Genomic DNA, 122,654 nt, shown 5'->3' on the forward strand with positions numbered 1-122,654 from the left:
ACTAAAATGTGGCCAAGATTTGTTTTTTTTTAATAAATTTTTAGTAAAAAAAAATTACTGTATAAAGATTTACAACTTTAACGTTTATTGCTTTAAACGTTATCGATTTTATTTTGTAATAGTTATTTCCACCCTGTGTTTTTTGGGTCAGTACTGCAGTTTTCAACATGACCAAGACATGATTATGGAGGGTTTTTTGCTGGGGGGTGGGGTGGCTGGAATAATAACTTCTACGGTGCAGTTTTTCCAGAGTTGTAAATTCTATTTTCTGTTGACTCATCTGCCACTAAAATTATGAATCGGGTATTACGGTTTTTTCCCCCTGGGGACCAAATGTGTCAGTGGAGCAACAACACAAAAGCATAAGATAATTCTTATTTCCCTCCTTTCCCTGCCTGTAAAACGAGATTCTCCAACACGCCGTGGAGCGCAGAATCCTAATTCTTAAGACTTCATCAGTTACACTCTGCTAAAACCCGGAGCCCTGACCAAACCGAGCCCGCCCAAGGCTGCTTTTCTCTTCCTCTCCACCAGAGGCGATAGCCTCTCGCAAACCAGAATTGGGCTGGAACAGGCCGGTCTGAGGGAGTGGCCCAGGCAAAGATCAAAGGTTAAAAATCGCCTCAAATAAAGAGCAAAGGTCAAAACTCCTAAGGAAGCCAGAAGTTCCCATCCTCCACGAAGAATGAAGGTGACTCCTCCCTAACATACTCTCGGAGCCCGCGGCCGCGCGCCCTTTCAGAAACCAGGCGGGTCCGACATGACTAACAGGTAGCTCGATCGGACCAGCTAACAACCGGAAATGGAAGGGAGCCCCGGGCGGGGGTGAGGAGGGGCCACCGCACGCCTGCGCAATCAGCAGGGTTGCAGTACGCATGCGTGGTTGGGCGATGACGGGGTGACGCTCGGAGCGTGGGCCGCGACTCTCACGGATCCGGTTCCGCCCTCCCTCTCGTTGCCGACCCTCCGGGGCTAGCGCCCGAGATCCCTTTCCCAGAGTGCTCTGCGCCGTGAAGAAGCGGCTCCCGGGGACTGGGGGCATTTTGTGTTGGCTGGAGCCGGAGTAACAAGATGGCGGCGTCGGCGGAGTGACAGGGGTCCCTCCGGGCGGGAGCCGGCGGCAGTGGTGGCAGCGGTATCGCCGCCCTAAACCACCGCGCCCCTTTTCCAGCCCGCGACGTCGCCGTGTGAAAGCGAGCCAGCGGCGGCCGCCCAAAAACAAGTGGCCCAGCCTCGTAACCGAGAGAACCCACTCACAAACTGCGGCCTGGCGAAAAGAAGCCTGATTGAGCGGCGGTGATCAGGTTCCTCTCGGCCGATTCTGGGCCCTGTAACGCCTTGAAAGAGCCGACGTTTTTCGTTTCCTGCCGCTCTCCGCAGCCTTGTTCCGCGGACGAGCCCCTGAGGCCTCCGTCCTCCCCTCAGAGGTGTCGGGGCTTGGCCCCAGCCTCCATCTTCATCTCTCAGGATGGCGAGCAGCAGCGGCTCCAAGGCCGAATTCATTGTCGGAGGAAAATATAAACTGGTACGGAAGATCGGGTCTGGCTCCTTCGGGGACATTTATTTGGCGATCAACATTACCAACGGCGAGGTAATCACCCGGGGTGGGGTTCACGACCACGCTGCGCCAGTCCTCACCCCCCCCTCCCCAATCCCCAAAGTGCTCGGGCTTTTCCCTATCACAGGCACGTACTGGGGAGGGGAGTCCAGAGAGGGAGCCAGTTTTCCTGGCTTTAGGAGCCTCCCCCGCTCTCCTTCCCTAAAAGGCAAAGAACCCGATAGAAGGGTTGGGAGAACCTATGAAGTTTCCCAGCTTGTTAAAAATGTACCTTAATCGAACTTTTTAAACTGTCGTTTAAGGCGAGATCGGCAAAATCGTATTTCTCTAATCCCCATGTTTTCCCCACTATATGGATTTATTCTACTGGGGTTCTTGCTTTCGATCGTCAGTTTCCTTCAAAACCTTTCATTACGTTTTCTGGATGAATCATTTTTCTGCACCTTCGAGGACGTGCCGATTTCGTCATTACCCCCTGAAGAGGCCTTTGAGGCTGGTTGCCTCGTTTTATAATTACAAAGAGAACTTTCTCTTCTGAGCCTCTCACTTCACCTTCTAGTCTCGAGTTGGAGCTTTGCTAATGTCTCCCTTCCTCTCCCAAGTGACATTGAATCCTTAGGGATGTTGATGCCATCATCCCCTCTCTCCCCTGCAGGAAGTGGCAGTGAAGCTAGAATCTCAGAAGGCCAGGCATCCCCAGTTGCTGTACGAGAGCAAACTCTATAAGATTCTTCAAGGTGGGGTGGGCATCCCCCACATACGGTAAGACCCCGTGAGCAAACAGGCGGTACGCCGAGGGAATCCCAGTACGGCCTGAGGGAAATGGGTAGAGGAAGGCAATAATAGCAGCTGATTCCGGGCCTTGGTATCTGAGTTACCTGGGTTTACGATAGCCGGTGGTTTCCTGAGAACCGTAAGACACCACAGTCACTGAGTAAATTTTTAGTTTGCCAACTTCGTTTAGAATTTGTTTGTTACACTGTTCCATTTAGCTTCTCTCATTCTTCTCTCGAGGCTTTCATTTGCAGTTAAGTTAGGCGAGTCATCTTTGATCCCTACGCGGCTTGTCTGCTGCTTTCTTTACGCGGACACCTCTGATGTTCTTAGGTTTATCCAGTGAAGTGGCTTTGAAGGTGCCAAGTGACCGGGTTCGGCCAGTTCGGGTTGCTATTGGAGTTGGCTTGGGAAATGGCTGCTCTTTTGTTGTGTTTTTGTTCCAACATGTCTTCCTCCTCCGCTTAGAAAATGGCGGAACGACGTGACTCAACCGCATATTCCTGCCCTTTCTTAGGCTTGGGTTCACAAGTTACTCTTCCTTGCTTCCCCCTTTAGCAGCTCTGAGTGGATTAAACCTTTGAAAAGCCAAGAATAAAGGTGCGGGTGGCGGTGGGGTTCAAGGAAGGAGATGGCATAATGACAGTCTGTTTGTGATCCCTGCAGCAGATGCGACATGAAATGAAATTATACTATGCAAAATCCCTCACAGTCCCTTTATAAGTGTTATTCTTTCATGAAGGGTAATGTTGGCTACATTTCAGCTTGTGTACTAAATTTTGTAATGGCAAAGGCAGTTTGACTACTGCTGTGTTGAAATTGACTCAAATGAGTTGTATTAAAAAGAAAGATTAATCTGGTAACCACAGTGTGATGAGTAACTTTAACCTGTTGAGTTACTTGATCAGTAACTCCTCACATCAGGGAAATTGTGGCCTTTTGGGGGGATGGGATATTGGTGAAGGCAAACAGCAATAGTAATCAGGATAAAAGATGACCACATAAAGACATTGGATATTTTAAATGGTTAACTTTAAAGGTTGTGTTTGACTTTGAGATTAAAAACCATCTTCCTGGAGTAGAGGCTAAAATGTAGTGTAAAGCCAAGCCATTTTTCAACACTCATACATAACATTTGTAAAAAAGAACCAGAGACAGTTAAGAATTAAGTGGAGTGATAGTTACCGTAATTTCTTTTTCTATTCCAGTTTATATTCCTTAAATCTTGAATTAAGTACTGAATTGCATAAGTTAATTCAGTTGTGGAAGCAACCCAAGTAATACTATCCTTAAAAAAATCTCCAGTGCTGATAGACATTTTTAATGGAGAAGTTGAATGGTAAAATATTTTCTTGGTTGTGAGTGATAAATTACTTAGAAGAAACTTACAGGTTTATTTTATAAGGTAGATTAATGTGAAGTCCAAGATGATGGGAGATTTTAAATGATTCCTATCCACCCCCCCCCCCGAAAAAAACCTGCTGAGAAAATGAATGTTACTCTGGAAGAATGAAAAAAAATTTTTTTTAAAGAATGAAAGTCTTTATTAAAATGTCTAGCTTTTTATTCCCTCAAAATAAAAAGGCCATTGCATTAGCCAAAAAATTTAAAACGGCTTTCCTTTTGCCTTTAAACATATCTCTCCACCCCTGCCCCCCGATTTGCTTTCCATACTGTAGTTTTTCCTAGAATTACACATAAATGTAATCATACAGTATGAGGTCATTTGTGTCTGACTTCCCTCACTTACCGTAATGCTTTTGAGATTCATCCATGTTGGGAGGTTTTAGAAATTTCACAAATCATGTTGAATTTAATGTATTAGAAATAACTTTCAAAAAGCATTAAGCATCTGGCATTTTCATTGCTAAACCCTTTTATCTGGTAGCTTTTATTTAAAGGCAGTACTGATACAGACCAACAAGAGCCATAGGTAATATACTGAATAAGCACATGAATAGATGAAATTAACTCGTGAGCGGAGTAACAGGCATCTATTATAAGATGTTGAGTGCAGATAGTTGTAGTTATAAACTGTGGGTGGAGCTAAAGAGAGATTAACCTGGCTTTCAAATTAACGCTTCCTGGGAGAAGAGATGGGATTTCAGGATCCGGATGTAAGGAAGAAAGCTTGGTTGAACTGGTTGGGGAGGGCATCAAGAATACAGTGTGGCTTCTGGGAGTAGTCTCTAATCAGAAGGTAGTAATTGGATGAGGGTGGAGAAAGAGTAAATTTGTTTTACGAGTAGTGGAGTCCGGTACATAGAAACAATGGTGGTTCATTGGTTGTAAAGTGTGAGAGAACTGTTTTTCTACTCAAGTGAAAAGGGTAAGAAAGACTTTGCATAAGCATTCTTTATTGGTGGCAGCGTCTTCCCATCCCCTCAGTTTGTTCCCCACTATTTCCACATCACCTATATATAGCATACGGGTAAATATTTGGTAAATATTGAACTATTTTGACTTTATTGAGATTAAATGAAGCAGTTTATGTGTTATCCATTGTTTTAGATGGATGTAAATATATTTAGATTTGGGATGCTTGGCTGGCTCAAGTTGGTAGAGCACGCAGCTCTTGATCTTGGGGTCATGAGTTCAAGCCCCATGTTGGGTGAAGAGATTACTTTTTAAAATCAATTTGGATTTTGCTGTAATTACACTTAACTCCATCTTCTCCCCTGCACCCCAAACCCCTTGAATTACTTTCGGATATCCTAAAACGAGGGCCGAAAATGATCTAGCCCACATAGCCGACCTGACTGATTTTTACTTGGTAAGGGATCTATTGTTATGCAGAAGCATGGCATTCAAGGTACAGAGCGGAATGAGGGTGGTGTTTAGTCTCCATGTTTTTAAGAAACTAGGGTCATTCTTTAGTTAAGAAACTGAAATCGTTAATTGACTTCTGGAAGCTCATTAAAAATTACTATTTCTGTTACCATCTTCTCTGTCTTTGTGGTACTCAATTTGAATCGAAATAACGTGATCTCTAAAGAAGCATTTATGATACCAAGCTCTAGGTCTATCAGGTGGTGTTGACAATGATCTTGGGTCAGTCAGTCCTTTAACCTCTTTGGGCCTATCAGTTAGTTTGCTCATCTGTGAAATGCAAAGAGGATTTTACCATGTTAATAATTTTCTAATTCTTTTGGAATAGGAAAGAAGAATACTGGACCGAAAGGTTTAGGGTTTCCTAACTGTTAAAGTTTTTTGTACTGAGCTTTCAGGTAGGGTTTTATTTGAACAGAGTTCTCTACTTAAATAAGTCACCTGCCTCATTGATATCAGAACTTCTAGCTCTGAAAATTTGAGACTTCTTTTTGGATGATAGTAGCCAGAAAGCATTTCATCACAGTTTGATGTTAGGTCTAGATCTTATCTTTGACTCTTATTTTAGTACAGAGACCCCTCTCAAGACTTTAAAAATGCCATCTGCATCAGATAAACTATCAGTTACCATTTAAAAGGAAGTAAATTAATGGAATATATTTTTATAGGGAAATGAATAAAGAAGATGGGAGAGGCATGGGAGAATTGTTGCCTTGTTTTCAACCACTTTTTTGCCCTCTCTGAATGGCAAGTATTATAGAAGATATAAAGTACTAGTTAATCCTTACTCTTCAGTGTTAAAAGCAGCTTAAATTTTAATCTTAGCTTTTTGGCACTGAGCATATGTCTTGCAAATAAGTTCTAATGCTGTTATCAGAGAACAAAGATGACATCTGCACTGGCTACGTCTTTATTACAGATCACTGGGTGCATGAGAAATGTGATAATCAAATCATAGAAACTGAATCCCTACATATACACACTAACATATATATATATACATATTATATGTATACACAGCATACTAAAGATGCTTTATATTGGGTTATAATGGATTTCTAGTTGCGGAATAATGTAATGATGCTTAAGTAGCATTTGTGAGCTAAATGAAACCTGAATACAGCCTAATATCTCACAAATTAGACGGCTGAGTCTCTGAAGGGTTACTGGAGTCTCCTAACTCCTAATTTTTCTGAGCCATTTTCACCTCTGTCAAGGTCAGCATTGCCTGCTCACAAACCCCACACCTTTTCATTTGATGCTACAGAGCCATACTATGCCTCCTTCACTTTATGGCATTTCGCCTCATTCAGGGAAAGTGAAAAACTCTACTATAAATGTAAGTAACTTATTGTTTTTTTTTTTTTTTAAAGATTTTATTTATTTATTTGAGAGAGAGAGAATGAGAGACAGAGAGCACGAGAGGGAAGAGAGTCAGAGGGAGAAGCAGACTCCCCGCTGAGCAGGGAGCCCGATGTGGGACTCGATCCCAGGACTCCAGGATCATGACCTGAGCCGAAGGCAGTCGCTTAACCAACTGAGCCACCCAGGCGCCCCTTATTGTTTTTTTTTTAAAGATTTTATTTATTTATTTGACAGGGAGAGACAGCGAGAGAGGGAACACAAGCAGGGGCGGTAGGAGGAGAAGCAGGCTTCCCATTGAGCCAGGGAGCCTGATGCGGGGTTCGATCCCAGGACCCTGGGATCATGACCTGAGCCGAAGGCAGACACATAACGATTGAGCCACCCAGGCACCCCTAAAAAGATCCATTTACTTTAGAGAGAGCAGGGAGGGGCAGAGGGAGAGGGAGAGAATGAGAATCCCAATTAGACTCCCTGTTGAGTGGGAAGCCTAATGTGAGGCTCAATCTCAAAACCCCAAAGCCATGACCCGAGCTGAAACTAAGAGTCAGACACCTAACTGAGCCACCCAGGTGCCACCCCATAATAGTTTTCAAATATAAGTGAATACCTAGTTAAAATGAGGGTTTTTTTTTTTTAAGATTTTATTTATTTATTTGACAGAGAGCAAGAGCAGAAATAAGCAGGGGGAACGGGAGAGGGAGAAGCAGGCTTCCCACCGAGCAGGGAGCCCGATGCGGGGCTAGATCCCAGGACCCTGGGACCATGGCCCAAGCCAAAGGCAGACGCTCAACCGACTGAGCCACCCAGGTGCCCCAGAACGATGGGTTTTGTTACTGTTTTTGTTTCTAAAACTATCTCAGGTGGCTTTTGAAATTTAAATGACCAGTAGTCACGTAACATGGATGTGTTTTAATGTTTTTTTTTAATGACATGTGATTTTTATACAGTAAAATGCATTTAGCTTTCAATGTGCCATTAAATGAATTTTGACAAATGTATACACTGGTATAGCCCACGCTCCCTATTGAGATAAAGAATATTTGATTTTTTTGAATACAGCTAATCCATGGTAAGCTACATTTTGTGGCAAGATAGGTTTTATTTATTTATTTTTAAATTGGTCTTTTGGATCATATTTACATATTTATTTTTCTGGATATGATGTTGATTTGCCCGTATGCAAGACTATAGGTGAATAATGTTTTTATCACCATGAAGTACACTATACAACTTGCCTAATAAAATATCAGGTGGGGTGGTGAACAATGAGTAGCACTTGAGATCTTTGCCTCATTCTCCTTTGAAGAACAGGAATACTCCCTTTTTCTTGCCTGAAAGTCCTCAGTGGGGTATGTTTTAATGGGGACTTTGGAAGTGTACAAAAAGATTTAGCTGGAGAGTACATTCTGATCCTCAGTATAAAAGGAAATGGAAAGAGCATTATATGAGAGTCAAGAGTTAGGGATCCTTCTGCGATGTCATGTAGATTTCAACCTAGAATGAATTCTGTAATATGTAATGTCAGCTTTCATTTATAGAAGGGATTTTATAAGATTAATTAGGTCTTAAGAGTTTTTTTAAATAAGATTTTATTTATTTATTTGACAGAGATTGCACAAGCTGGGGAGGAGGGGGAGCGGGAGAGGGCGAAGCACGTTCCCCCCCGAGCAGGGAGCCCTGGGATCATGACCTGAGCCGAAGGGAGACCCTTAACCAACTGAGCCACCCAAGTGCCCCTTAAGAGTTTTATTTTTTTATTTTTTTAATGTATAATGTAAGTTGGTGAGACCAGAGGCACCTGGGTGGCTCAGTTGGTTAAGCATCTGCCTTCAGCTCAGGTCATGATCTTGGGGTCCTGGGATTGAGCCCTGCATCAGGCTCTCTGCTCAGCTGGGAGTCTGCCTCTCCCTCTGTGCTCCCTCCCACTCTCAAATGAACAAAATCTTTTTTTTTTTTCTTAAGATTTTATTTATTAGAGAGAGAGTGCGAGCACAAGCAGGGGGAGCAACAGGCGGAGGAGGAGAAGCAGGCTCCCAAGCCAATGTGGGGCTCAATCCCAGGACCCTGGGATCATGACCTGAGCCGAAGGCAGACGCTTAACCAACTGAGCCACCTAGGTGCCCCTCAAATAAATAAAATCTTTAAAAAAAATTGATGAGATCAGTAGGATAAACTGTGGCTCTTTCATTCTCTGATACGGTAATAATTTGTTCTAACTTTAATGTATAATTGCCTTTTATTTATAATGTTAGTACATACTACTGAAATAAGTGAGTAGTTGGTTGAATACAGTGTGGCTAAACATTCATTTTTCCATGTATGTGCAAGAAAGAAAAGTAGAATTGACCATTATTCAGACAATGCACGTGGTCTTATTTAATCATTACAACAATCCTGTAAGTTGGGGTTTAATATAAAGTGAGAGTCAGAGTAGTTAATTTGCCTAACCTCAACACATCCAGTGTGTTGTTTAAATAGATCTTACTGCATCTTCAGAGTGTGCCAGTGGTTCCCAAACTTTGCCCATTGGAATAACATGGAGAAGTTTTTAAAAAAAATTGACACTTGGCTCTTAATCTTACATATTTTGATTTAATGGGTTTGGGTATGCCTTAGGCATCAAGAGTTAAAAAAAAAACAACTCCCCAGGTGATTCTCATACACGGTAGAGTTTAGGAACCGTTTTAACTGTGCCCTATTTCAAGGTTATAATGGTTCTTTCCTGTCCACACCCATCAACTCCCATCTTTTCTAGAATTACAATTTAGTAAGGCTGCTTTCTTAACTTACCTCCTCCTGTGAATTAGGAGGTTAATTGAGGAAATCCTATACCAAGAAACATGGCACTGGAAAGTACACTGTAATCCCATATAATCAAATGCTTTGATTTCTGGAAAGTATCTAACACCAATATTTGAAACCATTTTTGTACTCCCATGTTCCAGATGCATTCCTATAAGAAAGCATTCTAGAAATTCCTTGAGGGAACGAACCATGTCTTGCTGATAGAGGTATCTTTTGTTTCTTAGCCTAGTGTTGGCTAAGAAGGCACTAATGACTCATAATAAGGAAATTCTTTTATTTTATATTCATTCATTCATTCATTTTTTTAGAGAGCAAGCAGGGGAGGGGCAGAGGGGGAGAGAATTTTAGGCAGACTCTGTATTCAGTGTGGAGCCCAGAGTGGGGCTCCATCCCACAACATGAGCCGAGACTAAGAGTTGGGCACTTAACTGACTATGCCACCTAGGCGCCCCTATCAGTGTACATTTACTTTTTAATGGAACCCTATACAGAGTTTGGCTTCTACTACACATTTATAGAACTTCAGGAGTACCTGATGTATGCATAGTTCCTAATGGGAATATTTATCATCTCTGTAGTACTTAGTATTTCTTGAGTATTCAGCTAAACTCACTAGCTGGCAGCAAATTCACAAATGGAAATGTGGCTGTACTCGTTTCTTTAGCTCTGAAAGCTGGTATAAAAATACTACCATATCATTAAATGCTAATGTCCATTAATTTTACAGTGAAGGCTTGCTATTGTGGACATTTATCAGCTTAAGTATCTGTTAGCATCCCTTAGTATCTCTTAGTAGTGTTGGCCTTTGGAATTTCTCTTGGTTCTTGTTCAGCAACATCAGGAAGTGGCAACTTTTGTACTGGAGATTTTTTTCTTAAGGGAGACAAGATGGTGACAGTGGGTTTGTCATCCATATGTTTCATTTGTGCCATCATTAAGTGTATAGTGGAGAGGTGTTCAGATTAACCTGAACTTCAGGTTATACTGTATTTCAGCTCATCTGGAAGCTGCTCTAAGTACTTATTTTTTAAATTGGCCTACACTACCAGACTGTTCTGTCCTTAAGGTGACTTTTACGGAAAGGGGAGTGTGAGATTTGATTATAAATTGCTTTGTTAGAAGGTAATAGCATGAAATATTTGTAAGTTTTAAGTTTCACATTTTCCAAGTCTTAGTTACATTAGAAATGTTTAATACGTTGTTCTTGGTAACAACTAAAATAATGAAATTCTAAGGAAACTGGGATTTATGCCTTTACATAAATACCATTTTTTTCCATTCCTTTACTATGCTGTTCATTAAGTATTTAGGTTAGATTGTTTTCTTTTTGGCTGTTCTTCCTTGATTAAAATTCTTTTTTTTTTTTTAAGAGTAATTTATTTATTTGAAGGGGGGATGCATCGGGGAGGGGCAGAGGCAAAGAGTATCAAGCAGACTGCTGAGTGCAGAGCCTGACACGGGGCTCAGTCCTATGACCCCGAGATCACGACCTAAGTTGAAACCAAGAGTTGGCCACCCCATGCCACTCAGGTGCTCCTTGATTAAAATTACTCTTACCACCGGGCTCCACTTACTGAAATCCTGGTGTTCCCATTTTTGAACCTCCATAAGATTAATACCTTGTATCCCTCTGAGAGAACAGAGTAATGTTAGCTTCTCTTCAAATGAAAGCTCAGATGTTCAAAAGTGTCTTAGAAACTTAATATACTTTACAGTACCTCCTACAATACTTTCTAGAGGATAAGCATCTTTTATTCAGTCAAGAAACCTGTATGAGTGCCTGTTATGTGCCAGGCATAGTTAAGATACTGGGCATATTTCAGTGAACAGAAAAAATTTTACGAGACTTTCATTCTTTTTGAGCATATGCAATGCATCTGGCATATAGTTGTGAATTCATCTCTTTTTTTTGCTGAAAATTAGGAGGAAGGATGTGTAAATCTCAGACAGTGTGAGGACATGGTTCCTTAACATCAGAGGGATAGTATGCTGAGTATAAGCCCTAAATAGTACCCTGAACCATCTAGAGACTGCTTTGATTGGTCAGGTCAGTGGGACCCCATTCTGGTTCCCTGTGAATCATACTTACTATTTCTCAAACATTAACCATGCATAATAATTATCTACAGAGCTTGTTAAGGGTGCCTATAGCACTTACCTGCAGCTTCAGGCACATAGGTACAATAAATATTAAAACAGATTGGAGAAACATTTTTTTTATTTCTTATTTTTTTAAGATTTTGTTTTTGGGACGCCTGGGTGGCTCAGTTAAGCAGCTGCTTTCAGCTCAGATGATGATCCCAGGGTCCTAGGAACAAGTCTTGCGTGGGGCTCCTTGTTCAGCAGGGAGCCTGCTTCTCCCTCTGCCTGCCACTACCCCCTGCTTCTGCATGCACTCGCTCGCTCTCTGGCAAATCTTAAAAAAAGATTTTTTAAATCTCTGTACCCACTGTGGGGCTCGAACTCACAACCCTGGGAACAGAAGTCTCATACACTACTGACTGAGCCAGCCAGCTATCCCTGGAAAAAGATTTTTTTTTTTAACAGCTTTCAGGAGAAAATTGACATACATAAATCATCACCTATTTAAAACGTACAATTCATTGGTTTTCAGTGTGTGTACAGAGTTGTGCAACCATCACCATAATCTGATTTTAGAATATTTGTTAACTGGTAAACAAGGAAGTAAAGTGATCTTGTTTCACTGTGTCCCAACCATGCTGGCTTCTTTTAAGTTTGTTGTGAATACCAAACTTCAGGCCCACTAACTCCCATCCACCCCTTTACCTGGCCATCTTCCATTTTATACTTCCAAGAATTAACCATGCTTCTTCATCAGAAAAGCTTTCCTTAATGACTCTCTCTAAAAGATAGATTGGGTTGCCGTAATTTGGACCCTCTCAGCACTGGTCTCTCCTTCCTCACTTGTTTCTTTTTAAGTAAGCGCCATGCCCAGTGTGGAACCCAGTGTGGGGCTTGAATTCAGGACCCTGAGATTGAGACCTGAGCTGATACCAAGAGTTGGCCACTTAACCAACTGAGCCACCTAGGTGCCGATCACGTGTTTTTTATTTGCATGCACACACTGTGCTGTAAGCTTGAGAGCAGGAATTAATTTAGTTTTGTTAGATACCATAAATATTGAATGGATCAATAAATAGTACCTTTAGTACTGGATAGTGATGTGGTCATATATAAGGCACATTTTTTGGTTTTGTGTTTTTATAATTTTTTGGATTAAGGAACAGTTATGCATCTTTGAAGGCAAAGGGCAAGGAACAAGGAGACTAAGGAACTTGAAAATGTTACAGCATTAATTCAAGGCTGTATTGTGATCAAAGATTAGTAGTAGCAGTTTTGGAGGATTCGGATGAAGAAGGAAAACAAATTATCTTAGTTGATGGTAGTATTGCTGAATAAAACATGTATTTGTTACCCAACTCTCAGATCTTACTCTGTGGTCTCTTCACCTTAAAAATTAGTTTTGAGGATGGGGATTAAAGAGTGCACTTACCATGATGAGCAATGTATAGAATTGTTGAATCATATATTGTACACCTGAACCTAATATAACACTGTATGTTAACTAACTGGAATTAAAATTAAACACTTAATTAAAAAAACAAAAAAATTGGTTTCGATGGGCGCCTGGGTAGCTCAGTTGTTAAGTATCTGCCTTCGGCTCAGGTCATGATCCCGGGGTCCTGGGATCGAGCCCCGCATCAGGCTCCCTGCTCGGTGGGAAGCGCGCTTCTCCCTCTCCAACTCCCCCTGCTTGTGTTTCTGTTCTCGCTGTGTCTCTGTCAAATAAATAAATAAAATCTTAAAAAAAAAAACTGGTTTCTAAGCAGAGATTCTTAACCTGGTAGGGGTATAACCTCGCAAGGGGGGATAGGAAAAAAATTACATCTTATCTTTTTGTTAAGATTTTCTTTATTTGGGGCACCTGGGTGGCTCAGTCATTAAGCGTGTGCCTTCGGCTCAGGTCATGATCTGGGATGGAGCCCCGCATCGGGCTCCCTGCTTGGTGGGAAGCCTGCTTCTCCCTCTCCCCCTGCTTGTGCTCCTGCTCTTGCTCTCTCTCTGTCAAATAAATAAATAAAATCTTAAAAAAAATTTTTTTATTTATTTGACAGAGCACAAGCAGGGGGAGGGGCAGGCAGAGGGAGAAGCGGGCTCCCTGCTGAGCCAGGAGCCCAATGCGGGGCTTAATTGGGATCACCTGGGTTGAAGACAGGTGCTGAACTGACTGAGCCACCCAGGCGCCCCTACATCTTTATTTTCATGAACTTCTAACTGAATCTAGTAAGATGGTCCCAGACTTAGGATGGTTCAGTTTATGGTTGTTAGACTTTGTGATGCTGTGAAAGTGGTATGCATTCAATAGAAACCATACTTTGAATTTTGATCTTTTCCCAGGCTGGCAGTATGTGGTATGACACTCTCCTGAAGTTGCTGGGCAGCAGCAGTGAGGCAGCTCCCAGTCAGTCAGGTGATCACAAGGGTAAACAACTGGTGTATTTACAACCATTCTACACCAATACAGCCATTCTGTTTTTCCCTTTCAGTACTGTATTTAATAAGTTACATGAAATATTGAACACTTTATTATAAAATAGGCTTTGTTAGATGGTTTTGCCCAAATGTAGTCTAATTTAAGTGTTCTAAGTACAATTTAAGGTAGGCTAGGCTAAGTAATGATGTTCAGTACATTATGTGTATTAAATGCATTTTTCACTTAGAATATTTTCAGCTTAGGATGGGTTTAACAGGATATAATCCCATGGGAATTGAGGACGATGTGTATTTCTATTATAAATGGAGGCAAGAAATCTTCACTAGTTTAGCAGTACCTATGGTTTTATCACCAGTAGAAATCACAGATATTTCTTCATAACACATTATTGTTGCAGGTATCAGAATATTGTTTACACTCCTAACTGCTTCATAATTAATAGTCCTAATTAGATCTGCCCCTTTATCTCATTAATAAAGAATACTTTACTATATCAAAATTAAGTAATCTTAGTGTGGCTGAATTTCCCTGTAATTGTTTTCCTTTATAATGCTATGTATTTTATTCTCTGCATTTAAAATATTCTGAGAAGGAATCTATAGGCTTTATCAGACTACCAAAGGTGGGAGATCTGTGGCACCAAAAAGATTAAGAAATGTTGATGTAGGAGTTACTCCACCTCCACTTCCCAAATCGTTTAGACAAGGTCTGTGTCACTGTGGCTAAATACATTTGATGCAAGGTTGGTCACTCATTTGGTAGATTCCCAATATTTATTTTCTTTTCCCTTCCTAGCCTTGTTTTAACTCTAAATTACTTACATGCTTGTAAATGCCCTCCCCAGGCATGTGAGATTGTAACGGTGGGAAAATCAGTTTAAAAAGGTTGAACAGTTTGGGATGCCCGGGTGGCTCGGTCGGCTGGGTGTCTGCCTTGGGCTCAGGTCATGATGCCAGGATCCTAGGATCGAGTCCTGCATCAGGCTCCTTGCTCAGCGGGGAGCCTGCTTCTCCCTCTGCCTGCCACTCCCCCTGCTTGTGCTCTCTGTCTCTCTCGCTCACTCTCTCTGACGAATAAATAAAATCTTAAAAAAAAAGATTGAACAGTTTGAAGAAAGATTTAAAAGTGAATTAAAAGTTTGAATTAATATATCTAAAATTTCTTGGTATTCCATTTATCAGCATTATTACTTTGATTGCCATCCCTACAGCTAAAACTGTGGTCTTTTCTCAGTTACTTCATGTCTAAAACAGTTGTCAGTATGGAGAAATCATTCTAATCTGTGTTTGTGTTTATAGTTCTAGGTATTCCACAGTATCTCTCTGATCCTCCACTTCTTTACAGTAGCCAGTAAGCATTGAGTGTCTTTTCTTTAGTGAAAATGCCCTGAATTTCAAACCATTTCAGAGGTATTTATGCAAGTTAGAAATCCCAGGGATTATGGATAAAAATTATGTTACCTTTTAAAATCTGAATTGTATTTTTTGCTTTTTATTTTTTAATTTTTTTAAAGTAGGCTTCATGTTGAACGTGGAGCCCATTGGAATGCTTAAACTCATGACTTTTGAGATCAAGTTGGATGCCTAACTGATTGAGCCATTCAAGTGCCCCTGAATTGTATCTTAAATGTGAAGTTGCAAGAGAAGGAAGTAGATTGATGCTCTTAAATTTTTGATGGCAGGAGAGATTAAGTTTAGGTCATTAAATTCTAGGTACCTTGTATTCAGAGTAAAATAGAGGCCACAAATCTAAGGAGCAGTTATGGGCAAGGAAACTTAAGGAGAACAAGAGTTACACAGCAGTCTTGTTTATCAATAATTAATAGAAAACTAAGAGGTAACCCATATTAAGTCATGTTTCTAGTTCTCTTTCAAAAGGGCTGAAGATTCACCCTGCATCAGAATGCAGTTGAAACTGTCTTGCGTTATTGGTTGTTTTCGTAATGAATGCCATTAAAAAGATGGAGCTTAGTAAGTACTGACAGTTTTAGGTTAGAGGTTACATAACGTGTCGAAGACTCAAGTTCTTAGATGTCTGCAGCTTCCAGAAGTAATCGAATGAATGCAGTACCAGAAGGATTTCACACTCAAATATTTAAATTGAGAGTAGAGGGGTTTTGTTGTGGTTGAGAGTACCGTTCTGTTAAAGTCTGGTAATTTAGGAGTTTGGGGGGCAGCGGGGATCAGCTAGATTGTACTAGACCAGATCTTATTTTCTACCCTCATAAAAAGGAACATAAAGATTGGATGATGATGGCTTGGCAAGAAAGTTTGAGAGACAGTGTCTTGAGAATGGAGATGCTATTATAGCACTGATGCAGTGCTCCTCCTTTTTAGTTATTCGGTGAAGACTTTGATATTAATGACCTAAAGATGGGAGGATAAGCAGCACAGGAAGAAACATGTACCGGTTAAGAATATCACTTGTAAACTTTTATAATTACTTGGCTAATTTGAATCAAAGATGAATAGATGCTTCCTGATGATTTTATTCTTGAAGTACAGAGTGGTTTTGTTTTCCTTATGTGCCAAATCAAGTACTTCCCAGCCTGAGAGTCTCTAATCTGGCTTTTCTTTCTTTAATTCAGCAAATGTTACTGAGCATTTCCCGTGGGTAAGGGATTGTGCTGGATGCCTGGAATATAGAGTTGTGAATAAGACAAATACAGTGGCTGCCCATGTTGTATTAGTCAGGATTCTCCAGAGAACAGAACCAATGGATAATATATAAACAGACATTTCTTATGAGGCATCGGCTTACCCCTGTGGAGGCAAAGAAGTACCACAGTTTGAGGTGTGCAAGCCGGAGGCCTAGGAAACCAGTGGTGTAGTTTTGGTCCCAAGTCTGGAGGCCTGAAAACCATAAGCTTGGATAATGGAGGGTAGAAGATGGATGTCCCAGCTCTAGCAGATGAATTTTCACTTCCTCTGATTTTTAGTTTTATTCCCTTTTCTATTCAAGCCCTCCACTTTGGGGAAGGTGATCTTAGTCTGTCATTCAAGTGCTAATCTTGATTCAAGTGCTAATCTCTGGAGACACCTTCACAGACACCCCAAAATAATGTTTTACCAGCTATCCCAGCATCCCTTAGCCCAGTCTGATGCATAAGATTAACCATCACACCTATAGTCTGAGGGGAGGACCTAAATTAAACAAGTCTTCCATTATTATTGTCCTAGTCATAGAGATGAAACCTATTTGAGTGCTTTAATCTGAACTACATACTTAACTATTTGTGAGAGAGCACAAGCCGGCGGGGGCGGGGGGGGGGGCGGGCAGCAGGGGAGAGGAAGAAGCTGGCTTCCCCCGGAGCTCGATCCCAGGAACCTAGGATCATGACCTGAGCCAAAGGCAAATGCTTACCCAGCTAAACCACCCAGGTGCCCTGAACTGCATATTTATGATAATTATTCTAATTTATGGTTCTTGGAAGTCCTTAGGTCTCATAGCAATACTTAAAATAGTTGTCATTTTATTTCTAAGGTTTTTTATTTTCATAAAGAGATTCTCAGAGAAAAGAAATCCCTAGCATCAAGTCTCCAACTATAATACTTTTTTTTTAAGATTTATTTATTTATTTGAGAGAGAGCATGAGAGAGCACTAGTGGGAGGGGCAAAGGGGAGAGGGAGAGAGAATCTGAAGTAGACTCTGTGCTGAGCATGGAGCCTAAAGCAAGGCTCCATCTCACAACCCTGAGATCACAACCTGAGCCAAAACCAAGGTTCGGCCACTCAACTGACTGTGCCACCCAGCACCCTTCCAACCATAACACTTCTAATTGGTCACCATGTCATTGTCTCTTCCTTCTCCCACTCCCCAATTTCTACATTGCATATTGATGCCAAGGCTAATCTTAAAATGTTGATTGAATTGTATTATGTCCCCCACCACACTGTACTGGTAGTTTGCCCAGTTATTTATAGAATTTAAAGGTCTTTAGCCTGGCTTTCAAGAGTCTGTAATATAGCCCTGAATTAGAAGCCACCTTGACTTTCCTCTTAGAGGAGCCTGGAGTTTATTCTTACCCCTGCTAGCATGCCCTTTACTACCTTCCCAATCAAAGTATTATCCCTTTGTCAGGATCTGACTGGTAATAGACCATTTTCACAAGGCTTCTTTTGGATAAATTTAATTACGGTTGATCTTTTGGTTTTCTGAATTCTTTTAGCACTTTTTGTCAGCCCCAATGATTCTTGTATTGTCTTACATTCTGCTTTTCATGTGTCTTAATTTTTTAACTAGGTTTAGTTTGGATATATATGGGTTTAGAGGAAGGGAAATGAGAGCAAAGAGGTGGACCTTGCCTTAGCATCTTCTTTAGAACTTAAGGTAGCTTTCTTATGCTTTAAGTGATGACAGTTATATCAATTTCAAACTCGTTCTTGAGCTTACGACTTCCTTGATTGGTCAGGCAACTCTTAAGTCCGAAAGCATTGATTTAAAACAAGTAAATGGAAAATGAGACCCTTGCACTTTTTTTTTAAATTTCATCCATTAAAGTACTTGCTTTTTGTGCTTGTTTTGAAACTTAGTAAGAATAAGTTTCCAAATCAAACCAGAGTTCTTTCCTTAATCTCATAGATAAATTTGAGTACCTACATTGTGTATGTACATAACTTTATTATATTGTACTTATTAGCAACATATACTGCACTCACATAAAAAAGGTCTAAAGATAATATCTGAGTTTTTGTGTTGGTTGGTTTCAGATTGTCTGCAGACTTAAATGAACTCAGAGAATCAGGTTAGTGCTTGCTCATTACCCAGGTTCTGTGAAGACGATTTCAAACAAACAGTAAGGTCTTACCCTACTAGGTGTGGAGACAAATACCACAAAGTGTCAGCACCTAGATATTGTATTGTCAAGGAGTTTGATTGTGGATACAAGCAGTAGTCAGTGGCTATGGGAATTCTATGAAATGGACCCGTGTGGAACAGGCTACTTAAGAAAGATTTCTTTGGTGTGTGGGTATTAGGACATTGGGGTTGAAAGCAGAGTTAGAAGCTCATTTAGAATAGAAGTGGAAAACATGGAGGTGAGGGTAGAAACCGAATAAGTGGGATTTGGATAAGTAGTAGACCGTTCCTGGCTCCTAATCCATGTGTACTAATGTCTGGATGAGTTAGAGAGGTGGCAAGCACAGATGGGGAGAGTCAGGTGTTAACTTTATATATTCCTTGAGACCAAAAGGAAGTGTGAAAGATAGAAACACCTGTCACTTAGGTTTAAGGAGTTTCAGTACCAATCTCTATACAGCAGGAAGACCTAATATAGAAATGCATGGTTTTTCTGTGGAGAAAAGTGCCTTTGAACATTTCTATTTTAGCTGCCTTTTGTGGACTGTTTATCTTTTTGACGTTGAGAATAGCAGATACGTCTTACACAACTTATGCAAGTAAGGTGGAAAATGCCCAATAACTTGATTCTTTTTTCTTTAGCATGTTTCTGACTTCTCAGAAAGTTCTTTTTGAAGTCCTTTGTAATTGCAGGGAGATAGGAAATACAAATTTGTGCCTTTTACATTTCATGTTTGTAGCTGGGTTAGATGGATGGTTGTAAAATTTGCTCCAACTGTTGTAGTTTTCTTAGTGAGACATCCAATGGAAATCTGTCCGTGGAGAGATGTCATGTGGTCTGAGGAGAGTTGATTTTTGCTTTCCCGTTTCACCTTTGACTTTTTGTGCCTTCTCATTGCTTTAGCTCTTTCTGGATTTGGTGGGGTTTTTTTTGTTGTTGTTTTGTTTTGTTTTTGGTGCAAAAAGATGGTTTATTAAAGCATGGGGACAGGACCTGTGGCAGAAAGAGCTGCTGCATGGATTTGGTGTTCTTGTATAGAGTATTTCTTTTTCTTTAAAACCTGGGTAAGTTAGGGGCTCCTGGGTGGCTCAGGTCATGGTCTTGCTTGGGGTCTTGGGATCAAGCCCCGTGTCAGGCTCCCTGCTCGGCGGGAGGCCTGCTTCTCCCTCTCCTACTCCTCCTGCTTGTGTTCCCTCTCTTGCTCTCTCTTTGTCAAATGAATAAATTTAAAAAATAAAATAAAAAAAAACCTAGGTAAATTAGTTGTATATTAAAAATCTGCTAATACTAGTATTGGGTATTTATAATGGCAAGGATTGATTTTGAAGTTCTGACAGCTCCCTAGCACAGATTTACCTCTCCAGTTAAGAAGAGGAAAAATGCAAGAAAAAGAAAATAAACAGGAAAAAGGAAAGAACATATACCTATTTACTTTGTTCATATTTTACCTTTTAATATTATTATTTGTTAGATTTATCCATCTCTTCCTGTGCCTACCTCCAGCCCCAAAAACCAACCACTGTGAGTCTTTCTTTCAAGTAAATGTTTGAAGGAATGTCAAGGGTGTTGAATTCCTATATGGAAAACAAAGGCTGGAAGAGGGAAAGTAACAGCTGCTTTGTATAACAGTTTAGGTACAGTAAATTCTAGACCAACTCTGCCATTGGCCATTTCTATTGCTTAGGGTAGTGGGCAAGATCTCTGAAAGGTTAAGCAGAAACTTTCCCATCAGGGTACCTTTTTCTGCAAAAGGGTGTGAAAATTGATTCCTTTTTGTGCGTTTGGTGGCAGTTATTTGTTTATCGTGTGTGTAAAATAGTTGTCAAGGACAGTTGGAACATAAGCATAGGAAGGAGGGTGACTTTTTTTTTTTTTTAAGATTTATTTATTTACTTTAGAGGGACAGAGTGAGCCTCACCGGGCAGGGCAAAGGAGAAGGGAGGGAGAATCTGAAGCGACTCCACATGCTAAGTATGGAACCCGAAGCAGGGCTCCATCTCACAACCCTGAGATAAGGACCTGAGCTGAAACCAAGATTCAGATGCTCAACCAACTCTGACCTACGTGCCCTGGGTGTGAACTTTTTATACTAGTTCCTCTTTTTTTTTTTTTAAGATTTTATTTATTTATTTGACAGAGAGAGACAGCAGAAGCCAGGGGGAGAGGCAGGCAGAGGGAGAGGAAGAAGCAGGCTTCTTGAGCCCAATGTGTGGGGCTCGATCCCAGGACCCTGGGATCCCTACCTGAACTGAAGGCAGACACTTAACGTACTGAGGCACGGTGCCTCTATACTAGTTCCTTTTTAGTCTTTTACTCTCATAACGTGATTTTAGGGAGCATATTCCTTGTATCTGAATATGGGACCACCTATGTAGTCGTTAACTTTGCATTTCTAGAAAAATATTTAAATATTAACCCCACATACTTTTTTTTTTTAAGATTTTATTTATTTGAGAGAGGGACAAGTAGACTCCCCGCTGAGTGGGGAGCCCAACACAGGGCTCTATCCTAGGACCCCGAGATCATGACCTGAGCCACCCAGGTGCCCCCCACACACTCTAATTTTAATCTTGATTTTCTTTTAAATAATTGGCTTATCAACAAAACAACATACTAAAGCAAAATTTAAAAAAAAAGAAATAGCACTAAACAGTTTCCCACTGGACTAATGATTTAATACTTTTGCCATAGATTTTTTTAAGCCTTTTTTGTTGAAGTTAACAAAGAAATTACTCCTGTCTTTTAAAATAACTTAAGAAAATTTTTTTTATTGGCCAATTTTCTTTTCAAGCAGAATCTTATTTTTATAGGCATATAGAAACTTGAAATCATTTATTATAGTGATTCCCAATCCTTGGAATCTCTAAAATTAAAAGTTAGCTATTCCTTGAGTTTGGGGGGACAAATAGTATATTTACCCACAGTAATAAAGCATTGGATAATTAAAACAGGGGTCCAGTTAAAAGCATATGTCATCTTTATGGTAATAATGGTTATTTTTGGTAATCAAACTAAGCAAAACTGTGACTTTTATTTATTTATTTATTTTTTAAAGATTTTATTTATTTGAGAGAGAGAGAGAACGAGAGGGGGGAGGGCCAGAGGAAGCGGACTCCCCGCTGAGCAGGGAGCCCGATGCGGGGCTCAGTCCCAGGACTCCAGGATCATGACCTGAGCCGAAGGCAGTCGCTTAACCAACTGAACCACCCACGTGCCCCATGTGACTCCTTTTTTTAAAAAAGAACTAGTAATTATTGATTAATACAACTTTGTAGTAAATGGGACAGGAGTTCTAACAAAAGGGATCTTTGCTTTGTAAGATTGGGATAGTCTCTTTCATTTCTTCAGTTAGGAAGTAGTATCAGGTGAGATTAAGGAATTTGGCAGAAGTCATGGGAATCAATGGCAGATGGATATAGAATTCAAATGCTCTGGTAAGAGGAGTGTTAAGGTTACTGTGCACGTTCTCTCTTAATATGACAGTGGGGCCACTTGACAGAAGAAACTCTCCTTACCCTTAATTTTGTGTTGGGCAGTATAGTCAGTCAGTGGACTCATCATCTGAATAGAGGAAGACTTTAAACCTTAAATAAAACCTAACTGGGGCTGGGGCACCTGCCTGGCTGTCAGTGGAGCATGCCACTCTTGATCTCGGGGTTGTGAGTTCCAGCCCCACATTGGGTGTAGAGATTACTTAAAATGTAGATTAAAAAAAATATGGTACCTTTATTTATTTACTTACTTTTAAGGATTTTATAAGTAGTCTATATACCCAGTGTGGGGCTCAAACTCCTAACCCCCGGATCAAGAGTGGCATGCTCCACTGACTAGTCAGCCAGGTGCCCCTATCCTATGGTAACCTTGATAAAAATAGATAAGGAAAACTATCTTATTATTAGAGCTTAAGAGTTTTAGAAATTTAGTGATATTAAGTGATAATCACCTTTTCCTAAAGCTCTCCCTTTTCCCCTTTTATTTTGTTAGGTGGTATGGTCAGGAAAAAGACTACAATGTGCTAGTCATGGATCTTCTTGGACCCAGCCTTGAAGACCTCTTCAATTTCTGTTCAAGAAGGTTCACAATGAAAACTGTACTTATGTTAGCTGACCAGGTATGTGAAATTTTGATGAAAATAAAAAAACTGAGAATACTCATAATTGTAATATAAATTTTTATAAACCAGAGTATGTATAATCCTGTGCTATGTACCTTAGGTTCAGCAAAAGTAAAAAAGATGTAATAGTAGGTTGTACTCATTCATGAGTACTACTTTAATAAGACTTAATAGAGGTTTTCCTGTGGCATAGGACAGAAATGGATTATATTGGTGCTCAGTAGTTTTCAAGTTATTCATCAGATGGAGTCTGTTCTAGTGAAGATTATAGAGGTTTCTTTATAAGATTTTTGAAGAAAGGGCTCAATATATAAAAATGCTGTGGAAGAGAGTAACATTTTTAACATTTAGATTGGATGTCAAAATAAAAAGATGATACACTGGCTTTTGAGGTAGAATTTTTAAAAGTATAAATTCAAAGGATTAGAAAATAGTGTTCATTCTCTGTAATCACCTGATCTTCTAGTAAGATTAACAAAAAAAACTCTTGAGTGGCTCAAGCAAATATTAGCAAATTACATTGTTTTATTTGTGGTATGTTAAGAACTCAAATGTTGAAGGTTAAGATCCTCCTAATATGTTTTAACTAGCATGTGAATGAATCCTAATAAAAGAGTTTATATTCTGTAGGTTCTGTAACACATAGGTATTAACAAGTGAACATTTATTTATTCAGGGCCTTCTGCTTTACTTAGAACTGGAGGATGCAAAGAAGAATAAGAACTCTAGTCCCTTTCCTCTAGGAGTGTACAGTTCAGTAGAGAAAAATGGAAAAAAATACGACGTTCAAGGTTTTGTGATAGAAGTCTATATTGGGTACACTGGTAACAGAAAAAATGTAGTTCAGGGAAGGGGGTTGCATTAAAGCAATGGTTTAAGGAGGTAGCTGCTAAGTTTTGGCTCTGTAGATGATAACACTTGAAGGTAAGTAGTTCCATTTATTATCTTTTGCCACACTTTTTCCCAGTGAATCAATAATGATCCTGGTTTAATGATGGGTATCACTTAGACTAGGACAAGTAAGTACATTAAGTGAGAGAAATGTTTTTTTCTTGTTTAATAAAGTACAAGTTGCTGCTGTAACTAAAGGTGCTATTTGGACATTGTATACATCTACTTCCTTGAAAGTATAAATGGTTTGATTATAGATTTGGCTTTAAGAGACGTTTGTCAGAGTTCAGAATCTGTATGGTAATAAAAGCTCTAGGGAAAGTGGGGACAAATAAGTAGAATCCTGACACATACTACTGAGAAGAGCAAAAACATATGTATGGGTAGAAAGATAAAGTTAGTCTTTGGATATTAAAAACATTTTCAAATACTTTTAAGTATCTTACAGAAAAGATAGACATTTTTGATAATTTGACAATTAAAACTATTCTAGAAGTGATGCCATAGTAACAAGACAGTTTTTTAAAATTTAAATTTATTTACATAACAAGTGACAGATAAAAAAAAGATTGTTATATGCACAGAAGTCTTAAAATCAATAAGAAAAGGACAAGCCAAAAGAATAATGGACAAAGTACAGATTGACAGTTCCAGAACAGTAAATGAGCAGACTTTTAACTAAGTGTTAGTGAAGAAGTGAGGTCAATCAATACCTGTCGTATTGGCAAAATTTAGAAGGAACTAAAATAAGTTTGCCAATGGGAAAAAGAATCCTCTCAAGTACTGCTGGAAAATGAATTGTTAGAGCCTATTTTTATTTAACTTCCTTTTTTTTTTTTTAAGATTTTATTTATTTATTTGACAGAGCAAGAGAGCACAAGCTGGGGGAACAGTAGAGGGTGAGGGAGAAGCAGGCTCCCCGCCAAGCAGGGAGCCCGATGTGGGGCTTGATCCCAGGACCCTGGGATCATGACTTTGAGTGAAGGCAGTCGCTTAACCATCTGAGCCACCCAGGCGCCCCGTTGTTAGAGCCTATTTTTAAAGACAATCTGGTGCCACCTATCAAAATGATAGCTACTTCGACCCAGCTTCTCTCCCTACAATTGTATGGGGTTTATAGCCCATAGAAATAAAAGCACTAGTAGGTAAGGATGTATTTAATTTAAATATGTTAATAGCATTATTGTTCACAGTGAGAAGATGTTGGGAATAGTGGGAATAATGGTTGGGGAAAACTTAATCTATACCATAGAATATTTATTTATGGCTGTTAAAAAGAATGCTAAGACCTATACCATTTGACTTGGCAGAATTTCCAAGAAATTAAGAAAAGATTGTTAGAATGACATCCTTACTATTCAGTTTTTGAATGTGATTACTTGTGTGGAGAAAAAAACAAGGGAGACTTCAAAAAGCATCTAAGAAATGAAACACAGCATGTGTATGTCCCCATGTTTTATGTTTATGTTGTATGCTACTAACTTTCAGGAATGTTTAGTTAAAAAGAAGCAAACAAGAATAAAATGAATAGGTTGCTTTTATTCCAGTTAAAACAGTAACAGCTTATATCTTTCAGTTGGTCAACATCTCCATTCCCAATTATATGTGTCTTGAGTTCATGAGTGTGTGTAAGTAAGAGCATGGAAATGGGTAATGCCAGGCTATTGTAACACAGGTTACCTTGGGGCAGAGAATTGGGTGTGGAAAGTTGATGATTAGCTCTAACTGAAACAATTCTAAATTTACTACTTTTGTAATTTAAAAATTGCAAACACCAGTTCTTCCTACCAGGTTAGATGTTCTGTTTATAATCAATACTAGAACATGCCAAAGAATGGGGCAGGTTTATGCTTCAGTATCCATGCCCTTTACATTTAATTTTGTCTAGCACTGTCTTTGTGAACTCTAAATGAAGTTGTTAAAATATATCTGTGATTGAGAAATAATGTGTTGCTTTCTTGTATCACAATTCATATTACATAATTATCTCTCATCTCCTCCTTTTTTTTTCCAGATGATCAGTAGAATTGAATATGTGCATACAAAGAATTTTATACACAGAGACATTAAGCCAGATAACTTCCTAATGGGTATTGGGCGTCACTGTAATAAGGTTAGTCAAATGTTCTTTGCATGAAAGAACAAAGAGTAAAAAACTCCAATTGCTTTCGTAGACTTTCAGTCTTTAAAAAGTAATAGGAAATTGTATTTGCTGTTGATGATTGCTTTAAAAGATTGTGCTAGAAGGGTAATCAGCTAACTCTATTAACTTAGTAACTTGAAATAAATTTTCTCCCAACTTACCCAACCAAGGTTAATTATCTATATGGAAATATAAAATTCCCAAGGGCTTTATAATGAAATGTAATTATTTGTTATTTTATTATTAAACAATTGTATCTATTTTTCATTCATTCAAGTAGTAAAAAACCCCATATACTTTTTTTCCTGAATGCTAAAATCAGATTTTAACCTTTGTCTCTGAAGTGTGGGTTTTTGTAATATATGTGTTCGTGCCAGCGTGGGAACCACTGACCCCTCTGTCACCATGGCGTTAACATTTGCTGACTGAGCATGAGCATAATGAGAATTCTTCAGTCCTTGGATTTGTGTATTCAAAAGGATAACTTTTAGGCCTGCTTCAAAAGTAGATGACAGTTTCTTACTTGGGTGCCAAGTTGGGTGGATTCTCCATCCTTCCTTCCCCTTTCAAAGGAAAATATATAGTCAAGTGAAATGAACATTCATACAACAAAATTAGTGTTCATTGGGGTCTCAGAATGGTTAACATACGGGGCGATTGGGTTTTAGCTAGTGACGCATGACTGCAGTTAGAAACTAATTGTGTTGAAACTTTATCTGCAATGATTAGTTTTATTGAGTGAATTGCTTTATTTATCAATTCAATGTTGAGCTCGGGCAGACAGGCAGCATTGGCAATGCACTAAGCATGTTATGATCTGATGATCTGATAGAAATTCTCAACTTCAGGACAACTTGGGGCTTTTTGGTTTTTGTGGTTTTTTGTTTTGTTTTTGGAAGGAAGAGTCCCATTTGTTTTATTAAATCATTAGGAAATCTTTGGTGTTTTTAGGTCTGGCTATAAATGTTTACCTTTGTTTGCCTGTATGAATGCCAACTTGTAGCCATTACCATTAGAACTGGTGTTATTTGTTAATGCGTGAGACATTAATGTTGGTCTGACCAAGTTCTAGGAAATAAATTTTTTTTGTTGAAAGCTAAATTTTAAATAATGAAAGGTGTGTATATCGACATATAACTGATCTTGCCATTCCCAAATTGCATCTTTTTTTTTTTTAATATTATATAGCTTCTCTCTCTGAAGCATCCAGGTGCTTAATTGTTATTGCAAAACCTGGTAATTGAATTGAAAAAAAAATTACTGGTCTTAATTTTTTGGGCAGTTTTGTCAATTTGACCCTGATCTTTTGGTCATTTCCCAGCCCTCCTTCCCCATTTTCTTCCTGCTAAAGACCCATTATCCTCTTGTGATCTGTGTTCTGCGTGTCGACATTGCAGTACATGATTTTTGTCTTAAAATTAAATGGTGACCTAGATAATACCTCTTTGCTCCCCTCTCCCTTTAAAAATAGCTTGTTAATTACATAGTTGTGTTAGGATGTCCAGTTTGCCCCATGATGAAAACCTTTTTGGGATCTTGTGTCCTCTCTAGAGGTAATAAAATACTGTGGAGCTGCTTGCTGTTAATACAGTTCAGAGACCCTAGGGTAGAAGTGCAGTGTTTCACTTAACTAAGATTCAAATTCTAAATGTTGTTCTTGAACATTTTAGATTAGTGTTTTGTTTATGTAGTTGGTTTTTAGTGTTTTCCTTCTGTATTGTAGTTTGAAAAAAATGCCAGTTTTATGAGACTGGATTCTTTGGTTAGCTTGTTGTAGTAGTTTTCTATTCATGGGGGAAAAAGAGTGGGGGGGGGCTTTTGAGGTTTTTTTTTTTTTGAGTCAAATTTCTTTATTTGGAAAATTGTTCTGAATTTGATATTTAGGAGTGACCACTCCAATCTTAGTGAATTTGTTCATCTCTTCCAGTAATCAGCCCTGCATGCTTATGAAAACCAATTTTGAGGTGACTAAATGCCTTCTACCTCTTCCTTACTGAAGATTTTTTTTCCCCTCTATAATCTTTTTTGGGGGAAGGGCAGATTGTGATACCAAATATTCCAGAGCCAAATTCCCCAGTTTTGATTAAAAAATTAAAGAGCCAAATGTCACCATTGCTATCCCTGATTCAGGCAGTGACACAATATAGTGGCATTAAAAACTTGAGTATTTTCCAGAATTCAAATGTTCTTGAGCATGTGATTCTTATTTGGAAAACTGAGAAGCTACAGTGCTTGGTGGAAGAAGGATGGCATTTGGCTACCCTGTTCTTTCTCTAATGCCTCGGTGTTGCCTGTCTGCGCCGGCCATTGTTGCAATGTAAGCAATACTGTTTGATGCACTGCCACCCTCTATTGTCTGTTTAGTGTTTAGAATCTCCAGTGGGGAAGAGGAAAAGAAGCATGACTGTTAGTACTTCTCAGGACCCATCTTTCTCAGGATTAAACCAGGTCTGAAACTGTCTCCTATTCCAACCTCAATCCCAAATTCATGTGCTTTTCTTTTTTATTGTTTTATTTTGATTATTTTTGTTTTGTTTTAATTCTGGAGAATGTAGATCTTGCTCAAGCATCTCTTACGTTGGCATTATTCAGACATACTTGGCAAACATATAACATTACTAAGATTTTTTTTTTGTGGCTTTTGCTTAAAATTTGTAAAGTTTAGAGAAAACCTAAATGAAAACAGGATTATGTTTAGATCTCTAACATCCACATGAGGAAATGATATGTTGGTCTAGTATTGAAATTCTTTGTCTAATGGTAAACTTGAGATAGACCATTTAGTTTTTAAAAATGTATTTGGAGTTGCAGAACTTCATGCATGAAATATATCTAAATTCAGTTGCATCAGTGCTGTATGATGAATATATTCTGCATCAACTCTCTTCCCCTTCCCTAGTGAACTCAGGTAAGTGTAGATCAGATTTGAGATCTAGTGTTTCTAGAATTGATTTTCCTCAATCTGTGAATTCTCCCAACTTCAACCAAATGGCGTGAGATGCTGAAAGAGCATTATATGCTCTGGAACTAGGAGACATTGCAGTCTAACAATATAACAATAACATCATTGAAGCACTTATCAAAATAGTTACCAATTAATAACACATAGGAATGCATAACCTGATGATTTAGCGTTTGGCAGGCTAAGTAAACACCCCAGTAATTTTCTTAAAAAATTTTTTTAATGTAGGTAGAACCCTGGAAGTTAGCGAGCTTCGTTAATTAAGCTCTTGAGCAAATAAATGAATCTTCATCATTGAATTTAGTATATACTGAGAAAGGAAGTATTGGCATGAGTAATCAAAAGAGAAAAGTTGTATTTGGTTTATGAGCATACTTTGTAGTTTCAAAGTATGTTCCATACTTTGTACTCTATTCATCATCTGGGTGATCGTTTAATTCTTTTCCATACTGCCCAGCATTATTCCAGGTACCATCTTCTGCTGTTAAATAGGTTTCCAAAATTCAAACTTATTTTCATTCACAAAGAAATAACAATTGTGACTGATTCTTAGTTGGGGGGTGGGAAGAGGGGTTGCTGGGTAATAAATTAGGCACATTATAAAGCACCTAGTGCCCCATTTTTGCTTATCCATTCATTCACACGTTTAATTTATATTTTGTAGCATAATCATTTAATAATTTCCATAAAATTGAATTGTTTATTTTCTCTACGTGCAGGTTAGTTGGGTTGTGAAGAAAAGTGAACTTGTGAATTTTTTGGAAGGGCGGGGAAAAGTGGCCCCTGGTTAAGAGAAAAATTGCTAGATATACTGAAAACTAAAATTAGCGTTAGTGTTTCTGAGGAAGGTGCACCTCTGCTGAATGGAGTTACCCCAGTATATCCAACATTAACTCATTCCTACATGCCTTTGAAGAATAGGCTGCATTCTCTAAAACAGGCACAAATTTTACTTGGAACACAAAACACAAATCCACAGAAAAGCAGCTTGGCCCACCAAAGAAATTAGACTTCTTTTTGCATATGCAGACCTATAAAAAATACATCATCTTACGACTTACTGAATATTGACTTTTCCTTGTTTGGTTCTTTATATATTTGCGGCTGTTTGGTTGTATCTTTGGCATCCTGTGGTGTCATGTAAACACTTCTATGATGTTTTTTTCATTTTTAAATTCAAAGCAGAGAGGGCTACTAATGAAGCTTGATAGGTACCACCAGAAAATGATGAACTACCAAGAGATTTAGATTTTTTTAAAATTTTGAATAATCTTTCTCTTCAGTTGTTTGCTCTTAAAATAAAATAGCTTTGTTTAGCAGTGAAATTTTTCCTGACTCATTCTCAGGTTTTGTAAGAGAAAATTTAGAGTTGATTTGCTTCGTAGTTTTTTGTTTTGGATATTAAAGTTTGAGATATTTGAGAAGATAGTGTTTGTTTTCTTAATAAACTACATTTCATCCTTTAGAGTTGTGGAAGGAACGAACTTTAGTAAACACTGAGTTTCTATAAAATCTTAAAAAGTTGTGAGAAAATGTCTGGTTATTGAGTTGCAAATGGAGCTACTGAATGTAGACTTAGACAGGACTGAAACTGTCAGGTATAATATGTCAGAGTTGTTCTATCTTCTCCTCTATTTTGAAGTATTAAAAGAAGCAATCCCAGAAAATATCCTTTAGAGGAGAATCTATGTCCTAATCACCTTTTATTTAAAACCCGCATAATTCTTAGGGGTATTTTTAAAAATACTATGAAGCTGGGTGTCCTTTTTGTGTTTGTTTTTGCCTTGTTTTCTTTTCAGTGTGACTCTGCAGAATCTTAAGTCATACTTTTTGGTTTGCTTCACAGAAATGTATTTTGCTCATTTTAATATTTATATACTGAGCCCATTTTCATATTAAGAGAAACTTCAGAGTGTGAGCTTTATTTCTCTTTGTATTTTATGACTTTCTCATAGACGTATAATAATGCAATTGCTGAGGAAGTGAATTTACTAGAGAGCTCTCATCCAGTTAAATTTTACTAAAAATGGAATCTTCATTCTTTTATAGTAGACCAGGTGAAAATAAGTATCTCATTGTTATATTGGTGACATAAGCTCAAACCTCCATGTCTTTCCCATCCCAATGTCCAGTTAAGGCTAGGGTACAGTGCCTGCCTGATATAAGTGGGTTTTTTTTCTTTTTTCTTTTCTTTTCTTCCCTTCTTTCTCTTTTTCTTTCTTTCTCTTTCTTTCTTTCTTTCTTTCTTTCTTTCTTTCTTTCTTTCTTTCTTTCTTTCTTTCTTTTTCTTTTTTCTTTCTTTCTTTCTTTCTTTCTTTCTTTCTTTCTTTCTTTCTTTCTTTTTCTTTCTTCCTTCCTTCCTTCCTTCCTTCCTTCCTTCCTTCCTTCCTTCCTTCCTTCCTTCCTTTCCTTTCCTTTCCTTTCCTTTCCTTTCCTTTCCTTTCCTTTTTCCTTTCCTTTTTCCTTTCCTTTTTCCTTTCCTTTTTCCTTTCCTTTCCTTTTCCTTTTCTGATTTATTTATTTAAGTACTCTCTATGCCCAGCATGGGTCTTGGAACTCACAACCCGGAGACTGAGTCTCATGCTCTTACAACTGAGCCAGCCAGGTACCCCTCGATAGAAGTGTTTTTCATCCTCCTAAGAGAGGCATTTGATCACATCTTTTCACCTAAATCACTCACTTTATTTATTCTTATACAGACTCTAATAGGCTAGGTGACCAATTTTCTAGGATATTACAGATTATAAACTGGGTAGAAGGGACCCAAAGTCTACTTAATGGAAAAAAGAACTATAAAATGTAGGCATAACTAGGGGGAAAAAAGTCTAGGGCTTTGGTACTGTAAGGCCACATAGACCTGCCTTGTTGGATAATCTTTGTAAACATAACTTTAATAAGTGAATTTATGATCAGGACTAAAAATTGAAGTAAAGATTATTTATTTTGCTTTAGAAGGTAGGTAAATATTAATATATTTTGGGTTTTTTTCTTTTTTGATCAAAAACAGGTTTTTTCCTTCTTTGAAAGTGTTAATCATGGAGAATAAACCTCAGTTACTTTTAAAAATTAGCTACATTATAAATGACTATCTTATTCCCTGTGTACCATATAAATAAGACAGCACTAAAATACTAGTATGGTTTTTAGTTAGCTCCTTTAAACTGCTGATTGTAAGTTATCTTGATATAAGTAAATACTAAGTACTTTTTAAAGCTTTTGATCAGCTTACTGTATTTCCCAGAAGTTTAACCTGATAACATGGATAAATGTCAGTGGGAAGTAATGCACGCTTTAAAAAAAAAAATCCTTATTATTTGTTAATAAAAATTTTGGGTTTGTTGTCAATATCAAACTTTCAGAGTTATCTTATTTTAAATAATGAACATTCTGTTGGCATACTGAATGAAGAATGGCCTTTATAAAATGGAAGAATTCCAGATAGTTTATGTTTAGTTTTTGAAACCTCATGCTTGTTTACCAACAGTAACAGGATGTCAGATTTCATCATGGCACACAGCACACTTGTCAGCTCTGCTAACAAACATGTATATATTTTTCCACTACCTTTCTAAAGACAGGCTCCTGAGTGTATAGTAAACTGGGCCTGTGAAGTTGTTTCAGCTCACAAGGATCAACCACTTAAAACTGTATTTTTTTTAACTTGATTTATTGATGAGGACTAGTAGAAGCTTATTGGAGTGTTGTTTGTTCATGTTTTCTGCCTGTGATACTTTATTTTGATATAATTGAACAAGATAGTATAAATGCCATTTAAGAATAAGAAGCAGTTCAGTTGAACAAGGTTGGAAGCCTAAAATCTCTTTATTTTCTTTTAAAGTTATTCCTTATTGATTTTGGTTTGGCCAAAAAGTACAGAGACAACAGGACAAGGCAACACATACCGTACAGAGAAGATAAAAATCTCACTGGCACTGCTCGATACGCTAGCATCAATGCACATCTTGGGATTGAACAGAGGTGAGTTTGAAAAATGAATGTGTTTATCAAATCCATAGCAAAAGTCACTAAAGGATTTTTGAAATATTTTAACCAGTTTGTAACGATACATAAAGACGTCTTTGGGCTGAGGATTTGAAGGATGCATGTTAATCCTTTTACCTGTTGGCTTTAGTTAGTGCTGAGAAGCCAATTAAATGAGAGACCTTTTGTTTTCTTTGTTGAAGGTTGTCTCTTGGGGAGAAAATATTGCATGATGGAAAGTTAGCATACATGCAGTTTTATCTTGTTTATTTATTTTTTTGCAGCTGAAGACAGTACTTATTTTCTTAATGCTGATCTTGGACTTCTTTTATTTTAGTAGTATAAGTTAAATTTTGGAGAAGAATGTATTAGTTACTTATTTTTACTAGGAAAATGTTACTATCTGAGTCCTGATGGACCAAGAAGGGGTTGGTGGGCCATCTCATGTTCTACCTTTTCACTCCTACATAAATTTATAGGATCTGGATTGAGGTAAACATTGTCATGATCTCTTTGCTTTTTCTAGATCTTCTATTTTCTTTTTTTTCCTGGTTTTTCATCTTTATCTTTTATCAGTCAGTTTTGCTCCTTAAAACAAGCATAGAAATGATAAATGATATGCTTCCAGGTTAGGGAACCTCAAGAGAAGAATTTTAAGCTTAGGAAATGTTCAGTGTATGTGTGTATATATATTCATATAGATGCTTAACTAGCTTTAAAATGATATATTTCAGCATCCCTCAAGTTCTTTTTTTATAAGCTTCTGCAAAACTTAAAAGTATCCTGCTTTGTTCTTCCATCTTTATTAACTTCATTTAGAAAGTTGTTCAGCTAAATCCTTTTTGCTCTTTAAAAATTAAATTGCAGGACTGTGTTGGATTTTATAATTTTGTATTCTGTGAGAAAATTTTGTTAGCTATAACTCTTTATGAACTTTTTAATTTTTTAGTTTATTTTTATTTTTTATTTTTTATTACTTTAAGTACGTTCTTTCACAAGCCACCAAATTGCTTTTTCTCCTCGCTTGGGAAAACCTCTTGTGTACCTGCCTTTCTTTCACACGTTTTCCATAATAATTCCAGCTCATAACTTTACATTTTCTTTTCTAGTCGCCGAGATGACATGGAATCATTAGGATATGTTTTGATGTATTTTAATAGAACCAGCCTGCCATGGCAGGGACTAAAGGTAAATGAGACTCCCATTCCCAGTTTTTTGTTTTAAGAATAAAAGTACATATTGGAGATGAACTTTTAAGATCCCTTTCTTTTCTTTCTTTTTTTTTTTTTTTAAAGATTTTATTTATTTGTTAGCACAAGCAGGAGGGGGAGCAGCAGGCAGAGGGAGAGAGAGAAGCAGGCTCCTCACCAAGCAGGGAGCCCGATGCGGGGCTCGATCCCAGGACCCTGGGATTATGACCTGGGCCGAAGGCAGATGCTAACAACTGAGCCACCCAGGTGCCCCTAAGATCCCTTTCAAACAGGCTTTCTGAGACTAAATTAACTTTATTTTTTACCTTTTATTGGGAAAATAAAATCTGATCATTTAAGAATTAAGTTAATGGAATCCTGTAGTCAGGCCTAAAGAACAATTTCCTTTGGGACAGTAAGCAGATACCCATTGGTAACCAGTAGCTTTAATCTCAGTGGAAATTGACATGGGCTAATTAAAGGTGGAGGCTTTCTCATTTTGATGTGTTGCCAGTATGTTGAAAATGTATACTTTTATGTGTAGTAAAACTGGTTCTTCTAGTAATACTAGCTATCTTAATTATCCTAACACTTGTTTCTATTAATTAGGAGTTTCACCTTGACTTTTCTGAGTCTGTTAATGATAACTCACTGTGTCCTAGAATTTAAAGGCAATTTTTTTTTTAATTAAAGATTTTATTTATTTGACAGAGAGAGACACAGCGAGAGAGGGAACACAAGCAGGGGGAGTGGGAGAGGGAGAAGCAGGCTTCCCGCTGAGCAGGGAGCCCGATGCGGGGCTCGATCCCAGGACCCTGGAATCATGACTTGAGCCGAAGGCAGATGCTTAATGACTGAGCCACCCAGGCGCCCCTAAAGGCTACTTTTGATACTTTATTGGTCCTTTAAAGGAAAATGGTCCCTGTATTTATTGAGCATCTGTGAACTAGACAGTTGCTCAGTGCTTGTATGGATAGTTCTATCCAATATGAATTATTTTTACATTGGAAAAATATTTTGATTTCACTTAATAATGTTACTACACTTAGTGTTACTAAATGATGGGCACTGTTTTTGTTACTGATCTACTTATACCTTTGCCCTTGTGTTGAATATGGGTTGTGGAAACTCATTTCAGATTTAACTTCCACCCATTAAATCATGTTCTTATTAAACTCACCCTTTCTTAACAGCTAAAAATGTTTTTAAAGTAGAAACTCATATAAAAAGCTGACAGTTTAGGGTTGGAAATTTTGGTATATTGTACTTTGATTTATTTTTTATTCCAGGTTATGATTTCTCTTGAATCTCAAGTTTACATTCGTATCTGGTGGGTTAAACTAACAAGGTTCTTATTAGTATTGAATATGTCTATGTGGTTTGATTCTTACTTTCCACAGGCTGCAACAAAAAAGCAAAAATATGAAAAGATTAGTGAAAAGAAGATGTCCACTCCTGTTGAAGTTTTATGTAAGGTAAGTGTGCATGATGGCTTTTTTTTTTTTTTAATATAAATAATCCAAGAAGTCTGGAATTTAAACATCCTGTTAGGTAGCTATTTGTTATTTTAAATGTATGTTTTGATAATTCTAAGTATCTTTAAGAGTGGCTTGAATATATGGGTCATTTTAAATAAGCATTTTATGTTTCTGGTTTGTTTGGGCCCTATAATCTGTTAAAAATTAGAGGAAGAAGAACAGGGCAGGTGACATTTTCTAGTGGAACCTCACCAATTTATGACAGAATTAGGAAATATTCTCCTTATCTCTAAACCGGTGCCAGTAAAGAAAGGATATTGATGGTTGTCAGGGACATCAAGGAGTAGAGAAACGAAGGCAGATCACAGCAATCCAAAATAGCCAATGTCCAACAATATAGATGACAGTTTGAGTCAGGCTTGTTTCCCTGAGATCTCAAACTTTGTTAGAGAAGCCTGTAAGTTGAGAATGGAGAAGTAGCTGTGTCATGTTGGATAACCATGGTCTATTCCATTGAAAGAAAACCACACGGTCATCTCAGACAATTGTGTACCTGAAATGATTAGGAAACATTATATAATTATATAGTTGGGTGTTAGAAGGGGGAAATGAACATGGTGTTGAAATAGTACTTTGTGGAGGGGGGGAGAGGTGATGTTTTATGTCTCCCTGTCCACAAATTTGCTTTTCCATTTTCTCTAGATCTACAGTAAAGGAGGGGTTGGGATGGGTAAGAGACTGTCATCTTTTCTGAGACTCTTGGGATTTGTTTTAAATTATGAAATACATTTTAGGTGAATGAATAAAATGTTCGTGTGTTATAGTGCACCCACATAACTTTGCAATCTTATACTTCTGGAAGCAAAACATACTGTCTATACACTACTATATCCATGCAACATTATGATTCATTTGGATTATTGGAAAAGTCAGCCATTTTTACAGGAAAAGAAAGGGAGGGTTAGTACATTGTCTGCTTCTGGGTTATGTCTTAATTTTGATCTAGAAATAATGAACTAGGTCTTTCTGGATTAGCCACTTAAAATTGATCTGAGGGTGCAGTGAACAAAGAATATTAGTATTACTGTAAAATAGTGAGATTGTTTTCAGTCTCATGGTCCACTGGTAACTATTTATTTCATATCTGTAATTCTTAGGATATTGGTAATTTTCTTTTGTTAATAAGGTTTTGCCTGTTTTCATAAGGTAGCAGTGCATGAAGTAAATTATTTGACTTTTAGTTGGCAGTTGTTTAGCTCTATTTGTAATACACATAAAAGCAAGTTCATTTGGTATATGCTGCTTACCATTAACACAGACCATGAAAGTATATTAAAAATTTTAAAGTCATATTAAGAGTTTAAATAAAACGTACAATATATTTATCACTTAAAAGGTTTCAGCTTTCCATCTCGAACACTGAAGTAGCATAAAAATTATATCTATATCAATGCAGGGAGTAAAAATAAATGTTGCAAGTATGTCCATTATATCCCACCTTAACTTCCTGCATGTGAGAAATTTCTCAAAATTCGAAGGTTGTGGGAAGAGACTGTCTTTTTAACTTACCTTCACATTCACATACACTCGAGGCAGGGTGTGTAGGGATTTTTGTTTAAATTTTTTGCATTTCTATATTCCTACTGGCAAAATCCTTTTTGGTGGTTAATATCTGTAGGCTTAAAGATGTGTTACGCGTTTTTGAGAATCTTTCCTAAGAAGCTGAGCGTGTAAAAAGTTTATGCCCACAGGTGTACTTATTAATACTGTTTATGAAAGAAAAATTTTCATCGCCTAAATGACCAGATACAGGGAACAAGTTAATTATGATGTATTCACTGGTCTGGATATTATGCAGCCATTCAGAAGCTTATGTTGGAAATAACACAGAAGGATAATTGCAATATAATGTTAGTGGAAAAACAATATGTTATGTATGCAGTATAATAACAATTACGGATAAAAGAAAAGGCAAACCCAATCTTTTCGTAGGACAAAGCATTGGATTGATCTGTATCACAACGGTGGTTGCACCGTATGTTTGTACTCTAGGTGATTTTACTTTTCTGTTTATAAATATAGGTATATACTGTTTCCCCAAAAAAGTAATTACAGAGTTGGGGAGAAAATGCCAGTTCACTGACCTGTTGTGGCAAAGAACCTTACTGGCGTCCATTTGGTCATTTGTTCATTGTTGCCATTGAAGTATTAGACATTGATAAAACAATAACAAGTTGGATATCTAAATTACTTAAGAATATAATACTATAGGGAAAGGATCCATGTTTCCCCTGCCAATATTAAAAGATGTACATGATGAGGTAGTCAGGATTTATGAGGATACCAAGTCATATTATATAGTTAGTTTAGTTCTCAGATCTTACGGCAAAGTAGTGAAACACTGTCCTCAAAAAGAATTTTTACTTGTATTTAAATACATTTATTTTTGTACCTAAATTTTTTTGTTTTTTTACTTTGTGTTTTAACTCTTGAACTTTAGGGGTTTCCTGCAGAATTTGCCATGTACTTAAACTATTGTCGTGGGCTGCGCTTTGAAGAAGCCCCGGATTACATGTATCTGAGGCAGCTATTCCGCATTCTTTTCAGGTCAGTTTTTAAGGTGTTTTTAAGACTGTAGACTCTAGTGAGGGAAATTAGTTAAATCCACCCAACACATCTGTCCTGACAAGTAGCAAATTAAAGCGGGTCTAAACCCTATGAATAAAATCTTAAGAAACTGAGTTTGGAAAAAATAATAAAAGAAAGAAACTGAGTTTGGCATGTTTCCATTTGTGGTGCAAATGTGCTTGAAATTATTTTAGTTTGGGATAGAGAAACAGTTGAGTCAGACTCAAAGTAGAATTTAACTTTTCCACGATAATTGCCATTCATATTAGATAGAAGTGATTCTTGGTGGCCCTTGGAACTCTTCAGCTTTGCTACAGAACCCTATTTAATAACAAGATTAACAGCAATTAAAATAGTTACAGGGTCTATGATTGTGTGGAGACAGGCCTCAGACTCTGGGGTTCCCTAGGTGCAACCCAGAATTGGTCTTGAGCAGAGGGGGAAGTAAAGTACATGTGGCCCGAAATCTTAGTTGGAAGAGGATTAAGAATTGGGGGTAATTCTCTAACCCCAGAAAAGTCTTCTTTCCAGGCCACCAGCATACATATCTCCCCCACAAGCTTACATTCTTAATACTTAACTCTGATTTGTTCTTAGAAGGTACCCCCTATTTGGATGGTTCCCTAGATAATTGACAGCTTGACTCCATGTTTTTTTCATGCTGCTGTTCATTCCCACTCTCCTGCCTCTTTCAAGAAAGTAATAAAGTTGGCTTCTTTTTTGAAAAAGGAGATGATTTATTCTTAATGAATACATCAGACTGAAGTGGTGACATCATTTTCCTTCAATTGTGACTTGTAAAAAGTGGAATTAATGAACTGAACAATTAAAAAGTCATGTATATGGAATGAAATCTTTTAGAAGTTACCATAATTAAGAGAAAATACTACCATTTCCTTAAAAAGTGCCCTCACTGTCTTGAAAGCTCAATGTAGTATTTAACTAGACTCTATTATTAAAGGATTAACATATATCATTTTGTGTTTTACAGGACCCTGAACCACCAATATGACTACACATTTGATTGGACAATGTTAAAGCAGAAAGCAGCACAGCAGGCAGCCTCTTCAAGTGGGCAGGGTCAGCAGGCCCAAACCCCCACAGGCAAGCAAACTGACAAAACCAAGAGTAACATGAAAGGTTAGTAGCCAAGAACCAAGTGACGTTACAGGGAACAAATTGAACACAAAATTGGGTAATTCATTCATTTCTAACAGTGTTAGATCGAGGAGGTGGTTTTAAAATAAGTAAAAATTTGGCTCTGTGTTTTTAAAAAAAGACGTCCTTGGAAAATTTGACTACTAACTTTAAACCCAAATGTCCTTGTTCATATATATATGTATATGTATTTGTATATACATATATGTGTGTATATATTATATCATTTCTCTTGGGATTTTGGGTCATTTTTAACAACTGCATCTTTTTTACTCATTCATTAACCTTTCCAAAATAAATATTTGGTGTTGGGAATATGGTATAATCAATCAATCCAAAATCCTAGACCTAACACTTGTTGATTTTTTAATAATGAATCTGGTTAGCTATGGTATTTGGACTTTCTTTCAGACTAACAGTGTTGAGAATTTTTTTCTGCATGTTAAAGCTTTAGCATTTAAAATGGAAAAATGTGAACATGATCTAATTTCCAGAGGTGAGTCTGGCATTGCCCCCAAAGTGTCTATCTTCTCAGTTGCAGAGCATCTCATTTGCACTCTTAAAATGCTCAAGTAACTGAAAAGCTCGACACATCCTTCCTAGTCAAAAACCAGATCTCTCTTTTAGTTGTGATTTAACTATGTGAGGTTCTTATTTGTTTTGGGCTTTATTTTATAAAATCTTGCAAATACTCAGGTTCTGGGGGATCGTTGTGGAATTGAATTCTTCAGTTAGGCTTTGCAAATTGGGGAAAAAACTGGGGCAAATGCCACTGAACTGCTAGTCTATTTCCTTTCTGTCTCTGGCACTCTTGGTGCTACTAAGGAGTAGAACTGTTAGGGCACAGCTCCAGTCTTGCCACTGTTGCCGTACAGTTCGACTCCTGTGTTTCATGCTTTTGTTTGTTTTTCTTTACCCCCTTTCTGGGGCTTACCTCCTGATACCTGCCTACTTTCTGGAAGTGGTGGGCAGGTAAGGTTTGGTCTTTGGTTTCTAATTATTTAATTTCTGAATGACTGCTCTAGTCTGAACTTAGTCGTCTTTGGTCTATATTTTTAGAATTGTATTTTAAAAATTTTGTAAGTTAAAAGTAGACTAATCTGAGAATACTTTTCGAGAAGTGTAATTCACTGATGTCATCCTCATCCCAGCAGCTCATCTATTAGGAATGAAGTTGAGATTCTTCTCTTCCATGTTTCTGTATTTGGGAAGGATTCACAGTTGAAGGCTTAATGTAATGGGGGTTCTTAGATGATGAAATTTCAGCTCAGGATAGCAAACACTAATGCTTGCCTCTGCGTCTCAGTTGGGACTTAAACTTGTCCCTTTTGAGTGTTTTAATCATTGTATGACTAATCACAGTGCCATGCTTTTAATGAGGTAGGTTGGTAGCTAGTGTCTCTGAGAAATGGTCCTACGAATGTAATGTTCTAAACTTAGGACTTACAATACCTGACATCTATAGGGTATTTGCTTCTTTTCATAAAATGAAACCAATTTTTGCCTAAAGCTAGCTGGGATAATAGGATCGTCACGAGTTGCAGTTTCTAGAACTAAAATTAGATTGAAATCTCCTCTGACCTAGAACATCTCACTTCAGGCATTCAGCAGCTTTCAGAAAGAATTCCCTTATTTTGAGTTAGTTCCATTGTTAGTTTACTGTGTGTCTCTTTCTCAATAAACAAGCAGAATTTTTGTCCTGCCTTATCTAGGTCTTAAAGATGAGAAGTTGGATCCACTGAGTTAGTATGTTTCCTTGGAAAGAAATTGTAATTAAACTTAAGTTTAATCCTTAATTTTGTATTGTAACTATTTTACATAAAAGCAACTTAAAAATCTTAAAAGATGTTTGGGGTGCCTGGCTGGCTCAGTCAGTAGAGCATGTGACTCATAATCTCAGGGTCATGAGTTCGAGCCCCACATTGGGGGTAGAATTTACTTTTAAAAAAAAGAAAGAAAAGAAAATCTTATAAAATTTTCATAGCAGTGTTAGACCCGTGGTTTATACAAATTATTACATAAACACCAACTTGTAAAATTTTGAATAATTGGACTTTTCCATAAAATGTACTTACCATTGACTACTTTCAGAGAAACATTTTGAGGTGTAGTATATTTTGATTGCAAGTGAAATACTGCTTGCTACTAAAATGTGCCATGCCATAGAATACAAACAGCGGAGTTGTATTTGATCTTTGACTTCTCAAAAAGATTTATTTTGGTTATAGAGTTTAGTTCCCCAAACAAATAGCACATGAAAGCCCCTATGTTTAAAGCTATGACAGTATAGCAGAAATGAGTATAGGGAGCCTATTTCTCTAACCCCAATCCCATTATCCATGTCACATGGTAAGAAATCTTTTATTAAGTCTGGAGTTGGAAGACAGTCGCTCTAGGTTACTTATTTCCTGATTTTCAGTCTCTAAAGGGTACACTACACTAGTTTTTTATTTAAGGAAGAGCTCATGCAGCTCAGCTATTTGCTGATTCCAAGAAATCCTTTCAATGATGCTGATAACATTATACTACATTTTTCTAATTAAAATTTTAGAAGATGCTTTTTAAATACATATCAGTTTTCATTCAGAGTTACACTCTCAGAGGTTTCCCACAGAGAATTGAGTTTCTTAAATAAATCTTCAACAGGTAGAGCTATATATTGCAGGAATATCTATTCCTGGAAAAATCCCCCAAATGGTGGTACCGACTAATATTTTATATTATTATTTCTATTTTTTGAAAAGTTTATATCAAATGTTTCTTCCATGGAAAAGTGTTAAGTTGTTTCAGCAGTTCACTGAGAATGTCCAGAAAGACTCTTTAAAGTCTGCCTTACTCAGCTAAGATGAGCTTGTTGTGTGTAACAGACTTCTTTCCTAATTACTTTTCTAAAGAAAAGATCTTTCAAAATATTCCATTCCAAAGCCCATCAAAAGACTAAGAAACAAGGCATTTCTCATATAAAGCCCACTATGATCTGTACTAATTTGCAGTGCTCGTGTGCCACGAGATTATAATTACTGTTTTTATGCATATTAAAGAGAAAAATAAAAGATTCACATCTGAGGCACTTTCAGATTCATTTCACTTCCTTTTCAGCTATATGTGATTATCAGGAAAGTACCTTTCAAGACATTTAAGAAGGAAGTACTAAAGGAAAAGGAAATATTTTTAGGACTTCAGAATCCAGTTAAGATCACCATTTCTTTAGTTGAGGTCAGAGATGGGGAGGATTTCATAAGGTAGTGAAGCCAAAGTTGGATCCTCACATTTCTTTTCTCATCATCTTACCCATCTGTTCACTACTCCAGCCATTGATACAAAGCATAATTTTATCATAATATATGTGGATGTCAAATTGTTGACAAAAGATAGAAATATTTTGCCATCACATTCTCCTACCATGTCCATGGTCCTCCTTGAATTACCTTCCAGTATTTACTGGGATTCACCTACCATTTATGTCTAGCTTAACTTTTTCTGACTTCACCAATTGCTGCTAGGAAGGTGGCTGGTCACTCAGCAACGTAACCCAAATCACAGGGGAAGACCTTGAAATATCTGGAGACTGATCTTCTGTGAATATACTCAATCTAAAGAAGTGCCAGGGAGCTGCATCTGCTTGCTGAAATTTTTGTCAGCTTTTTTCACGGTGGACAGTACAACTGGAGAGAAAAGAGCTCAGTGCCCCAACAGGAAGTGAAGAGGAGTGTGCAAGAATTGATTTGTGGTGATCTGAAGCCCACATCTCCAAGGCTTGCTGGACCTATGAAAAACTTCAACTTGTCAGATTGGATGGATACCACAACAGTCAGAAGACCTAGAAGAGTACAGTGTTGTTGTGACTCAGTGATGTATAATGCAGACCATCTACCAGTTGGGGAAGGAATCAGTTGTAACAGGTATTTTAAAGTTCAACAACCTCAGAATTCTGTAATAGGGAAGACAAAAGAAATCAGATCATTAGTCTGGTTTTCTTAAATGCAGTTTAGCGGTAATATGTATCTTGTATACTTGTTGTCATTTATTTGTAGTGATAAAAATAAAATCTATTTTCTTTCTTTCCCAACTTTTAATACATTTTTAGTTTAGTTAGGAAAGGTTATTGTAGTTGTTTTTCTTTAACTTTTAATAAAGTGCCAGTCTGATTCAGAATCGTCCAAGCTTGATTCTGATTTTTGTGTAACCAAAAAACCCACACAGGCATGTTGTGGAAAAGTTTGCCTGATAAATGACATTGCATGAAGATGGATCTTGTCTTCACATTGCTTTTAAAAAGTCAATTTTCTACTGTGAAAGGATCCAAAAATTTCAAAAGCCCATCACAAACTTCTAAGCCATACTATTATATAAATAGCTCCTTGAACTAGTTTGTGGTTCTATTTAAAAAAAAAAAAAAATCAGGGACATCTGAAGTGAATTCACAAATAAGAGCCAATATATAATCTTCAGATTTTGGAGTAAGAGGGTAGACTCTCATTAGTTAAATATAAACATTTTTTTTTTCTTTTGCAGATTTGAAAAGAAATTTAAATGTAGCTATTAACTCAGTGGTCCCAGTGATCATCCAGCTCTGTTTTAACTTTGTTTTTTCCTCTTTTTTTTAGGAACAAAGGGATCCATTCCTTATTTTAACTGTTGTTGCAGTGAAGATGGGTTTTGGGACTTTTAAAAGCCAGAAGCCAGGAGAGACCACCTAAACTACAAGATAAAAACCAAGGACTCATGCACACTGGGAAAAAGAATACTTAGCTCTTGAAGATTGAATGTTGAATACCTGCTGAATGCTCCCATTGAGATTTTTCTTAATCTTCAGTAACATCTTAGGACAATTCACTGGAGAAACATTGATCCCTGGGTGGAGTATCCTACCATTGGCCGATCTGAAGAGTCAAATCTGGATTTGACTGCTCTATTCTACCAGGAATATTTTTAGGCTAGCCTTTATCTGATCCCTAAGCAATTGTAATCATTAATTGACCCAGGAATTTCTAAAATGTCAGATTAAAAGATGAACAGATAAAACTTAATCTAGATACAGTTTTTATCCCTATTAAAGACAGAAGAGTTTCTAATATTTTGACTGACAATACAACTTAAGCTTTCTTTTTAGTTAGTGACAGTGGTTTCCATTTTAAAGCTGTTTGGATATTCAGCGTAGTAATTAAATGGCTCAATATAATGTAATTGCATAGCAAGCTATGATAAATCATTTTAGTAGTTGGGTAAACATTTTTCTTTATCATATTTAAGAATAATTGTGGGACTTCAAATACTCATCAGGGTAAGGGCCATTTCTGTTCAGCTAATTCATAGTTTTAATCTGCTTTATAATCTGTATTTTAACACTGAAATTAGGTTACAGAATATGGTCTTACTTTAAAACTTAATTCAGGTTTGGTTTGACAGCCTTTTCTTATGCTTACCTTGGTATTTCTGTTCAGTAATACACACCAAATAGATAATACTTCTTGTGGCGAAGCACATTTTTAGAAAGTTTCGTTGCTTTTCATTTTTGGCATTTGCTTTATGAATTTAGTACTTGGACAGGCAACAAAAGTCTATTTTGTACCAACTCCGTTAGTCAAGGTGGAGAAAGAAAAGTGTACGACACTTAATTGTTTGTCCTTAGGTCTTTAGCCCAATATGTTTTTAAGTGGATGAAGATGACTTTCTGCCCTCAGATGGAAAAACTCCTAGTTAACGAGTGAGACAGTATTAACCAAGAAATGACATATCAATGTGTGGTATTATCCTGGAAAAGGGCGACATACATGCATACAAAGCACATTATAGGAGCATATTATTTATCCCACAAAGCCCATTGGAGATGATCCAACAAATGTTTGAGAAGTACAAAAGGAGAAGTTTATGATTAACAAAAACATGGTTTCAATGCTAAAGAAGTGAGAGATCAGAGTGAGCTAGAAAGAGCAATAATGAGGCAGCTGTAAGAGTTTGCAAGGGGATGCACCAAGGGGCACAGACACCTCAAAGGATGGCTGTTGGTGAGAGGTGGTGGTACTGATGGGATTTTCATGTTGAGAAGTAGGCATATTTCCTTTCTGCCTTTAGCCATAGATAAAGCTTTTAGGTAATAGAGATCAGCATTTCCTTTAGTGGTCTTTAGCCACAGATGAGACATGCAGCTATTATTACCTGAAGCTGTTTTCTATTCAGACCTGCCTGGATGTGGAAGTCTTAAGAGTCTAATTGTGTGGGAGGAGGGTAGTATTTATAGGGTGGGAAGGCTTAAGAAATAAATAAAGCCAAAAAAAAAAAAAAAGGCCTCGCTTGTTTATATTTTCAAATTTGGGGCAAAACCTCACCTTTTTAATGTAATTGATGGAAGTAAAGAATTTTGAAAGACATGGTTTCTGTATAAAAATCATACTTACAAGTTTGTGTTCTATGGAATAATTCAGTTATGTGTGGAGTACATTTATTATTAAAGCTTATTGTTCCTTATTTGTATCAGAAAGAAATAATGTGCAGAAAGGTTCCTGGACAGTATGATTAAAACATACATACTTTCTAGTTTTTAAGGCAAAGCAATCTATTTTTCATTCATTTGATAAATACTTGAACACATAACATGCTCTAGGTATTAGAGATATGGAAGTAAACAAAACAGGCTCATTGGAATCACCAGTAATCTCCAGCTTGAGAATTGTATGCTGACTGGGAGTACTGATTGACTGTATACCACTCCTACCTAAAGGCATTCAGAACAGAAAAGGGTGTTTTCTTGTTTTAAAAAATTGACCTAGTCATTTTCAAATAGATGAAAATAACACGAGTCACCGTTCTAAAGTAATTATTAGTTGCACCCAATTTCCCAATTTTGGGTGTAGTTTTTTTTTTTTTTAAATACATTTTTTAACTTGGGATTTTAACATTCTTTTTTCTGTTTTGATTTTTTTTTTTTTTAAACAGGTTTCTAAGCATGAATCGAGGAACAGAAGAAGCAGAGCAGATGATCGGAGCAGCATTTGTTTCTCCCCAAATCTAGGAATTTTAGTTCATATGTACACTAGCCAGTGGTTGTGAACAACCATTTACTTGGTGTAAAGAACTTAATTTCAGTATAAACTGGCTCTGGGCAGCATTGGTGATGCCGTGTCCCGAGTTGTAGCCGCTGTAATTGTGAATATTAACTGAGATAGTGAAACATGGTGTCCAGTTTTCTATTGCATTTTTTCAAGTGGAAAAGTTAACTAAATGGTTGACACACAAATTGGTGGAGAAATTGTGCATATGCCAATTTTTTTGTTAAAATCTTTTGAACTATACTGCTTTGAGATCTCATTTCAGAAGAACGGCATGAACAGTCTTCAGCCACAGTTGTGATGGTTGTAAATGCTCACAATTGTGCATTCTTAGGGTTTATCCATCCCTGGGGTTTGCAAGTTGTTCACTTAAAACATTCTTAAAATGGTTGGCTTCTTGTTTGCAAGCCAGCTGATATGGTAGCAACCAAAGATTCCAGTGTTTGAGCATACGAAAGACTCTGCCTGCTTACCTGTACTAGAAATAACAGCATCTAAAGTGAAGACTTAAGAAAAACTTAGTGACTACTAGATTATCCTTAGGACTCTGCATTAACTCTATAATGTTCTTGGTATTAAAAAAACATATTTGTCACAGAAATTTAGTTAACATCTTACAACTGAACATGTATGTATGTTGCTTAGATAAATGTAATCACTGTAAACATCTATATGATCTGGGATTTTGTTTTTATTTTGAAATGGGAGCTTTTTTGTTTACAAGTTCATTAAAAACTAAAAACTGTTTCTGTAAGGAAATGAGATTTTTTTTAACAACAAAAATGCCTTGCTGACTCACTATGAAATCAAAATCTCCCCAATTTTTTAATAGACTACTTCAAGCCATTTGTTACATACTATTCCTTTGCAAATCATTTTAGATTTAGCGTTAAAACTTCCTCAGATTTTTTAATTTAATTTTTGTGTGTGTGGTCTGAAGGGGAAAGGCATTCTTTAATTTTTCCTTTTTTAGTGACTTGCAGGCACAGTCCCTAGTGCTGCAGCTGCCAGGGCTTGGTGGTGTAACTCCTGCAGCCTCAGACTACACAGCTGGACTGAGTTTGATTAAGAATGAAAGCGTTAAAGGGTTTAACTACCATTTTGTAGTTTTTCTTTAAATTCCTTGTTAATTGGAGTTGAGCAGGTTGATTCTTAACCTTGGAGAGCATCCCACCAGGTGAGGTTCATGTGATTGCTGACCCTCCCTAAGCCCCTGTTCTTTTCCCTCAGTTATCTGCGCTTCCTCTCAATCTTAAATGCACTCTTTTCTTGCCTCTCTCTGACCCAAGAGAAAGAAAAGCTTACTGACAGTAATTCTTTAGTGTAATTTATTCATTTATAGCATGTCAGGATAAATTAAAAGAACCTTTGTCTGAAAATGCTGCCAGAAGCCTGTTGTGTAAATGTAGGTATTTTGTAAAAATAACCTTGAAACTGTACATTGACACATGTTTGGTCAGATTGTGTCAGGTTTAAGTTTTATTTTTTTCTTTTTTAAAACTACTTTAGCAATAATTAATCCCTGATTACCACATTCTGCTATTAAAGGATCTGTTAGCACCATCACACTGCAGAAATCTTAATGAGTGCGAACTTTTGGGGTAGGCAGCTTATTTGTTTCTTTTCTATCCACCCATGTCAGTTAAGGTATTTGTTTCTTGACTAATAATAAACCCTTTGATACTTTTAGCCAGAAATCAGTCTCATAAAGCTATTTTTGAGTATAGTTTGTGTAAAATAAAAATGTTTAGCTTTGGTAATAACTTTTCCAAGCTGAACTCCCTCTAGCAAGATATTTTTCAGTGCTTTTATTTACTATGCACTTAGACTATGCACTTTTTCTGAAATATTTTTGTAACACTTAACTTTTTTGTATTTTTGCCATTTGAAAAGGTTGTGGTGTAGTTGGTCTGTAATTAAGTTGCAGATTTAAAACTGCTGTTAGCTTTGTAAATCAAAAAATAGCTGTTTTTGTCCTGGTATATCTTCATTCCATCTGCAGCTGGAGCTGGAATCCCATTGATCTTCTAGCTACCATTCATTTTCTTCACAGTTCACAAAAGAAGAATGTGAAATTCAGTGAATGCTGTTACTAATCCTGTCGGGAGATGAATCTCATTTCACCAAAATTAAATTATGTTTTTCCACTAAAATGATGATACAAGTTGAAGACACATCACTCTGAAATTGGAAGACCTCACCACTTAAGGCTCTGCAGTGGCTTACCCAGCTGAACTCTAGGTTACTACTCTACTTTGTTCACCCATTGGGGGGTGCAGTTTTTTTTTAAATGTTGGGAGATGGCCATTCTAACTACTGTTGAATGTCTCTGTTTTGGGAAGGTATAACAAGAAAATAAAAAATATATATGAAGGGAGAGACTGGTTATCTCCTCCCATATGGTTGTGCTCATGCTCCTATGGCCTACAAATGACGTTTTGGAGGTTGTGTTTACTATTATTTTCATCAACAAATAGCAAGAGATTTTCCTATTTCTACTAGTCCTTGCAACACTATTAAAATGTTTCAAGCAGAGAATACTGTAATGATTATAAACTTAATTACATTGTAATAAAAATACCAAGCAACATTTTAGAACCCAAGGCAATAAGCTAGTGTTTCCTAACATTTGCTGAAATACAGAGAATGGGTTCTTCTAGCTTAAGTAGAATGAACCGTGGGACTTCTAGGAAGGGTGCACTAGACTCCCAGCTCCTGAAAACTCAGTCTGATAGAGACTCTTCCTGAGCAAACGAATATGTAGCAGTATTTTAGGTTTTCTGTTTTTAAATGGATAACCATTTGATCAAAATGTGAGTAGGTCTGTATGAGGTGTAGCAAAGTGTCAACAATTTATCTCAGATATGCTGTCCCCCTTTAAAGTGAAACCGTGAGACTATACCTTGACAGAGTTGTTTTGTGTATTTTTTGAAATGGCCGAAGATGGCAATGAATGAAGAGTAAGTTGATCTAATCAGGCTGTGCATTACCAAACAGCACATTGTTGAAGTGAAATGACTTGTTTTCTCAAGTGACTTGTTAGACCAGTTTTGAGGACATAGGCAAAAGTAAAAATGTTGAGCAATAGGAGAGCTATTAAACTGAGCCGACCGAGGCCTGTTTCAAGTTGTGGTCAAACGGCATTGTGTCTTGCTGAGGCTTTGGATCTACAGTGCCTAGAACTTCACAATGAGAAGGAAAAGCAAGCTGGGGAGACCTGGGAATTCACACTTCATTCAGTTGTTGGGTCTCTGGTCTTTTTCAGCCTGGCAGGGTGAACTAGTTCATTCTACCTTTTGCCTTTACCAAACCAGATCACTTGAAGAGGTTTTGTTTTGTTTTGTTTTTAAGATTTTATGTATTTGAGAGAGAGAGGAAGCACAAGGAGGGGGAGAGCTACAGGCAGAGGGGGAAGCAGGCTCCCCGCCAAGGAGGGAGCCCAGGACCGTGACCTGAGCCGAAGGCAGACACTTAACCAAACCACCACTGAGCCACCCAGGTGTCCCTGGAAGAGGTTTTTTGAGGAACTGCTACTACTGGCACAGTGTACACCTATCTGGATCAAAAATTATGAAGACATGTTTGTAATGGTGATGGTTCTAAGCACTGGGAGTGGTTCATTGATGTCAGTACCACCCAAAACCTGAGCCAGAGCACCTCTTTAAATGACTTCTGAATGGGAAGAAGTGTAAGGTGGAGCTGGATGAAGTGTTAAGTGACCAGTAAGTTAGATCATGTCCTTCATAGTGAGGAGGCCAACTAGGGTATGTATGAGTTGTTAAAAGTGTAGATAAATGTGGGAGTAGATGTGCAGATCATTGGGGAGCAGCAAATGAAAAATCTGAAATACAGAACTAAGTACAGAAGGTAGAGAACTGCTGCAGGACCATAAAGGAGTGGATACAAGTCAAGTGCTCTTTGGAAGGATCAGAGAGTACTCTGAGGAACAAAGGGAGGTTGGCAACACATTGAAGCTGTAGGGAGACCAGGGCCATTCCATGAAAGCAAAAGGGTGTGGAAAACCTGTGAATGGGGAACTTAACTTACTCAGAGAGTCCAGGTAAAAAGACTTTTACAATTCATTTTAATATAGACAAAAATGGGAGGATTAGATTATCCATTGGTAGTGAAAAAAGGGTAGTGTGGAGTCTGCAGATTATGCCCTATACTGTCAAAATCATGAAAAATCCTGAAGCATCTTATTTACCAAAAGAGACATTTCAGAGGAATTTATGTTTCAGGTCCAATTCTCAGCTCTCCCAATATAGTGTCTTATTTGGAAGAACTGGGGAGAGATTCCATATTAGGATAAAACTTAGCAGCTGTATGAAACTACAGAGTACTGATGCCCCAAAGCCACTTTTGCCTATAGCAAAATTTAGGTGTGTTCATATACATTTCTTTGATGTCATTAAAGATTTATTTTAGACTGGGAGAGAGTCTTAAGCAGACTGAGCACAGAGCCTGATGGTAGTAGGCTCAATCCATGACCCTGAGATCAGGATCTGAGCTGAAACCAAGAGTCAGATGTTTACCCACTGTGCCACTAAAGGTATTAATACAGGGGCACCTGGCTGGCTCGGTAGAGCATGTGACTCTTGATCTACAGACTGTGAGTTTAAGCCCCATGTTGTGCGTAAAGCTTTAAGAAAGTTAATATAGGTTTTTAGCTTTATTCTTGAGGTTTTTTTTTTTTTTTTTTAATTTATTTGACACACAGCGAGAGAGGGAACACAAGCAGGGGGAGTGGGGGAGGGAGAAGGAAGCTTCCTGGTGAGCAGGGAGCCCAGTGCAGGGCTCCATCCCAGGACCCTGAGATCATGACCTGAGCCAAAGGCAGACGCTTAACGACCGAGCCACCCAGGCGCCTCTGTTCTTGAGTTAAGAAAATTTTTTTCCTGTTCATTGATAAAACCATGATTCCGCACAGTTATCCACTAAATATCATGGTTCAAATATTAACAAGGCCAGAGCTAGGTCATCTCAGTAAACTGAATCAATACCTGGGTTTTATGTAGGCCTTTAGTCTACATGGTGCTTCTTAACCTTTTATTTTTATTACTTTTGTATCATTTAAGGGGCACCTGGCTGGCTTGGTCTGTAGAGCATGCCACTCTGGATCTCAGTTGTGTGAGTTCAAGCCCCACGTTGGGCATAGGGTTTACTTAAATTATAAGAATAGTACAGAGAGGGACGCCTGGGTGGCTCAGTCGGAAAAAAAAGATACCCCATTGTGCTCAACATTGTTTACATTGTGCCCCTTAATTGTTCATGCATCTTCTCTTTAAACCTGCACTTTTAACATTTTTTATGTATTTATTGTAGAAAGAGCCGGGGGGGAGGGGCGCGATGCAGAGAATCCTAAGCGAGCTCGGTGCCCAGTGCAGAGCCCAATGTGGGGCTCCATTTCATAACCCTGAGATCACGACCTGACCCGAAATAAGAGATGCTTAACTGGGCCACCCAGGCACCCCTGTACCTAAATATTTTAATGTAGATTTTTTTTTTTTAAGAACAGACATGCTCCTGGGCGCCTGGGTGGCTCAGTTGGTTAAGCGACTGCCTTCGGCTCAGGTCATGAACCTGGAGTCCCAGGATCGAGTCTCACATCGGGCTCCCTGCTCAGCAGGGAGTCTGCTTTTCTCTCTGACCCTCTTCCCTCTCGTGCTTTCTATCTCTCATTCTCGCTCTCTCTCTTAAATAAATAAATAAAATCTTTAAAAAAAAAATAGACATGCTCCTACTAACCATGGTACAATCATCAAAATCAGAACATTTTAAGATTGACCCAATGTTCTAGTCCAGTCTGTTTCATCACTTATCCCAAGTGTCTTTCATAACACTTCTTCAAATTGTCCAGGATCGAACACAGGGGCCATTTATTGTACTTAGTTTTGTCTGTGTAGTGTTTTTTAATTTGGAACAGTTCCTCACCCTTCTGTCTTTCATGACTTTTCATATTTTGTGTGTGTGTGTGTGTTTTGTTTTCCAGCTGTGTTCACTGAGGGCCTGGAACCCGTGCTACTACAGTATCAGTGAGCACACTTGAGCACCCAGATCTTGATTTCTCAATGCTGAAAGGAGCCATGGCTCCTTGGAGAAATGTCCAGCTTTAGGGCTGGGGTAGAGAAAATAAGATGAACCTGGAACATTCTGATTTGCCAGGAAGAAAGGAAATCTCAAAAAATGATGCGTGCCTGTCAGAACACTGGAGCCACTCAAAAGATTCTTATTGGTCAACTGTGTATCAAGTCGATTATGAAAGTATTGATTACAACTACATTCATATAAAAATGGGGAGCAGGGAAAGCTTTTAAAAGAATATCAACTAAGAAAAGTAATGCATTTGAAAAATTTTACTAAAGGGAGAAAGTGCAAGTTTGATGAGCAGGAATATTTACATTGTCCTAAAAGTATTAACTTGCCATGTAATAATATGCATTACTTGCCAGGGGACATTCTAAAAAATCCCCAACCTGGACACTTAGTTGGAAAGGTGGTGTGATCATCCCCATTTTAAAGATTGAAATACTAAGTTTCTGTTTTTTTTTTTAAGATTTTATTTATTTGAGAGAGAATGAGAGCACGAGAGGGAAGAGGGTCAGAGGGAGAAGCAGACTCCCTGCTGAGCAGGGAGCCCGATGTGGGACTCCATCCCAGGACTCCAGGATCATGACCTGAGCCGAAGGCAGTTGCTTAACTGATTGAGCCACCCAGTCGCCCAATACTAAGTTTCATAGAATGTCTTGTAAAATTAAGGATTTTGAATCCATAAAGAACTTTACAGCTGTCAAAATTCTGTACATCATCTGACTTCATCTTTTTAACAATCATGAAACAATTACTGTCTTTCCCGTTAGAAAAGAATTGAGAAGGGATGCCTGGGTGGCTCAATCAGTTAAGCATCTGCCTCGGCTCAGGTCATGATCCCAGGATACTGGGATCAAGTCCCACATTGGGCTCCTTGCTCAACGGGGAGCCTGCTTCTCCCTCAGCCTTCTGCTACCCCTGCTTGTGTCCTCTCTCTGACAAATAAATAAAATCTTAATTGAGAAAAGGATTACTCAAGGTGTGGCATCTGTTAAGTTTTACAGAGCCAGGCCTGAAACCTGATTTCCTTTAGTTTTTATACGGTTAGACCTGGTGTCCTTCCCTTTTTAAATTTTATCACCATTTGAAAACCAGAGGTTGCTAATATTAACCATCATTTATTGAATGCTATATGCCAGGCACCTTTCCAAGTGTGTTACGTCTATTAATTTGCCTAATTGTCCTAGCTTCCCAATGAGGTAAGTCCTATCTCCGTTTTACTTTTGTGGATCCTGAAGCACAGGGCTGCAAGGGGTACTTCCGTTCTCTTGAATTCTCAACTAAGAACTTAACTTCCCCCTTTAAAATAATTGATGTCTCTATCTTTATCACATAGGATGGCAGCCTAGGAGTTAAAAAAGTCCAAAACAATGTCATAAAGGTTTTAAGTCCTCTCTCAACTTGGGGTGTTAGTAGAGTTTGCATTTAGGACTAAATACTAGATCTTGTTTTCTTCAGTGTCTTGGAAATCAGTTGATGGAAGTGAAGCCCAAAAAGATGTACAGATGTGCTGAAATTACCACAACCAAGACTAGAACTGAGGTCAAAAAGATTGTATTTTTTTCCTCTAGTGGCACTTGCCATTAAGCCAGAGAAGTTCTTTTATATATTGCGTTTATCAACCAGCTTTTACCTACTATTTATCACCAAGAACCTCATCTGCATGCTAATGATAACAGGAAGAAATTATCAGCCAGTTTTGCTCCTCACCAGTCTTACTAAAAATTGAACATTTTTTGGAAGTCATCTTAAAACAATTAAAATTCAAAATTTAGTATCAGTGTTGGATAGTGTAAGATAACCCTACCCATGTCTGGGCAAGAGTGGAATGCATTAATAAAATTGCATTCTGTTAGAGAAACTAATTTGGTCATTTTTCCTTGGGGTTGTGAATATTTCTCCTGTATATTTTTGGAGCATTTGCATGTAACCAGGTTTGTGTAGGTTATTCTAATATACTAGTACATTCACTGAAAAAAAGGGTCTTTTACCCCCAGTTCTGTAGTACTTTTATATCCTGATAATGACATTTATAGAGTATAATGTCTTAGGTAGAAAAAATGTAGCCCTTTCTCAACATTACCATATTAAGTGTGCAGTGTTACTGATCCAGAGAAGTAAATAGTTTGAATAACCATTGGAAACAATTTCTGTGGGATGTCAGGCAGCCATACATTGGTTCTCTGCCAATGGACAGTGGCACAAATCTTGGTGGTGATAAAGTGCTGCATTAGATATTTAGGATTGGAAGAAGGGGGGTGTATTTTTAGAAACTGCTCTCAACAGTTGCTAAGTAAATATTTTTTATTAATTGCAAAACTGGTTTGCACTGTGGTAACATGCAGCTCCATTAAGAGTGTAATGTTTTAGTCTAGGTTTAGAAGCACAGTAAAAAACTAATAAGTTAGCCTCTAGATGGTGTGTGCACGCACACCTGCGCTCATGTGCAAGTGTGAGTATAAAGACCTAAAAACATGAAAATATATTTTTTTAAGATTTTATTTATTTGACACAGGGAGAGAGCACAAGTAGGCAGAGCGGCAGGCAGAGGGAGAGGGAGAAGCAGGCTCTCCACTGAGCAGGGAGCCCGATGCGGGGCTTGATCCCAGGACCCTGGGATCGTGACCTGAGCCGAAGGCAGACGCTTAACAACTGAGCCACCAAGGCGCCCCAACATGAAAATATTCTTGACTGTTTTGACCAGCCTGCCTGCAAAATGGTGAAGAGAAGTGTGAATTGCTGCTGCTTTATCTTGAATTTTATGTAACAACCATGTATGGGTTTTTTTTAAGCCTGTGTACAAAAGTGCAAGTTGTGCACAAACAGTAATCAGGATTAATTTTACTCGCAAATAGATTAGCAGTTAAAGAGCATTTGCTGAGTCTCTTAAGTGCCGGGCACTGTGCTACTCCCTGGGAGACAGTTCATATGAGACTATGCAGTGTGGGATGTTACCAAAATGAGTGCAATACCAGTGAAGCAGATGGAAGTCAGAGGAGATAATCTGTGAATTGCATTTTGGAGGAGAATTTGTCAGGCGCAGGAGACTCCTCACTTTGAGACTAATCCTAGAGGAATGGTAGCAAAACATACCCACATGAATAATTTAATCTGGCTGGATACTCCTTTATCATAGAGCCGGCTGAGTGGTTCAGGTAGTGTGCATGCTAGAGGTTCACATCTCTTATAATGAGATTAACTGAGTAATATGTAAGCTGTACATAGGTTTTTTATAAAAAGTTGAAATAATTCAGATGTAAAGACAGTTTAACTGGAGTACAAGTCCTTGCATTGCAGTCAAGGAAGAAATCTGAGCACGGTAATGAGAGAAAATGACCTCATGTGGTAGGGGCAGAGGAGGATGACAAGGTGTGGGGAAATCCAAGCAGCGAGCATAAACTGAACTTTTTTTTTTTTCTTAAACTGAACTTTAAGGAAAGGTGGTGGGTGGTGCGGGGTGGGGGTGGAGAGAAGGTGGTTCTCTGAGCTGACAGCAGAGTATCCTGATCTCCTTGCACCAATCCCACGCCTGTCTACACTGTGATGCGCTTGGTGCTATCAGTTGCTTCAATAACTTTCTAAATTGGTGGTGATGGTTAGGAGTCCTTGGGTCCTGTTACATACTGAAGCAAATCTTTTGTTGGTTTTAAGACTGATAATCTGCCCCAGTGAGATAAATGTATTCAATGTCTTTTTAAGTGCCATTTGTCTATCTTCAATTTCTATCTTTACAGGAAAATATGCTATGTTTATAACTGAGCATCAGGAAGGACAGTACCATATATTAAGTGTATCGTCACCCAGGAGAGTATTAAGCCACATGCGGGATTTTGCTGCTTGCAAAATCTGGAGATACCCAATGCTCTGCTTTTTTGTCTCCAAATACTATATATGGAATGGTAACAGATGGATAAACTGAATAACAATACATGGAAAGTAAACAAGTTCATTGAAGCTTGAAGCTGTCATCTTCCTTTGGAATAATACCCTGTTCAATGTCACAGAGCTGATTAGCATCAGGTCTAGGAAAGAGTCCAGCTGGAACCCTTTTGCCACTAAACCGCTACTGCAGGCACACGCAGTGATTGTCCTAAGTATAGTTCCAGGGACCAATAGGAGTATGTGGGAACTTGATAGAAACACAAATTCTCATGCCCTGCTCCAGACCTACTGAATCGAACTCGGGTTGGAGCCCATCAATCTGTGCGTTAAGAAGACCCCTCAAGTGGTTCTCATGCTGACACAAGTTTGAGCAACACTGGCAAAGGAGAATGAGACCAAATGGGAAGCAGAGGGAACCTGGGGAAGTACCTGGGTGTAAGACCTATGATTTGTTTCAGTTTCCTCACCTATAAAAAGGAATAACCCCTAGATTGTCACCCTGCTGGTGGCTGTGAGTATGGAATGAAATCAGAAACACCATGTATGTAAAAAGATTTGCCCCAGACCAAGGGAAAGCTGAAGCATTCTCTTCATGGTTCACAAAAACTGATTGTGTGCGTCTCTTTCCAACTCCACATTTGGTGGCGTGTTGGTAACTAGAAATGAGCTGTGGTGGGAAATTGGAAAACCTTGCATCCCAGAACTTTTCCTGTTTATCTACAACAGGTTCCAGATTACAAAGCTCATCGAGTTTCTTTGTCCTAGTTTGTAACCCTCAGATTACTTCTTAAGTGATTGACATAAAATCCCTTTAATTTACAAACTTAAAAAATGTTAATTTAGGGGGAAACCTGAGTTACACATCTTAACAGGATTTCATTTTTTATCAAAACCCGTTATCCGTGAACCCCGTGAAGCCCCACATTTTGCATGACTTTAAGGCATAGGGTCAGAAGTACCCCAACCCAGAGATGTAGATTTGGAAGTTTTCACCATAGTGACCATAGCGATAGTTGAAATTCCAGGACTAGGTTTTTCCAGACCCCATTTTGATCTGCATGTGAAGAGTGTTGAACACAGAACCTGGTGGCATCCAAAGGTAAAGGATAATGAACTACGGAGGAAGAATAGGAGTCACAAAGAAGGGCATCCTGAAAGTCAGCAGTGCCATATGGAGAGGTCAAGAAGGAAGCTGCATGGTTTATTAGTCAAGAGACTTCATGGGGGCGCCTGGGTTGCTCAGTTGTTGAGCATCTGCCTTCGGCTCGGGTCATGATCCCAGGGTCCTTGGGATCAAGCCCTGCATCAGGCTCCCTGCTCGGCGGGAGGCCTGCTTCTCCCTCTCCCACAACCCCTGCTTGTGTTCCTTCTCTTGCTGTGTCTCTCTCTGTCAAATAAGTAAAATCTTTAAAAAAAAAAAAAGAGGCTTCATGCTAATTGCTGCAATGGCCAAACTTGAGAATAACGGGTTTGTGCAAGATGTATCTCTCACATTAAGGAGAAATACATCTCGGTCTTCAGGCTGATGCAGCAGGGAAAGATGCTGGAGATGCTTCAACAATGAACGGTCTCAGAGGGAGTGACATGTATCACTTTTTTTTTTTCATCAACCATTGGCCAGAACCAGTCAGGCCCACTCTATCTGCAAAGGAGGCTTAGAAATGGTGGGGGGCGGGGGGGGAGTGGCGGGGAAGATAGGTGTTTAGGTAGTTCTAATGTTCTTGGTCACAGATTGTTTGCAAGTACTGTTGTAGAGAAAGATGTGTCAGAAAAAAACGGCCCCTGGCTGTTTGTACCTTCAGGTATCCAGGCTAGATTTTCCAGGAAGGCAGAGCCGGGAGCCAGTAAACTCCCATGGCTCTCTGGCACAGATTCCTTGCCTCTCTTTCAGGGCTTGTCACAAAGGAAAACAAGCATGCAATCCCTGTTGCTAGGAAATCTATAAACACAGCAAGAAATAATCTGTCTGCTGAGGGTTTAGCGTTGCAACTCTCCCATAAATGACCAACAGTTGTTTGACCTTTGGGGGGGCTATATCTCTGGGTTGGCAGAGAAATAAGAGAGTGCATCTTCCCTGCTGGAAGAGAAGTTTCTTTTAGGGTAGAAGTCATGATTATTTTTTTCCTTTGTATTCAGAGAGTCTAGCATAAGAAGGTGACCAGGAAAACTGCTGTAGAATATTAATGCAGACCAAGATAGTATTAGCTTTCTCTTAGCAGTAGTATGCTGTTGATTCATTGGATTTGGGGTCAATTAATCCTGAATTATCTCTTTTTTAAGATCTGTTGCCAGGCCACATCTATCTTGAATCTATGCAAATAGTAACAATAAAAAATTTTTTTCTATATGCTGATTTTATATATTTTTTCTAAGTGAGCTCTATGCCCAACATGGGACTTGAACCCACAACCTTGAGATCAAGAGTCCCATGCTCCACCGACTGAGCCAGCCAGGTGCCCTGTCTACATGTTGATTTTAGATTCAAAGCTTTTAAATGGCTCTCCCATCAATCAGTACTACCCCAAAGGGATCAGCTAAAGCTCCCCAGTTTCAGCTTCTTGAAAATAGAATTGTAATTCTCGCCCTAACTGTAAAAGGGATTTTATCAATACTTGCTCCAGGGCGCGCGCGCGCATGTGTGTGTGTGTGTGTGTGTGTGTGTCTGTGGCATTGTGTTGAAACATGTTTTCAAAAGGTCAGTGTTGCAGGCCGACCTAAATCTGACAACTTTAATTCTTTTTCTTCCTCCAAATTGTGCTGATCCTTCAAGAAGACTCAAACTGAAGTACTTTCTTAGGCTTGCGTATTGCTTCAGAACCTGCCATCTCTTCTGCTTCCCCCAAATCCATGGAGGTTGACTTGAACACTTATTTGAATCTGGTTAATAGCTGGCTTTGGAGCCCACACTTGCGGTGGCTTGTTACTTCGGTTACATTGAGTGCCCTGTGATTAGCCACATACAATGTGTGATAAAGTCTCACCTCTGGTTGTTGTGCCACCAGCATTACAATGGCTAGCTAAGCATCATGACTCACCTTGTCCCTACATGAGTCTACTCTTTTGCTTCCCCAAACCTTCTCTTCCTCCTATAATTAATTCTCTCTTGAGGAATGGAAACTTTCAAGCTGAACACCTAAGAGCGATCCTTGAGTCTCTATCGAAGTCCAACACTTCACTGTCCTTACTGGTTCTGCCTTCATTGGGCCTTTATCATCTCTTATCTGAACCACATCAGTAGTCTCTGATCTAGTCTCCAATCCGTTCTCAACTTCCTTCTTCCTGAATGTGCCACGCCCCCTTCCCCCTCCTTTCAGGATTATGACCAGACTCCATGATCTGTCTCCTGCGTTCCCAGCCTATCCCAGCTAATCTCTTGACTTCCATCCTCCATGATCTGACTCCTGCGTTCCCAGCCTATCCCAGCTAATCTCTTGACTTCCATCCAGCCCCAATCTCCATCCCAACCCTCTGCCCTCCAGATACACTCTCAGTTCCCAGGACTCACTGTGTCATCATGTCTTCATATACTTCTCTGTGCTAGAAATGCTTTCCACTTTCTCCTCCAATCTGCCCACTACTTCAAATATTTCTAGAAAATTTGACCAATCCCACCAGAAGGGTTGACCACTCCCTCCCTCTGTGCCCTCACCGCAGCACTTTCCTGTGTTTGCAGTTGTATTTCTGCAATTACTCAGACATACATTCCTCCCTCACGAGACGGAGAGCTCCTCAAGAGCTGGGACTCTCTTTTCTGTCTGCAGTCTTCATGCTTGAGGAATGGCACGTGAGTAGTAGATGCTTAGTGACTAGTTCTTTCCTGATGGACTCATGGACAACACTAGCTCAGAGCTAAGATAAGACTGTCTTGGGGATAGGGGACGAGGGACTTTGAACCAGACAGAAACGCAGAAACCTATAGGACACAGGGTCTCAAAACTGGCATATGTTTCACCCAGAGATGTGTTTGTTACTCTCCGAGAGCAGAGTGGGGAGAAGAGGAGAAAACACGAGGTTTAAATATTAAAAAATAGCTAAGAGTCTAAACATGTTACTATACTTTTTTAATGAAGGAGAACATTCATGATCACAAAACTTTAGTGTAAGATTGTGCCTTTTAAGTGTACATTTAAAAATATGATCCAGGGCGCCTGGGTGGCTCAGTTGGTTAGGCGACTGTCTTTAGCTCAAGTCATGATCCTGGAGTCCCAGGATTGAGTCCCACATGGGGCTCCCTGCTCAGCGGGGAGTCTGCTTCTCCCTCTGACCCTCCCCCCTCTCATGTGCTCTCTCTCTCTCTCTCTCATTCTTTCTCTCAGATAAATAAATAAAATCTTTAAAAATAATAATAAAAATATCCAGGGGAGCCTGGATGGCTCAGTTGGTTAAATGTGTGACTCTCCGTATCAGCTCAGGTCATGGTCTCAGGGTCCTGAGACCGAGCCCTGCATCAGGCTCTGTGCTCAGCCGGGAGTCTTCTTGTCCCTCTGCTCCTCCACCCACCCTCTGTCTCTAAAATAAATAAAATTTAAAAATACATGATCCAGTATTACTTTGCAGGGGGAAACTGAGGACCAGAAAGGAGAGACCGGGGCGCCTGACTGGCTCAGTCAGTGGAGCGTGTGACTGTTGATCTCGGGGTCATGAATTCAAGCCCCCCCTTTTTTTCTATACCACAGTTCTTGTGCGAATTGGGTTTAGGTCAGAAAAGGGGGAGAGCAAATGGTTCTTCTCACTTCTCCCAAGTTAGGTAAGAGTTTCTTTTCTCTTCTCTTCTCTCCTCTCCTCTCCTCCCCTCCTCTCTTTGTAATCTCTACGTTCAACATGGGGCTTGAACTCAGAACCCTCCCCTCCCCTCCCCTCCCCTCCCCTCCCTTCCTCTCTTTGTAATCTCTACGCTCAACATGGGGCTTGAACTCAGAACCCTGAGATGAAGAGTCACATGCTCCACTGACTGAGGCAGCCAGGTGGCCCATACATAAGTTTCTTGAGAAAAGTGGAGTGTGGATGATCATCTTTTGTGTGTGTGTGTGTGTGGATGGTCATCTTGATCGCCACTGATGACTTTTGTCTTTATACTCTTTTGCTCACGTGTCTCCTAAAAGACATTTGAAAAGTGGTGTATCCCTTTGTATGCTTTTAAGCTGATATCATTTTTTAAGATTATAACCTTAAGTAGTTGCAGAGGATGTACTTGGAGGGTTTTTGCAAGGTGTTGCATATCGGCCCCTCTTTTTTGAGCTCCAGTAGAATGCAATTTTGAAATTTTTATCTTCAATTATATCCCAAAACGGTGTCAATAAAAGGCATCTACAATGTGGCCTCCTTTCGAGCACACTATGTTGGGCTGGGGCATTTGTTGAGGAACTGGAGCCACACCTTTCAGGGGTAGCCCTGCTCGCCACCATCCTTTGAAAAAAGTATATGGACAAATTCTGGTCAGAAATTTTATGTTATGCCTTTCTCTCCTTACAACTCCTATCTCCATCCCATTGTCACCACAGGATTTTATCATAGATGCTATTCATTTTCATGCCTTAGTGTCTTTTTTTTTTAATTTTTAAAAGATTTTATTTATTGGGACGCCTAGGTGGCTCAGTCATTAAGCGTCCACCTTCGGCTCAGGTCGTGATCCCAGGGTCCTGGGATCAAGCCCCTGCATCGGGCTCCCTGCTCCGCGGGAAGCCTGCTTCTCCCTCTCCCACTCCCCCTGCTTGTGTTCCTTCTCTCGCTGTGTCTCTCTCTGTCAAATAAATAAATAAAATCTTCAAAAAAATCTTAAAAAAAAAATCCTTAAAAAAATAAAATCTTTAAAAAAATTAAATCTTTAAAAAAAACTTTAAAAAAAAGATTATTTATTTATTTGACAGAGAGAGACACAGCGAGAGAGGGAACACAAGCAGGGGGAGTGGGAGAGGGAGAAGCAGACTTCCCGCGGAGCAGGGAGCCCGATGCAGGGGCTCGATCCCAGGACCCCCAGATCATGACCTGAGCCGAAGGCGGACAGTTAATGACTGAGCCACCCAGGCTCCCTGCCCTACTGCCTTTTAATGATTGCCATATTATACTTTTTTGAAATAAAAATATGCACTTAAATTCCAATGTTAATTTTTTTTAAGTAAGCTCTACGTCCAACATGGGGCTCGAACTCATGACCCTGAGATCCAGAACTGCATGCTCTACCGACTGAGCCAGCCAGGTACCCCTCCAATCTTAATTTTATTTTCTTGTGACTATAAACCTTAAAGTGTTAATTCTTCTGGCTAGAGATGCCATTGCAGTTATACCTAATTGATCAAAGCCACACAAATGCTTTACAAATATTGATAGCAATTTGAATATGGAGAGTTAAATTTTATTTAGATGGATTTTTTTAAATGCACATTCACATATACATTCATCAATGTTATTTATGCCTAGACAGAGATAGGAATCACCATCAGTACTACCCGTAGTACATTTTAATTCATGTATGAGCTTTGAAGCCTTGCTCACATAATCAGAGTTAGAAGGGGTTTGGTTATTCCAATGCCACTCAATTCTTTGAATTCTTTCCAAGATATATGTCAAAAATTACTTAGAGATCTTTTATAAAATACTCGTGAACAATTCCATTAGATCTTCCTTCAATGCTGTGCCATGGCAACCTCTTTTCTCTAAGGCTGTTTCCCTGAAGGAGCTTCCAGAACAAGGTAGAGCAGTTGACAATAGGCACACTGGCTGGAGGCCCCTGAGAGCAGAAGCTGCTTGGGCAGAGCTGCCCGCAGGCCTCACGGTCCTAAGCCTGCAAGAAGCCACCAACAGCCGTCTTCCAGCTCAGACCTACCCCTTTCCCTTCCAAGTCTGAATCTCTGGATCTGGTGCCTGAAACTCCCCAGAGCTGAAAACCAGGATTGTTTTCTGCCTCCCAGTCTAACAACTCCGCTCCCTGAGCTGACTATCTCCGCAGGACAAAGACTCACCCTGTGTAATTAGCCAGTCAATCCAGTGATCTAAAATGATGGTGCTGCTTTTAAAAACAGCATCAGCAGAGAGATGGCCTCTGCAAGCTGGCCTGCCACATTCACCTCCTGGGTTCAAAATGATGTGCTTTTTAAAAGGCACGTTTGCTGAAAGCTTTCAGTGTCAGCTTTTTGAACCGTTTACAATCAGCTCTTATACAATGTAGGCAACTAGCAGGCTCTACCCAATTCACTAAACCACTCTAGAAAATTGTGTGGCGCTGGCCCCAACTTGCCTCCGTTAGCATTTTAGTTCAGGGCATTCACTTTGCTTTTGTATCTGGGCCTACTTGGATTCCTGCCTCTTTCTGACCGCATTAATTGTCTCAGGTTTCACCAGAACCCTCTCCTTGTCTTGCTCCCATTTCTAATAAAGATGAAGTCACAACATCAGAGCTGTGTACATCTGTAACTTCTTGCATTATTAACCTTTGCTCTGAAATAGAAACAGAATCCTCTTTGCTCCTGGAAGGCAGCTTGATGCCTTGGAAATAGAGCACGGGAGCCGGTGGAGGCAGATGCCAAGGTGACTCGACTTCACTCCGTCACTGACAGTGAGCCAGCTTCGCTCTCTTCTCTACCAGTGACACTCTGTCCTGCCACCTACCCAGCTGGATGCAAATGTTTGCTCTTACTCTCCTACCCAGGATCACGGGAAATTCAAAAGCTTTGTTATGTTTAGATAGTGCTAAGCATACGGTTAGCTGTTGACAAATGTTAGCGGCCATTGTTAATATTCAAGAGGACGGACGATACTCCCCCAGAATCGGAGAATCTTTCTCATGAGGTCAGAGAACATGGTGGATCAGGTAGGGTTTGTTTTTTTTTTTTTGAAGATTTTATTTATTTATTTGACAGACAGTGAGAGCTAGAGAGCATGAGCACACACAGAGGGAGAGGGGAAGCAGGCTCCCCGCCGAGCAGGGAGCCCAATGCGGGGTGCGATCACCCTAGGATCATGACCTGAGCCAAGGCAGACACTTAACCGACTGAGCCACTCAGGCGCCCCTGGATCAGGTATATTTTGATGGAGGAAATCTCTAACTGGTAAGCAGACCTGGAAGTTTGAAGTGTTATCTCCTGAAGCCCATTGTCCCAGCGGGAAAAGCGAGGGCCACACTGCTGGGGCCTGGGCTGGCAGGGAAAGTGGGTGGACCCACCTAGCTGGTTTCCATAGGTCTTCTCAAGGCGAGTGGGGCGGTGCCCAGGCTGTGGGTGAGTCGTGGCAGCTGCATGCCTGGGCAGCAGTGAGCCCTACCTGCCTAGTGGAGGGAGCGCTGAGGCACCTGGGAGAGCCAGTCGTGCCCTGCAGTGGCTGCTGGGAAGAGCCTGCTCTCCCAGCCCTGACCCGGAAAATAGGAAGTGCTCCCCTCGGAGCAAGGGAAGGAGCATGTGCTAGACAACCAGGGCCCACTTTGGGGAGGAGGAGGAGGCCCAGGCCCTGCCCTCAGACAGCTGTGGTCCACCCAGAGCAGAGAGACCCGCATGGAGACCGGGGGTGGGGAGAAGCCCTGTGAGCGACCCAGGCCTCAGCACTGGAGTTTCACAAGATCTGGGTATGGTTTCCGGCCACCCTTACTAGCTGTGTGACTTGAGGCGAATCACTCAACTCGGCTCCAGAGGAGGGGATGATGCCTGCTCCACGGGGTTTTTATAAACATTCAATAATGTTTCATAAAACACAGGTCAATATAAAGGACTCTGCAAATGGCTAGCTGACAGACTGAGGGTATGCGAGGCAGAGCCCAATCAAGGGCCTGGGCTGGAAAGTGATGTCCTTCTGAGGTCTGAAGAGGCTGCGGAGTAGTCCCAAGGGCTGACTGCAGGCAGGAGAGGAGGTGCCTCGACTATGGGGTTCATGAAAACCAGACTATAGAGGTAAGCTTTTGCTCCTTAAGTCCGGGGAGCCTGTGGCTGTGTCTGAAGCAGGAGGGGTGACTTCAGGTCTCTGGAAGCAGAGCTACACTGTGTCTTCAAACATAAGGCTTGGTGGGGCTCGGTTGGTTAAAAAAAAACAAAACAAAAACACCAACAACAAAAACACAAAAACACAAAAACAAAAAATATAAGTAAGGCTTGTCATGTTTCCTTAGTGAGGTGACATGGGCAATGAAGACAAGGCAAAACGTCATCCCGCCTGGGACACACTTGCACTTCACCCTTGGGGAGTTAAGAAGCCACTGAGTGACCAAGGTTCAGCTCAGGGACCCCTGGCCTGAGCTTCTTGAGGCCCAGGCCCCTGTGTAGAGTCCAGGTGTGCAGAAATCGCTGGCTATTGTTGTAGAATGAAGGAAAAATCAGGAAGGGCACCTGGCTGGCTCAGTCGGTAGAGCGTGAGACTCTTGATCTCGGGGTTGTGAGTTTGAGCCTCACCTTGGGTGTAGAGATGACTTAAAAATAAAACCTTAGAGGTGTGTGGTTGGCTTAGTCCATTAAGCATCCAACTCTTGATCTCAGCTCAGGTCTTGATCTCAGGGTTGTGTGTTCAAGCCTTGCGTTGGGCTCCACGCTGGGCTTGGAGCCTACTTAAGAAAGAAAAAAATCTTAAAAAAAAATTAGGAGCCTCTGGCCCAGTCCCTTATTTTATAGGAGGGAGAACAGCCCAGAGTGGGAGCTTGATGTGTGTAAGTCACACAGCAGGCAGCGAGAGAGCCCGCCTACAAATGTTGTTCCTCCTTTCACTCCAGCCTCCTCTTTTCAGAAAGGGCCTTGTGGCAGGGAGGGAGACGTTTGACGGGCCCCAGCAGGGCCCTCTGCACCTCCCCCAGGTCCAAGTGATGACCTCCTGTGTCAGGGAGAGGAGGTGAGGTCAGCAGTTCTCGTAGAAGGGGAGAGGAGGTGCCACCCTGCCTGGGATGGTCCGGGCTCTGCCTCACCTCGCCCTCCCTGGCTCCAGACAGGAGCTTCTAAGGAACCTGGCAGCCTTTGCCTCCTTGGAAAGCCTCCAGGGGAGTTACAAGGAAACCGTCCCTGTCTGCCGTCTGCATTCTCCACAGGCCCTGGCACTCCCTGTCCAGAAGGGCTGGGGCTGCTCCTCACGCTCTCCCGGGGCACCAGGCCCCTTCCACTTCTCTCCCCTGGAGAGGTGCTTGGGTGGGAGAGCAGAGGCACGGCGCCCTGAGTGACCTGCAGAAACAGCCCCCTGCCGAGTCATCCTTTACAAATATGCTGCCAGGTTATGCAGCCCTCCATCTAAAACCCCTCCTCAGTCCAGTAAAGCTCAAGTCTGAGAAGCCCTAACTCTTGAGCCCTTGTCACCTCCCAGACTGCAGCTATGTGGCTCTCCCTCCATCACCCCTCCAGCCAGCCTGACCCCTCACTGCTTCCCTCTCACCAGACACAGCCTCAGGACGTTTGCACTTGCACTTGCAGCCAAGTCGGGATTCGGTGATGGGGCCAGTTCCTTCGTGAGACTTAACAAGGAACACGGGGAGCCCCCATGCTCACTCAGCCCTCTGGGCTCTGGCATTTTGTGGACACACAGGCTGGAGAGCGCCTCAGTTGCTCTTCTCTAGAGCTGGGGAGGCGGACCAGCCCTTGGAAGACAGATCAGCGTCCTGGGCAAGGACTAGAATCAAGCTGGGGCTCAAATTGCTCATCTGCCCCTTCTCGTCGAGGTGACTCTGGGCAAGCCGGTAAACCTTTACTTCTTTTCTTCAACTATGAAATGCAGATACAATTATACTACTGACTCTGCGGCATGGCTGTGAAGATGGAAGACAATGGCCCACGAGTCTGGTAGTCAGAGCAGGGGAGATGCTGGGTACATGCTAGCTACTTCTGTTGGGCTTAGACCACCAGACACTCGTCCATCATTGTTTTTATGGGGATCTTTGCCCAAGGGGCCAATCCATAGCTCTTCCCTGGCCGTGTCCCCTCACCCCCACGGTGCTGCCTACTCAGGCCTCAGTTTCCTCAACTTGCCTAACATTTCATAATGAGCCCAGAAAAAATACAAGGAAGCACACCTATATAGGGACCATTTACAAGCACTGTAATGAAAGCTTTGTATCCTCATTAGATAGGACTCATTAAGAGACCTCCGTTCCGGACTTTGAACTTGAGCTTCATAAAGTGCTGAGTGAAGAAGTAGTTTTAAGTGCAGAATGCAGGCACCAATTTGAGATTCAATCTGCTCTCCCAGATGGAGAAGGCTGAGCCACTCACGCCCACTCATCATGGTCTGTTGCCTCCCAGCTAGAAAGCCACCATTCCCACGACGAGGCCACACACGAGACACAGCCCCACTGAGGGGGCCTGGGCACATTATGGGAACACCGACGTCACCCTATGACTCAGCCCCTCAGGACTACCAGCTGCAGTGACACGGCCCGTGCGGTGACTGTATCAAGGGACACCTTGGGAGCACTCAGTGACCCCGGTGATGACCATCACCTCCCCTTCAAAACTTCAGCGGTAACAGTATCTGATATGGGCGGGCAATTGACAGTTTGTCGGTCACACATTAAGTGGGACTCTGAGCATGCGGGGAGCCACGGCTGCCTTGGTTGACGGGTGACGTGAGGTCTGGGGACCGGCGGGGAGCGTCAACGTCTCCACCGCAGTCTCTCCTGACATTGACCACACGCCGGGGTTGCACTGTCCGCATGGCAGTCTCCCCACAGGGCGGGCTGTGACACTCTGGCAGCCACCTTGCCAGGAGGGAGATAGCCATATGCCCACGAGGACATTTGTTGAGGGATGACTCTCTGTGGCAGGCACTTCATGCATTAGCTCATTTAATCCACCCGCAAGTCTAGGGGGTGGTGTTGGGGGTCGAATTGTGTGCCTCACCAAAAGAGGTCAAAGTCCTCACCCCAGGACCTATGAATGGGACCTTCCTTGGAAATATAGTCTCTGCAGATGATCAAGTTCAGAGAAGGTCAATAGGGTGGGCACCCATCCAGCAGGACCGTTGGTGTCCTTACACAAGGGGAAACCTGGATGCTGAGCCACACATCACGAGGGAAACTGGGATGGTGGAGTAGCTGAGGCGGGCCTAGAAGGATCCCCGAGAGGCTGCTTGCTCCCTGACAGGTGGGCAGGTGCCCTCCCATGCTGTGGGTGTCCACACGCACTCACACCCACCGCAGCCTGGTGGCTTCCCCTAGAGAAGGAGGTGCTGAGTCAGTGGCTAGGGGAAGGAGATGCCAACACAGACCCCAGGCTGCAGCGGGGAGGGTGGGGGGCTGCATGCATGATGGGGGGGTCGTGTGCTAGCTTGAAGACAAAGGAGTTACCGGAACAGTCTGTGCTGGCAGTGCCTGGAAGTGGTGCCCCCCTTCCCTCGTGGACCCTTTCCTCCTTAAGGTCTTGCAGTACCCCTGGCAGACATGGGGACCCCACCAAGGCCACAGAGTGGAGCAGCCCGGGGCCAGCCCCGAAAGGAAAGGGTGGCCATGGGCAGAGGGTGTGGAGACGGGGTGGAAAGAGGGTGAGGGTTCTGGCAGCAGGTGGTCCTGGGCTCCCGCTCTGTTTTCTTCACTCACTGTCTGGGTGCATTTGGTCTGACCTCCCTTGGCCTCAGTCTCCCCATGTGCAAATCGGAAATAATAATAATAATATGGCCTTACGTTATAAAGTAGAGGCCATTTTTAAAATCCCTCCCTTAGCACAGTCGCCAGTATATAGTAAGGACTCCACAAATGTTAGCGTTTGTTGTAATCATTGTTATGGGAGTGCCCCCGGACCATCCTGAGAATAAACACGGTGTGGAGGGAACAAGGTCTTGTGTGTCCTAGATGGAGGGGTGCAACCTGGGGCAGCCAGCCGCCAGGCCAGGGTCCCTGCCCAGGTCTGCTCAACTTCCTTGGGTGAACCTGAGTGAGCACAGGGGAGGCAGTGCGTGATTCTTGCGGTCTTCCCTGGCAGGCGGCTGGGAGAAGAACAGAACCACACGGAATGAGGCTTTAACCAAGTGGAGGGACCCATTCAGTGGCTCCCTTTTTCTTTTCTTTTAAGATTTGATTTATTCATTTGAGAGAGAGAGAGAGAGAGCATGAGCAGGGGGAGGGGCAGAGGCAGAGGGAGAAGCAGTTTCCCAGGACCACAGGATCATGACCTGAGCCGAAGGCAGATGTTTAACCGACTGAGCCACCCAGGCACCCCTTTCTTTTTTCTTTTTCTTTTTCTTTTTCCTTTTTTTTTTTTTAAACAGCAACAGAACACTCTGTCTAAAAGAAGTCTTGGGCAGAAACCCAATAGATGACACAGATGCAGGCAGCACACCAGGTGGCCGTGGCCTAGGGCTCCAGAGTCTCACCCTGTCAGGCATTCCCCGCCCCCCCCCCCCCCCCCCCGCCGCTCGACAGTGCCTCAGGACTTCTCAGGGCCCCCATGGACTGAGTGGATGATCCCCTGCCCTAATGCCCCAAGTCTTCAACCTAGAAACTCATTAGCCTCCTCTCTGGTCCCTTCCAACATGGAAGAAATTGCCCTATGCCGCGTACCACTCTGGGCACGCGGTGTGCATAGCAGGCTGCGCCTAGGGGTCAGGGCGCCCCGGCAGCCCATGTGAAGGAGAGGGGCCATCTTCCGGAAGTGACCTGGGGGTGACCTGCTGTGCAGGGGTTAACAAATTAAAGATAAGAGCTAGTCCTCTGGCTGGCTTCTTAACTGGACCACCCTTGGCTTACTTACTTCCAAGAGCTGATGGATGACGTTCCCGTAAGGACGCATCCAGGGCAGGGAGGGAGTCACCTTGCTTGGTCCACACCCATCAGACGCCATGGGGAGCAGTGTCTTTAATTCTGGGGCCACTGGAAACAAGGGGTGTTGCACGTGCCTCACACTCTCACAGGAATTGCAGGACACCGAGAGCCTCCCTTTTCCTTCATCCCCACGGTTTGCAGGGCTGAGAGCCAACCAGACAGCAGCTTTGTGCCTGCAGGTGGAATTCACCAATGGTGAGGACCGACCTGCTGGGGCTCCTAAACACTCAGCTCGCTAACAGGCAGGGCTGTCCTTGTCTGGCCTAGCGGCATGGCTCGGGTCTAGACCCTTCCAGACCTGGCCTTGATTTACAGCTCTGGGAAACCAGGGTAATGAGCAGCGAGGTCATGGATGTGAGCGAAACTGCCCCGTAAAGTGGAAGGGCTATGGAGGCCATGTGATCAGAATGCCCGGGAACACTGGCCCGTCTCCTGTCCTGCTCCTAATGAGCACCAGCGGAAGGGCAGGGCCCCGGTCGCTTCTCGAATGTACAACCCCAGTGCCAGGGCTGTGTGGGCCCCCAGGGCTGAAGAGCGAGCGCCTTGGCTGCCAGCTCTGTGTGGTGCAGAGGCTCTCCTCTGGTGCCGGAAAGTTTGGGATTTTGGCTTGTTCTCTAGATGAATTGTGGTGGGAGGGGCTGGACTTGGCAGGTGACAAGGGCCCTGGTCCTGGCTCACCGTGTGCTCACATGGGCCCCTTTGCCCCTCTGGGCCCCTGTGTCCGCGCATGTGAACTAACAGACTGTCCTTGCCATCCAGTGATAAAATTCTGGATTCTCTTTCCTACCTCGAATGACAATAAGTACTTACTGAGTGATTACTGGGTGTTGGGAGGCAAAGGCCTCCCCACACCATACAGCTCTGGGAGGTGGCTGCCTTCATCCTCCCCACTGTACAGATGAGGAAGTGGGAGCTCTGAGAGGCAGGTGGCTTCCCTGAGGTCACGTGACTGCCAAGCGGCAGGGATGGAATTCATGCATCTGTAGTTTTGTCTGAGAACTTGCTCCCTGCCCCGGCCCTCCCCTCCCCACCCATGCTCACACAAGACCTCCATGGGTGCGGGGCTGCTGGGTGCTACTCTCCTGAGCACATTCTCCACGAGTGCTTCCTCATCAAATGGTTTTTGAAGGAGGCGTGAAGAACAAGATGAAGTTGTGCCAAAGCCAGACGGAGTCATGGAACCCGGTGGTCACGGGGTGGCACCATTTTCACACGTGTGCTGCCTTCCCGTAGGCGCGGCCACCGCTCCCTCCTTCCCTTCCTCAGGCTCACCCTGCTGGGAGGACCTGGCCGCCATGCTGACCAGTGGGAAGGGATGCATCTCTGGCTGTAACTTGGGGCGCTCCCCTGACCAGGGTCAACCCAGTGCTCCACTTCCCCAGAAGCAGGCATCCCCAGGGATGAGTCCCAGTTGGGTGGGTCCCCAGCCCCTGTTGGCCACCTTCGCTGCCCGAGGCTGGGTGCATACCTGCCACAAGGCTCTCCTGACATTCTCTCATGCCATCGGGTGTGGGCTTTCTGGAAGGGCCTGCCTGGCTCAGGGGTGTGTCTGATGTCTGGCCTTGCACTGGTCAGTCTGTCTAAGGCAGGTTTCCCCCAGTGGGTTCCACGGTTGGCCCAGAGCTAGTTCCATAGTCCGTGTCTAGAGCCCCCCTTGTCCTCCTGCTCCCTTGTGCTTGGCTCATGTTTTGACTTATCAGAAATGCTATGAAGTATTTTCACTGACCAGTACTCTCTGTACTGGCCACATGTCACCCTCTTCCCGTGCCCCTGCTTGGAACCACTGACCCAAGGGGATGCATGGGCATTGTGGCTGGTCACTCAGGACTCTGAAAAGACCGAGAAGGGAAGAGACATCTTGGGGCTGGTCAGGAAATGCCTGGTTTCTGTGATGACGAAGCAGGTGGTGCTGGCAAGTGTGAGCATCTGGCTGAGCACGGCTCTGGGAAAACCTCTCCGGTACTCACCTCACCTCATAAGCAGTCCAGATGCCTGGCACAACTCGGAGGTCTGGGCAAAGGGTGTGAGAATTGCCGCCATCCAGAAGTTTGGTTTCATGGAGCTGACATCTTCGGCACTCATCGTCAAGGAAGCTCATGGAAAACGCTGGAAGGAAAAACCTGGAATTCTTCCTCCAAGGATATTAATCATGTACAAATCAAATGCCTCAAGTAAAATGAATGCCCAGTTTGAATTAGTTGTCACAGTTTAAAAGTAAAAGTATTTCAGGGCGCCTGGGTGGCTCAGTCAAGTGTCTGCCTTCGGCTCAGGTCATGATTCCAGGGTCCTGGGATCGAGCCCCTCATTGGGCTCCCTGCTCGGCGGGAAGCCTGCTTCTCTGCCTCTCCCCTGGCTCATGTGATCTCTCTCTCACTCTCTCTCTTTGCCAAATAAATAAATAAAACTTTAAAAAAAATAAGTAGAAGTATTGCACATAAAAATCTGGAATTTTGGCCTCTGTTGAAAAATTGGAAAACCTGGCAGGAATGGGGCCTGTGCTCTCACGTGGAAAAATTTGGCAGGAAATGAGGGTCCTAGGCCCAACTTAGCCCTAAGCTCCTCATCCCGGATCCTTTTCACCATGGTCTGTTGTCCTTAGGCACAGCCCCCTTTCCTCATTTCTGTCTCCTTCCACGGGTGCATAGAGGTTTTTTGTTTTGTCTTGTTTGGGAGGTCTTACATTCTTTGATGATAATAATGCAAATCTGTTTTATGTACAAGGATTGGTTCTATCAGATAAAGTTGTTTCCCCTCCCATATAGTCCATCTATCAGAATAAGTCCTATAATGTGGGAAAGCCCGCACAGTTGTCCTGCTCTCGTTGATTCGCAGACCACATGAACCACGTGAAGACCATCTGAAGGCTCTGAGAAGTCCAGTGATTTCCCAAAGCATAATGGTCCCCATGTGATATCGTGGGTGCCTTCCCGGCAGTCTCTGTGCCCCTGGGGTGGGCCCAGGGTTGATGTTTGATATCCTATCAAAACGCTGGGCAGGTCTCAGTGAACCGGCAGACGAACACCTCTGTGATGTGGGGGAAGCTGCCTGTTTGACTCACAGAAGGGGCAGAGACAGAAGAAGATGAGATGATGAACTTCAGAGCAGGCCGGTGAGTCAGCGTCTGGCCCCCAGCCTTGCCCTCAGCCTGGGTTTCCCCTCACGAGCCTGGCTGAGGCTGCCACCCTAAGGGTTAGAGTAATTAGAACCTCTACCCCAGGACCACTGACCATGGGTCCCAGCCCCTGCCAGGCTACGTGCCCTGCTTAGGCAGGAGTGCTGACTCAGATGGCCACGCCAGCGCCCCAAGCAGCTCCGGAGATCAACCCGCCCTGTCGAGTTCCTTCGTGCCAGCTGGAATTGCTTGGGGATGGCTGATTCTGAGTCTGATTCTGTGCTCAGCGAACGGAAAGGGCGGGGTGCTGCAATCAGCTGGTAATGCCTGCCTCGGACGGAGAGGAAGGAATGGTGGGTTTGCCTCCAAATGACATCCTGCCTCTAGTTGGTGGGTGCCCCTCGCTGGGGTTGAGGGGAGCCCCCGAGAGGGAACTGGGCTCTCCAGTTTGGAGGGGAAGCCGAGGCATGAACGAAATAGACGGTACGACCTCTTGGTTGTGCTCGGTCCAAACCAGCCCCTGCATGCCTGCCTCTCCCACGGCCTCCTCAGAAGTAGCCATGTTGGTGTCACACGCCCCCCGGCTCCCTGGCTCAGGACTGTGGGTGGGGACCCCATTCACCAGCCGCTGAGGTGGCCCGGTGGGAATATTAATTGAACCGAGTAGATCCTCTCGGGGAAGGTGAATAGAAGGCAAAGAGTAGAACCGCTGGCTGAGTAAAAACAGTAACAACAGAGGTCGTAAGATCAACAAACAAGTAGAGAGAAAAAGATGACAGGAGCGAGTGGGGTTAGTGATGCGACAGCCTCCAGTCCCTGCAGCCATCACACCAGCGAGGTGTGGGAGTGCAGAAGCATGCTTGCTGGTTTATCACTAATCTGTGCCCATAATCCTCTGAATCTGTTTCTGGCCAAAGGAATTTTTCCTGTGCCAAGGGCCTGGGCCTTTTAGGCCTGCTGGGGTCTTAGCCACCAGCCCAAGATGTCAGGGTGGGGTCCTGGGGGCACATTGGCCGGATCGTTCGTGGGCTTGATGAAAGCGATAGTTCTGTCTTCAACTAGAACTCATGTTGTACTCACTTCTGGGCCACTTTGGGTGGAGCATGGCATCCTCCCTGGGGACTGGGCCTTCAGAGAACATGTGTGAATCCGTCATGAGCGGCACCTTGGCTTTAGCTTTTTTTTTTTTTTTAAGATTTTATTTACTTATTTGACAGAGGGAGAGCGAGAGCATGTGCACAAGCAGGGGGAGCGGCAGAGCGAGAGCGAGAGGGAGAAGCAGACTCCCTGCTGAGCATGGAGCCTGACATGGGGCTCCATCCCAGGACCCTGAGATCATGACCTGAGCCGAAGGCAGATGCTTAACTGACTGAGCCACCCAGGTGCCCCTAGCCTTTTGTTAATTCAATAAGTATTGATGATGAGGAGATAAAATCCTGGGCACATCAGCCACACCACCAGGGTTTGAATCTTGGCTCTGCCATGTTCCAGTTGGGTGACTTTGGGCAAGTCACGTAGGCTCTGCGTGCCTCAGTTTCCTCAGATGTAGAATGGGGGCACTGATGGCCTGTCACAGGGCTGTAGTGAGGGATAAATATGAGCACTGAGAACGGGGCCTGGCCTACAGCGAGTGCTGCTAAAGGTCAGGCCTCGCGCCAGGTGCTGAAGGGACAAAGTGGACTCACCCCTGCCCCGGCAGATTCTAGAATTTAAGGGCCACCGAAGGCCTGTGCCCACCTTGGTCTTCCATGCTGTGGGAGAACCGGTCTTTTCTGGGCCTGATCTCAGCCAACCTTGGTGAGAACGGCATCTGCCCCCAACACGTCTTAACCTGCCCCAACCCTTCTGTGCAGCCTGGGGTGACGCGTGCTGGCCAGGCATGGCAGTGGCAGAGCCTGTGCCCGAGGCGCGGAGGCAGTCAGGGCTGGGAGTCAGGAAGACCACTGGGCTGGGAGGCGGGGCAGGGGGATGGAGTGAGGAGGCCCGGCCGGGAGCCGAGCCGTCGTCCTGAGTTGCCCCTACGGAGGGGCTGCCTTGTGGCGGACATTTCCTAGGGCTGCTACACCAAATCACCACAAACTGAGCGGCTCAAAACAACACAGATGTATTCTCTCATGGCTCCTGAGGCCAAAGTCCAGAATCAGGGTGTCAGCTAGACCACGCTTCTTCCAAAGCCAGTGCGGGAGAATCGTTCCTGGCTTTTTCCAGCTTCTGGTAGCTTCCAGCGTTCCCTGGCTTGGGACGGTATCACTCTGTCTTCACATGGCTTCTCTCTGTGGGTATCTCCATGTTGTCTCTGTGTCCAAATTTCCCATGAGGACCCCAGGCATATCGGATCTGGGGCCCACCATGACCCAGCAAGACCCATCTTAACTGGATTACACCCGCCAAGACCCTATTTCCAAAGAAGGTCACAGTCACAAGTTCCAGGTGGATGTGAATTTGGGGGAGGGGGGTGCACTAGTCAACCCAGTAAAATTTCTTAGCCATCACCTATCAGAATGAGTTCAGTGCTCTAGCCCCCATTTTACCCACGAGAAACTCCAGAGGGCCTCTCTGACCTACTGAGCCCTCTGAGGGCCCAGACACCGTGGCGCTGGAGGAAGGACGGGAGCCACACGCACAAGGGAGAAAGGGAGCAGCAACAGGAAATTCCTTCTCCGGGCAACGTCCAAGGCTGCTTATCGCCCGGGACGGACTTCAGCCTCCAGCCCTCCTCCTCTTTCTCCAGCCCAGTGCCCTCAGCCCCTCCCGGCAGCAGGCAGGAAGCCGCTTAGCCGCATGCTTGCAGAGGCCTGTTCTCTGCTGACCTGGCCAGAATAAGCCAGCGGCAGCTCAGGAAGAAAAGCAGTGGGGGAAACAAGCTGGAAAGAATGTTTATCTGGGGCCAACAGAGGGGAAAGGGCTGGAGCCCACAGCCAGAGGCCCACTCGCCTGAGAGGGACCCTTATCTCCTCTGAGATGGGGGGGGCTCTCTCCTGTCTGTGGTGACCAGAGGCTTGCAGGGGCGGGGCGGGGCGGGGGACAGACCCAGCCCTGTTGTCCATCCTGGGGCGCTGCTGATTCAGATCATGTGGGTATGTTCATCAGAACAGGGAGGGCCCTCAGAGATGCCCAGCCTACCGGTATCAAGTAAGTGACAGGTCTACCACCAGACGCCCTCCCTCTGAATCCTCCTTAACCCAGCACCCCAGACAGCTCTACTATTAATCAGCTGCAGCTGGCACAAGAGTTGAAAAGTTGGAGTGTTGATTTGATAGGCATATACATTTGACAAAACTTATCAAATTGTACACTAAAATCTGTACATTTCATGGTACATACATGTTGCCTTAAAAATTAATAATAAAACTATGTATTGCAGAAAATATATATATGATGAAAAAAAAGAAAAAGAAAACTGCCTTGTGCTTCTAGCTCTAGACCCAGGACTCTGTGTCTTGATGAGATCTCCCTGAGGGGTGGAAGAACTCCCTCCAGGTCCCACAGCCCCGGGAGAGGCAGATCAGGACCCGCTCTCCCAGCCCAGAACCTAGGCACTGCTCAGGAGGCACTCAAGACTTTTTACACACGGGTCACACGCAACCCGCCCTGTCTTCCCACGTGAATCAGCCCCACCTGCTGCCCGGAGCCAGGTTTCCGGCCCGGCACGGGTCCCCCAGGACAGCGGCCACCGCAGGACCCACCCTGCCCCCAGGCCGGCTGCTCTGCGTGGTGGGAAAGCTCAGACCGGGTTGGAGTTTGCCTGGTCCAGAAGGGTCAAGGAGGGAATTCTGGGCAGAAGAATCAGTGTGTGCGGAGGGCCAGACAGGGCTGAGGGGAGGAGGGCGTGGGGTGAGGGCTGAAGAGAATGGGCGGTGGCAGGGACACACAGACACACAGACACACAGACACACACGCGCGCCAAGCCTTTCTCCACAGGACCTGGGTTCTGGTCTTTGCTTAGTCCCTCTCCTGCTGTGCAGCTGGGGCCGGGCCCTGCCCTCGGGGCCTTGCTGTCCTCATCTGTGCAGTAGGGAGGTAGGGCCAAGGGCTTCCCTACAGGCCGTTCCTGCCTCGTCAGGGGGGCCCCAGTGCCCTCCTCCTCACAGTCCTTGCCAGTGGAGGAGACCAGATGCTGATCCTCAGAGAGGCCCCCACCCCGCCCAGCGGTCCCTGGGCGTCTGAGCAGCCCCATCCAGGATTGGGGAGGGAAGAGACACACTGTGTCCTTTTCACTTCTGTGCTCTGGGGCAGAGGCAGCCCCGCAAGGGGTATTAGCCAGCGCATACTGCTCTGACCCTGGGTGAGTCATGTACCCCTCCCGGGGCCCTCCCTTCTATAACACAGCAGGCCACTAGCCAGGGACCTGAGGCCCCGGCAGCTGGTGGGGTGGTGCGGGCCCGTGAATGCCTGCACAGCCTAGGAATGTGTTTACTTCCCCCGGTGCTGGGAGGAAACCGAGCAAGGCCCCTGCTGGATTCCTTCCCAGCCAGGCCAGCAGGCCTCTCCACCTCCTTCCTGGGTTGGCCACATTGCTTTAGGCAGCGCCTCCTACCGGCCACATTCGTGGGCATTCCACCTTACTTCATCCCTTCACAGATACAAACCTGACCCAGTTGAGGGTGCCCACTGGTGTCAGGCCCTCGGCCCGGAACCAGGCCCCTGCTGTCCCCCCCAGCTCTGTGTCTAGCCACTGAGGGGCCCTGACAAGTCCCTTGCCTTCTCTGGCCGCAGTTTCCCCTTTTCTAGGAAGCAGGGATGGGATGAGGCGAGCTCTGAGGGACTCTTTGGTCCCAGGAGTCAGAACCTCCGTGAGGCCTCCTGGAAGGCAGGGTAACCTGGTGGCCACTGACACCCGTTATGGTTCGTTCACCACGCTTTCAGCTCTGGAATGTGCCAGACTCTGTTCTAGGTGCGGCTGACTCAGCAGCAGCCAAGACAGATGCAATCCTTGGCCTCACAGGGCAGGGGGATGGGGGTTGAACAAACACCTAATTATAAACTGTGGTGTGTGCTGAGGAGACTTATTATGAATGAACTATCCAAGAGAGAAGGGATCAGAGGCCAGGGGAGGCCTCACCCAGAAGGTGACTTTTAAGCTGAGATATGGAAGAGAAGGTGCCAGTGTCACCAAGAAAGGGGCGGGGAAGAGTGTTCCAGGCTGCGGTGCCAGTCTGCCTAAAGGAATGAGGAGGAAAGACTGGGTGGGGAGCGTGGGGGTCAAGGAGCCGGCTCCACCATTAGCGCCCAAGAGACCTTAGAAAGGGCCCTTAACCTCCCCGAGGTTCATTGTCATCATCTGCAAATTAGCAATAATAATATTTAACTGCCACGAGACTTGTGAGAATGTAATCACATAGCACCCCCTGTTTATTTCAGGACCTTGTGAAGAATAAGCACGCAGTAAATGATGGCAAAGTATCTAGTTGTGCTCTGTGCATAGATGATTGATACCTATTGGTCTGATTCTATTTTTTGACCCATCCTCTTTCTTCATTCTTCTGCTCTTACTTTTTTTAAGATTTTGTTTTTACGTAATCTCTACACCCAACATGGGGCTTGAACTCACAATCGAGAATCACATCCTCTGCTGACTGAGTCAGCCAGGTGCCCCATCCTGCTCCTACTTTTACTTTGCATTTTCATGTTACATTTTATGTATTCCTGTAAATTTCTGTAAAGGGGATGTTATTATTACTATTTCTATTATTACTATTACTATCAAGTGCGTAAGCTGCTGGGCAAATGTGAGGAATTCTTATCACGTATTCCAACTATCTCCAGCTGCACTGATATATAATATACTGCATCACAGAATCAAAAGCTCCATGCAAACCCAAAGCCTCACCCATGTGCCAGGGCGCTGTGGACATGGGCATCTTTTCCCATGGGGCTCTGGGAAAGGGCATGAGGAATGTGCTGAAAGCAGGCAGGCCCTGTGAGGAAGGAAGAGAATCAGAGAAAAGTCCTGGGAGCCCATGAGCGCCGTCAGCAGGACTCTGGCTGTCCTGAGCGCTTGGCTGTATGCAGATGGAATGAATGAAGATGAGTAAGAATTTTCTAACACATCCCCAACAATTCTATTCCAGAGATGACATGACCTTGAGAGGTAGCAGTTGTGTGAGCTATACAAATTATCCTTTAAGCAATGGTTTGGAGAGAATTCTGTATATTTGGGCGATGGTGGTAAATGATATGGGAAAGTCAGAAGAGATAATGTCATCAACTAGGATTAGATTTGACTACAGGAAACATAAGTACAAAACAATAATGGCTTACACAACATGGATGCCTATTTATACCCCCGAAGAGGTACAAAGATGGGTGGTCTGGGGCTGCTTAGTGGTTCTCTAAATCCTTCTGGTTCACATCCACCTTCCCTATGGTGTGGCCCTATTCCTCGTGGTACAAAATGGCGGCCATCATAGCCACAGTCCAGGAAGACGGAAGATAGGAAAGAGTCAGAAAGACGAAAGGAAGGGGCACCTGGCTGGCTCAGTTGGTGGAGCGTGAGACTCTTGGTCTCGGGGTTGTGAGTTTGAGCCCCACACTGGGTGTAGAAATACTTAAAAAAATTTTTAAAAAAAAGAAAAGTAAAGAAAGATGAAGGGACAAAGATGGAAAGGGCAAAAGAAGAGCCTCAGAAGCTCCCAGGTGATGTTTATGCTTGTATCCCATTGGCCAGAACTAGGTCACATGGCCATGCCTAGTGGCAAAGGAGGATGGGAAATATAGTCTTTATGCTGGGTAGCTTGAATGGTAATTCAAGCTAAAAAGTCCATCTTTGTGGAAGGGGAGAATGGAACAGTTAGCATGATATTTCTGATCTCTTTCAGCTCTAAAAGTTCAGTAGTTTGTGAGTCTTGACCCTCTATCACTGTAGCCAAAGTCTGAACCCTTGCTCTTGACCCAAAGCGGGTATTTGAGTGGCACAGGACACACTGAGACTGCTGAGGGAAGGCAGGGAAGGCTCGCAGAGATGCCTGATATGAGAGACGGGACAGCCTCTCTGTTCTTCAGGCTGACTGAACACCACCCTGACATTTGGAAGCTTCTCACTGGGAACCTGTGAGCTCAGCGACCTACAAAATTGCCTTTCCTTGGGGCAATGAAATGTTCTGTCATTGACTCTCACAGGTTGGGAATTTATGAAATGCATACTTGAAGGATATTTCCATTATCTCTGCAAAAATGGAGGTGAAGCTGCTGTCCGCTATGTTGGGAAATGCCCTGGATTTAACTCCTACAAAGACATCCAGTCGGGAATTCAGAATCAGGAAAACGCTTATCTCCAGCTGAGCTCATATGATTTTCTTTCTCTGTTAACCAAGTGCGTAATGCAGTGGCGCTCTGTTGTGTTTGCCCTCCTCCTCCTATGGTAACATCACCTGCTTTTCTTTTGCTTTCAGTCCATGTGGTTCTTCTGCTGGGGCTAATTTCACCCCTTCTTCTCCTTTAGGGGGAGGGCACACTACCCAGGCCTGCTAAATGGAGTCTCGATGACTGTTTCCTAGATTGGATCATGGTGAAGTCTGGGTCATTAAATGACACCCCTGGTTCTTTTGCTGAAATTATTGAGGGGTGGGGGATATCATTTTTTCTGTGGGAGGTACAAAACTGATATGATGCACATCTGAAGTTGATGGTGACCATTTTTATTTAATTAAATTAATTAATTAATTAATTTTTAACTAATCTCTAACCCATTGTGGTGCTTAAACTCACAACCCTGAGATCAAGAGTTGTATGTTCCACTGACTGAACATGCCAGGCATCACCTCTTTTAAAAAAAAATCTTATTATTATTATTTTTTTTAATTTGCTGGTGACCTCATCTTTGCACCGTGTAGAATGAGCTTGCTTGAGAATAAGGGAAAAAGGCCAACACAGAGGACAGCAGAGGCAAGGATGGAAAGTGTGACACATGCCTGATGACATGATCGGAGCTTCTGGATCCAGCCATGTCCATCCCTGAATTTCCCAGCATATGAATCAATACGTTATCTTTTTGGCTCAAGACAGTTGGAGCTGGGTTCCCATCACTTGCAGATGGAATAGTCCCCCATCATACACTAATCAAAATGTAATTCTCCCTGGAAGTGGAGATAGGAATTTTGTGACGAGGAATGTGAAATCATGCCAGGGGCCAGATATACCTGCTGCTCAGTTTCTTCCCTAGGAAACGTGTTGGGAGCTTAATGTGCACGCCCACGATGGTGGAGTGCCTGCAGAAGCCGTTGCCAATGACTCTTTTCATCTGTGTGTGTGTGTGACAGTCCCCCACTGGGGTGAAGTCCACTTTCCCTCCCCTTAAATCATGAAGCTTGGCTTGCTGTATGACTTGCTTTGACCAACAGAGGCTTCAGTGGCACTGTGCTTGTTCCAAGCTTAGGTCTTAAGAGGGTTGTGGCTTCTGCTTTTGCTCTCTTAGACCTTGAGCTGCCATGTAGAGAAGTCTGGCCACCCTACTGGAGGGACCACATGAGAGAGGAGCCCTGGGCAGCCTCTAGATATTCCATTCACCGTACTGACAGCACCAACCATGTGAGGGAAGCCATGTTGGACTTCCTAGTCCCAGCCAAACAGAGCACTGAACACAAAGTGTGATGCCGTCCTGATGACATTACCTGGGCCTTTGGATCCAGCCATGCCTGAAGTCAGTCCAGCTGGAAGCCGCTGAATGCACCTGCCTGAGCGCCAACACCAGGTGGAGCAGAAAAACTACCCTGCTGAGCCCAGCCCACCCACAGAATCATGAAAAATAAGAAATTGCTGTTTTTATTTGTTTAAGATTTATGTATTTATTTGAGAGAGTGTGTGCACGTACTTGCACTAGTGGGGGGAGGGCAGAGGGAGAGAATCTTTAAGCAGACTCCCTGCTGAGCATGGAGCTGGTCTCGGGGGTCGATCCCAAGACCCATGAGACCATGACCTGAGCTGAAACCAAGAGTCAGACGCCTAACCGACTGAGCCATGCATGCACCCCTTAAACCACTGAGTTTTGAGTTGGTTTCTTATACAGCACGAGCTGACTGAAATACCCACGTGAGCAACTTTGGAGTATCAGGATGTGTCACTGGGTAGCTTATTTGAATTCCAGGAACTTATCCCCTCATTGAGAAATGGTGGCAGGATGTGTAGGGACCAAGGGTCAGAAGAGCAGAGCATGAGGACGGAGAATCTAGAACAATGAGGCGAGGCACTCTGCTTCAGCACTGGGGGTTCCTGGGTGGCAGGGAACTCACCTTGAGGAAGAGAGAGCTCAAAGGCCGGATTTCAGCCCAGGAGCCTATGCGATGGTGAATGACAAACACCCTTTGGGAGGAAGTTGTTCAAATGTCCTCCAGCCCAGCAGTCTTCAGGGAGGGGGGAGCAGGAGCAGAGCCTGGTGGCCCCGGGGCAGCCCGGTGGCGCTGGCCATGCCGGCACGGAGCAGGGACAAATGGGGGGGGGGGAGAGTGCAGTGGGATGGTCAGGCAGGGCTGGGCCTGGGACAACGACACACCACCGGGTCCCTACAAGGTTAGAAGGCCCTGGGCCTAGAGAAGCAAGGGTAATGATTTTGAGGCTCCTACCCTCCTGTTTGGGGGCAGGATTTAACCTTCTAAACCATCTCAAATCCCTTTAGGAAGTGGGCGGGAGGAAGCAGTGGGTCACAGATGCCTGAGAGCGGGGACCAGCTCTGGAACCCCAGCACACCCCAGAGCTCACAGACACCAGCCCCCACTCCCGCCGCTCTACCGGCTCGTCTCCGGGCGGGGCCGAATGTGTGTGAACGTGTGTGTGACCGAATACATGTGAGTTGTGTACGTGAGCACTGTGGGAATTGTGTGAACATGGGTGTGTATTTGCATGTGTTTGAGAGTGTGAATGTGTGAGCTGAGTGTATACACCCGAGTGAGTATGAGCACGCTGGTGAGAGTGCGAGCTGGGTGTGCATTCGCGTGTGGGTGTTTGTGTGAAAGTGTTAAGTGTGATCAGGAAATGCGTGTTCGTGTGTACCCGGATGTGTCCGTGTGCGCGCGTCCGAGTGTGTGAGACTGTGTCTGAGTGTGCGGTCGGGGGCATGAGAACACGAGGGTGTGTCTGTGTGCCTGTTGAGTCTGTCCTCCACAGCACCCCAGGATCTTTAGAAAACGAGGCAAAGACCTGCAGGGTGCCCGGTGCTCCCAGGACGAGCCCAGGCCCGGGGGGCACGGTCACCCCGCCCACGGGTGACCTGGCGGGGCTGCCCTCCCCGGCCTTTCCACTGCCCACTCCCGGGTGTGGTCCCAGCTGGGCATTCCCGCCTCATCCCTGGACTCCCCCCTCCCTGCCCCCCCGCAAGGCTGCCCTGGGAGGGGTTCCTCCGGGGACTGCAGAGTGTGGGGGTGGCGGCTGCCCGCGGCCCGGAACCGAGAAAACGCTGCTGTGCCGGAGGCACTCGTGAAACTTTTTCCTGACAGCAGTGAGGCTGAAAATCCCCAGGCCTCCGCCTTCGCCGACTGCCAAGGTCACGGGCTCCCTGCGGCTCGGAGCCCGCTCTCCGCCGCCCTCTTCTGGGCACCTGTGGCTGCGGATGCGGCGGGAAGAACGGCCCCCATCCTCACGCAAAGCGCAGCGCTCCCCCAACCCCTCGTGTCCCCAGCACCCCGGGCCCGCAGAGGGGGTAAGCAAGCCGGACACTCCCCAAGTCCTGGGATCTGGGTTCACTGTCTCCTGAATGCCACCAGCAGGTCTGACACTCGGGAGATGCCCCACGGGGGGGGCGGGGGGGGGCGGGGGGGGGCGGTGTCTGAATGCATGGATTGGTTCAGGAGTCAAAGGGTCAAAGGGTCTGAGGCCCAGAAAGGGGAACTCAGTCAGCTGGTGGCATATGCGGGACTCATACCGAACCCACCAAGTGACGGGGCAGAGCTTCTGCCAGGGCTTCTTGGTGGAGTGAGTCTTGGCCTTTTCCTGATAAACATGAGCCAGACTTTCCCATTTGACTGGGCTGCCCCAGGAGAAATAGGCTGTCCCCAGACTGGGGCAACTGGGCCAATGGAGGCTGAGGGGGCAGGCAGCCAGGGGCTGGAACCCGGCCTGCCTCGCTGGGCACCCTGCCAGGCACTCTGCGGGATTGTGCTGAGCTGGCCCATGTCTGGGAGGAAGAGGACCTGGACACAGACATGCCTGGAGCCAGAGGGTCGGGGGCGGGGGAGCCCAGACCCCTCCACTCCACCCCCTGCCTCCACCACGGTGTCACTGTCCCCCGGGGACCCTGAGGGCACTGAGCTTCAGAGGGTCCAGGCTGTCCAGGCTCTTTCCCTGGCCCCTGGGGCTCACCCCCTGAGGCTGGCCTGTTCTCTCCAGCTGCCCCAGAGCAGCTCCCCTGCCCTTGGGTGACACGGGCCACCTGATTCCTGCCCTGGGGCTCCCAGACAGGGATGGCTTGCCCCCTCTCTTCTAGTTACTCAGTGTAGAAAAGGGGGAACACACAAAAGCAGAAAGGAAATGAGATCACCTGAGATACGACTCTAGTGATCAGCCCCCTCCCCAAGTAGACCCAGTAGCTTCGCCTTTGCTTGCGTCGGAATGGATTCATCGCCTGCTGCTTTCTCCAGTGCTGAACCCCTCCCTGACCCTCCGTGTGGCCTCACCCAGGCCGCCTGCACCCTTCCCAGCAGCCAAGACTGTGCCCGCCCCAGGGTAGGCCTCCGTGTCCCACCCTCTTTCCTCACTGTTCCTGCCTCGACAGCTCAGAAGCCCTGCGGGCTGCAGGCACCAAGACTCCATTTCCAGGTGAGGTGACTGGGTCGGCCACTCCCCTGCTCTAGGACCTGCTGTGGCTCCCAGGCAGACACGAGAAGGCCCAGATGGTTTAGCCTGGCATTCGAGGCCCCACAGCATCTGTCTAACTCCATCCCTGTCATTATTCCTCCACACTGTAGGCCCACGGGAATGGTGGGCTTCCTTCTGGGCTAGCCTCCCCTGAGGGCTTGTAAGGTAAGTGAGAACAGGAGCTGTGTCCATCTTATCTCTGTATCGCCAGGGTCTGGCTCAGAGCAGGCTCTTAGTGTATGTTCATCAAAAGGAACTGAACGGGTTTGAGCAAACCAGTTCACTCACCAACAACAAGAAGCATTTTTTAGCTTGTATTTATGTCCGGACATCGTGCTGAATGCATCACAAGGATTCCTCACTTCGTCCTCAGAACTATGCTCTAAGGTGGTGCTACTATAATGCCCATTTTCTTTTCTTTTTTTTCAATTTTTATTGTTATGTTAATCACATACATTACATCATTAGTTTTTGATGTAGTGTTCCATGATTCATTGTTCGTGCATAACACCCAGTGCTCCATGCAGAACGTGCCCTCTTTAATACCTACATCACCGGGCTAACCCATCCCCCACCCCCCTCCCCTCTAGAACCCTCACTTTGTTTTTCAGAGTCCATCGTCTCTCCTGGTTTATAATGCCCATTTTCCAGATGGGAGAACGGAGGCCCAGAGGTACTACATGATTTGCTCAGAGTCCTGTGCAGGATCCTGCCCCAGCCCATGCCCTACCCACTCTCCTAGACGGTAGGGCTTGCCTGCTCCTGTCTTGTAAGCACACGGGCTGTCCGCCCCCTTTCCTATCGCCTTTTCCCACCCTTCTCCATCTGGGCCCAACGGCCTTCCATTCTGCTCTCACTTCAGGCTCAGCCCCAGGCCTGGGCAGTGCCAGGCAAGGCTCCGGCCAGTCTCAGGTGCCTGGCCGTGGGTTCTTGAGCACACACCTGCCCTTTCATGTGTCTAAGCGAGATTCAACAGGTCTGTTTTACGTCCTGAGACTCAAGTTCCCGACATGAGCTTGAACCCGATGCAGCATTGGTGAAGCTGGCCTGGGAATTGGGGCCCAGGTACAATCACAGACTCGCTCTGTGGCTTTGGGCAAGGAGCTGAGTTTTGCTGAGCCTCAGTTTCTGCATCTGGGCAATGGGCATGAGAATATCCACTTCACAGCGTCACTGGGAGGATTAAATGTGAGCTGGTATGGGAAGGGATTCCCTAGACGGCAGAGCTGCTAAAGGAGGGTGAGGGCCCTGTGGGCCGGGATCGGCAGCTCCTGGTTTAGAGGTTGTGAGGGAGAAAGGCAGGAACAGTTGGTGCCCAGGCCAGGCACAGGCCCTCCAGTAAGGATGTATGCAGTGGGGATGGAGGAGGACAGGAGGAAAATGGGCTTGTGAAGTTAGGCGGGGCCCCTCCTGAAGCTGCTGGGGATCCCAGAAGAGCTGCTGACTCACCTCTTCCTCTTTACACTTCTTTTTCTGTTAGGTCTTAATTGGTCTTTCTGCTTACAAAAGCAGTCTCTGCTCACTGCATAAAGTTCAAATACCACCAAACTGTAGAGTGTAGAAGGTAGACAGTTTCCCAGATTCATGTGCCCCAGATGTAACCGCTGTTGACATTTCCGTGTATGTTCTTCCAGATTTTTGATGACCACGTGCATATTTTGTAATTAAAGAAGCATGTTCCTTGAAGAGGATTCAAAGCAATGCAGACTACATAATATGTACTCCGTCCCACACCCTTCTCAGAACCAACCACTATTAACAGCTTTGGAGGTATCTCCTTGCACTTTCAATATGCCCTGCTGTCCACAAGTGGGCATAAATAAGGAGGGGAGCAATGATTATAGACACCAATGAAACGAAGCCGTGCCCAGCATCCCATGTCAGTGAGGGTTTGCAATCATTATATATACACATAAGGAGAGTTGTTTCTCTCTCCCACAGAAATGCGATCATACTATGCATACTGCCCTGTCTGGTTTGGGAGGTGGGATTATGTGGAAAGATTAGTCATAGGGATCCCGAAATTTACACTGAAGATGGAAGTCTTGCATTTAGATGAAAAGAACTGGTTGCTTAAGTGTAGGACGGGAGAAACCTACATTCCCAGGCTGAGTCACAGCCGCCTCTGGGTTGTGGTTGCAGCCCAGGCTTGCATGAGTCGATGCTGAGCTTTCAAAACGAGGGAGGTGATGGGGTTTCTGTCGCCTGGGCCTGTCCTCTGTCTGCCTGAGGCTTCCCTTCCCTTAAAGGTATTCGGAGCCCTCACCGCGTGTGCATCCAGTGACCTATACGGTACCTTCTCCCGTGAAAAGTCTGAAACTTCTCCCTCCTATGTCTCATCTCCCACCTCCCAGGAGCTCCCATGTCCTCCAATCTTCTCAGCTTCAGTGAAGGCACCAAAGCCTGCTTCTTTGTTCAAGCCAGCCCCGGGGCTGGGGTGGGGTGGGGTGGGGGCGGTTGGCACGCTGCTCTCTGACCTTCCCTCCCCTCCCACCTCAGATCCCTCTGGAGTCCTATGGGCCTTTGCTCCCACATATACCCACCTCTCCCCACCTCCCTCCTCTCCTGCTGTCTCCACCCTGACACCCTACAGTCTACTGGCCACCCCAGAGCCAGAACAAAGTTTTAAAGTTGACTCTGATCTTTTAGGAATAGGTATTGTGATGAGTGGAATGGTGGTACCCCCAAAGGTATGTTAAGATCTGTTGGTAGAATCCATGAACATGACCTTATTCGGAAAAAGGGTTTTTGCAGATGTGATTAAGTTAAAGATCTTTTTTTTTTAAGATTTAAAAATTTTATTTATTTGATAGAGACAGAGAGAGAGAGAGAGAGCACAAGCAGGGGGAGCAGCAGGCAGAGGGAGAAGCAGGCTTCCGCTGAGCAGGGAGCCCGACGTGGGACTGGATCCCAGGATCCTGAGATCATGACCTGAGCCGAAGGCAGACAGTCAACCGACTGAGCCACCCAGGCGCCCCTAAGTTAAGGATCTTGAGATGAAGAGCTCACCCTGGGTTTTCTGGGTGGGCCCTGATTCAGTGATAAGTACCTTACAAGAGACATGCCGGGGAGATTTGAACCAGACAGAAGAGGAGGAGGCAGTTCTGGGCAGAGATTGGAGTGGGGTGGCCTCTGGCCAAGGAAACCACTGGAAGATAGAAGAAGCAAGGAAACGGAGCTTCCCTAGCGCCTTCAGAGGGATCGGGACCCTGCCATTGCCTTGATTTCAGATTTCTGGCCTCTGGAACTAGGGGACACTACATTTCCATTGTGGCAGGCCACCCGGTTTGTGATCATCTGTTACGGCAGGCCTCAGGAATGCAGGGAATATACACCTGGGGTTACAGTAATATAAAATGTAAATGCTGGGAAGTCTTGCTTTTCTAGGTAACCCCTGTTACTAGTTTTTTTCTATTTTCCTAGGATTTCTTCATAGAGACAGGACTATGTGAAAGGGAAGGGGCGCCGGGCTGGCTCCATCTGTAGAGCACGTGATTCGATCTAGAGCTTAAAAAAAAAAAAGAAAAAGAAAACGGAAAAGAGGAATGCATTTTGATCCCCCAGCCCCATTTAAGAGTGACCTTTCAAAATGTATCTGGCAGTGTCACTCACTGCACTGAGATGCAGTGGCCCCCTTGGGGCCACTCCCACCTGGCCCATGTGCCCCTCAAACCCCATCTTATGCCCCCTCCCCTCCAGGCTGCAGCCTCCCTGGTCTCCTTGTGTGAAGATCCCATGCCCCTTCTGCCTCAGGGTCTTGACACTCATCCTTGCTCCTGCCTGACCCCCAGGCCCTTCTCTCCCCACTGCCACCTGACCTCTATTCAAATGTCACCCCCCAAGCCCTCTCTGGCCCCCCAGCTTAAAGTAACACTCTTCATCCTGCCACTCCTTGTTATACTACGCCATTTCATTTTCTTCCTTGAATTTGTCACGATATAAAATTGACTTATGTATTGGCTTCCTTGTTTGTGTCTATCTCCTGCTCTAGACTGTAAATTCTTGGAGCTGGGATTTGGTTTGTTCACACTTCCATTCTGGGCACCTGAAACAGTGCCTGGCACATAGTAGGCCCTCCCTAAACACTTGTCAAATACATACATTAACCCTGAAGGCCAACCACATTCTAGAAACTATGACATTAAGGACAGGGTTCTTAGAGCCCATGGAACCCCCAACGCAATGCATAACATTTTGTGTGGATGTGCATTATTTTCCATGGAGATGGTTAACAGCTTTTACTAGATTCTCGAGGGGTCCTGACCCCAAAGATGTGAAGGGGTCTTAAAATCAGGGCTTGATTGTGCAGGAAGAAAAACAAAGTTAAATTCAGTCTCCAAGATCCACTGGGGGCCTGGGCTTGTTTAGCCTAGAGGAGAGATGTCCAAGGAAGCCAGCTCCATTGTTTGTAAATCAAGGCAGTGTAAATGTAGGCAGTGAAGAAATGGGAGAAATAAGAATTTCTCCCCAACAAGGGAAGGCCTGCCTGACTTAGAGCTGACTGGTGAGGTGCTGAGGTTCTTGTCACTGGAGGTATGCAAGCAGATGTGTATACCCCTTTGTCAGAAATTGTTCTGGGATGAGCAGGCCAAGGAAACACATAGTTCTGGGATGAAGGAATGGCAGATGGCTTGGATCAGAGCGGAGAGTCTCTAAATTAATGTCGCTGTGGTTCCTTCCAGTCTCCAACAAGTTGGAGTGCAATTGACATGCCCCTATGTGTCCCAGAGTGAGCCACTTGAGTGCCATTCCCATATCCCATAAGCTGGTGTCCACTTTGCCTGCTCCCATGACCCTGAGAGGCTCTGTCTGGATCTGAAATGCAGGGACGGGCCTGGGTCCCCTCTTCACAGCAATGACCTTGGCCTGTGCAGCCTGCCAGCCAGGATGACAGGACTGCTGGGGTATGTAATCCCCTGCAGACCAGACTGTCCTCTGGGCTCCCTCAGGCTCCCTCAGGGTCAGCAGCTTTCTAGAGCATTCCATTTCACTTCCTTTGTCTTGATCATCAGATGACATCCTGCAGCAGTTTTGGGGTGACTTTCTGTTGTCCCCATAGGAGAGAAGCAGCTCTCGGGGAGCTGGGGATCCTTTCCCCAGAAACAGGATGTAAAATCTCTCTCTGCTGAGCCAAAGGTGCCAATTTCCTCAAGGCACACCAGAAGGCAGACAATGGTGCCTCAAGAGGGGCTCTTGGCTTCAAGGTCAACAGCATGCCCTTGGAACCAACAGCATGTTGGGATCTATAGCAGGATTGATCCTGGTGGGTGAAGTCTCCTAGGGCCTTCTTCCCACCCTGAGGCAGCTGGGGAATCTTCTGGGAGCTGGAAGACCAGATTGGACACTCCTTTTTCCAAGGTTATATAAGAAATGGTTAGCCTGGCTGTGGAGCAGGTGTAGATGATCCCAGGTCTGCTTCCTGACTGAGCTATTTACTGGTTATGGGACCCTGGACACCTGTCTAATGCTTGGAACCTGTTCTGTATCTGTATCATAAGGACCACCACAAGTCTCACAAATGAGATAATTTGCATAAAACAAATTCACAGGGCCGGCACAGAGTAAGGGCTCAATAAATCAGGTGCTATTACTTTTATTATTATTATTAGTAGTAATACTATTTTAATGAGTATTGCTTAAACCCTTTGGGCCTTTGTAAAAGTAAGATGACAACATGCACCTCATTGCAAGGATCAAATGAGGTCCTGTGATGGAAAGTGCATTTTGAAATGCAAAATCCTACGTAAATGTGTCAGCTAATGGTCATCAATAATAAATGATAATGGGAAGTCCTTCTAAGCAAGGAGGCCTGTCTTTCCAGGGTCGGCCACAAGGCGGCACCCTCTCTCCCTTGCCCCAGTCACGCCCCCTCAGCCACTCCTCCAGGAGGGACCGGGTCCAGGCTTACCAGCAGTAAGAGGAGGTGTAGACTCTCCTGCCGGAAGAGCCCGGGCCAATAGTCCTCGGGACATGTCACCGGACTTGTGCCCAGGGGTGCCAGTTCCTTCTCCTCATAGGACAGAGGCCTGGGGAATTTAGGGAGGTGTTGAAAACTGTTACTGCTTGAGGGCTGTGTTCAGAAGCGGTCCCAGCACTGACCTTCTGCAACGGAAGGCAGGATCTCATATTTACGTGTGTGTGTGATAGAGTCTGTCCTCACAACGCGGGAGTCCTCTGTTGTCCCCCGCGCTAGATGCACGTACATGGCGGCCCAGTGAAGGCCGGCGGAGTCACACCGAAGTGAATAAAGAGGTTCCTCCTTCTGTGGGATGGTTGCTGTTACTCCTGCCCACCCCAGCGCCCGGCCACCTCAGTGACAGTGAGGGACCCTGTCAGGAGGGCGCAGCTTAGCTGGCAATAGGTTCCCCAGGGTGTGCTGTGGGAGCTCTAGAAGGAACAACCACAAGGACAAGGCCAGTGAGCTTCTGACTGGGTCCTGTTTCAAAAGTGAACAAACTGGGGGCAGGGGTGTATCGTGGGGATGAGTGGAGTGGAGTGCACAGCGACAGGGGCTCGCCCTCGGCCTGCCTCTCCCACCCCCTCCCTGTGGCTCCCAAGTGGCCACAGGGACATCCGGCTCCTCAGGAGGGCCGGCGTGCAGGCGCTCCTCCCAGCCTGGGCTGGGGGGCCCAAGGAGAGACGTGGGGAGGCTTTGTGCATCTGGGAATTGTCATGTCAGTGGTTGTTTGTCAGGTGGTTGGATTTGTTTTCCCTCAAAATGTAGCAGAGCTTGGAGGATCGTGCTAAAGGGGAAGCGATTGTATTTAGAATGACCCCAAGCGTTGGCCATGGTGCCCATGGTACAGCTGAAGTCCAGAGTTCACTCTGAACCCTAACACCTATGTGAGGTGTGATTTCCTATTTGACCTGGTTGGTCACACCTTTGGGACTGAAGGGGAGAGGTCACCGTGTGGCTAGGGCTCCTCGGCTTGTGCCTTGGTCCCGCCCCAGTGGATCTTACCTCGTGGGACTCTTTCCTACCCTAACCCGCCGTAGCCGAGTGTTCTTAGATGTGGCCTGGAAGCTTCCTGGGGCTTCTGACTGCCCCAGTGTGGGTCCTGATTGGTATCTATGTTGGCCCCTGGAAATGGTTGGCAAAGTGAAAGCATTTGGGGATTATCTCAGCTGGGGTTTTGTTCTGGGCTGGATTGTGTCCTCCCCCACCCAATTCATGTTGAAATCCTAACCCCCCAGTAACTCAGAATGTGGTTGTATTTGGAGAGAGAGTCTTTACAGAGGTAATTAAGGTTACATGAGGTCATTGGGTGGTCCCTAATGCAATACGACTGGCTCACAAGAAGAGGACATTAGGACACAGACACACACCAAGCGAGGACACAGTGAGAACAGAGCCGTCTACAAGCCAGAGAGAGAGGCCGAAGAAGAAAGCCACCTCGCGGACACCTTGATTTGAGACTTCCGGCCTCCAGAACTGTGCGAAAATACAATTCTCTTGTTAAGCCCCCCAGTCTGTCGTACTTTGCTATGACAGTCCAGACAAACTAAAACAGGCTGTCAGGTTCTTCTTTGCCTCCTCCTCCTCTCCCTTCCCCCATGTTCCCAGGAAGAAACAGGACAAAGGGCAAGGGTCCAGCACTTTATTAGAATCACGGGGCACAGGATGGACCGCTTGGGTCTCACCGAAGGATTGTTTTACCCTCTCCCCCAGAGGAAGCCCCAGGCAGACTGCCCGCCAACAGGTAGGCCAGGCCCATGGGACGGGGGGCGCAAGAGCAGGTTAAAAGCATAAACACAGACTTGATGTGATCCCAGCTTATTATTAGGTGGGTGGCCTTGCAAGTCTCTTAATCTCTCTGAGCCTTGGTTTCCTCGTCTGTGAAATAGGGTAAAGGATAGAACTTACCTCACTGGGTTGTAGTGAGGACTGAATGAGACAATGCCTGGGAAGGGATTAGCGGAGTGCCTGGCAAATTGTACAGTCAATGAATGGACATTATTATTATTATTATTATTTACCAGGAGCAAGTCAGCTATCTCCGTGGTCAGGCCCGCTCCACTCTATATAGGAGGAGGAGGGGATCTCATCCTTCATGAAGGTCTTCAATATGGTCTGCTAGGAAGACAGCCGGAGCCCCATGTGAGAGCCATCTGGTCCCTAGGAGCATGGGGATGAGACCTGCGGGTAAGGATTCTAGGGTCATGGCACCTACCGTCCCTACCACGTCCATGAAAAGCACTAGGAAGAGTTTGCAAGAAGTTTTAGTCCAGCAGCAGGACCACCTCGGGTCTGGGGCATTCCCTGTGTCTATTCAGACAGTCTTCTTCTTCTTCTTTTCTTCTTTTTTTTTCCCCTAGTTTTTGCTTTTAGCTAAGGAATTGCCACAGGCCACTGAACTTGGAATCAATTCCGGCTCTGCCTTTGGCTGCCTGGGTGACCTTGGGCTGGTCACTTCACCTCTCAGCCTCACCAACCACACTGAGAGCTTTGAGGACGAAGCCAGGCTACAGAAGTGGGATTAAACTCTTAGTGATGGAGGCACCATGGGTGATGAGGTGATGGGCGGGCTAACGCATTCCCTGACGCAAAGTGATGGGGGCAAAAGGAAAGTCTCAGCGTGTATTGTGTGTGTCAGAGAGGCCCCGGGGCTCCTGGAAGGAAGGAGAGGCAGGTGTTACCACAAGAGGGCGCTCTGAGCTTTTTTTTTTTTTGTCTTCTGGGCTTTGATGAAAAAAATGTTCATTTTTCTGTGGTTGCATTGCAAATCGAACTAAGACTTATGGTTTTTAGTTTATCTAACTGATTTAATAAACTACTAAAATAAACTCATGTGCGTTTATTAGTTTATCAATAATGTAAATACCATATCTTGGCCCCCATCCCAGGGCATGCTGGGAAGTGGGGTGAGGGGCCGTGGTGGGGACCGGAAGAAGCACATACTTTATGGTGACCCGGTTCAACCACTCCTCAGCTGAGTGCCTGGACGAATTTCCCAAGAATACAGCCGTGGTGAGGTTCCCACATCCAGTCTCACAGGAATGTTACGAAACGGACAAAATGGAAAGAAAAAGCAGCTTAAAGGTCAAGAACACCGTGGGCAAGCCCTCTTACCTCCAGCGCACGGCCTCCTACTTGAGCCTCACCCCGAGCTTGAGCTGAGGTCCCACGGGGACAGCTCTGGGTGGGGGCAGGTGAGTCCAGCTGCTAAACCATGACCTCAAGAACAGTATTTCCAGGAATCCCCATCTTAGCATCTAAGGGATTCCTGGGAAAACTGGACCGTGAGGACAAGGTGAGAGAGGGGCCTTCAGCACCAGGGCCCGGCCATGTCCCTAAGGACTGGCGAGAATCTTCTTCTGTGTCCAGTCCCATCTGCAGGAGTCAGTGTGGACGCCGCGGATCGCGGGACTGGCTGATGGCTCCAGCAGGAGCAGTGACTGGAACTTCAAGTGCCCTGGAAAGTACTTTTCCTGTAGTCAAAGGCCGTGTTGTTGACCAGAAACCATCTGGTGGCATCCCAGCCCCCCTCCGCCCATGACTGCCGGGGGCTGTGTGTGTTCTTGAGTCTCCGGCCAGAGGGAGGGCTTGAGTCTAAACCCTGGGCAGATCCAGTTCGTGGTCTGCGGCAACTTTCTCCCTGGGGATCTCCAGCAAGCCCCTTAGCCTCAGCTTTCCTCAGCTGTCAAATGGGAGAGGAGAGGACCTCCTGGTTAAGGTGTGACAGATAGAGTTTGGGAGGAGGGATAGGAGTAAGGCAGTCCATGGGGTCAGTGGAAACTCTCTAGGTCTGTCTTTATGAAAAGCGACCGAAGATGAAAGGAGAAGACCAGATTTATTTAGTATATTCTCCTCCTGCTCCCCCACCCCCCGGTTCTAAAATCACATGCACTGGACTAGGTAAGAACATGAACCTGAAAGCAGACAGATTAGGCTATAACCCTGGCTGACACAATCATTGCATGGCCGTGGGTGAATTGCTTAACTGAGCCTCAGTCTTCTCATCTGTAAAATGGGTCAATAACACTGGCCACCTTCCAAGCTTGTTGGGAGGTTAAATAAGATTGTGCTTAGCGCGGTGATTCTCTGCTATTCCTTGTTTGTCGGAAGCCTCTGAGACAGGCTGGACATTTGTGTAATGCCTGGCTCAGGCAATAGCCTGGGGCCAAGGTTAGGCACCCAAAGAATGAGGAGCCTGACTCAAAGCTCGGGACTTTTGTCTTCAGGGATGCAAGGGTTTTTAGGAATTGTCCAATCCACAAATGACAAATGGGTTTCAGCTCTGAATCATTAACAGTAGCTATCCAGGGCTTAGTGTTGAGAAGGATTCTGAAGATGCATCTGAACTCTTCAAGAAAGGATGCCCTGACTGATGAGCAGGGTCCACCATGGGCTCAGAAAGAGAAAGCAGAGGCAGGGTGTCGGGCATTGGCCACCACCGAATGCCCCAACACCTCTGTTACAGATGGACCGACTGGGGCGCACAGAGGAGTCAGGATTTGGCCAGTATCATGAAGCTGATCAAGGCACGGGTAGGATTTGAGTCCAGAAACTTCCTCGGCTGACCGCACAGATGCTGGAAATGCTCCCATCCTTCCCAGTGTCCCCAAGCACTGCCACCACTTACCATGTCCAGGCTGATGGCTGCAGAACAACTTCTCCCTTCCCGAGCTACAGTGCTTCATCTCAGACTCCCAACTGACCAGAGATGCAGCACTGCACCTCAGGCTGGGAGACAGGGTGCGGCTTGGAGCCAGGAGCTGCTGTCGGGGTTCCACCCTAGGCAGGAGAGGGGGCGTCAGCGGGGCCGCAGTCCACCGTGCAGCCCGCCCCCACCCCAGACTGCTGTAACTGCCCCCACCCCACCGTGTCTCCCTCCTGTGCTCGGCCTGGCTTCCCAGCCCTCTGGGACCAACCCTCCACCTCCCTTTTCTTTCCTTTTGCTAAAAACCAGCTTTATGGAGATGTAATCGCCCCCTCACTTAAAGTGTACAATGAAATGGTTTTTAATACATTCACCGAGTTGTGCAAGCACCGCCACAATCAGTTTTAGAACACTTCATCACCCTAGCAAGAGACCTCTTATCGTTCAGCCCCTCCCATTCCCCATCTGCCCTGGCTCTGGGCAGACTGCTTTCTGTCTCGAGAGCAGCCTACTCTAGACATTCCAATAAATGGACTCACCCTATATGGTGACCCTATGCCCCACCTTTATGCTCCGTACCCTTGAGCCAAACAGCACATTCATGGTACTTGATAGTTTACACCATCAGACATTAGCCTTGGCCTCCTACCTGGTGTCCCAGCTTCCAATCCCTCCGCCCCCCAACTTCCCACCCATCCTTCCCAACCCATCCTTCCCAGACATCCTTCCAGAGTGATTTTCCAAATGTAAATGTGGTCATATCTCTTCCATGCGTAAGATCCTGAAAGTGCCCGCCCTCCTTCCAGCTCATTTCTGAAACCCTCACCAAAGACCACGAGGTCTCTTCCTCTTCTCCTGTGCCCACCACCTCTGGGCTCCCAGGGGCTGTGTTGCTCCCCCTCGCGCCCCCGCCGATCTCCTCTTCGTGGGCTTAAGAATCTACTCAAAAGGCCCCCTTTTCTGGGAAGCCCTCCTCAACTTCCTCAGACATCAGGACACCCCCGTCCATGTCTTCACGCATGCTGTGCCCTCCTTCTAATCCTGCACCCCACCTGTGGGCTGCATGGCCCACCCATGAGGGAGGGGACACGGCTGTCTGTGCTCACCCCTGAAAGCAGCTTCCCGGCCGTAAAGACGCTCAGTAAGCCTTGCTTGCATGGCTGAATTACTTTCCTCAACCTCATTCTCTCCAGTGTCAGAACTATCTGCATCCGGGTCTGACTGGGCTAGTATGCGATTCCCTGGGGATAGCGCCCACATCTGTTAATTTGGGGGTGTCCTTGGGCCTTGCTGAGGTCTTTGGACATGCTGATGGTCCCCGGGGAATGCCATTGGCTGGATGATTGAATGGCCCATGTCGATAATTCATTTTCCTCTGGAGACCTGGCTTGGGGGGGAACTTCTCTGAGTGAGAGGCCGAGCTCCCTCTGTTCCTCCTGCCCCGTCAAGTTCTCAGGGTACCCTCGGAGGACCTTCCTGCTTTGCTGGATTACTGCGGTGGCCGTGATAACGGATGACAGATACTTTCAGAGATCTCTGAAGGCCTAAGGGGGATGGGTAGGCTTTCCTTAGGGCTGGAAGAAAGCAAAAACAAAGCCAAACAAAACCAAAAACAAAACCCAAACAACAACAAAAAAGGCGTCTCTTACGCCTCTCCCAGAAATCCGAAATCTGGCCTTGATCTGAAGAGTGTCTCTCTCTCTCTCTCTCTCTCTCTCTCTCTCTCTCTCTCTCGTCTGCTGCTTGGGGCAGGTCAGTCCCCGTGGCCTCCTGAGTGAGACAGCCCCTTCCTGAGATATTCCCAGCCAAAGAAATGCCTTTCTCTAATGTGGAATTCTCCTGTAGGAACTGTTCCATTTTCACTCCGTTTCTTCCTACCTTCATCCGCTCAAGATGGGCAGTGTTACAGGTGTTCACGGACAGTACAAATGTACAAACGTGCAAATGACTCATCTTCAATGTACAGATGCTGTGACTGGTTACAGACAGGGGAAAAATACGAAAGGGGGCATCGGAGTGGCCGCGGTTCGGGAAGGGGCGCCCGTGGCCGTTAGCCTTCTGCACGGCCGGTGAGGCTGCTGGGCCAATGTCCTCACCGCCCCATGGAGGGCCAGGATGGAGCGGGGATGGTTCCACCGGCACAGCCTGGCTGAAGCAGGGGAGTCGCGGGCTATTTCCAGCACAGCCCACCCAGCTCCGAATACTGCTGCGAGGATGGTGCCTCTCCTGGGTGTGGAGGCGGGAAGGAGATGGGAGGCAGCCCCACGTTTTTGTGGGAGAAACTCTGACTCAGGGACAGGGGCTTGATGAGCAGCCTTTGACCGGGGGAATCTATTTACCTCCCTCTCCTCTGGCTATAGGCTGCGTCGTTCTGTTCCCTTGTATCTAGAAAAAAATCTGCTGGGGCTGACTGTCATAAGCACTGTCGTTGTTTATTGACTGTTTTAATCCTGCTAATGGCCTTGTGTCCCCAAGGCCCTGTGGGAAGGGAATTTTCCAAGGCTATGGAGTTAGGAGCTGAGCTGGGTTCCTAACTCAGGACACCCAGCCCCGGCGCCCTCATTTTAACCTCTACGCTGAATGTCTCCTTCCCCAGTCACTTCACCAATCCTTTGGGTTTGGGACAGGGTCTAACCATTTCACCTGAACATTCAGCAAACCTAGGGCGTCTTCTACCTGCTAAGGGGAGGTGGGACTGAACCTGACCGGGTCCTCGCCCCGGAGGAGCGTAATCAGGCTGAGATGGACGGAAAATGTCCCTGGCAAGGTGAATGGTGGGCAGACCCAAGTGGCACAAGGGAGAGCCTGAGAAAGGACTGCCAAGGTCTTGGAGGACAAAGAGGTTCCTCTCCCACGGGGAGGCTGGGAGGCCTTCCCGGAGGAGGTGCTGGTGGGCTGGGAGGAGGGGCAGAGACGCAGGAAGGTTGTCCTCTTGGCTCTCAGCCCTGGGAACTCTTCCCTTGAGTCTTTCTTACTTGCCCAGCAGGCAGACAGTGCTGGCCCTGACCCCTGGTCTCCTTCAAAGGAGAAGGGGTTTGGTAGCCTTCCTATTCTACTTGCTCCAGGAGAGGATCCTTCTTACTCTTGTTCCTCAGTCAGGAGACAGGGGGCCACTTGGGACACCCGAGTTCTATCACCAACTGGTGTGGTCACTTCTCCCAGGCACTTCCCCTCTTTGTGGCTCCATTTCCCTTCTGTCAAAGGAGACGGTTGAACAGTGGCCTTGGACTCTTAGAGGGCAGATTCTTACCTGGTGCTGGCTGGTGGCAGTCTGGGGGGTTGCTCCCAGAGAATGGGCTAATTTCCCCTCCCTGCTCCCCACTGTCCTCAGGAAATATCGCTGAGCCCAGCCGGGGGGAACCTCTGTCTTCCTGGGAAGCTCCGGGAGGCTGGGAAGGAGAAAATAAACAGCGGCTGTCTGGGTTTTCTCGCCAGGCCTGAGTGAGGAGGCCTCCTTGGCTCCTTCCCTTATATGGCCAGGCTGCTCTGGGCTGGGAGCCCGTCACTGCGCTCCCCCACCCTCCACCACCACTGAGGGCTGGGGGCCACTGCTGGTCACCTGGGACTCTGGTGCCACGGAGGCCAGGGCAGGGCTGAAGGTGGAGGGTGGGTCCCAGGACATGTCCCCAGAGTGGCCTATATAGGCTGGCCGCCTGTCATGGCCTCTGGGCTACTTGGTGTGGAGCCAGTGGGGGGATTTATACTGGGGGGGGGGGAGGGGGGTCTCGACCTGGTCCCGACTTTATCCCCAACTCACTGTGCGACCTTGGCCAAGCCCTTTCCCTCTCTTGCCTCTGTTTTTTTCCATGTCAAATGGGGGTTTGGCAAAATACTCATTAATCCCCACAATCAGCCCCACAAAGGGGGAGATTTTGTACCTCCATTTCATAGAAGGGAAACCAGGCTTGGAGAGGCTAGCTGGACCACCGCGGCTAGAAAGGGAGCAAGGCAGGGTTTGCACTTGGGGCCGACTTCGGGGTCTGCGTTCTGATGGGCTGATTGCTAAGGCTACTCTCAGTGATGATATTCAGCCAATCCCACGCGCCATATGGAAAAGGCATCTATGGCACTGCTCCCCCCCTGGAAGACTAGGGGGGCCCCAGTGCCCAGGGCCCAAGCCCAAGAGGAAGCTGCTCTGTTTAGATGCCCCCAGCACCCCACACAGGGCTGGGGGAGCAGACTCGGGGCTCAGGAAAGGGAAGTTCTGGAATCACTCAATAGCAAACCTCAGTAGTCACATCTGTGCTATGGGCATCATTTCCCAAGTCCCAGGCCTACTCTGAGGATTGAGCAAAACAATGGATGAGAAAGCACAGAGATGTCACGTTTATAACTGGCATTGTCTCTCTGTTCATAAGCTCCTTTTCCCTGTGAAGTGTCTGCCTGTGTCTTGTCCCCAGGCCATTGTCTCCCAAGCTGAGCAGTTCTCACTTGCCCAGCTGTGGGACTGAGGGATGAGGGTGGATCTGCTTGGGGGCCTGGGCTCTGGGCCCTGGTGGCAGCGATCGATCGTGGGAGAGGCTGGGGGAGGGGAGGCGGGGGTGGGTTGCTGGGAACGGCTCAGAAACGAGCCTTGCCCAAGCACCGACATCCTGTGTGCTCTTGAGCTAGCCCATCCATCATCCTGGCATCCTCTCAGACCCCGGCCCTCTTCCTGGGGCCCCGGGGCAGGTCTCCGGGGCTGGCAGCTCTGCAGGCCTGCTCAGTGTCGGGGCTGGATAGTGTGTGTGTGTGCGGGGCGTGGGCGGGGAGCGAGGGGCCTGCAGGCCTCCTAATCCAATTTGTTTAGACGCAGGCTCGGAGGCTCGTTGGCCCGCGAGCGAGGGCGGGTGTGCACGCTGTGCTGGAGCACATGTTGGCTCGCACGTGTGGGCCCTGCAGAGGTGAGCAGGTGTGCCGTATTACGTAAGCCAGGCCTGGGCCTCGTCCCCTGTCCTGGACTGTCAGCTTCCAGCCAGAGCCCTGCGTCTTCCTCCCACCATCAGATCCTCGTCCGGTCCGCTCTTTCCACCCTCATGAGATCTGGTGCCAGAACCCCGTGCCGCAACTGACTGTCCGTGAGAGGGCGTTCCTTCATTTCCCCGTGCCTCAGTTTCTCTATTTGTCTTATGGAGCCCCGTACCTCACCCTGCCTGCTCCATGTGCAGGGAACTGGAATTGGCAAGTGTAGAAGAAAGTGATGGGTAGGGGAAAAACAAAAACAAAAAACCCAAACTGCTACGGTTTCTTGAGCCCCACTGTGTGCCCAGCGCTGTACTCCCCCGGCCCCAGCCGGAGCTCCCAGTCCCTTCCTAAGCCCTGGGAGCTGTTTCTGTAATCACCAGGCTCACCAACCCCAGGTGCACCTGTTCTTAGAGCCCGACCCTGTCTACTCCTTCCCAGGGAAGATGGCTGTCATTCTCCACGTGTCCCCCAAATCTGTTATTCTCTGTAGCACACAGGCTTTGCCTTGCTGGCTTGTAGGGAGCCTGGGGTGGGGTGGATTTTTGCCTCCCGGTTGGTTTTCTCTTCTGTGACCCCACTTCTTTTCACCTACAACCCACACCTAGCTGCCCCGAACTGCCTGCACCCCTTCCATCAGCAGGGGCCTTCCTTCAACTCTTGCCACTCCCAAGACCTGGTTTCTCGGTCATTCTGAGGGTTGGGATGGCGAATGTGTCCTGAGGCGCGGGGCTCCTGCCTGAGCCTTGAGCGGCAGGGGTGGGGCTGTGGAGGGGGTGTGGGCACCAGGCAGGGGCGGGATGCCCTCACAGCTCTGTTCTCAGGGCCCCTGCTCCCTGTCCTCCTTCCCGGTCCTCAAGAGGGCCCTCTCTGGGGGGCTTGTTCCTCCCATGTCAGGGTTGTAGGAGCGGCTTCCACAGCCAGTGCCCTTGCCTGCACGAAACAAAGATACCGCCTCTCAGAAGGATGCTGGGGTGCCCTGTGGCCAGAGCCCTGGCCTCTGGGGGCGGGGTCCTGATTGGGTTTCCGGGCTCCGAGGGCCTGAGGATGGGCCTGGCCTCCTGCTGGGTCCTCAGAAGCCTCAGGCTGAAACTACTGGGATCTTCCAGGCCCCAAAGAGCCTGCTCCTCGGGGCCCAGGCAGCCACTGTGCCCGCTTTGCCTGCCTGGCTTTCAAACGGAGTCTTCTGAGTAGCAAGAAGCTCTGAGAGCAGGAGGGGCCGCTTTCCCTTCCCAGCACACTGAGGCCCCATCGCGAAAGAATGGGTCTGGAAGGAAGTTTTCCAGAGGACCCTCTGACGAATGGCTCCACCTCTGGCCTCATACATCAGAAAGGAACTGATTAGGGGTAGGTCAAAACTTGGGGTTAACACGGTGGCCAAGGCCGAAGGGACAGGGCCCTTGTGACCTGGGGACACTTGTGACCGCCTCCAGCCGTACAAGGCTTTCAGCCCACCTCCTTCCGTAACTGCAGGTACGCTCGCAACCACTGCCAGAGGTAAGACCAACCTCCCCGCTTAACTGAGCTTCCGAGCGGCTCTGCGACACGCCCGGGCTCCTCATCTGCTAGCAAGAACCAGAGACAAGCTTGACCCCAGGGCTGCGCACGCTCCATCCAGCTGTCTCCTGAGCCTGAGCGGCGGCCTGCTGAACGACCCCAAAACAAAGCTCACATCGTTCCGGTCATTGCAAAAGCCGCTGTGCCCTCTGCTGGCCTTGCTCCTTTCCAGGGGACACGAGGGCTGGGGAATGGGCCACATCTGCGAGCCAGATGGCACCACAGTGGGAGAGGGCCGAGGTCGGGGCTCCACGCAGGCACACGAACCCATGGCCGCAGTCGGTTCTCTCTGGAGAGGGCTCCCTGCCCTCAGCGCCCCTTCCTTGGGTCCCTCATGCGTGTGCATGTCCTACAGCCTGTGTTCTCCTTGGGCTCTAGGGTCCTGGGGTTTCCAACATAAATTTGCAAAGAACAGAACGGACAGGCTCCGGAGGCAGGCAGATCTGCACTGAATCTCGCCCCCAGCTCTTTCTAGCTATGTGATCGAGAGCTGGTGGCTTCACCTCTCTGAACGTGGTCCCCGACCTCAGGCTTGTCTGTGAAGGTCAGATGAAGTCGATATCAAGTGCAAGCTCAGTTGGTGGCACGTAGTGAGCCCACATAAATGGCTGCGATTTCCATTAGAAGCCCAGGGACGGACCCACAGCGAGGCATAGGCATGGGAGAAAGGGAAGCAGGAAGGATGAGGGCAAAGGTCCAGAGAGGCATCCAGAGAAGATGTGGGAGCTGGGGTGGGAGCTACCGTGTGGGGCCCCATTCCATGGCCCCTCTGTTATGAGGCTTCTCTGGGCCTCTGTTCCCAGGACGCCCTCTCACCCCCTTGACACCCCAGCTGAGTTCACTAGCCTCACACGCTCCCTACTTCCTCCCCAGGGAAGGCGGCCGCCGAGGACTTTTGAGCCAGCCCTGGGAATGCAGTTTAAGGCTGAATGGAGAGTGATGGAGGAAAACGGGAGGACAGGGAGAGGAAAGGGGCCCCCACCTGCCCGGCCCAGAAGACCAGGCCGGCTTCGAGGTGCTCGGGCTCCGGGAGCGGGGGCAGAGGATCCCCATGGCTCTCCTACACCCTGACCTTCCAGTGAGAACACAAAAGAGGGACACGCAGTGACAGTGACAATAGCCACCCCGTAGTGACTTACACTGGGACATGCTGTAATCATAACAATAGCTTTCAATGTGCTTCACACTTGCCAGGTACTTTCCTGTACAGAGGCTTTCTCCCAATCCCTTAGGAGTTAGCTACCTTTGTCATTCCCATTTTACAGATGAAGAAACTGAGGCTCCCAGAGGTTACAGCACTCCCTCAAGGTCACGAGACTAGTGAGTGTCATGTTCAGGACCGGCATCAGGCAGCCTGACATACACTTCCACGGCTCCCCCCATGAGACTGGACTATTCCTGCTACCATTTTTACAGAGTGACAACCTGAGTCAGTGTCTCATGGTATTTTGTCAGGCCTGTGTTCGTTTTTATGGAAAGGGGATTGTGAGCAGAGAAAGCATTTTTCAGTGGAGGTGGAGGCGTGTGGGCCCTGGCAAGGCTGCGTGTCTCCAGAAGCTAGGAGCCTTCTCATTTTGGTTGTTATTGGGCCTCTTGTCCACAGTGTTTCTCCCTTGCATGCTGTCTGTTTGAAAAACACACAAAGAAACATGATAAAGGGAATAGTTCTCCCTTCTGTCCTGTCTGCTTTGCAAAGAACCTCCAGAGTCCTAGTGTGCTGAGACTGAGTGATGCTTTTTGGATAATACAAATGCTGGTTTCTTCTGGAATGTGTTGGATGGGAAGAGCAGCAGGTTAGACACCAGGTCACTTGTAGCCAGGCTGTGCGACTGTAGACAAGTGCTTTCCCCTCTCTGGGCCTCACTGTGATGTGGTGGGGAGGGGTCTGGTCTCCATGGATAAATAGATAGGGGGTATGGCTCGACCCCAAGCCATCCTTCAGTGTTAGTGTCAGTGTGAAGGAAGATCTGCATGGATCTCCATGGAATGAGAGAGGAGGAGCATCAGGGGTTGGGGCTGGAGCGCTTCCACCTGCCTCTCACTCCTTCCCGCCATCCCACCCTACTGCTCAGCTCAGAGCAGGCCCCAGGGACCTGGACCCAGGTGGATTTTCTGCAACAGGACTCAAAGTCTCAGGACATTAGTGCTGGAGGCACTCTAGTCGTGCACCCATTGCTCAGATAGGGAAACTGAGGCGTGGAGAGGAGAAACAACCAGCTCAAGGGGATACAGTCAGAGGCCCAGCTGGGACTGACCATTTCTACTCACTGAGGGATCCTAATCAGTTAGATCTTAACAAAGAGGCCCTGGGAGGAAGGCGGGAGAGAGGGGGCCTTTAAGTTCCTTTGGCTTTGAAGATGGAATAATCATGACTTCCTTTTCTAAATATCTTTTGGCCCTTCCTAGAACCAGATGGCGGATGTTTGGAATTTATGTTGTAAATAGTGTTTAAGAAGGGATGGGGGTGCAGATGTGTTACTTTCTCCATCCTCCCAAAGCAAGATCTGAAGGAGGGAGTTGGGGGGAGGGGAGCTGGCTCTGAGATTGGGGAGAAGAATCTCAGGGAGGAAAACAAAGGAAGAGAGATTGGCCGGTAGTGAGGGCAAGAGTCAGGGCGGGGAAGAAAGTGAGGGAAGAGGGGTGAGGGGTGAGAAGGGGGGAAAGAGTGAGAGGAGGTGGACGGGGGGGGGGGGGGGAGGGGGGGGATGGAGAAGGGGCTCCCCAGCTGGAGGCTCAGACAAGCACCATCTTCAGTTCAGGAGCAAACCCTTGAGTTTTCTAAAAATAGCTCAGCCTTTCCCCCAGTGGGGCTGGCAGCAGGGACGGGAGAGAGGCACGCTTGCCCTTTTATGGTAAGAAAAATTCAGATCCTCAGAGGGGGAGCTGGGCCAGAGTCTGTAGTTCTGGACGAAGCCCAGCCCTGGGGTCTGGAGTGGGACAGTCTGGGTGGGGGTTGTGACTTGGTGGGATGTCCTGGCCTGGGTAGCTCCATCCTCTGTGAAGCAAGGGCTGAGGTGACCACACTGGAAAGCTCTGAGGTCCTGGTGGAGCCCTAGTGATGGGGGTGGAAGGGCTTATAGAGACATCTGGTCCACCCCATCTCCCTATTTTTAGAAGAAACTGTATCCCAGAGAAGGGAAGAGACTGTAGGTTCTCTGTGTGGACATTTGAGGTGTCAAGGTAAATAGGTCCCAGGCTCACATGAGGATGGCTTCCCTGCCCGTTATTCTAAAGGGTAACGTGGTTGGTGGACAGAGCACTGGCCCAGTCATCAGGAGACCCAAGACCCACTTCCCTGTTGGCACATGGTTTGCTGTGTGACCTTGAGCGATCTGCTGAACCTCTCTGGTCTCAGATCCTCTCACTGGGGTAATCTTAAGGGCATTCTTAGCTTTTTGCCTCTCTGGGAATTCCAAGGCTGGACGGCAGAGCTCGGGTGTAGAATATGCTGCCCGCAGGCAGAGGGGAATCTGCAGGCTGCTATTTTCTTCCTGTGCCTGACCTACTTCCTGCGCTGAAGCAAAAGCTCAGATGGACCAGGACAGAGAGAGACGAGGCCTCACGGGAGACTGAGGCAGATCACGGATGGATCCTCTGACTGTTTAAGCTGGTAGGGCCAGCCCCTCACTGGACACACTGAGACTAGAAAAGGCCTCATGCTCATGGTCATGCTCGAAGTTATGTAGAGGGTTGGGGCAGAGCCAAGGATAGAACCAAGGGCTTCCCCTCCCAGCCTTGGGCTCTTTCCTCTGCAGGAGGCCTCCCATCTGCAGCAGCCAACAATTTGGGGGATTCTCTCTGGCCAGGAAAAGGGCCTTCCTGGGCAGAGCAGCCAGAACTCATAACACACCATCAACTTTTGGCTCCTTTTTGGAGATAGTTATGTCCTCATGGGACACCTGCCTCTCCTCTGACCCCTTCCCTTGGCTTTGAGGACCATCCCAGAGTTTCTATCTCTGGATAGAGGCAGGGAAGAGGCAGAGAAGGATGCACAGGGCTGGGCAGCCACTCTGGCCGTGTGATCTTGGGCAAGTCCCTCTCTGCTGGTGGCCTCAAGGTTTTGCATCGGTAACACGAGGAAGGGGCCTGATGCTCTTGAAGGTCCCTTTTAGCTCTAACAGGATTATGACACAATGAGTTTAAAATTCAACACCAGGAATTATTACTAAGCATCTGCCAGGATCACCAAGGTGAATAAGACAGATCTAGCAGTGCTTCGTAGCTTTATGGTCCACTGAGCTGGGGACCCGGTGCCCAAGGTTCCGGGGAGCCCCAATCTTGAGATCTTCTATCTATTCTGGGAACCCGGGCTGATTCTCTGACCCCAGCTTGAACCCATAGCTCACGGAGCTCCGGTCTTGAGTGTCCAGGCATGCCTCGTGCTCAGCGCCCAGGACACTGGCCAGGCCTGGCTATGCCCTTGACTCTGCCCCTCCCTCTCCTCTTTCCCACATGGCCGTCTACCTCCCCATCTGCCCACACCCCATCTCTCCCCACTCATTCTTTCTGTGACTCAGCCCAAAGAGGAGGCCTGCTTTCCTCGTCCAGCCTCCTGCGACACCCCCACCCACTGCTGGGGGAGAGGAGGGACCGGAAAGGAAGGGGGACAAAAATAAAGCAGTTTGTTCTAAATTGGAAGCTTCCCTGTGACCCTCCTGGAATTTCCATGTAGACTCTCTGGGGCGTGTGAACAGAACTCCCAGGGACCCTGGCCCCCTCTGCCTCTTTCCTGCTGGGGTGGAAGGCCATCGGCTGAGTGTTCCCTGGGGACCCAGTCTTACAACCAGGCTCCAGGTCTCCCTGGTCAGTCCTGGCGCTCCCTGGGAAGGGCAAAGAGCAGCAGTGGGGTAAAAGGAAGTGGGAGGGAGGAGGGTCCCTCGAGAGCCCTTGTGAAGTCAGGGAAGAACTGATGTCATGCCTAGCTGGGAATTTGACATCCAGGAGGCAGGGGAGCTCAGTCCCGGAGGCTTGTCCCCAGGCAGCCAGGGCTGTGATGTGAAGACCCAGGCTAGTGGTAGGAAAGGCCATGAGGCCCATACTCCTCTAATGTTTGATTTCTCTCCGCAGTGTCTGTGCTAAGCTTGCATACCTCTGATGATGGGGAACTCACTGCTTCCCAATCACCTTATCTTTCTTTGGACAGACTATTGGAGACTCCTTCCTAATATCTCACTGACATCGGCCTCTCTGGGGCTGCATGCCCCATCCTTTAGGGCTACAAGGAAGAAATTCCTGTTCCCTAGAAAACTCCTCTGAGGTTTACAGATGGAGACTACCGCCCTTGGCCTTCCTACCCCTCCTGACCCCACCCTGAGGTCTCCTGTCCCATGATTTGATGTCTCAGAGTCACCAGTGCCCAAATCCCCAAGTCTCCCCCCTGCCACTGGGGCTTTTGGCCTGGTGGTGTGGGGGCAAACAGGCTAAGTAAAGAAAGGGACTCCCTCCCAGAGACGGGTACCAAAAAGGACTTCTACCACTCTGTGCGGCTTTGGTTGCAGGCTGTTCAATCCGCTCCACGGCCAAACCTTCCCCGCTTTGCCAGCCTCAAATCGCACCGAGCTGCTAGACCTACCTTCTGTTCCAGCCAAACGGGCTTGTTTGTTGTTCTGAAAGTGTCCTTCCAGGCCTGTCTCCATACCTTCGTACACAGAACTCTCTACCTGGAGAGCCTTCTGCTTTCTTCTCTATCCAAAGCATGCCCCTGCAGCTCTGACCACCTCTGTCCCAGATTTTCTCTCCCTGAGAGTCTGGGGAGCCGCCATAGATAGCTCGGGATGACCCGAGCTATCTCCCTTCCATCCCAAATCATGGACCATCAGAGCCCGAAGGGCCCACAGGGACAGAGGAACTTACCCGAATGTGTTGGCTACAGAGCTGGGGTCAGAGTCTTAGCCTGAGTCTTTCCCTTTCTCCCCATCTTGTTCCAGCTTATCTCAGCCGACACCCTTGGACTCAATGGGATTGTCGGGTCACATGCTCGAGGTCTGGCACTCTCCGGGTAGACTGGCTAGTGGCTCTCGAGCCTGATAGACCAGCTGGGGGGGGGTGCCATGGCCACTACAGATGCCATCCTGAGATGGCAGCCTCCCTCTGGACACTTTGGCCCCTCCCTGTTTGCCTGAATGAAGAGGAGGAGGTTGGTATGGGGTGGAAGCTAGTGGCAGCTGAGCGGTGTCCCTGTTAAGCTCACAGGGTCCAGTGTATTTCCCCGCTCGGGGCTTTTCCATCTCCTTTGGAGCATGGCGTGGGGGCAGAGGAGGGCCATTCAGGAGGGGACTTGGGCTTGTGGCCGTTGTGGGCCCTTGACGAGGAACCGGGGTGAGGCTGCTCTTCCAGCCTCGGTCTAGCTCCCTGCTCCCCTCAAATCTCTGATGGGCTGTGCTGGGTCGGGGGCTCCCCGGACTGATGGGGCCCCCCAGGGTCCTCAGCCCACACTAAGGGGTGCTCGTTGGCCAGAAGGATTGTTTGGTTGAGGTTTGCACTTTTGAGCAAGCATGGGGAGGGAGAGCTCTGTCTATCCCCTTACCATAACAATACTTAATCGAGAAGGAGGCACGGGCTTCCAATGGTCCCCTTTCCAAATGCTGAGAGTTGGTCCTATTAGACCAGCTGGAACCAGAACCAGCTCTTGCCCCCAGACTCACTGGGGCAGTGCTGGAGTATAGTGCATGGGTTCTGGGGTCAGCCAGACCTGGGTTTGAGCTCTAGCTTGGCCTCCTACAAGCCCTGTGACTTCGGGCATGTGACTAAATCTCTCTGAGCGTCTGGGTCCCCGGAGAGGGGATGGTACTTACCTCAGAGAGTGCTGGGCAAAGGGCCCGGCCCTTGGGAAGCCTTGGTATATGGCAACTGCTATTTTTGAAGGGACAAGGGCCATTTATGCCCCTGGGGGAAAGAAGAGTTGGAGCCCACTATGGCGCCTCCTTCCTTCCCGAAGAAGTTGCCTTTAGTAGAGCAGCCCCCCTGCTTCTCCACAGTTCCAGGTCCTCGTGGTCAACTGCCGTCCAGAAGCAGATGACCCACCTTCTGAATTAGCCTCAGAAAGTCAATGGTAGCCTAACGCTGTGTCACAGTGCCAACGTGCTGACGTAGGCACTGTCCTGTCTCGCAGCGTCCCAAGGAGGATGAGTGCAAGCACAGTAGGGTATTTTGAGAGAGAGACCACGTTCACATAAGTTTTATCACAACGGATGGTTATAATTGTTCTATTATATTATTAGTTATCGTTAATCTCTTACGGTGATGCATGTATAAATTAAATCTTATCATCAGTTTGCAAGGATAGGGAAGAACATAGTACATGTAGGGCTCAGTGCTACCTGCGGTTTCAGGCGTCCACTGGGGGGTCTCGGAACGTGTCCCCTGTGGATGGGGGGACCCCTGTTACCACACGTTAGCAGGTAGCTGTTGTCGAGCACTTCCCGTGGGCCAGTCACCATTCTGAGGGTCCAGAGTTCCCTCAGAAGTCTTAACCCTTTGAATCCAGACAACTCAATACCCTGACGAGACAGGAATTCTTAGGGTGCCCGATGTCACAGGTGCTACGAGGAACATCTGGAATTCAAACCCAGGCGGCCTGACTGCCACTTGGCACTTTAACCACCAGCCTCTTGCCCGGGCAGCCCTCTGGCCCGCCACCCCGGTCCCCTCTTCATCTGGGCACAGAGTTTCACCCCACCTCTGAAAGCCCCCTGGCTCAGGAGTTGGCCTCGGTTTCCTCATCTGAGCAAAAAGGGGCCTGGATGAGTTGGTCCCCACGGGCCATGAGAATGGGTGACTGGTGCTGTGCATGAAGGTGTGCTGTGAACTGGACACAGGGTTTCTGGTGGAGAAGCATGGCTGCCAACAAGCCTCTTTTGCAAGCGGGGAGGGGGCCGGCTCTGTGGGCTCTAGACAGGCCATCAGGAGATGGAAGCCACCGTGGGCTCTTTCCCCCGAATTCCTGCAGATGATCTGGCAGGCAGCCTCTGCTTGGAGCATATTGCCTACTGCTGGGATGGGGGCAGGCCACGTGGGCAGGGCCCACTCCTGCCCCAGCGCCTTCCGGATGCTCTGCAACTTGGTGCATGCAGGGCACATTTCTAGATACCCATGTGGACAGTGGTGAGCAGCATTTTTGTTTTTTCCTTTCATTCTTTTTTTTTTTTTTTTTTTTTTAAGTAAGCTCTAGGCCCAACGTGGGGCTTGAACTCACGACCCTGAGATCAAGCGTGGCATGCTCTACTGACCGGGCCAGCCAGGCGCCCTCCTGTCATTCTTTATTATACAAATTTGATAGAGAAAAAATAAAACATGTTAACATATATACTTCAAGAAATCTGACAATTTTAAGTGTGGTCAAGGAGGGGGATGCTCATATGCCGCTGGTAGGATTGTAACTTGGTTCAGCCACTTTGGAAAACAAGATGGCGCTCTCCTGTAAAGTTGACAGGCATGTACCCCAGAACCTAGCAATCTCTCTCTCTAGGTATCGATTCCAGAGAAACTCTGGCTCCTGGGCCCCGGGAGACATGGACAAAAATAGTCATAATAACAACATTCAGAAAAAGCCTTTATCACGGTTCTTTGCACGACCCCATGGCCCTGAGCCCTGGGGACGGTTCACTTGGAAAGTTGCGGTTGAGGCAGGGCCCAGGCGTAGCCCAGCAGGGAGGACCTCAGAGACCATCTCCCTAGCTCCTCGAGGGAATCCGATACAGCCCCGAGGGTCCGTGGCGCACCGGGCCTGGAACTTTCTATTCCTCAGGGCTATGTGTACCAGCAATTCCCCACAACTGGCCAGTCTGGGTAAGGGCTGATTTTGCTCAGAGAGCTGCGGGGTGGTTCTTAGGGACCAGCAACAAGCAAGGCCCTTTCCTTCCTGGGACAGCAGCGGGGCTGGAGGGAAAGCAGTGGCTGTGAAGCTAACTAGAACACTTGGACGCAAGTTCTGGCGAGGTCACCCCCTTAGCCTCGTCTCCTCTCTGAAGTGGGGTTCCTCGTCACTGCCCTCAGAGGGGTCGTGGTGGGCAGGCTAAGAGCAAACATTTTGGAGCTGCAGACTGGGTTCACATCCCCTCTGCCACTTTCTAGTCATGTGACCTGGGGTAAGCTCCAGTGGTTTACTTCTCTATAAATTAGGGATAAGGGAACAATGCTGAGTCCCGCCTCTCGGTAATCCTAGGAGGACCAAATGATACCACAAGCCATTCAGCCTGGTACCTGGCTCCCAGGAAATCCTCCGTGTACATTCACGAGGTACTTTGGAGGGTCTGCAGGAAGTTCTGGGGTGGAGTGGCCGAGGGGCAGGGCAGGGGATGGGAGAGCCCCGGTGGGGGCGGGGGGAGAAAGCAGCTGGGGCAGGTGGCACAAGATAGTGTGAACTTAGGCAAGCCACTTCACCTCTACACCTCAGTTCCCTCATCTGTACCAGGGGAATCATGATTACACCTACGTCACAGGGTTGTTGTGATGATTAAGTGAATGCATTCTCGTAAAGGCCTTAGGGAATGCCCCGAAAGTAAGTAACCATCGCTAGAGAATTCTCCTATCCGCAGCACCACCACCGTGGAGCGCAGGGCTGAGCAGAGCGGCTGCTTTGTCCCCGCCCTGTCATCAGCACTCTTGTGCGACCTAGAGCCGCGCTCTCTCTTGGTGGATCCAGTTGCTTCAGCTGTGTCTGCGAGGGTCCCAGGCTGCTTGACAGCCCAGCATTCTCAAAACTCCACGTGTGTCGGAATTCTCCTGGGAGCTGGAGATGCAGATTTCTGGGGCCCCACCCAGGACTCCCTGTCAGCGGATGAGTATACGGTGGCTCAGACACCACCCTGAGGGACACACTGCCCACACAATGTGCTGTAAATGCAGGAGAGGAGACCTCACCTAGCCTTTTAGGCATCTCAAGCTGATCCCCTCTTCTGTGCACCTTAATCTCTGACCTTTGAACTGAGGCCTCCTGCCCCTTTTCAGACCCTGTTCTCCCTTTAGCAACTCTGAGCACTCTGTGTCTGGGTCTCACTCCCACTTCTCTCTAAACATAGCGAAGGTCATCTGGCCCCTCAAGAGGAGGAGGGTCTGGTGGTAACGTAACACCAGCCCCACTGATCCTGATCCTGTGTGCCTATGTCCCTCACTCTCCATGATAACCAAGCAATGTGAGAACCAAGACCAGACCGATTTTGTAGAGGAGGAAGCTGAGGCTCAGGGACGGCAAGTGACTTGCCCAAGGTCACTTGTCCGATATGTAAACAAGCCAGAATTGGACCCAGGCGGTTGGATCCAGAGTTTCCTTTTGGACCATTATGGCCTCAGGCCTTATGTGACCAGAGTGGGGCAGGTGAGGGTGTTGGGTGGGCTGGCGCTGGAGGATTGTGTCCACTCTGGGCCTCAGATGTGGCCAGAGCATTGTTCCTAAAAGCCATATTGTCTGCATGCCTTCCAGTGCTGATCCCTAGCCTCTACCCCTACACAGCCCGGCCTCCCACGTCTCCTGCCTTCTGCGGAGGCCCCCACCACGCCGTGTCACCCCTCCTGAAACCCTCTGCTCTCCATTCCAGTTTCATCCCACTCTGAGGCCCTGCACCTCCTGATCCATAGATCAGCCCTTTCCCCACCAGAGGCTCCAGGGGTGGGGGGGGCAGGCTCATCCTGAGGCCTCAGGCCTGTGGGCTGGTCCTCCCCTGGCCAAGCCTGTAGTCAGAGACCCTTTAGCTCCTTTCTGTCACTTGAGGCTCAGCCTGAGAGCTTGCATGGGCTTCAGGCATCTGCTTGGGCTCTAAGCCTCTGGTCAAAGGGCGGACTCAGCTCAGGGACTCCAGGGGAAACTTCCCGACACTGGCTGTCTTTTAGGCTCCAATAGGGCTCAAGAAGCTACGTCCTGCATGGAGACCACACTGTCCAACGGTTTCATGGTACAGATGGCCCAGAGAGGGCAGGGTGCCTGCCCAAGGCCACAGGGCCAGGCAGCAGGAGGCCGAGCTGGGGCTGGAGCGCACGTCCCCCACCCCCGGCCAGCACCCTGGCCTTCCTGCCTCTCTGCCTGTCTCCTGGAGCCTGAGCTGACATAGCTTTGCCTCCAGCTTTGCTTCTTGAAACCATTATTTGAAAACAGTTTTCCTTGCCAGGAGCCCCAGGCTCTCAGAGCTGTGAAATCAAACCTCACAGAACAAGGAAGAAGCAGTGTCTCCGGAGAAGCCAGGGAGACAGACGGGCCCAGACTTGGGCATGGCAGTGAGGCTGGGGCCGGCGGCCGGCAGGACATTACCACCCGCCGCTCCCTCCGCTCCCACCGCCATTTAACCACAGCCACCAGGAGTCCTCCTGGCCAACAGGACCACAGGTCCTGGGCAGGGCAGGATGGGCACTTAGAGATCATCCAGTCCAGCCCCTGTGCAGATGGGGAAACTGAGGCCCGGAAAGGTGGAAGCACAGAGCAGGTCAGCAAGAGAGCAAGGACCAGACCCCTGGATATAGCGTCCCCTTGGGGAGGATGCCCCAGATGCCCCCCCATTCGCAGACCCCGTGTCTGCCACTGGTTCTTACCTCTCCTGGGGTCTGGTCCAGGTGTGGGTCCTTGCAGCCTGGAGACGGGGCTCAACCCATTTAGGGGATTGTTGGGGGGTGTCATTGCTTCTCAACTAACTTGACCGGGCCTCTGCCACCCCTCATTGCCACGGGGCATTTTTAAATGGCTGGCACGGGGCCCCCCTCCCCTTAGCCCCTTGCCTGCTGCTCCTTGGCCACAGAGGCCCCTCTGCCTTTTACCTTATATGAGCTGAAGAGGCGAGCCCCGTGTTGGGGTGAGGCGGTGCGGAGTCCTCCCGGGGCCCCCCATTGGCCCGAGCGCCCGCCACGTGACCGCCTCGCCTTGACCTGCCCCCGGTGCCGAATGTTGCTTTTACCCCCTAAGGAAGGAGTGGTTGACAATTTTCATATTTCTTCTAAATTTGGAGATTTCAGACAATGCTGGGAGGCTTGGCTCCAGCTGCCAGAGGCCCATGTGGAAGTCATTAAGCCCGAGAAGGGGGGGCGGGGGAGAGAGGGAGGCAGGCAGAGGAGGAGGAGGAAGGGGGCCGGAGTTCTGAGGGTTGCCAGTTGTCAGCCTGGGAACATGAGCAAACTCCCTGGGAGTCTGCTGTGTGTGAGAATTTCCTTCCTCTTTCCCGACCCTAGTGTCCCAGGACTGGAGAGGGAGTTCTGAGATTTTCTGGGAACCCCTGGTGGGGAAGACGCTAGTCCTGGCTCCTGAGGTCCAGTGGTCTGGTGGGAATGGCAGGGGACGGGAGACCATGAGAAATTCAATTCCCTCTCCAGAAAGCTGGGACCTTGATAGGCCAACCCCATCATTGTACAAAGGAGGTCCAGGGTCCCAGAGGGGAAGGGCCTGTCCGACCACAGAGGAGGCCGTGATGGCGTAGGAGCTTGGATCCAGGCTCTCCCTGCTGGGGCTCTCTTTCCCCACTGTCCCAATGGTGAGAAATGCCCATCTCTCGCCCTACGCCCTGTTTCTCATTATGCTTTCCATAAATTCCTTAGCATTTTTCATGCCCGGGCCTTTGCACTTGCAAGTTCTCTCTGCCAGAAGTGCCCTCTCCCCAGAGTTTTCCATAGCTGGTTCCTTCTCCAGCATCTGGTCTCAGCTTAAAAGTCACGTCTGGAAGAGGCTTTGCCTGGCCACTGCATCCCCCTTTACCACTCCCCTTGCTGGTTGCCTTGCATGGTGCTGATTGTATACGTTTCTTGGTTTAGTTGCTCATTGTCTAGCATTTCCAGGAGAGTGTGACCCCCCCACCCCCACCCCCGGACAGGGTCTGTGTCCCCAGGCCTCCCATAGTGCCCTCGAAGAATGGCGAGAAAGCGGTCTTCCACGGGGCGGCCTCCATCATAGCATGGGAACAGCCTCTTTGAGGCCCATGGAGGCCTCCTGCCGGCGGCCGGCCGTGCCCTGCGTCAAGCATGGCTACCTCGTCCCTGCCTTTGTAGCTCAGAGCTTCCCTTCCGTGGCCAGGCTGGCTGGACCTGTTCACATTCTCGTTCAGTCTCCCACAGACCCCTGGCCGGTACCGCTGCCCCAGCTCGTCTCCTTCCTCGGGGCCAGGATTCCCTCTAGCACACGGCCGTGTGCCGTCCCGCGTGGGGTGGCTGAGTGTCCCTGAGGCGGGTGGGATGCTGAGCCTGACACTAGCCTTACCCTTCAGAGGCTCCTTATCTGGTAGGAAAATCTTCACCCCTGCCTTGTTCCTTCTGAGGAAAGAATGCGGTCATGTCAGGAGGCCCGTGCGCTTGCTCCTGTCTTTCCCACGTCCTAGCCGGGAGATCTGGGCACAGTTTTCTAACTGCAGCTCCGAGCCTCCTTTTCCCCCTCTGTGAAATGGGTCAAGCCTGCCTTGGGGTGTTGCCCTGGTGGTCAGGTTGGGGGGGGCACCTGCAGGCCTGGGGGGAACCAGTCAAGCAGAGGCTCTGGAATCAGACTTAGACTAAGCTCAGCACTACCTCTGCTGCTTCCCGAGGGGGTGGATGGGAGTGGGCTTGGGAAAGTTACTTGCATCTGTGCACTTCACTTTCCTCCTCTGTAGCATGGAGCAAGTAACAGTCCCTACCTCCCAGGGTTGCTGTGAAGACGAAATGAGACCCTGCTAGGAAGGGGTAGGCCAGTGCCAGCTTGTGAGTGCTCAGTAGATGTTTGGTACTATTTATTAAGGTTTATGATACCAGACCCAATATACGCCGACCTGCCATGGCTTTCATGTCATCCCCTTCCTTCCCGAACCAAGCACATGGATTCCATTCATAAGCCCATCCCCAGACAGGGAAGGCTTGTGACCCTCCCTCCCCACCCCGCTCAGTGTTCGAGTTTATCACTCCAAAGCACCACCAACAGATCCCGGGTTATAGCTAAAACCAGCCCCCTAGAACTGTCAAAATTATGGCAAATCCTCTCTGGAGACTGCAAAACTTAAGTTATGCTTCTGTTAATCCTGCTACTGTATAAGCATCAAAGATTTTTCATCAAGACAGAAAAGAAAAACAGGACAACTACCAGCGTAAGTCGTAGAGACACCCACCATTTCAAAACCCGAGAACCCTGTGTCTGGCTGAGCAGTGAGTTGGCTGCCCGCGAGCCAGCAGGCCCTGTTATCAGGAAGTCCATCACCAGAGGTCAGGACAAGGAATTGAAGTGACCTGGAGACAGATCCTAGGACAGGAAGTGTCCTGGCACCACAATATTTTAAGAGGCTAACTAAATGGTAGCCATTTGTGACTCGTCTCTATAAATCTGTCTCAGACATTTTGAAGCCTGTTTCTATTTCCTCTCATACTTTCTCTTGGGAGTTATGAGTGCTTTAAGTTTATTAACCACTCTGTGAAGTGGCTTTTCTTTCCAGACTGTGGCAAAGCAGCCTTGAGATCCTCGCACTCCCAGAGGAAACAGGTCAATGAGACTCGGGCTTAGTGTGTATGAGTAAGGCATCCTGGGAGGGGAAGGGGGCTTCTTGTTAGGAGGTGGATATGAGAGTGTGCTTGGTGAGTTCTGTGTCTTCAGAGGGTGGGTGCAGCTAGGGGCAAGGGGAATCCTAACCAGGACGGTGAAGGGCTTAGAGAACAGGAGACCCATGGGACCTGGAAGAGTTGTCTTATCTCTACAGGTGATCAAGGAAGAGATTGAGGTGGTACAATTGGGACCTCCAGGGAGATAGAGTTTATGTCTATATAAGAAGGACTTTTTAAGTCAGTGGACCTACCCAAGGATGAAATGGGCTAATGAGTTGTCTCGGTAAAGTGAAGAGTTCTCTGTCACTAGAAGAATGCAAGCAGAGACCGGATGGTAAGCCTCTTCCAGTCCAGAGATCCTATGACCCCAACCTTTCCCTACCCCCCTAGCCCTAACTTCATACTCATCTGACCCAAAAGGCATGTCTCAAGGGTGATTGGTTGGGAGATATTCATGGATTGAAAAGGGCCATAACCCTTGAGTTAAAAATCAAGCTTCATATATTTTCTTTGGCGAGCATAAGACTCGTGCGTCATTGATTGAGTTTGAGTCTGAGAGGAAAGTAACAGTGAGGAAATGCTTAGAATGGTAATTAAGCCCATTTCTCAAAGACATCACTGCATAGACAGCTGTCCTCAATGTATTATCGAGGTTAAAAATCCTAGTACAGATGAAAATAGATGGTATAATCCCATTTCAGTAAAGTGGTGGCCTACAATGAGATACCACTTCACATCCATTAGGGTGGCAATAATAATAATAGCAGTTGTAGTAATAACCCCTAGATGCTTAGACACTTGTACATGGATGTTCACAGCAGCATTATTCATAAGAGCCCAAATGTGAAAACAACCCAAGTGCCCATCAGTGGATAAAAGGATAAATATACAATGTGGCACAATGATGTATCACTCAGCCACTAAAAAGAACAGAATTCTGGTACATGCAACAACATAGATGAACCTTGAACGCATTATGCTAAGTGAAATAGGTCAGACCCAAAAGGGCAAACACTGTGAGGTTCCTAGAATAGAAAATTCATCGAGGGGCGCCTGGGTGGCTCAGTCGCTCAGCGTCTGCCTTCGGCTCAGGTCACGATCCCAGGGTCCTGGGATCGAGCCCCGCATTGGGCTCTCTGCTCCGTGGGAAGCCCGCTTCTCCCTCTCCCGCTCCCCCTGCTTGTGTTCCCTCTCTCACTGTCTCATTCTCTGTCAAATGAATAAATAAAATCTTAAAAAAAAAATTCATTGAGATGGAGAGTAGAATCTTGGTTGCCTGGAACGGGCCAGAGGGGAATGGGGGGTTACTGTTGAACGGGTATAGAGTCCCTGCTTGGGATGATGAGAAAAGTTCTGGAAACAGGTAGTGGTGAGAGTTGTACAACACTGTGAATGTACTTAATTATGTACTGAAAAATGGTTAAAATGGTCAATTTGATGCTACGCATATTTTACCAGAATAAAATAAATGACGCGTCTGTTGGAGGGGATGAGAGTGAATGTAGCCAGGTGCCCTGCTGGAGGTTGAGTTTGTGTTTTGTCTGTCCCTGAGGCTACTGCAAGACAGACCAGGACAGAAGGTCACTGGGAAGTGCCTGAAAGGCGTGTCTCTGAGAAAGGAAGGAAGGCAAGCTTCCCATTGTCCTGGGAGAAGGAAATAACCAATCTCTTGTGTGGATCACCTGGGAAGAATAGTTGTGGGGAGGGAATGGTCGCGTCAAAGGGCCCTGGGTGCTTGGCTTGGAACCTTTCCCTGGTCTGGGAGAATATTAGCTTCTATCTCTGTGGCCACTTTGGGAGTGTGGACTTGATTCACAACTTGGGATATGACTCACCGAGACCAGCTTTTGCTGGATGTTCATGTTTTTCCACCCCAGTCTGCATACCATGGCAGCACTGGATGGGACTGGGCGCTGCCCATACCCAAGACACCTGTAAGGACTAGGGGCCTCCTGGATGCATATGAAGAAGTTGGTGTGAGCCTTGGAGAGAGCAGCTACCCCTGCTGTTACCATCATATGGGCCTTGAACATTTGAATTCTTGGGACAAATTGGGCCATACCGATCACACCCCGAACTATGCAAAGGAACATCCCAGTAACATGTGTGAGTGTGCATGTGATTATATATGTGTATGAAAATGCACTGCTAGATGTTTGAGAGAATGGGAGTTTGAGTGATTTTGCTTTACTTCATTATTGTTTTCTGTATTTGAGATTTTCCTGATTTATACTGAGCATTTATTGTTTTTTCCCTATCAGAAAAAAAGGGGAATTATCACTTTAAAAAGGAATACACCACAGACACACCACGGAGGTTCCTCAAAAAATTAAAAATAGAAATACCATTTGATCGAGAAATTTACCCAAAGAAAAGGAAACCACTAATTTGAAAAGATATATGCACCCTTATGTTTATGGCAACATTATTTATAATAGCCAACATATGGAAGCAACCCAAGTGTCCATCGATAGATGAATGAATAAAGAAGAAGTCGTACATACACCCAATGGAATATTACTCAGCCATAAAAGAGAATGAGATCTTGCCATGTGTGACAACATGGATGGACCTAAAAGGTATCATGCTAAGTGAAGTTAAGTCAGACTGAGAAAGACAAATACCGTATGATTTCACTCGAGTGTGGAATCTAAACAGCAAAACAAATGAATAAACAAACAGCAGAAACAGAGCCATAAGAACAGAGAACAAACGGATGGTTGCTAGCAGGGCAGGGTCGGGGGGGGAGGATGGGCAAAATGGGTCAAGAGGAGTGGGAGAGGCAGGCTTCCAGTTATGGAGTGAACAAGTCATGGGAACAGAAGGCACAGGAGAGGGAGGGAGCCAATGACATTATAACAGCGGTGTGCAGGAGCAGACGGTAGCTCCTCGCGGGCTGAGCGTGGCGTAACAGGTAGGCTTGCTGAATCACTGGTGGGCACTTGAAACTAATGTCCCGTGGTGTGTCAGCAATACTTCAATTTTAAAAAAAGGCACACAAGTCTCTGACAACGTACTTTTGTTACAGCTTACGACTGCGAGCTGTGCAAGGTCAGAAATTGAATAGGGTATGAAACGTCCAGGGAATTAGGACGAGTCAGCGTTCAGCTGAGGAAACCACTCCTGCTCATCCAAGCAGAAAGGAAGTCACTCCAGGGAACTGGGCGCTCCTACCGTTGTTAGAAAGGCTGAAGAAGCTTCCGGCAGGGCTGTTAAGGACTCCGCTGCCCACACCGCAGGGCTGTCCCTCCAGGGCGGTCGCTACCGCCGCTGCCATCAGAAGTCCTGGGCTCTGAAAGGGCAGCTCCATGGCGGGCTCGAAGGACACACCGTTGCAGATGAGTGCAGGGGTCAGGAAGCCACCTTCACCTTTCCCACAGCTGCCCCTCCTTACCCACAAAGCCGGCAAGGGCTCTATATTGGGCTCTATACTAGTTTCTTCCTCCACCTGCCCCCAAAGCTTTATGTTTCCATTTGGTTTCTGGCTGGAGAGAGGGCTCCAGGGTGGATTAAAAGCTGCCTAGTGGCTGCAGGGAGAGGCTCAGGCAGAAGGGGCATGCCTGAGGGCCCCCTCCAAGGCCTCTGGGCTCTGGAGGCTCCTAGTCATGCTTGAGGGTGAGCCTGTGGAAGAGATACTTGTCCAGCCTGCCTGGGGGCCAGTCAGCCTGCAGAGGTGGGTCAAGCGGTCACCATCTTCTTGATGAGTTTCACCTCCCCACTCAAGAAGTGGTTCTTCAGGTCACAGAAATGGGGGTCTGTGCAGCAGAACCCAGGGCATGCAGCTCCAGAAGGGCCTGCTTCAAATTTTTCTCCAGGTCCATGGGGCTTCCATGGCATCCATGCATGTTGGGATGGCTTCTTCAGGTCCCAGAAGAGGGCACAGCCAGTGTGCTGGTTTTGCATCTTCAAGAGCTTGGTGCCCTTGTGCTTCTCCTCAGCCAGCTCACGGAAGAAGTGGCCCGCATTCAGAGCCACATCCTCATGGTCGAAGTAGAAGCCCAGGGAGAGGTAGGTGCAGGAGGCCTGCAGGTGCATGTTGACCGGGCAGTTGACGGTGGCCTCCACCTTGGTGGAACAATTCTAGGAAGCTCATGGTTCATTGGCAATAAGGAGTTAAGCTCAAAATACAGTGTTGGCTGGTCCCAGAGGCAGAGGATGGCTGTAAAGATGTTCCCAAATGTTGTGGCTGGAAAATAGGTTGGAGAGTGGTCAGAGGCTGGAAGAAGGGGCGTCCTTGGGTCTGTTCTGTCCAAACACGGTTGAAGCAAGAGACAGATCCATGGGCCCATTGGGCACACTGCCTGTATTAGTTTCTTAGGGCTGCCATAAGAAAGTACCAGAGCTGGGTGGCTGAACCAACAGCGTATTGTCTCAAATTCTGGAGGCTAGAAGTCCAAGAGCAAGGTGTTGGCAGGGTTGGCTCCTTCTGGAGGCTGTGAGGGACAATCTGTTCCTGGCCTCTTGTAGAGTTTCTGGTGGTTTGCTGGCAGTCTTTGATGTTCCTTGGCTTGAGATGCATCAGCCTGCTGTCTGCCTTTATGTTCACGTGACATTCTCCCTGCGGGTGTCTGTCTCCAAATTCCGCTTCTTCATAAGGACACTAGTCATATTGATTAAGGTTCACTCTATTCCAGTATGACCTCATCTTAACTAATCACATCGGCAATGACCCTATTTCCAAATAAGGTCAATTTCTGCCATGTTGGGGGGTTAAAACTCAAACCTATGAATTTGGGGGGATACAACTCAGCCCATAAGTGATAGAAAATTGCTGCAGAAAACCCATAGGATGGTACTTGACATCAGCTGCAGTGAAGAAGCAGAGATACGACATTCATCTAGAGCTCTAGGAGCTCTGGGATATGTTTTTAGCTTATTAGATCCTGCATTAATGAAGGTACTCTAGGGGTAGGCTGGAATGGGTGCTCTGCCATTCCACCATATCCCCCACCTAAATCCAAGATCTTCCACCTGCCTTTCTCAGTCCTGGTCATTTTGCAGCTGGTAAAATTCACACCACTGAGCACATGAAACTGGGGTACTAAAAACAGCACTATCCTTAGAAACCAGGAGACGGGAGTCAGACCCTGACCTTCCTGACTTGTTGGGTGACAGCCACAGCTAATCAAAACCTACCGCCTTCCACAATTCACTCAACAAACACTGCAGTGTTCACAGTCATCACCACTCTCTAGAATCTGGGACCACACACTGGTAATTCATAAATTTGTTCTACAAGCCTGTCCCACTCAAATTTGCTTCTTTATTCTTTCAATCCTGGGATTTTTAAAAAGATAATTGTCTCTTCCCAACCATGACCGATTTCCTGCCACCACCATTTTTCCTTTTTGTGTCCTGGTTATTGTGTGTGTGTGCAAGCCAAGCCCGACCATTCTCCTTTGATGATGGGTAAATGATTTAGATGGCAACGGAGCCGGGAGGCCAAATTCTCCTCCAAACTGTGCCACTAACTTGCTGGGTGACTGGGACCCGAGTTTCTCCACCTGTAAGCAGGGTCATTACTATCCGCCCACCTGGCAGAACTTGGGCAGGGTCCGCAGAACTTTAGGGCAGGGGTTGTGGTGTGTGGGACTGCTCCGCTCCATCACCAGCCTCGGGGTCTGGGTCTGAGTCTGGTGCTTTCTGTTCTCATGCAAATTTGGGTATCTATTGTATACAAAGTGTTGTGGAAAGGGAATGAGACCATGTATGGAACAGTTTAGGGTGTTCTCACACAACACTCTTTTATGGAGAGGGATGGAGAAAACTCAACTCTTAGTGGTTTCATAACAAAGGGGAATTCATTGGCTCATGTGACTGAAAAGTCCACAGGTAGTTCCGCTTTAGGCATGGCTGGATCCAGGAACTCAAACAATATTCCTGGGTTCTGTCTCATTCTGAGGATGGATCCTGGGAAAGGGAGGGAGGGAGGGAAGGAGGGAGAAAGGTGGTGTACAGAGCAGGCTGGAGTCACTCATGTCAAGCAGTGACCCAAGCAGCCAAGGGCATTGCAGTGAAGACCAGATATGCCGAAACCGGCACAGGCTGACGACACTCAGAACCGATGACCCGCAGAACCAGGGGAGGTCTGCGAAGGCTCAAGACTGATTAAATCCCTTTAAAAAGGGAGAGTTTTTGCAGCAAACTGTCAGACTTTGAAGACGCTGACCCTTTCACATCTGACCACATCAAAAAGGCAGCCGCCGCCGAAGGCTCTGCCTGATTGATGTCTGAACAGAACCGAGATCCTCCACTGGTTGGACGTAATAA

General features: G+C 45.9%; 1 protein-coding gene and 1 pseudogene across 5 annotated transcripts; one reads left to right on the forward strand and one right to left on the reverse strand.

Moving 5' to 3' along the window:
* The first annotated feature begins 920 nt into the window (after positions 1–920).
* Positions 921–48,638, forward strand: CSNK1A1 (casein kinase 1 alpha 1). 5 transcript variants are annotated; one of them, XM_028106514.2, is made up of 11 exons: positions 921–1,591; positions 2,214–2,320; positions 22,631–22,757; positions 25,666–25,764; positions 28,159–28,242; positions 32,595–32,734; positions 33,847–33,925; positions 35,328–35,402; positions 37,906–38,012; positions 39,025–39,173; positions 43,799–46,104. In XM_028106514.2, the coding sequence occupies exons 1-11, from the start codon at positions 1,469–1,471 to the stop codon at positions 43,861–43,863; spliced, it is 1,155 nt and encodes a 384-aa protein (XP_027962315.2). In that variant the 5' UTR covers positions 921–1,468; the 3' UTR covers positions 43,864–46,104. The 5 variants fall into 5 exon arrangements, with proteins under 5 accessions (XP_027962315.2, XP_027962316.1, XP_027962313.1 ...); XM_028106515.2 differs by lacking the exon at positions 43,799–46,104 and adding an exon at positions 46,128–48,638 and having other exon boundaries at positions 922–1,591; positions 39,025–39,137; XM_028106512.2 differs by lacking the exon at positions 43,799–46,104 and adding an exon at positions 46,128–48,638 and having other exon boundaries at positions 924–1,591.
* A 71,345-nt stretch (positions 48,639–119,983) lies between these two features.
* LOC114211870 (ferritin light chain pseudogene) lies at positions 119,984–121,990 on the reverse strand (annotated as a pseudogene).
* Between the last annotated feature and the right edge of the window lie 664 nt (positions 121,991–122,654).

Source organism: Eumetopias jubatus, unplaced genomic scaffold (assembly GCF_037043125.1).
Source record: "Eumetopias jubatus isolate StellerSeaLion01/CBP00866 unplaced genomic scaffold, mEumJub1_p1.0 scaffold_5, whole genome shotgun sequence".
NCBI lineage: Eukaryota > Metazoa > Chordata > Mammalia > Carnivora > Otariidae > Eumetopias > Eumetopias jubatus.

Bases quoted from the DNA above. Each gene is read 5' to 3' on its own strand.
- CSNK1A1 (XM_028106514.2), top strand. From the start codon at position 1,469: ATGGCGAGCAGCAGCGGCTCCAAGGCCGAATTCATTGTCGGAGGAAAA. The intron at 35,403-37,905 runs GTAAGTGTGCAT...CTTGAACTTTAG, and splicing joins CTGTTGAAGTTTTATGTAAG to GGGTTTCCTGCAGAATTTGC. The intron at 39,174-43,798 runs GTTAGTAGCCAA...TCTTTTTTTTAG, and splicing joins AACCAAGAGTAACATGAAAG to GAACAAAGGGATCCATTCCT.